The sequence below is a fragment of the Heptranchias perlo genome, chromosome 38, assembly GCF_035084215.1.
Source record: "Heptranchias perlo isolate sHepPer1 chromosome 38, sHepPer1.hap1, whole genome shotgun sequence".
NCBI lineage: Eukaryota > Metazoa > Chordata > Chondrichthyes > Hexanchiformes > Hexanchidae > Heptranchias > Heptranchias perlo.
In genome coordinates, this window is record NC_090362.1 from 9,310,931 (window position 1) to 9,455,109 (window position 144,179).

Genomic DNA, 144,179 nt, shown 5'->3' on the forward strand with positions numbered 1-144,179 from the left:
AGTGAAACAGTATCACAGACAGTGGAACAGTGCCAGAGACAGTGGAACAGTGCCAGGGACAGTGGAACAGGTCCAGGGACAGCAGATCTGTGCTAAGAACAATGGAGCAGTATCACAGACAGTGGAACTGTGCCAGGGACAGAGGAACAGTGCCAGGGACAGTGGAACAGTATAATGGACAGTGGAACAGTGCCAGGGTCAGTGAAACAGTGCCAGGGACAGTGAACAGTGCCAGGGACAGCGAAATAGTGCCAGGGACAGCAGAACTGTGCCAGGGTCAGTGAAACAGTGCCAGGGACAATGGAACAGTGCCAGAGACAGAGGAACAGTGCCAGGGACAGCGAAATAGTGCCAGGGACAGCAGAACTGTGCCAGGGACAGTGGAACAGTGACAGAGACAGAGGAACAGTGCCAGAGACAGTGGAACAGTGCCAGGGACAGCGAAATAGTGCCAGGGACAGCAGAATTGTGCCTGGGACAGTGGAACAGTGCCAGGGACAGTGGAACAGTGCCAGAGACAGTGGAACAGTGCCAGGGACAGCGAAATAGTGCCAGGGACAGTGAACAGTGCCAGGGACAATGGAACAGTATCACGGACAGTGGAACAGTGCCAGAGACAGAGGAACAGTGCCAGAGACAGTGGAACAGTATCACGGACAGTGGAACAGTGCCAGAGACAGAGGAACAGTGCCAGGGACAGTGGAACAGTTGCAGAGACAGTGGAACAGTGCCAGGGACAGCGAAATAGTGCCAGGGACAGCAGAACTGTGCCTGGGACAGTGGAACAGTGACAGAGACAGTGAAACAGGACCGCAAAACATTGAATGACTGAGTGCAATCTGCTCGGGTTTCTCGAGATTTTTAGAAATTTAGAAATGAAGATTTATGAAATGAGTCGGGGGATGGGGAGGGGGTGAGTCGGGGGATGGGGAGGGGGTGAGTCGGGGGATGGGGAGGGGGTGAGTCGGGGGATGGGGAGGGGGTGAGTCGGGGGATGGGGAGGGCGGTGAGTCGGGGGATGAATGAACGGGAGGAGGAGGAGGGTGCGCATCCTGGGGGTGAGGGCAGGCAAAGTGGCGTTGTCACTCCTGTACCCTCGCGGCACCTTCAGGGTGCTGATGTGGGGGGACACTTGACCAGGACGAGCCTCATCTCACCCCCTCCCCAACTCCTCACCTCACCCCCTCCCCAACTCCTCACCTCACCCCCTCCCCAACTCCTCACCTCACCCCCTCCCCATCTCCTCACCTCACCCCCTCCCCAACTCCTCACCTCACCCCCTCCCCATCTCCTCACCTCACCCCCTCCCCATCTCCTCGCCTCACCCCCTCCCCAACTCCTCACCTCACCCCCTCCCCATCTCCTCACCTCACCCCCTCCCCATCTCCTCACCTCACCCCCTCCCCATCTCCTCACCTCACCCCCTCCCCAACTCCTCATCTCACCCCCTCCCCATCTCCTCACCTCACCCCCTCCCCATCTCCTCACCTCACCCCCTCCCCAACTCCTCATCTCACCCCCTCCCCATCTCCTCACCTCACCCCCTCCCCAACTCCTCACCTCACCCCCTCCCCAACTCCTCACCTCACCCCCTCCCCATCTCCTCACCTCACCCCCTCCCCAACTCCTCATCTCACCCCCTCCCCATCTCCTCACCTCACCCCCTCCCCATCTCCTCACCTCACCCCCTCCCCAACTCCTCACCTCACCCCCTCCCCATCTCCTCGCCTCACCCCCTCCCCAACTCCTCACCTCACCCCCTCCCCAACTCCTCACCTCACCCCCTCCCCATCTCCTCACCTCACCCCCTCCCCATCTCCTCACCTCACCCCCTCCCCAACTCCTCACCTCACCCTCTCCCCAACTCCTCACCTCACCCCCTCCCCAACTCCTCACCTCACCCCCTCCCCAACTCCTCATCTCACCCCCTCCCCATCTCCTCACCTCACCCCCTCCCCATCTCCTCACCTCACCCCCTCCCCATCTCCTCACCTCACCCCCTCCCCAACTCCTCACCTCACCCCCTCCCCAACTCCTCACCTCACCCCCTCCCCAACTCCTCACCTCACCCCCTCCCCAACTCCTCACCTCACCCCCTCTCCAACTCCTCACCTCACCCCCTCCCCAACTCCTCACCTCACCCCCTCTCCAACTCCTCACCTCACCCCCTCCCCAACTCCTCACCTCACCCCTCCCCAACTCCTGGACCCTCTCTCTCTGTGCGAGACACCTCCCCCTCTCACACGCCATCCCCCCATATTGATGACGACTGGGAGAGGACTTCCTCAGTCGACAAATGAGACCAACGATGGTTGGTGAGAGCGACACGTACCTGCACTGTCTCATCTCCATGAGACAGGAGATCAAGGGCATTGGCCAGAACATTTGTGACCAGCTGGCAAATATTGGCCAGATTGTCGGTCACCTTTTCCAGGTTCTTTCACATGTTGTTGAGGTGAGAGCAGTGAGTACAGCCGTGCTGCCCCGATGCCCGTGATACCCCGTGTGCCCCCTCCCACCGCGGGCAGAGTCCAGGCCCAGGAGCCAGCAGCTCGCCCCCCCACCTGGTGTTACTTCTCCCCATGTCCCCTTGGAGCAGCCGCTCCCCAGCTCCGAGCTCCCTGATTACGGCCAACGCACATTGGAGTTTAGAAGAATGAGAGGAGATCTTATTGAAACACACAAGATTCTGAGGGCACTCGATAGGGTAGATGCTGAGAGGATGTTACCCCTCATGGGGGAATCTAAAACTAGGGGCATAGTCTCAGAATAAGGGGTCGCCCGTTTAAGACGGAAATGAGGAGGAATTTCTTCACCCAGAGGGTCATGAATCTTTGGAATTCTTTACCCCAAAAAGCCGAGGAGGCTGAGTCATTGAATACATTCAAGGCTGAGTTGGACAAATTTTTGATCAGCAAGGGAGTCAAAGGATATGGGGAAAGGGCGGGAAAGTGAGTTGAGGTAAAAATCAGATCAGCCATGATCTCATTAAATGGCGGAGCAGGCTCGAGGGGCCGAATGGCCTACTCCTGCTCCTATCTCTTATGGTCTTATGGTCTTAATGTCTAAATGCTAGGGAAATGTACCTCAGTGAGACTTCAGGAGAGGAAGGGAAAAAAACAAACAAAAATGTTCGTGAGAGGGAGGATTATTATATTGGGGAAGAGAAATTGCCTGTTTTATCCTGGGCTATTGCTAAAGTATTCCATCACACTCCTGACTTGTGCCTTGTCGATGGTGGAAAAGCTTTGGGGAGTCAGGAGGTGAGTCACTCGCTGCAGAATACCCAGCCTCTGACCTGCTCTTGTAGCCACAGTATTCTGTGAGCGAGTGGTTAATCTCCCTAGGGAGATGGTGGAAGCAGAAAGAGTTGATTCACTCAAATGGGAATTACATGGATTTCTTTCAGAAAATAATATTTGGGACACGTTATAGGAGTAATTTGAGGCGTGACAGGTGGTGAGTGTAGGAGGCTTGGGAGGAACAGGTGACTTTGGACCTATGGTTCCCAAAGCTCTCCCCCAGTGGGGGTTGATCTCACCTCATGTCTGGGTCTGTTGTGGACTAATTGAGAGAGATTGATTGCTATGATTAGTCAACAACTCCATTATCGTTGTCTCATGTGATTACCAGGACAGTAGAAGATGATCTAGATGGACCTGGGTCTTTCTTTCACCTGGCAATTCCTATGTGGCCCCCTTTCCCATTTCCAGAGTAGTGGGGGGGAATCTGGCACTTCCACCCCTGCCTCCCCCCACTTCCCCTGCACAGCAAGCTACAGCCAGCCTTTTCAGTCCATTCCACATGAGAGGATGGGTGCGATTCCCCAGATGCGCCAAGAGTCCATTACTCACAGCCGCTCCTCTGACCCTGTGAGCATTGGCAGAGGCCGCGGCAGAAGCAAGGGCGGGAACGTCTGGCACATCTGTCGGGACGTGCGCCTCCAGGGGGTTTCTCGTGGCCAAAGTCTACAGAGATTACGGTAAAGCTTTCTGAAGCACTCGGACCACATCTGGAGTATCGGGTTCAATGGTATAAAAAGGATGCAAATGCTTTTAGATGGAGGGGGTGAGCTGTGAGGAAGGATTGTACAGTATGGAAAGAAGAGATTTGTAGGGAAACCTTAATGAGGTGCATAAAAAATTAAAATATATAAAAATGCTAAACCCAGAACATTATTCCTAAATAAATCTGGGCAGATCGACATAATTAGTGAAAAGCAAATTTAAGATAATTTTTTTTTGCTTAAAAGGTGATAAATATTTGGATACCCCAGTAGGTAAAGCTAGTATGCAGTTAGATGCTAGACTGGGAGAGTTCAGGGTACAGGACCATTGAGCGTCGATGGGCTGATCGGCCTTAACCCATCCTTGAGTTCTGTTCTTATTTCTGGGCATTTCTGTCACCAGTCGCGTCGGGTCGAGGTTTGGGAATACCTCACCTGGGAAAAAAACACAAATTAAATAGGAGGGAGGAAAAGTTATCAAATAAGGGAGGGGAGCCTGGGATCTTGTACTCCCGAAAGGTGTTGGTGAGGATGGGGTTGCCAACTCTGGTTGGACGTATTCCTGGAGGTTTCATCACATGATCTTCCGCCTCCAATTGCCCCGCCCCCACACTGCCGCCATTGGTTGCCCGACACGTCCATTCTCACGGCACGCCGCCTCCCCGGACCAATCAGATAGTGAATAGGCTCTTTGTTAACCGATTGGATGGCTCTTGACTGTTAGTCAAACAGTCTTTTATTCCCCCTCCCCCATTTCCAATATTTTTATAACTAATAAACAAAAGTGTTCGAAGACAATTTTAAAATTTGACGTCGCTATGCTTTTTCTCCAGGTTCGCTCGCAGGAGACTTGTCTTTAATTCCTGGAGACTCCAGGGCAATCCTGGAGGAGTTGGCAACCCTAGTGAGAAAGTGTGCTTCCGGTAAAATTACCATTCCCGTTTTTGCCATTTTTAAACTGGAAGCCATTTGTTTGCAATCTCACTGCAAACAGGTTCAGGTGCAAGAAAAGAGACTTTGCACTCGGCCTGCAAACAGAGATCAGCTGAGATCTTTTCCAAAGGGTGTTTTTGACCTTATTTGGCAATTGAACGTTGAGAATGATCTCATCAGGGATCTGACCTCTGTGGCGGTGAATCTGCAATACCATGGACTAGCACTGGATGGCAGTGCATGCTCAAGTAATCTGAGGAACAGCAAACTTGTGACTCTTCAAACAGATATCAGGTGCAAGAGAGACAACCGCCTGCATTTATATAGCGCCTTTAACATAGTAAAATGTCCCAAGGCGCTTCACAAGAACGTTATCAAACAAAATTTGACACTGAGACACATAAGGAGATATTAGGACAGGTGACCAAAATCTTGGTCAAAGAGGTAGGTTTTAAGGAGCGTCTTAAAGGTGGAGAGAGAGGCGGAGAGGTTCAGGGAGGGAATTCCAGAGTTTAGAGCCTAGGCAGCTGAAGGCACGGCCGCCAATGGTGGAGCGATTAAAATCGGGGATGCGCAAGAGGCCAGAATTGGAGGAGCGCAGAGATCTCGGAGGGTTGTGGGGAGGTTACAGAGATCGGGAGGGGCGAGGCCATGGAGGGATTGAACAACAAGGATGAGAATTTTAAATTTAAGGCGTTCCTGGACCGGGAGCCAATGTAGGTCAGCGAGCACAGGGGTGATGGGTGAACGGGACTTGGTGCGAGTTAGGATACGGGCAGCAGGGATTTGGATGAGCCCAAGTTTATGGAGATGGGAAGCCGGCCAGGAGAGCATTGGAATATTCGAGTCTCGAGGAAACAAAAGCATGAGGTAACTGTAAACGTCACTTGTAATCTAGCAATAATATCAAATGATGTTTCTTAGTATGGAATCATCGCATCAATATTTTTAAAAGGGGCAATTTCCATTCAATTCAGCTGGGTTTCCTCTGTCTTAACATGGTTAATGCACACAGCAGGCATTTCTATGAGGATCAAATTATATTACGAAATGTTCAGTAATGTGGAGAGATGTGTGGTTGTGCAGATGCTGACAGACTGTGCTGTCGATGGGGTGGGTCTTGCTGTGCTCTGAGGAAGCTCTGATTACCGGCACTGCAGATTGCTGCTCATGTCCATCAGTGATTGAGGAAAGCATTTATTAAAGCATTTAATAAAAGAAATGTTCTCAGGGTGTGGGTAAAGCTGCATTTATTGCCCATCCCTAGTAGCCTGAGGACGTTACATAGAAATACATAGAATGTGCAGCACAGAAACAGGCCATTCGGCCCAACTGGTCTATGCCGTGTTCATGCTCCACATGAGCCTCCTCCCTCCCTACTTCATCTCACCTTATCAGGATATCCTTCTATTCCTTTCTCCCTCATGTGTTTATCCAGCTTCCCCTTAAATGTATCTATGTTATTCGCCTCAATATTCCTTGTGGTAATGAGTTCCACATTCCAACCTCTCTCTGGGTAAAGAAGTTTCTCCTGAATTCCCTATTGGATTTATTAGTGACGATCTTATATTTATGGCCCCTGGTTTTGCTCTCCCCCCACAAGTGGAAGCATCTTCTCTACTTCTACCCTATCGAACCCTTTCATAATCTTAAAGACCTCGATCAGGCCACCCCTCTTTTCCAGTGACCTTCTCCATGAGCCCCAGCAGTCCTGGTGCTGACGGGGAATCCGTGTGCTGTTCGGTCGGGAGTTCCAGGATTCTGACCCAGCGACGATGAAGGAACGGTCGGTATGTGTCCAAGTCGGGATGGTGTGTGACTTGGAGGGGAAGGTGGAGGTGACGGTGTTCCCAGCGCGCTGACAACGTTCCACGCCATATCGACGTAAATAAACAGCTTCAAACACATCTCCATCCCCCCCCCCCTCTCCCCTTCATAGAGCACCTCAAAAAGTGGCAAGGGGATGCTACATGGGATGGGGTGAGAGAATAAGAACAAGCCGGCATAGGCATGATGGGCCGAATGGCTTCCCCCTGTGCTGTACCTACAATGATAATCACTCGCACAATGCTAGAAGAGGCTGGTGCTGAGGGGGGACAATGTTTTGACAAGGTGGTTCCTTTGACCTACAGGCAGCCAGTGGGAGTACAGCAGTTTTAAAGGAGAATTGGGGACATTGTCTTATGCCAGGCACAAGACCGTAGAAAAGGAAAGAAATTGCATTTATATAGCGCCTTTCACAGGCTTGGGACGTCCCTAAGCGCTTTACAGCCAATGAAGTACTTTTGAAGTGTAGTCGCTGTTTTAATTTAAGAAATACGGCAGCCAATGTGCGCACAGCAAGATCCCACAAACGGCAATGAGATAAATGACCAAATAATCTGCTTTAGTCACGTTGGTTGAGGGATAAATATTGGCCAGGACACCAGGGAGAACTGACTGCTTTTCTTCGAAATAGTGCCACCTGACAGAGCAGATCGGGCCTTGGTTTAAGGTCTCATCCAAAAGACAGCACCTCCGACAGTGCAGCACTCCCTCAGTGCTGCACTGGAATATCGGCCTAGATTACAGGCCCTTTGCCACACCCCACCCCCCCCCCCCCCACCTTCGTCTGAGGCTCAGTTCCACAGACGATGGTTGCCCTACGCTTTGGGCAGGAGTCTCCCAAAATCAGCGATTCGTCTCCCGGGCGCTGCTGCTGGAAACTCTGGAGAAAATTACCTTCGAACTCGTGCTCCGCGCCTGCACACTTCCAATTCTCGGACTGCCTCCAGCTTTGCCTGCGGTAAGCCGGGAGGCGGTGGCCGTGCTGCAGGTCAACCACGGGACATGGTGCGACTTTATCGCTGAGGTTGGTGTGGGTCCACCAGCTCGCCAAAGGCTCCCCCATCCACAGACCGTTCCCAAACCTCGCCAAGGCGGCGCTGACTCCTCCTGGTGACTCGGAGACAAGCGGGAATTCCTGGGGCTAGTGTTTAAAGTTTAAACGGATCTACAGGAAGGAGGAAAGAATCCGATTCAGCCAGTTTCAGCTCTCGACAAACAACATGATCGGTTAGGACCAAACACCAGAAATGTCAGCATCTCTTAAAGGGACAGCGTATATGGCAATAGCCCAGGATAAAACAGGCAATTTCTCTTCCCCAATATAATAATCCTCCCTCTCACGAGCATTTTTGTTTGTTTTTTTCCCTTCCTCTCCTGAAGTCTCGCTGAGGTACATTTCCCTAGCAACAACTCTCACTGGGCGCGACTCCCCTAGCAACAACTCTCACTGGGGCGCGACTCCCCTAGCAACAACTCTCACTGGGGCACGACTCCCCTAGCAACAACTCTCATTGGGGCACGACTCCCCTAGCAACAACTCTCACTGGGGTACGGGTTCCACAGACACTGACTATCACTGGGATACGGGTTCCACAGACACTGACTCTCACTGGGGTACGGGTTCCACAGACACTGACTCTCACTGGGGTACGGGTCCAAGGGCATTGACTCTCACTGGGGTACGGGTCCATGGGCACTGACTCTCACTGGGGTACGGGTCCATGGGCACTGACTCTCACTGGGGTACGGGTCCACGGGCACTGACTCTCACTGGGGTACGGGTCCATGGGCACTGACTCTCACTGGGGTACGGGTCCACAGACACTGACTCTCACTGGGGTACGGGTCCATGGGCACTGACTCTCACTGGGGTACAGGCCCACAGGTGCCAGCTGCACCCGAGTGGCCATTCTTCCTGTATGAGCCTGGACAATGTCACATGATTGATCGGCATCTGGTCATATGATTTAAAGGAAGTAGCTGAGAACATTGCAAAAGCCCGAACTATAATCTTCCAAAGTTCTCTCGATTCAGGAACTGTTCCTTTAGATTGGAAAATTGCACGTCACTCTGCCATTTAAGAAAGGTGAGAGAGGGAAACCAGGGAATTATAGACCAGTTAGCCTAACATCTGTTGTTGGGAAATAACGAGAGTCTATAATTAAGGATAGAGTGACTGAACACCTTGAAAATTTTCAACTGATCAGAGAGAGCCAGCATGGATTTGTAAAGAGTAGGTCATGCCTGACGAACCTGATTGAATTTTTTTGAAGAGTTGACTAAAGTAGTGGACGGGGCATGTCTATGGATGTTGTTTATATTCCTACTTCCAGAAGGCATTCGATAAAGTCCCTCATAAGAGACTGTTAGCTAAAGTTGAAGCTCATGGAATTGAGGGCAAATTATTGACCTGGTTAGGAAATTGACTGAGCGGCAGGAGACAGAGAGTAGGGATAATGGGCAGGTACTCAAATTGGCAGGATGTGACTAGTGATGTCCCACAGGGATCTGTGTTGGGGCCTCAACTTCACTGTATTTATTAACGACTTAGATGACGGGATAGAGAGCCACATATCTAAATTTGCCCATGACACAAAGATAGGCAGCATTGTAAGCAGTGTAGATGAAAACATAACATTACAAAAAGATATTAATAGATTAAGTTTTTTTTATTCGTTCATGGGATGTGGGCATCGCTGGCGAGGCCGGCATTTATTGCCCATCCCTAATTGCTCTTGAGAAGATGGTGGTGAGCCGCCTTCTTGAACCGCTGCAGTCCGTGTGGTGAAGGTTCTCCCACAGTGCTGTTAGGAAGGGAGTTCCAGGATTTTGACCCAGCGATGATGAAGGAATGGTCGATAGATTTCCAAGTCGGGATGGTGTGTGACTTGGGGTCATCCACTTTGGATTCTCCCACTCGTCTGCTTTAACTTTGGCAGAAGAGTGGCAAACCCCACCCCCCTCCAACACACAGTACGAACTCCGGGGATCTCCTCAGCTCTTCCGACAAAGTGAATGGGCAAAACTGTGGGAAATGGATTTCAATGTAGGCAAGTGTGAGGTTATCCACTTTGGCCCTAAAAAGGATTGGTCAGAGTACTTTCTAAATGTTGAAAAGCTCAAAACAGTGGAGGTCCAAAGAGACTTAGGGGTCCATGTATATAGATCATTAAAATGTCATGAACAGGTACAGAAAATAATCAAAAAGGCTAATGGAACGCTGGCCTTTATATCTAGAGGACTAGAATACAAGGGGGTGGAAGTTATGCTACAGCTATACAAAGCCCTGGTTGGACCACACCTGGAGTAGTGTGTTTAGTTCTGGGCACCGCACCTCAGGAAGGACATATTAGCCTTGGAGGGGGTGCAGCGTAGATTTACTTGAATAATACCTGGACTCCAAGGGTTAAATTACGAGGAGCGATTACACAAACTAGGGTTGTATTTCCTGGAATTTAGAAATTAAGGGGTGATTTGATCGAAGTTTTCAAGATATTAAGGGGAACTGATAGGGTAGATAGAGAGAAACTATTTCCGCTGGTTGGGGAGTCTAGGACTAGGGGACATAGCCTAAAAATTGGAGCCAGGACTTTCAGGAGTGAAGTTAGGAAACACTTTTACACACAAAGGGTGGTGGAAGTTTGGAACTCTCTTCTGCAAATGGGCAGTTGATGCTAGCTCAATTAATAGATTTTTGTTAACCAAAGGTATTAAGGGACATGGGGTTAAGGCAGGTATATGGAGTTAGGTCACAGATCAGCCATGATCCCATTGAATGGCGGAATAAACTCGAAGGGCTAAATGGCCTCCTCCTGTTCCTATCTTCCTATGTTTGAACCTCCAGGAATATGTCCAACCAGAGTTGGCAACCCTGACTTTAGAATCTTGGCCAATGACGTTTAATATGTGAACCTTAATTGGACATCGGAAAGCTGCTCAAAACACTTAGGGCATCACAGCCAACCCCGGTATGGACCTCACTTGACGTCTGCACGTGTGCCCTTCCACTGGGTTAGTAGGAACCTCAGCTGATTTCCCCTTCTCTAGCCCAGCTGTACTGAGGCCAATTGTAGCTCCCCCTATCACTGACCCCTCCACCCCCACCCCCATGTGATCAGCTACCTCAGGGTAGACAATGGGTCTGAGAAACCTTTGTTTACACAGAAGGTTTTGAGGCTATGGAATATACAACCAGAGTTAGTGACTGAAGCAGAGACCATGGGGAGAATTCCCATGGGGATTCTCCCACTCGTCTGCTTTAACTTTGGCAGAAGAATCGCAAACCCCTCCCCACCCCCCCCAAAAAAAAACACAGTACAAATGCCGGGGATTCCCTGACAAAGTTACAGTGGATGAGTGGGAGAATCCTAATGAAAATTCACCCTCCCATGGCAACACTTAAGAATATGTTAGATAGGCGGTGAAAGGAAAGGGGAATAAAGGGATATGGGAATGGATCAGGCACATGGGATGATACTGCTCGTGTTGAGGATAAACACCAACGCAGACTGGTTGGACCAAACGGCCTGTTTCCGTGTCATAATTTCTACATTATTCTATGTATTGTCCGGCGGACGAACTCACTGAGTGATTCAAGAGCCTGCGGAAAGATTTCAAACCAGACCTCTCTGTGCTAACAGAAAGGCTGTTGTCCTTTATGGGATCCTGGTGAGATTGTGGTTGATGCATGATGACATACAGATAGACTGAGGTAATAATCCCTGGGTTTCACACAGCCAAACCAGACATTGGCTCATCGTCCTGAGGTCTGTTGTTTTCTTGCTATCCACTGCTCCACAGAGTATAAAATTAATGAGTTGTTTAACACAGCTCTCTTGTTTGCTTTACCAGAATGTAAATTTATTATCCTAAGTGTCAGCTAACTATCTGATTTTTATTGAGTGCTGTTTTAATCACAAGCTATCATTTCATGCTCAGAGGCTTTTGAGGAATCAAAACAGGAAATGACTTACTTTGGAAATGTTGCATCCCTTTCTGACGTTTTATTATTGCTTCAACTCTTGATCATGGATTTGGCGCTGGTCCTATTTTTGGAAAGGGTTGGCTTCAGGGAGAAAATAACACTGGGGTTATTTCTGTACCAAAACCCTCAGCACGGCAGTTTCCTCAGACTGGAAAGGACCACATCGTAACCCCGACAGGAAGAGCAAGGAATGCTCAGAAATACTGAGAGATCAAAGGGGCTCTCCCCACCCCCAGCAACTCTTCAACTTATAGAGACTAAGGATTGGATATCTCTGCCAGACCATCATTAATCAGATGCCCAGCACTAGACCACCATTAATCAGATGCCCACCACTAGACCATCATTAATCAGATGCCCACCACTAGACCATCATTAATCAGATGCCCACCACTAGACCATCATTAATCAGATGCCCACCACTAGACCATCATTAATTGGATGCCCACCACTAGACCATCATTAATCAGATGCCCACCACTAGACCATCATTAATTGGATGCCCACCACTAGACCATCATTAATCAGATGCCCACCACTAGACCATCATTAATTGGATGCCCACCACTAGACCACCATTAATTGGATGCCCACCACTAAACCACCATTAATTGGATGCCCACCACTAGACCATCATTAATCAGATGCCCACCACTAAACCACCATTAATTGGATGCCCACCACTAGACCATCATTAATTGGATGCCCACCACTAAACCACCATTAATCAGATGCCCACCACTAGACCATCATTAATCAGATGCCCACCACTAGACCATCATTAATTGGATGCCCACCACTAAACCACCATTAATCAGATGCCCAGCACTAGACCACCATTAATCAGATGCCCACCACTAGACCATCATTAATTGGATGCCCACCACTAGACCATCATTAATTGGATGCCCACCACTAGACCATCATTAATTGGATGCCCACCACTAGACCATCATTAATCAGATGCCCACCACTAGACCATCATTAATTGGATGCCCACCACTAGACCATCATTAATTGGATGCCCACCACTAGACCATCATTAATTGGATGCCCACCACTAAACCACCATTAATCAGATGCCCACCACTAGACCATCATTAATTGGATGCCCACCACTAGACCATCATTAATCAGATGCCCACCACTAAACCACCATTAATTGGATGCCCACCACTAGACCACCATTAATTGGATGCCCACCACTAAACCACCATTAATTGGATGCCCACCACTAGACCATCATTAATCAGATGCCCACCACTAAACCACCATTAATTGGATGCCCACCACTAGACCATCATTAATTGGATGCCCACCACTAGACCATCATTAATTGGATGCCCACCACTAGACCATCATTAATTGGATGCCCACCACTAAACCACCATTAATCAGATGCCCACCACTAGACCATCATTAATCAGATGCCCACCACTAGACCATCATTAATTGGATGCCCACCACTAAACCACCATTAATCAGATGCCCAGCACTAGACCACCATTAATCAGATGCCCAGCACTAGACCATCATTAATTGGATGCCCACCACTAGACCATCATTAATTGGATGCCCACCACTAGACCATCATTAATTGGATGCCCACCACTAAACCACCATTAATCAGATGCCCACCACTAGACCATCATTAATTGGATGCCCACCACTAAACCACCATTAATCAGATGCCCACCACTAGACCATCATTAATCAGATGCCCACCACTAGACCACCATTAATTGGATGCCCACCACTAGACCATCATTAATTGGATGCCCAGCACTAAACCACCATTAATCAGATGCCCACCACTAGACCACCATTAATTGGATGCCCACCACTAGACCATCATTAATTGGATGCCCACCACTAGACCATCATTAATCAGATGCCCAGAACTAGACCACCATTAATCAGATGCCCACCACTAGACCACCATTAATTGGATGCCCAGCACTAGACCGCCATTAATCAGTTGCCCACCACTGGACCATCATTAATTGGATGCCCACCACTAGACCATCATTAATCAGATGCTCACCACTAAACCACCATTAATTGGATGCCCACCACTAAACCACCATTAATTGGATGCCCACCACTAGACCATCATTAATTGGATGCCCACCACTAGACCACCATTAATTGGATGCCCAGCACTAGACCGCCATTAATCAGATGCCCACCACTGGACCATCATTAATTGGATGCCCACCACTAGACCATCATTAATCAGATGCTCACCACTAAACCACCATTAATTGGATGCCCACCACTAGACCATCATTAATCAGATGCCAACCACTAGACCACCATTAATTGGATGCCCAGCACTAGACCATCATTAATCAGATGCCCACCACTAGACAACCATTAATTGGATGCCCACCACTAGACCATCATTAATCAGATGCCAACCACTAGACCATCATTAATTGGATGCCCAGCACTAGACCATCATTAATCAGATGCCAACCACTAGACCACCATTAATTGGATGCCCAGCACTAGACCATCATTAATCAGATGCCCACCACTAGACAACCATTAATTGGATGCCCACCACTAGACCATCATTAATCAGATGCCAACCACTAGACCACCATTAATTGGATGCCCAGCACTAGACCACCATTAATTGGATGCCCAGCACTAGACCATCATTAATTGGATGCCCAGCACTAGACCATCATTAATTGGATGCCCAGCACTAGACCGCCATTAATTGGATGCCCAGCACTAGACCATCATTAATTGGATGCCCAGCACTAGACCGCCATTAATTGGATGCCCAGCACTAGACCATCATTAATTGGATCCCCAGCACTAGACCATCATTAATTGGATGCCCAGCACTAGACCGCCATTAATTGAATGCTCACCATTAGACCACCAGAAATTGGATGTCCAGCAATGAGATGAATGACCAGTTAGTTAGTTTTTGATGGAGGGATAAATGTTTGGCTGGAACATCTCTCCAGTTCTTCTTCATATCAGGAGTAAACTTGAGGGCCACCTGTAGAACAACAATCTAATAAACACCAGCCAGTGTGGATTCAGGAGGGGAAGATCCTGCTTCATCAAAACTCCTTGGGGGTTAGATCTTGACTTTGTGCGATAACGTTTGTGTAAAATGTGAGTCGGCAGTCCATTTTACATCTCAACCTGTTGACTTCAATAGAAATAAAAATCGGGAGATATGTAAATCGCACAAAGTCAACATCTACTCCCATGGCTTCTTCGAGGAAGTGATAATCAAGTGGACCCTGGGAAGCCCTGTGACATGGTGTACCTCAATTTCCAAAAGGCTTTTGACAAAGTTCAACATGAAAGATTAATAATTAAACTCAAAGCTATGGGGACTGAGGGTAAACTCCGAGAATAGACTTAAAAAACTAACTAAAGGGTAGGAAATAATGAGTACTTGTTAGAAGAGTTACATTAGAGTGAGGGAAAGTATTGAGTGGGTTACCTCAGGGCTTAGTGCTGGGACCAATACTATTTCTAATTGACAAAAATAACCTGCATTTAGAAACTTCAACGCAAAGCAGTCAAAATTGCAGATGATGCCAAACTAGGAGGAGCAATGGAATTGGAAGAGCAGATCAGAAATTACAGAATGAGTGGGACAACATATGTTAATGGCCAGAACAATGGGAGATGACATTTACAAAATGTAAAGAGGAAGGGAAAAATCGACACACATACTTCATGAGTGGTGTTGAAATAGAGAGGAATAAAGTTGGAAGAGACTTTGGAGTCTTAGTAGACTTGAGACTCAACATAGGAAGATAGGAATAGGAGTAGGCCATTCAGCCCCTCGAGCCTGTTCCGCCATTCAATTAGATCATGGCTGCTCTGTATTTTTAACTCCATCTACCTGCCTTGGTTCCGTAACCCTTAATACTCTTGCCTAACAAAAATCGATCGATCTCAGTTTTGAAATTGTCAATTGATCCCCCCAGCCTCCGCTGCTTTTTGGGGGAGAGAGTTCCAGATGTCTAATCAATGCAGAATAACAATCAACAAAGCCAATAGCATGTTGAACTACTCAACCAAATCAGCAGAATAGAAGTCAGAGGAGGTAATGATCAAACTGTACAGTGCTCTGGTCAGATTGCAACTTGAATACTGTATCCAGCTGTTGTCGCCAAGAAACGAGAGAGATTCAAGCACTGGAGGTGGTGCAGAGACGACCCACAGCCTGGTTCCCAGTGTCAGGGATGTGAGGTATGAGGAAGTGGTGAAACTTGGGGCAACACTGAGAGCAGGGTTAGCTGATATCTTGGTTATACCAGTCTTCATTCCAGGGATATGGAGCCGTGTAAAAGGCACTGACCCATCTCTGTATAAGCCGAGGGCACACAGCCCACTCACTTTAGAGGAGTAGGAGTTGATACTGAGACAGCACATGCAATAGAGTGCTGGGCATGTCTGTGTATGTCTCAGTATCAATTCCTGCACGCACACCCTCTATATTGGGCAAGGTGTGTGTCTCCAGCTTTTATTTATTTATTTTTTATTCGTTCATGGGATGTGGGTGTCGCTGGCGAGGCCGGCATTTATTGCCCATCCCTAATTGCCTTTGAGAAGGTGGTGGTGAGCCGCCTTCTTGAACCGCTGCAGTCCTTGTGGTGAAGGTTCTCCCACAGTGCTGTTAGGAAGGGAGTTCCAGGATTTTGACCCAGCGACGATGAAGGAACGGCCGATATATTTCCAAGTCGGGATGGTGTGTGACTTGGAGGGGAACGTGCAGGTGGTGTTGTTCCCATGTGCCTGTTGCTCTTGTCCTTCTAGGTGATGGAGGTCGCGGGTTTGGGAGGTGCTGTCGAAGAGTTGCTGCAGTGCATCCTGTGGATGGTACACACTGCAGCCACAGTGCGCCGGTGGTGAAGGGAGTGAATGTTTAGGGTGGTGGATGGGGTGCCAATCAAGCGGGCTGCTTTGTCCTGGATGGTGTCGAGCTTCTTGAGTTTTGTTGGAGCTGCACTCATCCAGGCAAGTGGAGAGTATTCCATCACACTCCTGACTTGTGGCTTGTAGATGGTGGAAAGGCTTTGGGGAGTCAGGAGGTGAGTCACTCGCCGCAGAATACCCAGCCTCTGACCTGCTCTTGCAGCCACAGTATTTTATTTGATGGTTTTTATACATTGTTTGGCACAAAGAAAACACAGCAATAAATGCAATGGGACAGTCTGAACTTCTAGCCCCTCACTCAGCACTGAAACATTTCACCCCATCACTATGACCTTTACAATCGGTTTTGCTCAAAAAAGAATCAGTGCCATTTCAGAGTGACTAACACTGCTTGACGTGTGTCACTAGTGCATGGCATTTAATACAGTCTCTAACCTGCAGCGCATATAACCTGACCTACAAATTCATCCTGTACTTTATCTGAAACGCTCCTTAAATTGTTGCTGGAGGAACTTCCCCTTAGATCCACAATATCTAAACTGGTACTGCAACGTGCAGCGCTGAGCGTTTGATTGGACATGTAAATAGAAAGCATCGTAACAAATGCCTGCATCTGGATCCTCTTACTGCTGTCACAGGATACAGACTCCAGTTGGTTAACAGCTTCCTCACATTGATGCGCATCACTCAAAGGTAAATATTTAATAGCCTGGAATTAGCACAAAGGGTTGCTAGGCAGCAACTACTGCTGAATGAGCTCACCTGATAGTTACCAAGGAGACGTTAAAGTCAATGGGGGTTTGTGGAGACTTGCGTTTGTGTGAGACACTATAGGTAAATCGTTTTTTTTGTCAAGGGAAGACTTATCAGATTGGGAGTTATGAGTCCCACGAGCCTGTAACTAAATGTCGCCAGCATTGCAACAGTTATTTGAATATAAAGTAGATGCATCTTTGAAACCGTGCCTATATTTTCAATTCAACTATTCCCATCTCTGGCCTCCCTTTTCTTTCTGAGATCTTTGAATGTGCCATCGACCCCCAGCTCAGTGCCCATCACTCCCACTTCTGTCAGTTTCTCCAACCCCTTCCTTGCCAGCCTCGTAACCGCCACCCTCCGACTTGTCCAAAACTCAGCCGCTTTGAGTTTCGCTCCTGCATTTATCTATCCTCCTTCTACTTGAGCACATAATCCAGGCTGACACTGCGGTGCCGTACTGAGGGAGTGCTGCACTGTCTTTCGGATGGGACGTTAAAACTGAGTCCCCCGTCTGCCCTCTCAGGTGGACGTAAAAGATTCCACGGCCACTATTTCGAAGAAGAGCAGGGCAGTTCTTCTCGGTGTCCTGGCCAATATTTATCCCTCAACCGTCACTAAATCAGATTATCTGGTCATTATCACATTGCTGTTTGTGGGATCTTGCTGTGCGCAAATTGGCTGCCACGTTTCCTACATTACAACAGTGACTACACTTCAAAAAGTACTTCATTGGCTGTAAAGCGCTTTGGGGCGTCCTGAGGTCGTGAAAGGCGCTATAGAAATGCAAGTCTGTCTTATCTTTTTCCTTCTGCATTTTTTCAATCCACCCACAGGTCATGTCTGAAATGTCAGAGTAGGTCAAATATGAACCAATATTGGAGTAGGTCAGAGAACAGTATGCTCACTTCCTAACTAAATATAAACGGAGGGGTTTGTAACAAGGAGGGGAATGAGATACAGAGAGAATTCTGAAGGGGCCATTTGTAACCAGAGCTCGCAGGCGCAGATAAGTTTGAGGTGTAAAATTTCTGCCCACAGCTGTAAGCCAGAAGCATCGCCTTGTGTTATAAACATAAGCATGATTAACAGTGCGGCATGCAGAATCCATCACATGGGGCCCAGGGCTGAGAAAATGGCCCTACTGTATTGTTTCTGCTCTCTCTCTCTCATCCTCTTTTGCCTGTCTTCCGATTCTCTCTCTTGCTTATTTTCTCATGTCTTTCGTTTCGCTCTCTCTCTCTCTCTCTCCCTTTTCCTATGCTTCTCTCTCTCTCTGTTTTCACAACCTGTTGTTGGTGGCTGTGTTTGACTTTGCAAACATGGCGGCTGGGATGGACCAGTAGCTGCAGCAGTCATGAAAGCCCCCTATTAAAACTATAAAGAACACAATAACTTGCCTTTATCCCTTATCATGGGAGGTGCTATCGTTTTATTCGAACACTTTCATTACTGCTATGGATGATGGGATGGCTTTGTCTCCATTCTCTGGGGTTTTATTTGCTATTAACTTATTGATTGTGCATTATATAAGAATTCATAAGAGAGTGAGATGACAGCTTAGATTTAACTGCTTTATATCAAATGTGGTCAATGTTTTATGGTTCCTGGGATCTTGGCAACACCAGTACGGCAGCATTTATTGCCCATTCTTGGTTGTCTATTAAGAGTTAACCACATAATGAGGGACTGGAGTCACATTGCCAAGTGCAGGCAATTGGGACTAGCTTAGTGGTATAAACTGGGCGACATGGACATGTTGGGCCGAAGGGCCTGTTTCCACGTTGTAAACTTCTATGATTCTATGATTCTATTTAGGCCAGATCGGATCTGGGTGGAAGGTTCCCATCTCTGAAGGACCAGTTGAGTTTTTGGAACAATGTGGCAGTTTTCATGGAAAAACATGAGGCATGGCAGAGGGAGGGGGCAGCAGGGCCTGAGACCTTTAAGCTGGGAGGTGGAGGGGGGAGGGGAGGCACCCATGATGATTGACCAGCATTGACTTCCCTTTTGCTGACACCTTAGTCTCTGCGTTTGGGGGGGATTGAAGCTGAGGGGTGGTGATTCTGGTGTTAGAAAAACGCCTCTATTTTCGCATTTGAGATGTTTACACCGGCATGGGAGCTAAATTTAGCTGCTGCTCATTCGGGAAATGATGTACAAAGTAATTAGAACGTCTGCGGATTAAAAAAGCAGACAGCTAAGAGTAGGCTGCTCTGCGTCTTCCACATGATTTTAATACCAAGATAAATAGCCCAACCGGCCCATGTGATGATGCTGAGCCAGTAAGGTATTTATAGAGCAAGTAAACAAGACTTTAAGAAAGAACTTGCATTTGTATAGCGCCTTTCACATTCTCAGGCGCTTCAAAGCACTTTGCAGCCAATGAAGCGCTTTTGAATGCAGTCACTGTTGTAATGTAGGGAAACATGGCAGCCAGTTTGCACACAGCAAGATCCCACAACCAACAATTAAATCAATGACCAATTAATCTGTTTTAGTGATGTTGGTTGAGGGATAAATATTGTCCAGGACACCGGGGAGAACTCCCCCGCTCTTCTTTGAACAATGGCATAGGATCTTTTACGTCCACCCCAGACGGGGCCTTGGTTTAACATTGCACCCAAAAAGCAGCACCTCGCTCCCCAGTGCGGAGTCTTGTGCCATGGAAAAATCGGGCATGGGTGGTCAGCCTGCCCGATTGTGCCATGGAAAAATCAGGCATGGGTGGTCAGCCTGCCCGATTGTGCCATGGAAAAATCGGGCATGGGTGGTCAGCGTGCCCGATTGTGCCATGGAAAAATCGGGCATGGGTGGTCAGCGTGCCCGATTGTGCCATGGAAAAATCGGGCATGGGTGGTCAGCGTGCCCGATTGTGCCATGGAAAAATCGGGCATGGGTGGTCAGCGTGCCCGATTTACGGCACTCCTGTTTTTTGGGTAATTAAAATTAATGACTGGAGTTTCACAATTTTGGTATTTTTTTTATGGAGTTATTGACATGCATTTATTATTTAGTTGAGATGGTCTAAGGGAGAGTTTCTCCATGTCCTGCTCCAGGCATTGCACCTCACTAGCAGCAAGTGTAGGTCAGAGAATTAGGACTTTAATGTTAAGGGCCTGTGCCTGATGTACACTGGCTCACAGCAGAGCCTCACAAACCTACCTCTCTAACCTCTATTCCCGCTGGAGCCTCGTTACTTTTGTGTGAGCTCTGGCTCATTGGTAGCACTCTCTCACCTCTGAGATAGAAGGTTGTGGGTTAAAATCCCACTCCAGAGACTTGAGCACAAAATCTAGGCCGACAATCCAGTGCAGTACTGAGGGAGTGCTGCACTGTTGGAGATGCCATTGGGTCAGATGTTAAACTGAGGCCCTGTCTCCCTCCCAGGTGGATATAAAAGATCCCATGGCACTATTTGCAGCAGAGTTCTCCCCGGTGTCCTGGCCAATATTTATCCCTCAACCAACATCACTAAAAACGATTATCTGGTCATTAGCACATTGCTGTTTGTGGGACCTTGCTGTGCAAATTGGCCGCTCTGTTTCTTCCATTACAACAGCGACTACACTTCAAAAAGTGCTTTATTTGCTGTAAAGCACTTTAGGATGTTGTGAAAGGTGCTATATAAATGCAAGTTCTTTATTTCTTTTTGTGCTTGTGCCCTTTAATTCTGCACTCACCGTCCATGTAGAAATTGAGACAAAGTTGGGCCAGAGTCGAGAGCGGAAATTTTGATTATTTATACTTCATGGCCTGAGAGTTCAAAGGACTTGTTAACAATTGGACTTTGCCTTTGTTTGGATACTGAGTACAGACAACAGTCAACACACTGCGAATGTAAAAGGGAAGTTCTCCCCACAGTCAGGTCATACCATTATAGGATATTGTTCTAATGGCCAGGAACAGATGTGCGTTGTTCACAACAGTATCGTGTCTGCAAATACTCCTTCTGCCGTCTCTTTATCTTTGTGACTTTGTACTGGAGCTGATAAGTGGGTCCGTAGCCAAATGCTCCTGCACCAAGTCACAGAGGCAGCCCAGTAATATCACAGCCACATAATGGATAACAACCAAAACGGTCGGCTGACATGTCGGAGTGCAGAACTGAGTGATGGATTTGGTGCTGATATCATTGCACGGGACTGTTCACCGATACTTTTGCTTGCATGTCATAAAATAGATGACATATAGGAGGACGATCACACAAGGTTTAACTCAGATCTCAGCTTCTGCAGTGCAGTCTTGGGTCGCCAACCCTCCAGGATTACCCTGGAGCCTCCAGGAATTGAAGATTAATCTCCTGGACACTGCTGCGAACAAAACCCAGGAGAAAAATCATAGGAGCATTAAAAAAAATTGTTTTCGTTGCACACTTTTGTTTATTGTTTATAAGTAATAGAGAAAAAAAGATTGTTTGACCAGTCAAGATTCATCCAATGTAAAAAGTCAGATAGCCAAGGGGTGAAGTATAGCCTGGTCTTCAGTTGCTTCCAAGCCTTTATTCAAGAGGTCCACATTACCCACTCCACACCCTAGATAAGCTCGCATATAAATGGACACAACAGAGTTCCCAATTGATGCACACCACCTGAATACAATTAACACTAATTGATATAAATCACATGGATACAATTAACATCCAATCGGGTAACAAAGAGTGTGTTCGCTTTCTGATTGGCCGTGGGAAGGCGGGGCAGTTGGATGCGGGAGGTCATGTGATGAAACCTCCTGTAATACCTCCAACCAGAGTTGGCAACCCTAAGACTCACACAGTAGGCACGTGCGCTCCCATTGATTAAATATGTAACCACTCGGATGAATCAGACACTGCAAAATGGTAATATGTTCATTTAAAAAAATAATTAATTCTCAGGATGTGGATGTCGCTGCCAAGACAGGCATTTATTGTCCACCCCTAGTTAACCTGAGAAGGTAACTAAGTGTCTTGCTAGGCCACTTCAGAAGGCAGTCAACCATGTTGGTGTGGGACTGGAGTTACATACAGGCCGGACCGGGTAAGGACGGCAAGTTTCCTTCTCTAAAGGATACTGAAGGACTATAACTTTTCTGATGCAATGTTGGGACGGCTTTGCTGCCCTTCCAGGGTCTTGATGACAGTGCAGCGCAACCTCATTAAAGGCTCCATAGTGTTGTAGTTGTTGGTGAGGCATTCTCTGCCTCTCATTTTGTGTGTGTGACACCTGCCGATTGCCTGCACACGTTTTGGCCCCACTATTTCGAGGGTGAATTCTTCGAGCCTAATTCCGAGCTGCAGTCTGAGTGAGACTCCTTTTGTTGTTCGCCTCTCTTGTTGCTATTGGTTTCTTTTCCCTCCAATTATAACCTCTGTGGTGAATCATAGAATCATAGAGCTCAGAAGGAGGCCATTTGGCCCATCGTGCCTGTGCCGGCTCTTTGAAACACCTATCCAATTAGACCCACTCCCCTGCTCTTTCCCCATAGCCCTGCAATTTTTTCCTTTTCAAGTATTTATCCAATTCCCTTTTGAAAGTTACCATTAAATCTGTTTCCACCGCCCTTTCAGGCAGTGCATTCCAGATCATAACAATTCGCTGCGTAAAAAAAAATTCTCCTCATCCCCCCTTTGGTTCTTTTGCCAATTACCTTAAATCTGTCCCCTCTGGTCACCGACCCTCCTGCCACTGGAAACAGTTTCTCTTTATTTACTCTGTCAAAACCCTTCATGATTTTGAACACCTCCATTAAATCTCCCCTAAACCTTCTCTGCTCTAAGGAGAACAAGCCCAGTTTCTCCAGTCTCTTCACTACAAGTGCTGCACAGTTGAAGAAGCCTGATGTCGATCTACATGCAGCCAATCTATCTCGGGCCTTGACTATGCAGCAAGGTGCAAATGGTGAAAACATTAGGAGGCCCGGGTTTTTCAATCAGTGAGCAATATCGTTGCCAGGCGCGCTACACATCATTATGGGGTGCCTTGTAACAGCATGAGGTGCAGCTGGCTGGGGGCATGTCACCCTATTTAACTAGGCAACTTTTCTGAGGAGGGGAGGGGGGACGGTATCCTGTGAATCAGAGTGGCCACCCTCCTCACTGGGGACGTCTCATTATCCTGCTCAGTGATCTCGACCCACGCATGCCTTGCTGCGGACTTCTGAAGAGGGTGCCTCTCAGATCCAACCCTTCTTTACTGAACTTGTCCCAGCATAGTCTGCAGAAGGGAGCAGTCCTCTCTCTACTCTTGCCTCGTGTGTCACCTTCTGCCTTGTCCCTGTCCTTACATGTTTGGGAATTCAGTTGTTGGGTCCGGTTCTACACTAGGGCCCCCGTTAAGAAAGATAAAAAGAAAAGATTTGCATTTATATAGCGCCTTTCACGACCGCAGGACGTCCCAAAGCGCTTCACAACCAATGAAGTACTTTTGAAGTGTAGTCACTGTTGCAATGTAGGAAATGCGGCAGCTATATTGCGCACAGCAAGATCCCACAAACAGCAATGTGATAAATGACCAGATAATCTGTTTTAGTGATGTTGGTTGAGGGATAAATATTGGCCCAGGACACTGGGGAGAACTCCTCTGCTCCTCTTCAAATAGTGCCTCAGGATCTTTTATGTCCACCCGAGGCGTGTAAATGATGGGAGGGAGATGGGTCTTGACAACCCAGCCGATTGCTCGCCTCCCACCACTGGCACAGCCAATCTCATCCCTGGGAGCGTCAGGAGAGAGATGGCGGCAGTGGGAGGGTGAGGGTGAGGGTTAGGGGTAGGGTTAGGGTCAGGGTTAGGATTAGGATTGGGGTTAGGGGTAGGGTTAGGGTCAGGGTTAGGATTGGGGTTAGGGGTAGGGTTAGGGTCAGGGTTAGGATTGGGGTTAGGGGTTAGGGGTAGGGTCAGGGTTAGGATTGGGGTTAGGGGTAGGGTGATGGTTAGGGGTAGGATTAGGGTTAGGGTTATGCTGAGGGTTAGGGTTAGGGTTTTAGGGTTAGGGTAAGGGTTAGGGTTAGGATTAGGGTTAGGATTAAAGTTAGGGGTAGGGTGAGGGTTAGGGGTAGGATTAGGATTAGGATTAGGGTTAGGGTTAGTGTTAGGGGTAGGGTAAAGGTTAGGGTTAGGATGAGGATTAGGGGTAGGATTAGGGTTAGGATTAATGCATTAGGGTTAGGGTTAGGGTTAGGATTAGGGTTAGGGTTTTAGGGTTAGGGTTAGGGATAGGGTAAAGGTTAGGGTTAGGGTTAGGGTTCGGATTAGGGTTAGGGTTTTAGGGTTAGGGTTAGGGTTCGGATTAGGGTTAGGGTTTTAGGGTTAGGGTAAGGGTTAGGGTTAGGAGTTTAGGTTTAGGGTAAAGGTTGCGGGCTCCACGATACCCCTTTTGGAGAGGGCATCTCTGATCTTGGCATCCAATCCCTCACAACAGCAGGACGAGGGCACATGCGCATTAAATGGCACAGAGGCAATGTCAAGAATTATATAATCACCATGCACCACTTTAATTGTAATCTATTTTCTTGTGTGCAAGCAGGAAAAAAAAATCAATGAGTCAGTCGACTGCAAACCCTGATCTAGACATGATTTCCATCACTGTGGTTAAACGAGCATTGCACAGACACTCCTTCCTTCCACCCTTGCTGCCACTCAGCTGCTGCGTCTATTTATAGAGCTGTTGCCAGGCGAGGTTTACAGAGTCCTGACAGCTGCAGTTGACGGTGAGGATAAGTTGATGAACGAACATGGCGCTCAAACGAGTTGCCCCCTTCTCCGATTTTCACTCGATTTGAGGATTAACGCTTCCTCCCGCTGCATCTCTCATCCTACTGGATCAGGTTCTCACTAATGATCACAGAATGTGCGAGGTTTGCATAAACCTTTCATTTCCGAGCAATATGAACCTTCATTCAGTAATCATGGCTGGAATTGTTTTAAGAGTGAAAAAAAACATAAAATCTCCGTGTTCCTCAAGTCTCACTTGTTTTTTAAAGGGACGGTGTCTCTATGAAAAATTATTTGGTGAGCTTTTTCTTTAACTAGATGCATTTATATAGCATCTATCAGACCCTCAGGATGGCCCAAAGTGCTTTACCACCAGCAGGTTACCTTTGAAGTGCAGTCACTGTTGTTATGTAGGCAAACAAATGCGGCAGCCAATCTGCGCACAGCAAGGTCCCACAAACAGCAAATGAATGAGTGGCCTGTTCACATGGTGGTGTTGGTTGAGGGAGGAATGTTGCCACGTACGTCTACCTGAGCTGGTAGAGGGGGCCTCGGTTTACCATCTTATCTGAAAGACGGCACTTCCGACAGTGCAGCACTCCCTCAGTGTTACTTTTACGAGATGGTGCAACCTGCATTGAAATGGGGCATTGCAGCGCTTGTGAATGTCGTCATGGGGAGGTTGAAATAAGATACAGCAGCTCAATGGTTATGGTAGTGGGTTAAGTTAGCCCAGATAGTCAGCAGTTCAAATGCCCACCGTAACAAACCTGGTAATTTGTGGGATCACACCAGGAAAATGAGCATGGAAGCTGCTGGGGTTGTTATAAAAACCCAACTGGTCCCTACCATTGTGACCCCAATCCAACACTGTGTGGTTGACTCTTAATGCCCTCAGAGTAATTAGGGATGAGCAATATATATCGCCTTGCTAGATTACCATTTCCCAAGAACAAACTGTTCTGCGTGATGTTAACATTTTAATTTCAATGGGCTAACACTTTGTTAAAATAATAATAAAAGCATCACGTACAGTCAGATTTTAAGTCAGTTCTATTGGACATGATGCAGAACACTCTTCTCCCTGTCCAAAAACTAATATTAAAATAAAAAGGGTTTTCAAACCCTTTTTCATGCTTCCCAAATTCTTTGTGGTAAATCTACTGCCCGGTGTGGTGATCAGCCATAAAGATCAGAAGGTCCCAGGCTGATCGTCAGCCTCTGCTAAGTTAGTTGATCTCAACAGGGGCTGTAGTTGGGATACAATATTGGCTTCAGTTTCAACTAGTGGGTCCAGCAGCATCAGGATTGAAGTTCCAGAGAGGTCCGACTGCAGTGGCAGTGAACTTCAGTCAGTAAGTCAACGCAAAGAGTCACTGAGTCGTAGAATCATAGAAAGTTACGGCGCAAAACGAGGCCATTCGGCCCATCATGTCCGTGCCGGCCAAAAGAGAGCTATCCAGCTTAATCCCACTTTCCAGCACTTGGTCCGTAGCCCTGTAGGTCACGGCCCTTCAGGTGCACATCCAGGTACTTTTTAAATGAGTTGAGGGTTTCTGCCTCTGCCACCCTTTCAGGCAGTGAGTTCCAGACCCCCACCACCCTCTGGGTGAAAAAATTTCTCCTCAGCTCCCCTCTAATCCTTCCACCAATTACTTTAAATCTATGCCCCCTGGTCACTGACCTCTCTGCTAAGGGAAGTAAGTCCTCTCTATCCACTCTATCTAGTCCTGTCATAATTTTATATACTTCAATTAAATCTCCCCTCAGCTGCCTTTGTTCCAAAGAAAACAACCCCAGCCTATCCAATCTTTTCTCATAGCTAAAGTTCTCCAGCCCTGGCAAATCTCCTCTGTACCCTCTCTAGTACAATCACATCCTTCCTGTAATGTGGTGACCAGAACTGTACGCAGTACTCAAGCTGTAGCCTAACCAGTGTTTTATACAATTCTAGCATAACCTCTCTGCTCTTATATTCTATGCCTCGGCTAATAAAGGAAAGTATCCTGTGTGCCTTTCTAACCACCTTATCTACCTGCCCTTTATTTAACATCACGGTCTTGGAGGGCCTTTGCAGAGTTGGGGTGTGCTCTTGATGCGGTGAGACCTTTGCCTGTCGCAAAGCTGCGCCCCCGACCCTGGCTGATCTTCCAGCCTCCGCGTCTTTAGCATAATTATGCTGGGTTGCTCAAACTCCAGCACAGAGGCTGCCTGGAGAGAGCGGAGAGGATCAGTGTGGCAGGTTTTGTAGGTCTGTCACAGCGTGGTGTGACCATCAGCCACTGTGGCAGCAAATGAGATCCAAAATTTTTCCTTAAAAAGTGAGTGCAATAGTGGAATTGATCAGTCTGCAAGTGAATGCATTGACTTTTGCACCATTCAAACTTTAAATGGTCCCTCTACTGCCCATAGGGTCTCAGTTTAACATCTTATATGGGAGACACCTCCAACACTGCAGCACTCCCTCAGTATTGCACTGGAGCGTCAATCTATTTTGTGCTCAAGTCTCTGGAGTGGGTCTTGATACCCACAACCTTCTAACTCAGAGGCGAGAGTGCTACCCTGAGAAACCGCAGACATTACACCGCACAGGAAGGTGCAAGTAACAGCTTAGAGGCATTAGATACAAGTCCCCTGACTGGGGAGACATCATTGCGACAGTGAGAAACACAGCTAGTGTTTAACATACTCCTGTATCTTTGCCCTTCATGTTAACTAGTCCATTGTATCCAGAATCTATTGTAATGTGCAGTCAACCCAGGTCCAGCCATCCAGCGCTGAATGTTATGGCAAGTTGTCATTTCTGGTGGCCTGTGATGAGCTGTGTAAATCTAGATAATCTGAACAACCAGTTAATCTTCCCAAACCTGCTGCTGACCGACGCCCGAGACCTTTGCGCAAAGGTTACACGTCATGAAGAGGATAAAGAAGGTTTTTATTTACAAATTCCTCAGCACAAGATCCTGTGACGATGGGTGTGTCTGTGTAACTGTAGGGTGTCTTTTGACTTCCAAATTATGTTGTGCGATGAAGTAAAATAAACATGTAATTGTTCTATATTCAGGTTAAAGAAGTGACTTACGCTGCACTGGCCTCACAGTGAAGGTTATAACTACAGCCCCGATTTCCAAGGCAGAGCTGCCCCTGTAGGCTCTGAGATTGTGCTTCGTCAGCTGATTACTTATAGCAACCTGATATGGTGCAGAGCGAACAGCCTCCCAATCGTGTCAGCCTTGACTCAGTGGGTAGCATGCTTGCCTTTCAGTCAGAAGGTTGTGGGTTCAAGTCCCACTCCTGGGTCTTCAACATGCAATCCTGGCTGACACTTCAGTGCAGTACTGAGGGAGTGCTGCACTGTTGGAAGGTGCTGTCTTGCGGATGAGACGTTAAACTGAGGCCCTATCTGGTGGAAGTAAAAGATTTCATGGCATTAGTTGAAGAAGAGCAGGGGTGGTGTCCTGGCCAATATTTATCCCCCAACCAATATCACTAAAACAGATGATCTGATAATTTATCTCATTACTGTTTATGGGATCTTGCTGTGCGCAAATTGGCTGTTGGGTTTCCTACAAGTGACTGTACTTCATTGGCTGTAAACCCCCACATGATGTCCTGGGGTGGTGAAAGGCACTATAGAAATGCAAGTCTTTCTTGCTTTCTCCCATTCCTTTTCAGAGATGATGAACTCTGATTACTAATGAAAGAATGACTAAAGGAATGTGCAAATGAAAGATCCCTGTCTTGTTAAGGAGCATGCAATCTGCGGACCTTCTTGTCTGAGAAATGATCATCTTCTGAAATATGAAACGGGAATGGAGGTGTCCTGGCCAACATTTACCCGTCAATCAACAACACCAAAAACAGATTAATATTGTCATGCACAAATTGGCTGCCATGCTTGCCTACAAAATGTGGAGATGCCGGTGATGGACTGGGGTTGACAAATGTAAGGAATCTTACAACACCAGGTTATAGTCCAACAGTTTTATTTGAAAATCACAAGCTTTCGGAGGCTTTCTCCTTCCTCAGGTGAGTGTCAAGATTCATTGAAAATTACCGCATATATAGTCATAGAACAATGCCTGGTGATTACAGATAATCTTTCCAACTGCCCGTTATCAAGGCCATCAAATGAATTGAATAGTGTTCAGACAGAGAAACCTTAGATATTAGACAACTGAATATACAAACGGCCAGAACCAAAGGCAGAGCGGGAGAGAAACATCCGAAAGGAAGAGAAAGACAGAGAATGACCCGTTGTGTTAAAAACAGATAACTTTTTTTCGCTGGTGGGGTTACGTGTAGCGCGACATGAACCCAAGATCCCGGTTGAGGCTGTCCTCATGGGTGCGGAACTTGGCTATCAATTTCTGCTCGACGATTTTGCGTTGTCGTGTGTCTCGAAGGCCGCCTTGGAGAACGCTTAACCGAAGATCGGTGGCTGAATGTCCTTGACTGCTAAAGTGTTCCCCGACTGGGAGGGAACCCTCCTGTCTGGCGATTGTTGCGCGGTGTCCGTTCATCCGTTGTCGCAGTGTCTGCATGGTCTCGCCAATGTACCATGCTCCGGGGCGTCCTTTCCTGCAATGTATGAGGTAGACAACGTTGGCCGAGTCACAGGAGTATGAACCATGCACCTGGTGGGTGGTGTCCTCTCGTGTGATGGTGGTATCTGTGTTGATGATCTGGCATGTCTTGCAGAGGTTGCCGTGGCAGGGTTGTGTGGTGTCGTGGACGCTGTTCTCCTGAAAGCTGGGTAATTTGCTGCGAACGATGATGGCCTTGATAACGGGCAGTTGGAAAGATTATCTGTAATCACCAGGCATTGTTCTATGACTATATATGCGGTAATTTTCAATGAATCTCGACACTCACCTGACGAAGGAGAAAGCCTCCGAAAGCTTGTGATTTTCAAATAAAACTGTTGACTATAACTTGGTGTTGTAAGATTCCTTACATTTGCCTACAAAATAACAGTGACTACACCTCAAAAGTAATTAATTGACTGTGACGTCCTGGGGATATGAAAGGTGCTATATAAACACAAGTGACTTAAGAGATTTAAAACCAACAATGGTCCATCTGAAAGGCAATGTATATTTCAGTAGATAAGAAGAAAGGAAGAATTTGCATTTATGAAGCGCCTTATCACATCCTTAGGATGTCTCAAAACACTTTTCAGCCAATGGATTACTTTTGAACATCAGTCATTATTTCTATCTGCTTTCTTTTCATGTTTTATGTCTTTGTTTATCCCTGTACTTGAAATATCTTGAATCTGTAAACCAAATTGCTCGGTATTTCTAACCCAGTGTCAGGGCTTGGCCTACATTGTGCTCATAGCCTTGATTCAAACTTCTTGACTTTTTCTCAAAATCAAAAACCTTTGCTTTCTTTCCACAGGTGAATAAAATATTATCCAGTTATTGATTCTTTAGTAAATTCTCCTTCAAAAGCCTCATGAGATATGAAGGAAATGAAAGATCAAGCTGGACAAACATAATTGGCTTCCAAGGTTTGGATTGCATGACTGACTTAGCAATGTCTGAGCAGACAAGAGGTCCAACTCAATATTTACAAAGAAGTTTCATCTGATCTGTCGGTTCAGTCCAATGGAGATGCAAGTAAAAATGTGATATCTAAGGGTATCAGTTAACGTTTGCTCCGAACATCCATGAAGTAAAGATCAGAACTGTGAGCTGTCGTGGTCTTGGCCATTAATGTAATGGCAGTTCACCCGTTCACCCACCCCTGTGTTCGCTGGCCTAAATTGGCTCCAGGTCTGGCAACGCCTCGATTTTAAAATGGGGATTTTAAAATCCTCCCATGACCTCGCCCCTCCCTATCTCTGTATCCTCCTCCAGCCCTACAAGCCTCTGAGATCTCTGCGCTCCTCCAATTCTGACCTCTTTCGCATCCCCAATTTTAATCGCTCCACCGTTGGCGGCCGTGCCTTCAGCTCTGGAATTCCCTCCCTAAACCTTTCCGCCTCTCTCTCCTCCAATAATGTGAAGTCCCTGCAGTAACTGATAAGTGTTACATAACCATGTGTATAATGTAATGTCAAGATTATTAATAAACGACACCATGCGTGTGAACCCCACTATCCCTGAAGGGGAGAAAATAAGCACTGCCATGAGAACGATCACTACCCACCCACCTCCGCCATTTACCAAACGGCATAAAATGGACTCAGATTGAAAGTCAAGCTAAAATATCATGTCTTATTTTTTTTCTTGGGTCTCCTAGCTAGTCAAGGATAACCTCTTTTCTACAAAAGGAATCTTCAAAGTGAAAGAAAGAACTTCCATTTATATAGCGCCTTTCACAACCTCAGGATATCCCAAAGCACTTTACAGACGATTAAGTACTTTTTGAAGTGTAACTGTATAATGTAGGAAATGCAGCAGCAAATTTATGCACAGCAAGCTCCCACAAACAGCAATGTGATAATGACCAGATAATCTGTTTTAGTGATGTTGGTTGAGGGATAAATATTGGCCAGGACACCGGGGAGAACTCCCCTGCTCTTCTTCGAGATAGTGCTGTGGGTTCTTTTATGTCCACCTGAGAGGTCAGGTGGGAGCTGGATCTGTGCTGCCAAACATGTCCATTAAAAGAGAATTTCTTCCTTAAATCCCAGTTCTCTAGGGCACGAAAACTCCTCACATCATTTCAATGGAAGGAATTGCCCAGGTTTCTCAGAAATGATTCCCTCCCAATGTCAGTTTTTCCCTGTATCATTATCACGTCCACATTTTCACCCACAGGAGTCTTGGTAGCCTCCGAATGAGCTGAATTGGTTACCACTGGTTGCTGGGATGTTGCAAGGTTGGCTCTAAATTCAAAGTTTTAATCACCTCCCGATCCACAAAATTGTTACTGTCTGGAGCTGGTATTGAGAGAATCAGTATAACGATGCAACTTTGAGAATAATGTGGGGTTTGAAGATTCCTGCAGCCTTTTCCTTTGTAATGCCCAGGCATGTTAGAACAAGTAATAACATTTATGTGGACTTTAGACGACTTTAATGATTCACCCTGTTCTGTGCATCTCTCCCCCTTTCCTTTGTTCCACTATTACTTGGAAATCCTCCATCATACTCTTTCGAACACCTCTCTCTCCATCTTCAAATACCAAATCAAAACCCACCAAATTTTCAGTCATCCCTTCTCATCCACCCCCCCCTTTCCAGTTTTGCTGTCTATTTCCTCATGCCTATTTGTGAAATGCCTTAGGATGTTTCTTTACATTAAATGCAAGTTGTTGGGTGATAGCAGATACAGCCAACAGAAGGTGGGCATCAGATTCTATTGTCACCACAGGGTTCTTAATCATTACTCACATAAGGAACAGAAATTATTTTGCACATGGGCTCAAACATTATACAGAACTTGATCCTATTTCATTCATTCTTAAATGGAATTCGCCGTGTTGTTCCGTGACAGAAAAAGAAATGTTTTGTAAAGGTCAGATGGTGTAATATTTTTTCCAAAGAGACAGAGCTGGACAGTTCAACGGATGAATCTAATAGACACTGTATCACTTAACCAAGCTTGCCATTATTTTTGAACTCCAATACCAAGCCTACCATAATGCTGGCTTCTGGAACAGCGGTCGTCTTGCTAATGAACTGAACAAATGCGGGGATGTATGCCAACTGCCTAGGAACATTTCACTGGATCAGAGAATTACAGATTGTTCAGGATCACTAGAGACTGCGGAGATTAAGCTAATGCTTTATCTTCCAGTGGAAAATTATTTAATGCGTCAGCAAATAGCTCAGACATCCCAGCTCGTTCTCATTTTGAAGCCGGCGTCCAAATGCTCTTCAGACCCTTACTTAGTAACACCTCATTAATATCGGCAAATCAAACAGAAAACTATGCAAAACACAATTAGAGAATGGATTATGCATCTGTTTATTTTTAAAGGAATTCTCCAGGTTAAAACCCTATTATTGCAAAAATACCATTATTTAAAAAGAATGGCTAGTTTTAAAAACAAGTCAATCTCCTGTGGCATCACACTGTGGAAGTCCAGACTAGGTGTAGTCTGGGTGAAGCAGGGTTACAGAACAGGGGATTATGGAACCATCCCACGCAGACATAAGAATTTTAATAAGATTGATAAATATGTTTACCATCTCTGCTCCCAGTACCCCACCAAAACAAAGAACTTTAAACACTTTTGTTTTAACTTAGAAATTTTACCTCGTGTGAACGTAAAGAAAGAAATTGCATTTATATAGCCCCTTTCACATCTTCAGGACATCCCAAAGCACGTTACAGCCAATTATGTACTTTGAAGTGTAGTCGCTGTTATAATTAATGTTGGAAATGTAGCAGCCAATTTGCGCACAGCAAGCTCCCACAAACAGCAATGAGATAACTGGCCAGACAATCTGTGTTAGTTGAGGAATAAATGTTGGCCTGGACACCAGGGGAAGAATTCCCCAGCTCCTCTTCAAATAGTGCCATGGGATCTTCTACGTCCAACTGAGAGGCTTAATGTCTCACCCGAAAGCACCTCCAACAGTGCAGCATTCCCTCAGTACTCGGGTGTCAGCCTGGATGTTGTGCTCAACTCCCTGGAGTGGGATGGGAACCCACAACCTTCTCACTCAAGAGCAAGAGTGCTACCAACTGAGCCACAGCTGACACCTACAGATATTTTAAAATAGCTTCATAAAATGTGAAAGTGCTATGAGAAATTAATAAAAATATGTATCTTAAATTCTGTAGAGTTGATTTATTTTTTGCAAAGTACTCACGGCTGATGCCAGCGAAGCAAAGCTTTATCCTGTGAGATTTGGTTTATTTCGAATAAACTGCAGACAGCAACATGCCTCTGGATCAAATCCAATTTCATTACATTTTATCCCATGTTTCACACCATCCAACTCCAGACTGTAATGAGACACTGACCTCTACTTCTGAGTGGGAGGTCTGCAGGCCTCTCCCTTATTAACAAAGTTACAAACAGGCTATCCATTATTCTTACTTAATCCATGGACTATAATAGGTTAGCTTGCAGGCCGCAGCTTGGAGCAGAAAAAGAAAACTGTAAAGCAAAACCCAAAAGGGAGAGGCCTATTTAGAAGCATCAGTGCCTTAACTGTGGAGGTCAAAATGAGGCCTGATTAAGTAGGTGACCAACAAACATAAGTAGCTGAATACTAATTACTATTGTGTTTCCATAGTTACAGCTTCTGAAAATGGAGCAGTTTATTCACTCCAGTTTAATCATTATATTCACAATTTGATCGGCTTACATCAATGCACACAGGTCTAGATTTTCACCTTGCCTGTTACACTGGTGGAAGTGTGGCATCACAGGAGTTCCCAGACACTAGTCAATTTTCTGATTTGCTGGAGCTGTGTTGGGCCTCGGAGACTGGCAGTCTCTGGAGCAGTCAGAGGGGAGACGATTTTGAGAAATGGCAGGGCAAGGAAATGCATCAATTCGACTCCCGTTTGAGGGATTTAAAATTTAAAGATTACGGGCCTTTTACCTTGGTTCCTCAATATAAAATGAAATTTAACAGGGGGATTGAAGATTTAACAAATTCAGCCAAAATTTCTCTCTCCACTGCTCATTTAAAATAGGCTAATGTCTCCAGTAAAATAGCAGTGCAATTTTGCAGCCCAAGGTCACAAGCGGAGGTGTTCGTTGACAATTCTAGTGTTCAGGTCCATGCACAACTCCTCTTATAATGAAGCAGCCTGTGCCAGCCTACAACAGGCGCTGCATAATATTCAGACTTGGGCTGATAAGGAGAAGGTAACATTTATGCCACATAATGACCAGCTCAAAGAGCAGAAAGTCCAGCCAGCTGTTGAAGGGTGGTCTTGCCATTATACTCAAAATCCACCCCTTCGACCACTGGCACACTGTGGCTGTAGTACGTACCACCTACATAATACACTGCAGCAACTCCCTCCCCTGCGATTTTCACCACAAAGAACAGGAGCAGCAATGTTGTGGGTACACCATCTCCTCCAAGTCGCACACTATCCTGATTTGGACGTATATCGTGCTTCATCGTCACCGCATTAGAATCTTAGGACTCCCTACCGAGCATCATTTTGGGAGCAGCATCACCACATGGACTCCAGCAGTTCAAGGCGGCCCAGCACCACCTTCTCTCAGCAACTAGAAATGGGCAATAAATGCAGCCTTGCCCACATCTCAAGAACAGATGTCTGGCAAAGTATTAACATTTTTAGTGCAGGATTTTACAAGCTTTACCTTTAATTCAGCATTAGATAGATAAGCTGAACCCAGGTCAGCTGAGTAAGACGGTGTAAATTTACATCAGTGAAAAGTAAATTTAGAATCAGTAAGAATTTTTTTTTTACTCAAAAGGATGACAAACATTTGGAATGATCCAGGTAAGGTACGAGAGGAAAAGATATTAAGCGAGATGGTGAGAGGAGAGAGTTGAAATACTGCAGAAACGAGTGGAAGGTTGAATGGCCTTCTCTTGTTCACTATGTCTTTCTTATGCTCTTGAATTCCGGGGGAAAATTAGTAAGATCCTTCTCCCATTTTAAAATCTATCCTTGCATGTCCATGGGAAGAACTGACCCCGTGGTATAAGTTGGCCTAAACATATGATTTTCTAACCACCTAGCTTTGCATCGTCAGCAAACTAGCATACATTACACTCGGTCCCTTCATCTAAGTCATTAAAATAGCTTGTAAATAGCTGAGGCCCAAGCACCGATCCCTGCAGCACTCCACTAGTTACAGTTTGCCAACCTGAAAATGACCCGTTTATTCCTACTGATTTCTGTCCGTTAACCAATCCTCTATCTATGCTAACATATTACCTCCAACCCCATGATCCCTTATCTTGTGTAACAACCTTTTGCGTGGCACCTTATCGAATGCCTTTTGAAAATCCAAATTTAGAACCACTGGTTCCCATTTATTTACCCTGCCAGTTATATAGTCAAAAAACTCCAGTAGATTTGTCAAACATGATTTCCTTTTCATAAAACCATGGTGACTCTGCCTAATCAGAATATGATTTTCCAAGTGCTCCGTTACCACGTCCTTAATAATAGATTCCAGCATTTTCCTGACTACTGATGTCAGGCTAACTGGCCTGTAGTTCCCTGTTTTCTCTCTCCCTCCTTTCTTGAATAGCAGGTTACATTTGCTACCTTCCAATCCACTGGGACCTTTCTAGAATCTAGGGAATTTTGGAAGATCACAACCAATGCATCCACTGTCTCTGCAGCCACCTCTTCTAGAGCCCTAGGATGTAGGCCATCAGGTCCAGGGGATTGGTCAGCTTTTAGTCATTAATTTCTCCAGTACTTTTTCTTTACCAGTATTAATTACTTTAAGTTCCTCACTCTTGTTAGACCCTTGGTTCCCCACTATTTCCAGTGTGTTTTTTGTGTCTTCTACTGTGAAGACAGATACAAAATATTTGTTTAATGTCTCTGCCATTTCCTTATTCCCAATTATAATTTCTGCTGTCTCAGCCTCTAAGGGACCCACATTTACTTTCACTGCTCTCTTCCTTTTTACATACTTCAAACCCTTACAATCTGTTTTTATATTTCTTGCTAGTTTAATCTCATTCCATTTTTTCCCTCTTAATTTTTTGGTCATCCTTTGCAAGTTTTAAAACTCTCCCAATCCTCAGGCTTACTAGTTGTCTTGGCAACATAAGCCTCTTCTTTTTAATCTAATACTAACCTTAACTTCTTTAGTTAGCCACGGATGGATCGCTTTTCCCCTGGAGTTTTTATTCCTCAATGGAATGTATATTCGTTGAGAATTATGAAATATTTCTTTAAATGTTCACCATTGCTATCTACTGTCATACCTTTTAAATCGAATTTCCCGATCAACCATAACCAGCTGAATTGCAAAAGCAACAATACAATAGGAATACATGGGGGGGGGGGGGGGGGGCGGGGGGCTGTGAAGAGAGGGGGAGGATGAATGCTGAAGCTGCACACGCCACAATATTAAAATGAGAAGCTTCCAATGTTTACCTAGTTATCTACCTTAATGAATCCAATTCAACAGGGCAGAACGACGAGTCATGCACCTATTGCATGTGGTCTAGTACAGCACCAGAACACATGAAATCCAGAGTGATCTATTTGCATAATTTAAGCCTTTAGCAAAGCTCACAGTTGATGTCAACGCAATCTTGCCGAACATCCAAGGAAAATACAGCATCCTGCAACTTGGGCCCATGAACCTGACAGTCCAATTTTTGACTGCTTCTTGCCCATAGCAGAACTCCCGAATGTTACCAGGGCTCCAAGGGTTATGTTATGAGGAGAGATTACATAAGCTAGCTTGTATTCAGTGGAATGTAGAAGGTTAAGGGGTGATTAAGGTCTTTATCATTTTGAAAGGAATTGATAGCTTTCAATCATATTCAATATGATACACCAAAACTTTTTCAGCTGGTGGGAGAGTCTAGGACAAGGGGACATAACCTTAAAATGAGAACCAGGCCATTCAGGAGAGGTTAGGAAACACTTCTTCACGCAAAGGATGGTAGAAGTGTGGAACCCGCTCCCACAAAAAGCAGTAGATGCTAGTTCAATTCATTTTAAATTGGACTGCATTAGATTTTTGCTAGCCAAGGGTATTAAGGGATTATGGAGCCAAGGTGGGTAAACAGAGTTAGGGTACAGATCAGCCATGACCTCATTGAATGGCAGAACAGGCTTGAGGGGCTGAATGGCCTACTCCTGTTCTTATGTTCAAGACTCCACACCAGGAGCAAACTCTTAAGACAGACTTTTTACTTTCCATCTCTTCAAAGAAATGGTCTTTACAACAGGGGCCAAGAAATATATGTTAAAAAAATTGTAATATTTCTTCATCAAATATTTCTGCAACAGAACTTTGTTACTAAAAATATTTTGCTTAAGAAATCATTTAAATTCAGGTCTTTTATTCAGAATCTCTCATGGATTTATTTCCATGGTCTTTGGGCTGGTTGTTCAAGTTGAGAGTTAAACAAATGCAAAATACAGCCGTTGTAACTATTTGGAATAAAGGTTGCAAATACCAGATTTCAAAATGTATGTGTCATGCATGTAGCATACTGTATTGTTAAACAAATCACTCCAATGTAGTAATCCTATCGGTCAGGAAAGCATTCAATTCTTGGACGTAGTATGGTGGTTCATGAGAAGGATGATGACCCGGGCAAAAGGTAATGAGGAGAATCCTGAATCAGTAAACCACGGAGAAGGTGCAGCTTGGTGTGTAATTGGAATAGATGAAGACCCCAAGTAAATATGTAGCAAAAATTCTAATGAGACACTTGATTTTATAGTCCTAAATCTGCAGTTCCTGTTACTAAACAGCAATTGATTCAAAATTACATAAAGTTAATATTTCATTGTTTATAGAAACATGTCCACTGTATTTCAGGAACTTCATCGGGGCCTGTTTTTTTTAGTAAGTTTTAAAAAAATGGGATCAACTTCATCCGTTTCATTTTTTCCAGTTTTTTTACCCCCTTTAAACACTGAATATTGACATCAAAGAATGACTTGGATGAGTTACTGAGTCCAGCATTGCAAAAGAACTGAATTGACATCAAGCTAAAACTGAAGCAACCTAGATTAATGATGGTATCAATTAACCTGGCACAGGCTCGATGGACCAAATGGCCTCCTCCTTCTGTATCATTCTATAATTCTCAGCAGTTGCCACAGAACAAATTTAAGATCACCACTAGAGCAAAGACTGGCTTATTTCTTAAAATGCAGAGGGCTCTTGGGACATAGAATGTCTGACCAAAAACATTGCTGCAAGTGGAATCCAGACTAGCTTTTTAAAAAATAAATGGATAAATATTTGAAAAAGAAAAATTTAAAAGGGTATGGGGAAAGGGACTAAGTAGACAGCATTTTCGGAGAACCAGCACAGACCTAATGGCCATCTTCTGCGCTGTAAAATTCTATAACATCATGCTGTGACCATCCAGAGGGCCAGTCACCTCCGAGTAGTTGGTTTCAATATATTCCTGGATGGAAATTTGGGAGTAGATCTGCCCATTTGACCCTGGGTGGTGTATCTTGCATACAGACCAACTCACTGGTTGGGGGGGGGGGGGGGGGGGGGGGGGGAAGGAGTTATAATCCTCAGAAAAACAATTCAATAAGCAAAGGTAAATTTGAAATATTTTATTTTTTTTAAACAGCTTTCTAGAAGGTACATAAAAACACAGTATGTGAAAGGAATGCACAGGCTTTCAACATTTTCTGTAAACAGCAATGACAAATAGTCACACAGTTCAAGAAACAAATGACAAAAAATCTTGACAAATTTGTAATTCGAGACAAACTATTACTGCTCAGTATCAATCCACGAAGCTGAATTCAGCCCAGACTGCCTAAAGAACATCTAGGCAAGATGATCAAATTTTGCTTACGCAAAAGACAACGAAAATCTGCACCTTTTACAGGCCATAGCTATGGGTATTACACAGCATTTATACTAAGGACTACCCTCTCCCAATAGAGCTACAATAAAAAGAGGGAAAGGAAAAACACAGTATAATGTTCCTTTATGCGTCTACTCCTCCTCAGATAACGACTGATCAATGGCGTACACCATGAACAGGACATCAGGCCGAGCTGGAACAGAGGGATGGCCTGGTCTCACAATCTCAAAGCCCATGAAGCTGAATGTCCTCAAAAGCAAGGCTGATAAGGGAAAAAGAATCCAACATTATAGTTAACAAATAATAATTCTTGCAACAGCTATCAATTTGTCAAGACACTTTGCAAAATTCAAAATGTGCACTGACCCCCTTTTTGTTGCTCAATAGTATGAACTATGCAATCCCCAGCAGTCATGCTCCTTCACTACTGCCTCCATCCTTCTCTTGCCCTCACTCCTTGCTTCAGTTTATTCTCCTTGCTGCAATTTGAGAGTTCTGGTATGAAGTGAGCTAACCAAGTGGACAGCCAATCAGTGGCACTACTGTGTGAAAATGTTACTTATTTATGTATTTAAAACTTCTGATTCTACACACCCTCTATAGCATACCACTTACCCTCCCATCTAGTGGTTTTCAAATTGGAAATGCCATTTCCTCAGAATATACAGCAAGTTCAGTGTAGACCCACACCCAGTTTACTGCACACGGCTTACAGAATGTTGGGTGCAGTTGGTGGCCATTACATTTCAGTACAACATGTAGGGATGCCCTTAACATTAAAAATATTCTGATCTATAAATAAAATTAAAACTGATTTCTTCCAATAAGTCATTTTTCTGTGACTGAGAAAATGGTCCAGTCATTGTTTTCTATTTGTCAACTAACTGTTTGGATTTTTAAATCTGTAGTGGGTAGTGAGGATTAATAGCTGTCATGTGTATGAACATCACTTTTCCCATTTGATGTAAAAAGAGCAGTCAATAGATGAATTAGGTATTTTCCCTGCTGGGCTGCTGTAATGACTTGGAGTATCACTGTGTGCCCTGGAGTGGCTCCACAGCAAACAGCAGGAAGTGCTATTTAAAACCAGCCTGAGGGCTGACAGGCGCTGGGAAATTACACTGAAGGGTGAGTCGCAGAATTCAGTTTGTAGTGTAGTTTCTGGTGCCAGGCAGCTCTGCAGCACTTCGAAGCTTACCACGATGCTCTCTGTTAGGCACTGCAGCAGCTTACCACAGAGGGAGACCAGACTCTAGGAGCTCCATGCAATCAAAATCCATGTTTTTAAAAAGGGAGATTCTCCTGAAGGTAAATTTTCAATTTTAAAAAAGGGGCAAGGGAGAGTATTTTTCCTAGATTTTCCTTCTCTTTTAACTGAAGGTTGCCTGTGGAACTGAATCAAACAATTCTACTTTGACAACCTAAGGCCCTCATTACCCTGCCCAACTTTTGGGAGAAAGTCTTAGTGAGTAAACCAAGATTTACATCCAGGCTTGTCTGCCTATGGGTCCTCAAAACATATGGTGCAGGTAGGCACAAGAGTTTGAACATGCATGTGTTTTCCCAGTTGTCAGAGCTAAAGGATTTGGGATGTCACTAGGACCAGCATGTGATCACAACTCCTGGCAGTCACATCCTAGTGTTTAAGATTACAAATCCAGTATAGAAAGCCCTTACCTCGATCCTCTCTATTTTTGTAGAAGCAGACAAATACATATTCCACCTTCATCTTCTCCTCAGCAAATTCTAGCAGCACAGTTAACCTGTCAAATTAAAAAAAGTGAGTCCAAAGGAACAGCAAATAATTTGGTTTGGCCTTTGCCATTTTTGCTCTCATTGCAAAAAGTCACACTTAGAGCTTAGAAGATCAACACAAGGAAACAGATCATAGAACCACAGAAGTTTATAGCACAGAAGGAAGTCAAATTGGCAGCTCTTTGCTAGAGCAATCCAAAAACTCACCCCACTGCCCTGCTCTCCCTCCCCACCACCATGGCCCTAGATCTTCCTAGTATTGAGTTAACTGCTAGCAGTTCAACAATCCTTTCTGGTTGCACCATTTCAGCAGCAACCCAAAATGGCAGCTCTCCAGGGTGGGGGTGAGGAAGATAAATCACCAAATCCAGGTCCTGTATTGAATCACAAAAGTTACAGCACAGAAGGTGGCCATTCGGCCCATGCCATCTCTTTGTACAAGCAATAGCCCCATTCCCCCGTAGCCCTGCAAATTTTTTCCCTTCAAGCATTTATCAGATTCCTTTTTGAAAGTCATGACTGAATCTGTTTCCACCACCCTTTCAGGCAATGCATTCTAGATCATATTTGAAAATACTTTCTTTAGGATTTCTCTTATTTAGGTAGTGTATGAAGTACTGCAGTTTTAATTAAGCCAAGTCACAATGGATTAATTCCTCCCCACACAAGTACTATGAAGCAGAAATGCTCCATCTACACATGGATACTGAAGAAACGATGAGAATTTAACATTCACTACATCCAAAACTTAGAACCTTCCCCTTAAATGTTGCCACAAGATTTTGGAAATTATCGAAATAGTTCTCATAAAAACCAAGTGTTCTCGCACACTGAGGAGAAATATGTTAAGTATATTATGTAACAAATAAAGAGGAACTGTGAGAGTTGTTAAGTGTTATTCTAAAAGGAGTTGAACATGGAGGAGGTCCTGCTAGATGGGAAACAGGTGACCTTGGTGCTCATTTTCAAAAACAGACCAAAGTCCAGGCAACTGTGGACAATACAAGGTAAAATAATAGTCAATCAGAACTAAACGTGGATTACCTGCATTATAGCCGGGTATATAACAATCAATGGGGATTCAGAAGGAAAGATGCCACCTCACCAATACAAACCTTGAGGAAGCAAAACCTCAAGTGACCAAGTTCAAGTTATTTAGTGCAAACAGTATGATAAAGTCAGAGAAAGTTCTGCTTGAGCTGTAAACTACTTCAGGAGGGCCACAAGACTGAAGACTGATAACTCCCCTATGAAAATTAATTCAAGGGCTAACTCACTACTTAATTACCAGCGTCAAAGATGCTCAAAATCTAAACTAGCACTTTGGACTCCATTGGGATACATGCACCATCTCAAACTCCCAGAGGTTCATATAAAAATCAACGTCACTCATCTACAGATAGTAAATTAAATATAGGCCTTCCACACAAATGATGTGCCTACACTTTTCATCTCAGTGACTATTAGAATATTTATAACACCAAGAGAAGCCTCAAGTACACTACACCTTTGCCAAAGTTGCTCTGCTACACAAAAGACTACTTTTATTCAAGAGCTCATTCTACAATGCGAGCCAGTTTACATACTGCAGCCAAAAAGATGCACCTTGCTTTTATAAGTTCAGATCATATCTCAATGCTAAAATAATTGATTTGAGTTATGTGACTTCCTCTTCCCAGACTACATATTTAAGCAGAGTAGAAAAATTTGATAGTTTTGAAAGTTAAATTGGAGAAGAAACAGATTTATTTAACGTGGTTCATATAAAGGCATGGAAAGCATGGAAGAACATGCCAACAATTTTCAAACCACTCACCCTTCTTTGCTTCCTTCTGCCAAAATACCATCAGGAATTTCCACAAAGAGATCCTTATTAGCGAAAACTGCATCCCACTTGGAGACCTTGGAGTCTATTAACTTGTACTGAAAATGGATAATATGTTGTTTTCCATTCACTGGTAGCTCTTGCGTTACAGTTAGCTTCTCATCCTGCAAGTAAGAAAGGTGCTAATTGGAAAAGGTACTCTGGAAATTGCCTCCATTCTAGCAACATCATCTAGTAGAAAACAGTCCATGATGAGAAAGATACAGGCCCCGTGCAGAACAACTGCTTACTCATACAATGACTGCAGGCTATATGGATAGAGAAATCACTCAGCCTTTCAGTGTATAAAACTAAATATTTGTACGGCATTTTTAGCACAAATACCATATGAACAAAGCCACATAAAAGACTGTGGCAAAGTTGCAAGGATTCTCTCATATCTTGCAAAGAAATTACAAGCTATTGCAGATGTTTAATGGTATGCTACTGCTAAACCTGATTACTTAATAAACTTCCCACCTCAGTTCAGAAACACTTTTTTCCTTCCTTCCCAGTACACTGCTACTCTTCCAGCCTGTTACTCCCCACACTTCCCCATTCATAATGGTACTATTCTCGCCTACACCCGCCCCCCACTCTTGGCTTCTACCAGATGATGCTGCTCCAGGGATCAAACTTTGCTGCACACCGTGGGCCAAATTTCAGATTTCACAGAACTGTCAAGGTCTGGGATTCCTCCCATGGTGTCGCCGCATCAGTTATGAGTCAGAAGCAATTGTAAGGGGCATGTCAGGGTACAGAGGACCATATTTGTGGGATTGTGGACAGTCAGCCTTCCAGTACCTCATCCCAATAATCACGTTTCATTTGTGAACTAACGCAGCAAGTCTCAACAGATTGTTCAACCGTGAGGACATTAATTGCCAAGACTGATCATGAAAACCACAGGTGCAAACTTTCCTTTATGCATCAGCAGAAACCCGACTGAGTTTTCCTATCATTGGCCAGGCATGCTGCCAGTTATAGTACCCCATCATCTAGGCAGCTAGCTCATCACAGGCCAGGGGTTAAATCTGGCAACTTCCTGTTCTGTAATGCTCAGTAGATTGTGGAATACAAAATACAGGCAAGAATTGGATGTGGGTGTTTGCCACCTAAGCAATCTTCATATAATGTTTAAAGACTCAGCATTACAAAACTCAGCAATAAATACTGAGGAAATCAATTTCCAAGAGACAGCGGGGTGGAAGGTCAGCTTGGTAACATGAACCTTAATATAATGCAGGTGAAGAGTCAACAGTGCTAGTAAGGAGTCATCAAAAGAGTCTCAATGGGATCTGGTACAGGGCAATTAGCTCGGTTGACAGCTTAATCCTGCTGTATGTAAAGGACAGCACCTCATCTTTCTACTAGTCTCTTTACAGCCTTAACATTAATTTTAACAACTTTAGACATTAACCACTGCTCCCATTTTCTCTCAGACAGCAGGTGCTGGTAATGGAGGATGGCTGCACCACAGCCACTGGGAGTGGAGATGGTGCTTGGGGTGGAGATCCCCTATTGGTGCATGGCTGGTGGCGTGACATGTATCTTTGCCACATTCTCGGAGCCTTCGTTTACCAGCTTTTCCATGCTTCCCTCCCCCTCTGCTATTCTCTTGTAACCATTTACACCTCCTTGGGATCCATCTTTTGTTTCTATACTTGTCTCATTATCACCTCCTTTCACCATCACTTTTGTCATTTAATCACTCCTGCTCGCCATCTGATCATAGACCTCTCCCTTTTGTTGTTTCTCTGCCCTTTTCTCTAGCTCTCTACTTGCTTAAAAGCTGATCATCTTTAACATCTTCCAGTTCAGGCAAAAGATCATTGACCTGAAATGTTAACTCAGTTTCTCTCTACACAGATGCTGTCTGAACCACTAAGCATTTCCAACATTTTCCATTTTTATTTCAGATTTGAAGAATCTGCAGCATTTTGCTTTTGTTGTATGTTAAGGATGCCCAACTTTAGAAGAGCTCCTACACAAAACCTTTAACTCCCTGACTACATTGTAATACATCTGCCACCCTGATTAGAGTTTCGAATGTATTCTTAACACATCCCTATCGAAAGGAATACTGCTGCAAGACTTAAAAGCAGAAGCTTTGATTTGCATGGTGTATAGTCGAAGACCGAAGGTTAAGATACAGAACATCTGACGTTACAGGATTTTAATAGGAGGTGTAGTCCATACGGCCCCTCAAGCCTGCTCCGCCATTCAATCCAATCATGGCTGATCTTCCATCTCAACTCCACTTTCCCACCCAATCCTCATATCCCTTTATTCCCCTAGAGTCCAAAAATCTATCGATCTCAGCCTTGAATACACTCAACAACTGAGCATCCAAAGCCCTCTGGGGTAAGGAATTCCAAAGATTCACAACCCACCGAGCGAAGAAATTGCTCCTCATCTCAGTCCAAATTACCGACCCCCTCTCGTGAGACTATGCCCCCAAGTTCTAGACTCTCCAACCAGGAGAAACAGTCTCACTGCATCTACCCTGTCAAGCCCTCTCAGAATCTAATATGTTTCAATGAGATCACCTGTCATTCTTCTAAACTCGAGTGTACAGGGCCATTCTACTCAATCTCTCCTCCCATCACAGGAATCAATCTAGTGATCCTTTGTTGCAACAACTCTAAGATAAGTATATCCTTTAGGTAAGGAGACCAAAACTGTGCACAGTACTCCAGGTGTGGTCACACCAAAGCCCTGTACAACTGCAGCAAGACTTGTAATCCAATCCCCTTGCAAAAGGCCAACATACTATTTGCCTTCCTAATTGCTTGCTGTACCTGCAAGTTAACTTTGTGTTGGGTGTACAAGAACATCCAAATCCCTCTGAACACCAACATTTAATAGTTTCTCATCATTTAAGAAATATTCTGTTTTTCTATTCTTCCTACCAAAAAGTGACTAACCTCACATTTCCCCCACATTATACTCCATCTGCTACCTTCTTGCCCACTTAACCTGTCTATATCCCTTTGCAGACTCATTGCGTTCTCCTCACGGCTTACTTTCCCACCTAGCTTTGTATCGTCTGCAAACTTGAATACATTACATTTGGTCCCCTTCATCTAAGTCATTAATATAAATTGTAAATAGCTGAGGACCAAGAACTGGTCCTTGGTCCTCAGCACCCCACTAGTTACAGCCTGTCAACCTGAAAGTGACCCGTTTATTCCTACTCTCTTTTCTGTCTGTTAACCAATCCTCTAATCATACTAATATATTAGCCCCCCCCCCCCCCCCACCCCATGAGCCCCTCATCTTTTGTAACCACCTTTTTTGTGGCACCTTATCAAATGGCCTTTTGAAAATCCAAATATAATACATCCATTGGTTCCCCTTTATCTACCCTGCTAGTTACATCCTCAAAAAACTAAGCTTTGGCAACATAGAACATAGAAAATAGGAGCAAGAGTAGACCATTCGGCCATTGAGCCTGCTCTGCCGTTCAATATGATCATGGCTGATCCTCTATCAATACCATATTCCCGCTCTCTCCCCATACCCCTTGATGCCTTGTGTCTAGAAATCTATCTAGCTCTTTCTTAAATATATTCAGTGACTTGGCCTCCAGAGTCTTCTGTGGTAGAGAATTCCACAGGTTCACCACCCTCTGAGTGAAGAAATTTCTCCTCATCTCAGTCCTAAATGTCCTACTCCGTATCCTGAGACTGTGACCTTGTTCTAGACAACCCCCAAGCCAGGGGAAACATCCTCCCTGCATCCAGTCTGTCTAGCCCTGTCAGAATTTTATGTTTCAATGAGATCCCCTCCCATTCTGCTAAACTCTAGTGAATACAGGCTGAGTCGACCCAATCTCTCCTCATACGACAGTCCTGCCATCCCAGGAATCAGTCTAGTGAACCTTCGCTGCACTCCCTCTATGGCAAGTATATCCTCTCTTAGGTAAGGAGACCGAAACTGCACACAATACTCCAGGTGTGGTCTCACCAAGGCCCTGTATAATTGCACCTGTATTCAAATCCTCTTTCTGGAATTTTTGTGTGTCTTTTACTATGAAGACAGATACAAAATATATGTTTAACATCTCTGCTATTTCCTTATTCCCCATTATAATTTCTCCTGTCAGCCTCTAAGGGACCAATGTTTGAGAATTAATTTTCAAGATTATAAAAAACCAAAAGTGGCATTCAAACCGTAGCATCTTCCTGTGCAACTCCACTAGTATTGACTCTTCACTCCCCCCACCCCCCAAAAAAATGGTCAAGATACACGAAGGGCACACACAGGAATTCAACACCACATCCTGTCGAGCATGTTTGTACTACCCAATTCACACTGTGCTATACATTTAACTGTTTTGAACATAAGACTGCTTTAAATTTCACACTGCTGAAATGACCATTTTGTAGGTGAAATAAACTAGTGGAACCTAAAGCAAATGTTAATGTAGCACTTTTTAAGACCAAGATGAAATCATGAATTCATTCATAAACAGTTACAGGAATTGGGACAAATAACTGCATGAAACACTTACAAAGCACCCTTAATGTAGTTAAGTCATTTCAACAGGCAACAATGAATGGTCTGCATTTACAGCAGTGCACTCTTTATAAAAAGGAATGTAAAAGCATTAACTTTTGGGTTGCTCAAGATATCCAGCTTCTTAAACAGCAGCAACCTTAATGTTGTACTGAATCAACACCTTTCTAGCCTGTGTGACTGGATGCACTGCAGCTAACAATAATTCTACAACCATTCCCTGCTGCCTTGTTTCCATGGAGAAATGACATTCTCCATGGTTACAGTCAGAGCAGTTTTGGAAAAGCAGACAGGATTGCACTTTACAGCAAGTTGAACCTTCATCGCCCCTCTCCCTTTTCACTCCCCACCCCCCAATATCCCAAAGAGACACAGCATTTGACACTACAACCAGCCATGCATCCTGCATTACCGTATGAACTCGACTTAGTGTGTGGAAGTTCTTAGATGCTTATTGATGCTGCAACTTAAATTTGTGCACAAGCTGGGGGTCAATATTCTTGCACGCTCCATTATCTCTCTACCCCAACCCCAACCTACTGGGCAATCCGCTTACATTCTACATAACAACTGGTTGGGGAGCAGCCAGCATTGAAATGTTTACTGTTCCTAGATCAGTGATCATTTCCTTTCTGCACACCTTGTCAGTACTGTTCAGGATATTTCCTCTGCACAAGAGATAATAAAAAAATACTCACTGCATGTAAGAGAGCTGTAAGAGTGTGATCCCTTCCGTTCCCTCGCCCACCCGGGATCTTCACTGATGGGTGAGGGGCATCAGGAGCACCACAGAGGCCCTGGACCGAGGTGCCTGCAGTACTGTTGCTGAGGGGTACCACACATGGAAGGAATACTACTGCAACAAAACAAAAAATAATAATGTTAGGTCTTAAAGTCAGAGAAACAGTTAATAACAATAGTAATGTTTTGTGACCCATCTAGTCTGTCCTTCCAAGCTACTAGGTTGTCTTACTGTGACTCTGTATGCCCTTTTCTAATAGAAATTCTACCTATTATTTTTTTTTAAAAAGCTGCCATGGTTTTCAGTTATGCGATCCTCACTGAGAATCTGTCTCACTATTTTATGACTCTTAATAAAAAAAGATGCCCAAATTTTCTATTTTCTTTTTACACCCGTAGCTTTATAGTGCATCTCCTGTGTGATTAGACAAGTCAAAATAGATGACTAAATGACTGGCAAATAGGAGAACTCTCCAACCGCCTTTTAAAAGTCACGTACTAACTATAGGTAAACGGTCAACAGCTTTACTCAGTTGGCACTGGACACTGAAGCTAATTGGAGGTGGGTCACAAACTTTGATTGCTGAGAAAAGACGACTATTTTCTCCCTCAGTCAAAACCAGATTAAGTACCCATGTCATTGCTGTTTGTGGGATAATACTGTACACAAAATGGCTGCCTACATAACTGACTGCACTTCAAAAGTAATTCACTTTATGTGAAGCGTTTTTCAATACTTGTGAAACATAAAGGTGCTAAATAAATGTTTTAAAACGACATTAGTCACATAGTATTTAAATCACTTCAAACAATTCATGGATTTCTTAAAACTGCAGTTCACAATTACAAAATCAGTTTGGTAGGCATGTTACAAATGGAATTATTGCCCCTTGGCTGCTGACAAGGAACAATTCAGTCAGTACTCCCATCCCTGATCACTATCCAGTGACCCCTGCTGTAAAGTGCTCATTCCAGCCAATACTGATTTCAAGGTTGGCTAAACACACAAATGTATACTTTAAAACTTAAAACTATTCAACACTTTTATTGGACAACTATAGTGGGACCAAAAGTCCATTAACATTTAAATTATTAATTCATATCCATCCAATCACTGGCTAATTGAATTTGAAGTTATAAACCAGTATTCCTTTGCATGCCCCAACCTATTTAAATAGAATCATGCTGTTATATTTCCCCATATCGAGATGAAAAGGTCCAAATTCTTTTTTTTAAAAAAAAAAGAGACACCCTTGTAGAATTAAAAAGATGAATAGGAATATCCTGCAGTCAGATTTATACCAAAAAATCACAAGGATAGAACCAAAAAGGAATGACCTAAAGTGTTTTATACTGCACACACTAGCAGAAATAAAGGTTTGATTTTCATAGTGAACTGTTGAAGATTTGCTGACAAACAGCATCTGTGGAAGTTACATCCTTTGACCAAGTCCTAATACCTCTGCGGCTCAGTGTTAAATTTTGTCTGATAATGTCCCTGTGAAGCGCCTCAAGGTGTTTTTACTACGTTAAAGGCACTATATAAATGCAAGTTGTTATATCAATATAATTACAAAACAAGTTCAATGAATCTAAATATTAGGGGTTATCAATTTATATATAGGAGCTCGAATGGCAAAACTGATAGCTTACTAGTGTGATAAAACCAGTTTATTTGCTCAACTGTTAATGCACATATTGAACTAATGGATCTATTGGGCCAAAACTTAACAGTCTACCCGCTGGTTCTATGAAGTTATCCCTAACCCTTAATATATTTGGCTCAGTAACCATGCGGACCGCATCGATTACTGTCACGTAACTGCTAGAACACGAAGTTCACCCACAAAACAGAAGCGGAATTACATTCATGCACAGTATGCTAAACATCAACTTGTCACTAAACTTGGAATTCAAATGTAAACTTTTCTTAATATACAATAAGTTACTGAAAACAATTTTCCCTTAGCACCCTGGACTAGGGGGCAATGGGGTTCACTCCTGATCACTAAGTGACTCCTACTACAATCCTGCTTGATTCAGGTGAAAACAGTATCATTCCCAAACTAACCAGATAACCACACAGTTGTCTATAGGCCTCCAAACAGTAGTGGTAATGTAGGGGATAGCATCAAACAGGAAATTAGAGATGCATGTAACAAGGGTACTATAGTAATCACGGGTGACTTTAATCTACATATAGACTGGCCAAACCAAATTAGCAATAATACTGTAGAGGATGAATTCCTGGAGTGTATACAAGATGGTTTTTTAGACCAGTATGTTGAGGAGCCAACCAGGGAACAGGCTATCCTAGACTAGATATTGTGCAGTGAGAAGGGGCTAATTAATAATCTTGTTGTGCGGGGTCCTTTAGGGAAGAGTGACCATAACTGATAGAATTCTTCTTCATTAAGATGGAAAGTGAAGTAGTCCAATCTGAAACTAGGGTCCTAAATCTAAACAAAGGAAACTACGAAGATATGAAGGGTGAGTTGGCTATGATAGATTGAGGAGTTTCATTAAAAAGGCATGATGGTGGATAGGCAATGGCTAACATTTAAAAGAACAAATGCATGAATTGCAACAGTTATACATTCCTTTCAAGCACAAAAACACAAGAGGAAAAACAGCCCAACCATGGCTAACAAAAGAAATTAAGGATAGTATTAGATCCAAAGAGGAGTCATACAAAGTTGCCAGAAAAAGTAGCAAGCCTGAGTATTGGGAGCAGTTTAGAATTCAGCAAAAAAAGGACCAAGAGATTGATTGAAGGGAAAAAAGAGTATGAGTTCTACAAGTATGTAGAAAGATCAGGGAGAATTTATAATGGGGAACATGGAAATGGCAAAGCAATTAAACAAATACTTTTTTTTGTCTTCATGTAAGAGGACACAAATAACTTTCCAGAAATGCTAGGGAACCAAGGGATTAATGAGAAGGAGGAATTAAAGGAAATTAATATTAGCAAAAAATAGTGCTGGAGAAATTAATGGGATTGAAAGCTGATAAATCCCCAGGGCCTGATAATCTGCATCCCAGAGTACTAAAAGAGGTAGCCATAGAAATAGTGGATGCATTAGTTGTCATCTTCCAAAATTCTGTAGATTATGGAACAGTTCCTGCAGATTGGAAGGTGGCAAATATAACCCCACTATTTAAAAAAAAGAGAAAACAGGGAACTACAGACTGGTTAGCGTAACATCAGTAGTAGGGAAAATGCTAGGAGTCTATTATAAAGGATGTGATAACAGGACACTTAGAAAATATCAATGGGATTAGACAAAGTCAGCATGGATTTATGAAAGGGAAACTGTGTTTGACAAACCTACTGGAGTTTTTTTGAGAATGTAATTGGTAGGATAAGGGAGAACCAGTGGATGTGGTTAATTTGGATTTTCAGAAGGCCTTTGATAAGGTCCCACATAAGAGGTTAGTGTGCAAAATTAAAGCACATGGGATTGGTGGTAATATACTGGCATGGATTGAAAATTGGTTAACAGACAGGAAACAGTAGGAATAAATGGGTTTTTTTCAGGGTGGCAGGCAGTGACTAGTGGGGTAACGCAGGGATCGGTGCATGGGTCCCAGCTGTTCACAGTATATATCAATGGTTTGGATGAGGGAACCAAATGTAATATTTCCAAGTTTGCTGACGATACAAAGCTAAGTGGGATTGAGAGTTATGAGGAGGATGCAAAGAGGCTTCAAGGCGATTTAGACAAGTTGAGTGAGTGGGCAAATACATGGCAGATGCAGTATAATGTGGATAAATGTGAAGTTATCCACCTTGGAAGAAAAAACAGAAAGGCAGAGTATTATTTAAATAGTGATAGATTGGGAAATGTTGATGTACAAGGAGACCTGGGTGTCCTTGTACACCAGTCACTGAAAGCAAACATGCAGGTGCAGCAAGCAGTTGGGAAGGCAAATAGTACGTTGGCCTTCATTGCAAGAGGATTTGAATACAGGAGCAATTATACAGGGCTTTGGTGAGACCACACCTGGAGTATTGTGTGCAGTTTTGGTCTCCTTACCCAAGAAAGGATATACTTGCCATAGAGGGAGTGCAGCAAAGGTTCACCAGTCTGATTCCTGGGATGGCAGGACTGTCGTATGAGGAGAGATTGGGTCGACTCAGCCTGTATTCACTAGAGTTTAGCAGAATGAGAGGGGATCTCACAAACATAAAATTCTGACAGGGCTAGACAGACTGGATGCAGGGAGGCTCCCCTGGCTGGGGGGTGTCTAGAACGAGGGGTCACAGTCTCAGGATACGGAGTAGGACATTTAGGACTGAGATGAGGAGAAATTTCTTCACTCAGAGTGGTAAACCTGTGGAATTCTCTACTACAGAAGGCTGTGGAGGCCAAGTCACTGAAAATATTTAAGAAGGAACTAGATAGATTTCTAGACACAGAAGGCATCAAGGGTATGGAGAGAGCAGGAATATGGTATTGAGATAGAGGATCAGCCATGATCATATTGAATGGCCTACTCCTATTTGCTATGTGACACATTGGCTAGGGAAAAAATGAGAGAATTTTCATTTATAGAGCTCCTTTTATGTCCTCAAGACATTCCAAAGCACTTAACAGAAAAATGAAGTACTTTTGAATTGTAGTCACTATTGTTTTGTGGGCAAACGTGGCAATTGCCATACAGCAATGTCCACAAACAACAAGGAGATTAATGACTAGTTAATCTGTTTTTGGTGGTGTTAGCTGAGGGATGAATGTTTGACAAGGTACAAGAACTCCCTGCTCCTCTGCAAAAAAAAGTGCCACAGGATCTTTCACATCCGCCTGCAATTATACTCTAACTGGCATGAATACAACACTTTCCCCGTGGTGTATTAATCATTTCACAATTGTTCGTTTCTTACTACCCATTTTACTAGATACATATTCTGACGCAGAAATTGCACTGACATCAAGTTTCATTGCTTGGTGCATCAAGGCCTATTAGCAAGTCTAACCAAAGCAACTAGTGGTACACAGCCTGCCAGGTCACAGCTGAGGCAGGGAAAAATTCCACACTATAATCAACATGACGTTTTTAAACTATATTTTCATTTGAGAAGTCAAGTTTCCACGGTAGCAGATAAGAGAGGGTCACCAAGGTGATGTGAAAGCTGGGATACAAATTTCAGTAATAGAGGTTGAGACGAGGATAGACGCACAGGGGGTCTAATTAACAATCGAATACATCAAAGGGCAACATCTGCCGTGAAGCAGGTGCCACAGCCCTAAATATTGCAGACGGCTGGTGGGAGAAGATAGTTCCACTTAAAAGTTTGAGCCCAGCATTCTTAACTTTAATGAAACAGACCTTACCGTTCTCTCAAAACATATACAGTTGTCTTGTCAACTGTCATATGTAGAGTGACAATGCTACTGTGGCAACAAGATCACATATTTCATATGGAAGTCAAAAAGCCACATTGTTTCAGTTCTATGCAGCAGTGTCCCATGTGCAATATGAAAAAGGCAGTACAATAACCTCAGACCTGTGAGCACTGGGTGAAATACAAGGACAACATGAAAGAAGGATGTTGTACTGTTGATAACTGTGCTGCTTACCCACGAGATATCCGGTCTGCACACGTGTCTCCTTTTCATTTCACCTAATAGTAATGCAAACTGACAATCTTGCAATCATAAAATTTATGGCAAGGTGTCAGCAATCTCAAATGCTCCCTGGTGGCTTATAATGCCCATTGAGACACAAAATTGGACTTTAAAATAGAGCTCCAACAGACCAATGCCACAGGCAACCCCAAAGTCAATAATCTGCAGAATAATATGGAGTCAGAAACTAGCTGCTCACATTTCTGATCCTAAACACCCCTGGATGCTGTAGAAAGTTGCCTGATGAACTTGGAGGCATATTTAATAGTCCCAACAATCAGCAGTGAGGTGCAAAGATCACAAGTCAAGTCAGTGGATGCTGTGACAGAACAATGAAGATGGTCATCAACAGGCAGTGTTACAGGCTGGAGACAGCCTCTTCCTGCTATGCTGCAACAATGATGCATCTTTTCAGCTGACTATCCTTGCCAACCGAGAGGTTCATTGGGAGAGACATCTCTACCAGACATTTCATTTTATTGGACAATTTGGAGTTTAATTCATATGGTTATAATTTCAATGCAAAAAGACAAACATGTAATGAAAATTCATTTCCATGGCTACAACTCTAGTTATTAACTGATTCGATTGTATGAAGAGAACAGATTGTGGTAAAGTCTAATCAATACTGCTGGTAATACTATTACCTCGTACTTGCTACTTTTTGAAGTTCCAATTTGATTCAATCTCTAATAAACTCCAGTTCACCATTTTCCATGTTTGGTGTGGACAATTCCAAGATGAATTTTCTGGTTAATTTTTTTTAAACATGATTTTCAAAGCTGAGGCTGAGAGATCAGCATTTACTCTAAGACTACAACAGCTACATTCTGGATGCATAATTTGCAGACACATTGCTGCAACTTTCTCAAACACAACAGTTTTAAAATCAATATTTGATCAACATTGGCCAAAGACGACTATCAAGTCAAATCATACACAATAATCAGATTTACCTCTTAAGGTCTTTAGTCTAGCCACTCAATGACATTTACTGTGTGAAATATACTATGGCAATAAGGCCTGTTAATAGAATATAATAAGCAGAGTAGGAATCCAACTGTAAGAATAAATTAACTTGCCTGTTTCAATAATTAATTTATTGAATATTACACGATAAACATTTTGCAGAAAAGTTGGAAGATTCTGTAAACACGTTTTCTGTGATTGTAAAGTCATAAGCAGTGTATAAATACTGTTTTAATCCTTTTTTAAAAATTCGTTCATGGGATGTGCGCGTCCCTGGCGAGGCCGGCATTTATTGCCCATCCCTAATTGCCCTTGAGAAGGTGGTGGTGAGCCGCCTTCTTGAACTGCTGCAGTCCATGTGGTGAAGGTTCTCCCACTGTGCTGTTAGGAAGGGAATTCCAGGATTTTGACCCAGCGACGATGAAGGAACGGCAATATATTTCCAAGTTGGGATGGTATGTGACTTGGAGGGGACCGTGCAAGTGACGTTGTCCCCATGTGCCTACTGCTCTTGTCTTTCTAGGTGGTAGAGGTCGCGGGTTTGGGAGGTGCTGTCGAAGAAGCCTTGCAGAGTCGCTGTGGATGGTATGTTTAGGGTGGTGGACGGGGTGCCAATCAAGTGGGCTGCTTTGTCCTGGATGGTGTCGAGCTCCTTGAGTGTTGTTGGAGCTGCACTCATCCAGGCAAGTGGAGAATATTCCATCACACTCCTGACTTGTGCCTTGTAGGTGGTGGAAAGGCTTTGGGGAATCAGGTGGTGAGTCACTCGCTGCAGAATACCCAGCCTCTGACCTGCTCTTGGTAGCCACAGTATTTATGTGGCTGGTCCAGTTAAGTTTCTGGTGGGGGATTCGGTGATGGTAATGCTGTTGAATGTCAAGGGGAGGTGGTTGGACTCTCTTGTTGGAGATGGTCATTGCCTGGCAGGAATGTTACTTTCCACTTATGAGCCCAAGCCTGGATGCTGTCCAGGTCTTGCTGCATGCGGGCACGGACTGCTTCATTATCTGAGGGGTTGCGAGTGGAACTGAACACTGTGCAATCATCAGTGATCATCCCCATTTCTGACCTTACGATGGAGGGAAGATCATTGATGAAGCAGCCGAAGATGGTTGAGCCTAGGACACTGCCTTGAGGAATTCCTGCAGCAATGTCCTGGGGCTGAGATGATTGGCCTCCAACAACCACTACCATCTTCCTTTGTGCTAGGTATGACTCCAGCCAATGGAGAGTTTTCCCCCTGATTCCCATTGACTTCAATTTTACTAGGGCTCCTTGGTGCCACACTCGGTCAAATGCTGTCTTGATGTCAAAGGCAGTCACTCTCACTTCACCTCTGGAACGCAGCTCTTTTGTCCATGTTTGGACCAAGGCTGTAATGAGGTCTGGAGCCAAGTGGTCCTGGAACCCAAACTGTGCATCCGTGAGCAGGTTATTGGTGAGCAAGTGCCGCTTGATAGCACTGTCGACGACACCTCCCATCACTTTGCTAATGATTGAGAGTAGACTGATGGGGCGGTAATTGGCCTTCCTGTATCAGTCTGATAGAGGTCTACAATGTTAGTTTAGCGATAGCCGTGATTAAAATTTACTAAACTTAAATATCAGCAATCCCACTCATCAATGTCATGATTTTAATGCAAAGTGCTCTGTTTTAATTTAAAAACCGGGTTAAGGTTTACTAAGTTATTGAAGAGGATTTACTCTACTGAGTGCTGACATAACAGTCTAAAATCTTATTTCAACTCCTGTGATCACATTTTATAATTCAAAGCAAATAAAATGGTCAGTGCAGCACCATTACTATGTAATACAGTATATTTCCAGCAATTTGAAACCTGCATACTTACAGATGACTTGCCCTATGTTTCCTCCAGTATGGAGAACAAGATTGAAAAACAGGAACTCAACAATACCATAAGCTTAACAGATACATAGGGTTTCATTTTTTCTGTTTTTAAACTGTTTAAGGAAAAATTCTTATCCTTTTGTTGCGATGTTTCCACTTTTGGCATTCCATTATTTTTGATTTTAAAAAATGTTCTCCCTCCTCCCCATTTATTTTTGATGTGGAGATGCCGGTGATGGACTGGGGTTGACAATTGTAAACAATTTTACAACACCAAGTTATAGTCCAGCAATTTTATTTTAAATTCACAAGCTTTCGGAGATTTTCTCCTTCCTCAGGCAAATGTTTGCCTGAGGAAGGAGAAAATCTCCGAAAGCTTGTGAATTTAAAATAAAATTGCTGGACTATAACTTGGTGTTGTAAAATTGTTTACAATTCCCATTTATTTTGTTTATATTTGAACTGTAAATGAGGATTCTGGCTTTTAAAATCACACACTTTTTCTTCTTGTCCAGCATTCTAATTAAAGCATACCTAGCATCAGCTGCCAGACACATGAAAACTTAGTTAGTATGGCTGGCAAAGCCTACAAGAATATTGGGAAGAATTGTATCACAAACAAATCCCACTGCTCACAGCATACCCATTCTACCTTTGTTGTGGCAAGTACTTTGTGTAGTTTGCAAGTGTCACGGGTGGTAGAACAATTGACATTGCTGCTATGTTTTGGAAATATTCATTTTAATGATTGTTTTGACGATTAGAGCAAAACTGCTCATTTATATGCAGGAGTATATCCTTGTGTAGTACAAGCCCAGGTGCAAACATTAGCTAAAGCCAGTCTTAAACATTTCAGAAACTCAACTCTGGCTGCTGCATGGGGGGCTAGATTAGGTTCAAAAATAAAATTAAGAAGGGGTGGGGTGGGGGAGACTAAATTAGGGATTACAAGGGCAAACAGGACTATGGCACTCTAGCTTAAAAACAGAAGGGAAAGTGTAAACATTGGAATCCCACTACCACAAATTCTGCAGTCAAGTATCCTGCATATTGTGTGCATCAGCACACCCAAAGTGCAATGGAATAGGTCTCCTTCTTAATCGTGGTCTCGCCCCTGCCAGTTAGGTATTTTAGTTTAAGGACATTATTACAATAATACAGCTTTCTCTCATCGGAGAAGCTTTAGTACTGCAATTAGTATTTGTGCATTGCAATGTACGAGCTTAAAAAAGTCAACCCAGGAGACCTGGATCTGCTAAAGACCTCCATTAGAAAAAAGGTATAACAGACTACAGTAATATAGGCATGACCAGAGAATTAAAGAGAGAAAAAATGTTACTACAACTCAATAGTTTTACCTGATCAGAAAGACTGACTAACAGGTTTCAAACTTGTGCTGAACAAAAGAAAAAAGATGTTACAAGCATGTATGCATGCTAGGAAATGCCTGTAGCAGCTGAACAAAAGATATAGTTTTATCAAAATAAGAGATTATTCTATCAACACTTTCATGCAAATTTTCATGCTTACTTGTGATGTGGAACAAATGTATTGAAACAGCTAAATAACTTCACGTACAAACACAAGTGTTCTTAAAGTAAAATTACAACAGTTGCCAATTAACTGATGAACTGTAGCGCCACAAATGACACGATTCTCGCATCTGGTCTCAGATCAGTCTGCAAATGTAATTTAATAGTTCCAAACCAATTGTACTAAAACTATCCAAACTGTAGATAACTAGCAGGCCCAGTACATTCATGGATTGTACTATTGTGAGAAACTGCTGATTACAAACCAAGTTTTACAGTTTGATATCAGAAGCTCCCAGTCTGACACTAGAATATATACTGCACAACTTTTATACATGCTTCAGGTGTAATATTGGAAGAATATTTGTACTTGTATAAATTAGTAATTTACAGAGGACCACAACTATTGTTTTGGTTGATCCTTTCCAAGATTTGGATTAATTTCCCTTTCATTAACTCACAATCTAGAAAAGACCGAATGGGGATTTATTGAAAAAACTGTGCGCAATGCAAAAATTTTCGGACTGCTTGCATAAAACATTGACGAGATGTTGCTGTTCAGCTGTTACTCCAAATGTTTAAGCACTACACTTTGCCAATGGTCACTTCTCAGAGAAATTGGAATTTTCCTGATTACAGTAGCTTCAAAGACTGAGCAACATCAACCACTTCAAACAAATGATGTAGCGATTGACAAGAATGGGAAAGTGTGAAATACCCATTTAAAATGTTTCACTCTTCAGCATTTCAGAATGCCAAGTCACAGTGTCATCAGTGAAATATAGATCAGGTCACCCTGCTGTTGTTTTTGTTGTAACTGCGCTCAAAGTGTTTCAGTGGTGAAATTAGTTGTAATATGCAGTGGTTTCTTGGATACCTTAATTAGGGCTATCCTAGGTTACAGGGTGTAAGCAGCACTTTCACTTTTAGAAATACACAGGTTTCCTTCATCAGGAGTTATATCAATTTCTTACCTGATGAAACAACATACACAGTTCTCAAAGCTAGGATCTACAACTTGTAATCTTTAATTCCACGAAGCAGAAAAGATCAATATTGTCTCTAACTGAGGCATTACACAACTCAGATCTATGTTATACAATACTTTAAGTCAATAAAATGCTTCCAAAGTCTTGTAAATCTAAGTTTATCACATTGGAAACATCCAAAGTCAAACATCTGATTACTTCATCCTTGCAAAAGCCATCTAGGCAATCCAGCTGTATTTTCAGGGTTCAAGTGCTCCGATAACAAACTTCATTCCCATAGTTTATACTGTGTGAACTCCTCCAGAAATTTATTCCACAGTATCAATTTACTGTTAATGTGCAAAAAGCACTATGCTTTGTAAACTATATCAGCACTGCACAAAGACCTAGTGTAATCTTCAGGTGAAGTGGGATGAGTGGGTGAGTTAATTGGACCAGGATTGTCAATGTAATTGAGTCCCTATTTGAAATTCATCCATTGTTACTTTTATATTTCCACTGGCAGAAGGGTGTAATTGCAGTGTGACAAGTTTACATGAACAGTTTCCATTGTAAATGTGGGCATAGGAATTTATAATAGAAAAGGCTGAAGAAATGTGTATGAACACAAGAATCTTAAAGCAGTAACTGAATATTGTCCCTTGCACTTTACTGGATCTTGACCTCTGGCTCACAATTCAACTCCCTCTCCCATTTCATTTGAGCATCTATCATTCTTTGGCCTCCCACTGTTCCAACCTGGCTCAACACAAACTTTAGGAACAGTGTCTTATCTTACACCTAAGCCGTTTACAGTCCTCTAGTCTGAAGATCAACTTTACGAAAGTCAGACCATAGCTGTTTTCCCTTCATCTGCCACTTCAATCACCACCATTGGATTGTCTCTCTCACCTAACTACATTCACTCTTGTACTTCACTATGATTTCCACACATTCACTTTTCCAGCTTTTTAAAACCCTTTGACAGGCTAATTAGCTGACAACAGTCAATATACTTCAATATTAACCTGACCTAACTTCTCACTGTTTTGTTCAGTCCCGTAAGAGATAAGCTCATCTTTAAGTTCTGTTATGCAACCCAAAACATCAAACCCTTTCTCTCCAGATGCTATGATGTGGAGATGCCGGTGATGGACTGGGGTGGACAAATGCAAGGAATCTTACAACACTAGGTTATAGTCCAACTCCGAAAGCTTGTGATTTTCAAATAAAACTGTTGGACTATAACCTGGTGTAAGATTCCTTACATTTCTCCAGATGCCGACAGACCTATGTATTGCACATATTTTCCTTTTAGATTTTCAGGTTTTTACATATCAATTCTTGTCTTGCAAAGCTAAAAATATACACATCACACCTTTAAAAAGAGGCAGCACATGGAGAAGTACTGAGTTACTGAGAATAACTGCACTAGGGTCCATGACAACTGGATATTCCATAGCAACAGAACAGCCACCACATCAATAGTTCACCCTCACTTACTGTTCGATTCTATCATTCCCTACCTGATCAGAACTACATCTCAAAATACAATACAACTCAAATCAATACTGAACTAGCTTCATTTCACTGAAAAAATATTTGAAACACCATCACCATCACATCCTAGGGTCCTAAACAAGTGCACAAAGCAGGCAAGCAGCAATCATTTAGTAGCAAAAAATGTATACATACAAAAGCTAGAAACATTTAAAAAATAGAACCACTTACATTCTTATATACACACATCAATCATCTATTGCTTCCAGCTCGATTACTCATTACTGATGCAACACAGAAATTGTACGTATAAAGGCACCGCTGAAGCATACATAGAACTACTTGGTGAAAAACAGACCACCACTGTTTAAAATATACAACTGAAAGAACAGGAAATACCAGCAATACACAGGCTTCACGAAGTACTGCCTAGAGTCCATTATGTAGGGAGAGACATCCGTACATTATGCTTATATTAGACATTTTTGGGGGGCAACATTAAAGCACATCACACATGACATAAATAATGTCACAATATATAATGATGTAGCACTATATACACACATTTTATAGAATTTTACAGAAAAGGCAGCAATTCAACCCATGCCACCTATATTATGCACTTGGCCCTTTTCCAATACCATTTTACATGTTTTCTTTTTCAATTATTTATCCACTTCCCTTTTAAAAGCTATTATAGATCCTACTTCCACCACTGTTCATCGGGCAATTCCATGTCCAATCAGCCTCCTGCATAAACATTTCAAAAAAATTCTCCAACCTCTCTCTATGCTCTTTAAGTAACAATCTTTAATTTGCACCCTCTTGATACTGACTCACCAGCCCATGGAACTAATGTGATCAATTCCCCTCATAGAACTGAGCATCTCCATCAACCCGCAGAAACCGGCTTTGTTCTGACGAAATGTCTTCCCACAACAACTAAACAGTGCATCTCTCCTGCTCTCATCAGAAAAGCACTCAGATGCAGATTTTCCCATGCATTGCACATTCCTTATCCCCTCCCCCCCCCAAAAGCTCAGACAGTAGCCCAGCATCTCCTCCTCACTTCCCCCCCCACCCCATCTGCAGTCCAGATGCCAGCATCTCCTCCTCCCTTTCTACAGTCCAAATGCTCCATGTCTCCCCTCCCCCCAGATGCCCAGTGTCACCCCTCCCCACCAATAGTCAGTGTCGCCCCATCATCAACCCCCCCCACCCAGTGTCTCCCCTCCCCACCAATAGTCAGTGTCTCCCCATCATCACCCTCCCCCGCCCAATGTCTCCACCTCCCCCCAGATGCCTGGTGTCCCCCCCTCATCTCCCTCAATGTCCAATCCCTCCCCCGATAACCAACGTCTCCCCCTCACCCCCCGATACCCAGCATCTTCCACCCCCACCCAGCACCTTCCCCCTCAACCCTCCCATGCCCAGTGTTGCTTCTCTCCACCCCCCCCTGCAATACTCCATATCTCCCCCTCCCCCCAGGGGCACCCCTTTCCCCAATGCCCAGCATTTCCCCCTCAGCGCCCCCCCCCCATGTTCAGTGTCTCACACACCCCCAAATTCCCCCTACCCCCAATGTTCCATTCGCTCCCCTCTCCCCCCATCATGTTCCCCCCTCAGCTCAGCCCCCCCACCCCAGCTCTCCCTCCCCCCCCAGCTCAGCTCACCCCCCCCAGCTCAGCTCAGCCCCCCCCCAGCTCAGCCCCTCCCCAGCTCACCCCCCCTCCCCCACCATGTTCCCTCTCCTCTCAGCCCCTCCCCCACCATGTTCCCTCCCCACCCTCCCTCCCCTCCCACTCACCCCCCTCCCCTCCCTCCCTCCCCCCCTTCCCCCCCCTCCCCCCCCTCTCCCCCCCCCCCTCTCCCTCCCCCCCTTCCCCCCCCCTCCCTCCCCCCCCCTCTCCCCCCCCCCCTCTCCCTCCCCCTCTCTCACCCCCCTCCCCCTCTCACTCACCCCCCTCCCTCTCACTCACCCCCCTCCCTCTCACTCACCCCCCTCCCTCTCACTCACCCCCCTCCCCTCCTTCCCTCCCCCTCTCTCCCCCTCTCTCTCACTCACCCCCCTCCCTCCCCCTCTCTCTCACCCCCCTCCCTCCCCCTCTCTCTCACCCCCCTCCCTCTCACTCACCCCCCTCCCTCTCACTCACCCCCCTCCCCCCCCCTCTCCCCTCCCCCTCTCTCACCTCTCCTGTGCATTTATCATCCTGGTTGGGGTCGGTGAGCTCTTTCCTCTTTCTTTTCCGAAGTAGTGACTGTTTAGTATCCGTTCCACGGAGGTTCTCACCATCCGGCCGCAGGCAGAGCCCGTTCCTTGGGTTATGTTTGCTTTTGGTGCCGTCCTTTCTCGGGCCGCCTCTCTCCCATCCGCTCCGCTCAACCTTCCAGAACCTTCAGCAACGTCAGCGCCGGCCGCAGCCCGCTTAAATAGTGCCGCGCAGCATCACGGGCCGCGCCGCCCAACAAATCAAACAAACGTCGAATAATTTTCTCCACCGCGAATCGCAATGGGCTTTTTTTTATTTTTTTTTGTAATGATATATTTTCCTGCTGGGTGCCTGCACTGAATTCTCACGGATGTGTGTTTTGTTTTGTTTTGCGGATGACGTCAAGACCTTTCCCGCGGCCCCCCTGATGATTGACAGGAGAGGGGGGGCGGGGCATCTGTGCTACCCCAGCAAACTGGGACTCTTGTCAATCGCCCATTTGGGCAAGTGCTGGAGCAAATTTGCACACAGCAAAGTCCCACTAAGAATGAATAAGATGCTGATTTTCCAGTTGATGTCCTTTTGTGCATTCCTATTGCAGGTTTTTTTTGGGGGGAAGAGGATATGGATAATGAATATTGGCCTTGGAAAGCTCTTCAAAGAAGGCAGTTGCATTTGTCCAGCATCATCTCACGTCCTCAGAGCGTCCCGAAGTGATTCTCAGCCAATTAATGACTTTTTTAAGAGCAGGTGCTGTTGTGCAGGCAGCAAATTTGCTCACGGTCAAGTTCCACAAAGAATGAATTCGATGGTGATTGGCCATTGAGTCTGTTTGGGCGGTGTTGGTCAAAGCAGTTCCTTGAATGGTAACTTGAGATTGTTTACATTCGCTAGAGCAGGCAGAGGGGGCCTTGGTTTAATGTCTCGTGCGTAAGACAGAGAAAGGCTATGCATTGGGCACCTGTTCTCTATTATGCGTCACAAAGAACTGAGGGCTGTAACATGCCAAACGTGGGCAGATGTAGAAGGGTGTCTGGGAGCCTGCGCACAAGCTAAGTACAAGGCTTATTAGGCCTTCCAAAAATATTAAAATCAGGAGGACGTCCATAATGTGGCTAGAGCACCTAAGGAATGGGCCCTACTGCCCAGACTCCTTTTGCATGGGTCATACAGTCTTTAACGTGAATGTGAACAAGCAGACGGAACCCCAGTTCAACACTTCATCTGAAGGGGTGGCACCTCTGACAATGCAGCATTCCTTCAATATGGTATTGGAGTGTGACGCATAGGAACAGGAGTTGGCTATTCAGCCCCTCGAGTCTGCTCCGCCATTCAATTAGATCATGGCTGACCTGTACCTTAACTCCATTTACCGACCTTTGCTCCATATCCCTTGATACCTTTACCTAACAATAATCTCAGTCTTGAAAGCTTGAATTGACCCAACATCCACAGCCACTTTTGGGGAGAGAGTTCCAGATTTCCAATGCCCTTTGTGTCGAAAAAGTGCTTCCTGATTTCACTCCTGAATGGCCTGGCTCTAATGTTAAGATTATGCCTTCTTGTTCCCAGAGTAAACAGATTCTCTTTATCTACCCTATTGAATCCTTTCATCATTTTAAAGGCCTCGATTAGATCAAGGGATTACAAGCCAAGTTTATGGAACCTGTCCTCATAATTTAACCCCTCAAGTCCCGCTATCATTCAGGTGAATCTGCGCTGCACCCCCTCCAAGGCCAATATATCCTTCCTGAGGTGCGGTGCCCAGAACTGAACACAATAGTCCACGTGGGATGCAGTACTCCAACGGACACAAACCCAGAACCTTTTGACATACAGCCAAGTGCCAACTGAACCAATGTGACACAGTTAAGACACCATCATCGAAGGTCGACTGGCCTCGGAGCTCCTGTGAGTATCGTCCACACAAGGCAGGATGAGGCAAGTCCTTCAGGTGTCACATTTGGTGATCTCAGGCTGCACGACCGTGGGTGATGTTGAGAGTGGGACAAACGTATTTAGCTCCCAGTAGATGACACAAGGCTGGGTTCAGTGTGTTAGCTGTGGCGCAGTTGGTACCCTCAGCTCTGTGTCAGAAGGTTGTGGGTTTGAGCCCCACTCCAGAGACTTGAGCACAAAATCTAGGCTGACAATCTAGTGCAGCACTGAGAGATTGTTAGAGATGCTGTCTTTTGGATGAGGCTTTATTGAAATGTGTGAAAATTTAAGCGAGCTCCAGTGCGAGCATGTGACATTCCAACTCAACGTTCCTCTGTGCACTCGGCCCAGACGGTTGTGCCCCAAGCACTATAGGAGGGATAACTGCCCTATTGTCACAAATAAACGCTGAAATGCTAAGGAAATGTGCACATTTCATAAGGAAAGGTGTCAGCTGGGGTTCAGTTGGTAGCACTCTCATCTGTCAGAAGGTCGTGGGTTCAAGTCCCACTCCCGCGACTTGTACACACAATCCAGGCTGACGCTCCCAGTGCCAGTACTGAGGGAGTGCTGCACTGTCGGAGGTGCCGTCTTTCGGTTGAGACGTTAAATCAAGGCCCTGCCTGCCCTCGCAGAAGGATGTAAAAGATCCCGTGTCACTATTTGAAGAAGAGCAGGGGAGTTCGCCACGATGTCCTGGCCAATATTTTTTTCAACGTCACTTAAAAACAGGTGATCTGGTCATTTATCTCATTGCTGTTTGTGGGATCTTGCTGTGCGCAAATTAGCTGCCGCATTTCCTACATCACAACAGTGACTACACTTCAAAAGTACTTTGGGATGTTCTGAACACACATACGAACATACGAATTAAGAGCAGGAGTAGGCCATTCGGCCCCTCGAGCCTGATCTGCCATTCAATAAGATCATGGCTGATCTTCAACCTCGACTCCACTTTCCCGCTCGGTCCCCCAAATGTGGAACAGTGTTCGCCCCCTCCAGCGTTGAAAGCCACAATCCCTGTCAGAAATATGGAATATGTTGAAAGGCATCAGGTGCAATCTTTAATAGAAGATAAACACACATTGTTTTGTGGCCCACCAGTGTGTGGTGCCTGTGTGTGTGTACATGTGTGTCTGTGTGTGTGTGTGTCTGTATGTGTGTTGTCTATGTGTCTATATTTGTGTGTCTATGTGTGTGTGTGTGTGTGTCCATGTATGCGTGTATCTGTGTCTGTGTGTGTGCGCCCATGTGTGTGTGAGTGTCTGTATGTGTCTACGTGTCTATGTTTGTGTGTCCGTGTGTGTGTGTGTGTGTGTGTATCTGTATCCATGTCTGTATGTGTATCTGTGTCTGTGTGTGTGCGCCCATGTGTGTGTGAGTGTCTGTATGTGTCTGTGTGTGTCTGTTTGTGTGTCACTGTTTGTGTCCATGTGTGTGTGTGTTTGTGTGTGTGTGTGTCTCTGTCTATGTTTGCGTGTCAGTGCTATTGTGACATGACATTCCCTGTAGAATTTGTCCAGTAACATAGAACAATTTACAATGTAATTCACATTTGCTGATGACAGCTTAAAGGAACTTGCAATATCTTTGTAACAAAGGCTAAGTTTCCTACTTTTATTCTGGACAAAGAAAAGCAAAACATCTGTCCAATTGTTACAAAATACTCTCTCGGATCAAAAACAATTTAAATTCTATTGGAGGAGTATAAATAACGCAAAGTTTTAAAGACTCCACTGAACGTAGAAGTGGGAATCCTCGTTATATCTCTTTTTGAGGTCAAAATCTTTCTAAGAATCAGGATTTAACTCACATATCCCTTTTTGATTTTTTGAAAGTCTTCATTTCAGCATTAGGGGCTGAGTGCACCATCTGGGGAATGTGGCTTAGGGGAATTTCTGGGTAACCTAATCCAGCGAGGAGCTGAGCCATACAGACCAGGAAGGCCTCAGGCCCGATTCCCCAGGCCCGTGCTGAGTTACTGATTTCAGACAGGGCAGCTGTAGAGTCGCTGCTCTTGGGTTCAGTGCCCCTCGGTTACAGATGGAGAAAACTGACCAGGGGTTATTCACGCCTGCTCACTATCAATGTGATCTCTGCTGGAAGCCCTGATGTCAGGTGATGACATCATTGACTCTGGTGCCCCTGGCAATTGATTAGCCGACTAACTCTCATTGTCAAGGCTTAAAACTGTATAATGGCCAGTTGGGCCACGTAATGGAGGGCAACCAGTACCTGTGGAATCATATACCCGCGAAGAATCAGTACCTTAAAGATAGTAGTGCAAGGAACAAAAGATACTGAACCACACTGTGTGACAGACACAAATTTAACACACAGTGTTCAATGACGCATTACTTCCTAAATCACCCTGCCTTAATAACTGTGTCTTTGCTGATGATAATTCATCTCCCTTGCATTGCCAAACTCAATATCTGCTGTTATCCCGAGTGATGCTATCTACATTTGCTCTTTAAAGCACGCTTTAAGCAGGTTTATTAGAAGACTCGAAAGGGCAGTCAGTAAAGTTCACCATTCTTACTTTGAAATGCTTCATCTGAGAGACTGATGCCAACTTTTCTCACTGCTTATGCTGGTAAACTGGCCGTAACCCTGGCAGACAGGGGCGGGGAGGAAGATCGGGCGGGCAGAGAAGACTATAAGAAGCCCAAATCAGTGCGGCAACGGGCCCGGGATAAATAGGCCGTGGTCTAGAAGCTGCTTTAACTCAGTGCTATGGGTGCCCGGGTGCTGCCTGCCATTGAGCCCGAGAAGTGGGAAGGGGCGGGGGGAAGTCGGGGGGGGGGGGTCGCAGGAGGAGCTGGAGTCCCAGATGCCCAAACCTGGCCCTGCGCCTTTGGAGTGAAACCCAGGCTACAGTAATATTCCTGACAGAATGGTGAGAAGGTTCGGAGGCTGGTACTTGGTGCAAATTCACACTTTTCTGCTCATTTGTGCCAAAGCAACTTCAAATTTGAGACATTTTAAAATGCCAAGGTTTCCCATTGGAATAACACCTCCTGGCCTTGGGAGTCTGGCTGAAGCAGGAATGTGAGACTTCTGCTCTGGTGCAGAGTAATTACAAAGTCGCCTGCTCGTCTTCCTCTGCTCTCATTAACATTTTTTTCTTCTGCAGCAGAGCAAGGATGAGGAGTGATTGTGGGGAGATTGATCAGATTGGAATGAGCATCGGACAAATGGGCCCTGGCCAAGTACCTGTTTAGATCATTGTTGATGGGATCCCAGCTGGTGGGGAACCCGTTTTCCCGGGCACTGAGACAGGAATTTGTTGCGCGCACAGAATGATAGAATGTGACAGCAAGCAGGCTGCTCAGCCCATCAGATCCATACTTGTGTTTTTCTCTATGAGCTAGTCTAATCCCACACTCCTGCTCACTCCCTGTACCATTCCAACAAATATCTATTTCCTTTTCTGGCATTTAGCGCACAGACACACACAAAATTCAACACGCACAGACACACACACACACAAAATTCAACACGCACAGACACGCACACACAAAACTCAACACGCACAGAGACACACACAAAAAACTCAACAAGCACAGACACACACACGCAAAACTCAACACGCACAGACACACACAAAACTCAACACGCACAGACACACACACACAAAACTCAACACGCACAGACACACACACAAAACTCAACACGCACAGACACACACACACACAAAATTCAACACGCACAGACACACACACACACAAAATTCAACACGCACAGACACACACACACACAAAATTCAACACGCACAGACACGCACACACAAAACTCAACACGCACAGAGACACACACAAAAAACTCAACAAGCACAGACACACACACGCAAAACTCAACACGCACAGACGCACACAAAACTCAACACGCACAGACACACACACACAAAACTCAACACGCACAGACACACGCACGCAAAACTCAACACGCACAGACACACGCACGCAAAACTCAACACGCACAGGCACACGCGCAAAACTCAACACGCACAGACACACACGCAAAACTCAACACGCACAGACACACGCACGCAAAACTCAACACGCACAGACACACACACGCACAAAACTCAACACGCACAGACACACACACGCACAAAACTCAACATGCACAGACACACACACGCAAAACTCAACGCGCACAGACACACACATGCAAAATTCAACACGCACAGACACACACACGCAAAACTCAACACGCTCAGGCACACACACGCAAAACTCAACACGCACAGGCACACGCGCAAAACTCAACAAGCACAGACACACACACAAAACTCAACACGCACAGACACACACATGCAAAACTCAACACGCACAGACACACACACGCAAAACTCAACACGCACAGGCACACATGCAAAACTCAACACGCACAGACACACACGCGCAAAACTCAACATGCACAGACATACACTCACGCAAAACTCAACACGCACAGACACACACACACAAAACTCAACATGCACAGACACACACGCACAAAACTCAACATGCACAGACACACACACACAAAACTCAACATGCACAGACACACACACATGCAAAACTCAACGCGCACAGACACACACACGCAAAAATCAACATGCACAGGCACACACACACAAAACTCAACATGCACAGACACACGTGTGTACTCAGACATGCACAAACACACAGGCACACACACGCAAAACTCAACACGCACAGGCACACACACACTCAAGGCTCAACATGCACAGGCATACACACAAAACTCAACACGTACAGACACGCACATACAAAACTCAACACGCACAGACACACATGCGTACACTGACATGCACAAACACACACGCACACAGGCATACACACACGCAAAACTCAACACACACACACCAAACTCAACACGCACACAGTTCTATGAGCTCACAATCATGGTCTTTGGAATGAAAAATGCATCAGCCACATTTCCAGTGATGGATGAACTCTGTCCTGATGGGAGGGTTCAGGTTATGCACTGAGTGTCTGCAGTTTCCATTGCTATTTGCAGTCAGCCATGAGATGTACACAGATAGACTAAACTGATTACAAAATGAAGGATGAACAGCTAAAGGTGAAAACTGTCACCATTAATTTCTGACCATTTTCTTCAAAATGGGCGCCAAGATTTTCTTTTGTAAATGAATGGATGGCATTGATGCAGTGGTGATGGGCAGCTCAGGAGCTGAGGTACATTATGGCCAGTGAATACAGCTTTACATCGACTGACGCTGTTTGACCTGATAGTGCACTGGTACAGAGTTAGAATGAGAAGTTCTATCCCCCAGCTCTCTCACCCCCACCTTGATAAGCAAACACCCACCCACACAGCAATGAACCCCATAAACCGTAAATAAAACCTCACGCAGTAAACCTAATAAAGTTTGTGGCACATTTCGCGAGAACAGCTGTCAAGGATGAATGACAGCAAATGAATATTTCATAAAGAAGAAATTAAATCCAGCTCAAGTGAATAAATAATACATTGGTTTTGAGCGGTATAACTTGCTTTAATATGAGAAGGCCATTAGCAGGACCAAGTTTATATAAGAATCACCCTGAAGGATTCTACGTCAGGTCCTGTTCCAACATTTGGAACTGAGGAGTGAAAAATATCTCATTGGAGATCGAGCAAGTTTTTTTTTAGCTTTATATTTAAATTCTTCCCCCAGTGTCTCCTCGGCCAGTAAACAGGCTGAGTCATTTCAAAAGAGATAACAGAGACGCAACAAAAATAATCTTTAGCTTACTGCAGAGCACGATGAGAGCGAAATAAATGCCATAAGAGAGCTTCAACAAAGACAAGGTACCGTATTTTTTAAAATGAGCATCTTTACTATAAACTATTCGACGAGTTGCTCTGTCTGTGGGGTGCATAAGATTAACAATGATCAACTTGTGAGTGAGGAATGGTTTCACTTATTTTTTCCGAGAGAGATTTTGAGCAAGTGTTGCTTTGCAAAGATATTTATAAAACTAATGAAAGCTCCAGGATCTCATTCCATTGATCCGATTGTCTCAACCTGGAAAGATTGCTGCTTCCAATCCATATCAAGGACTCTAAAAATTGTATTATTTTTCAATTTAATTTTGCAGGAGTCAATCCCCTCACCGTTCAATGTGATCTTCCCTTGCGATGTCATGGTAACAGCTCACATCAGCCGTGTGGTGTCCTGAATACAGTAACAGCCAGAGGATTTGGGTGCGAGGAAGAGAGGTTGTGATTAGTCGATAGGGTCATTTGAAATAATTCAAGTATTTTGATATGAAGCAGAAAGAAAAAATATTAATTATTTTTGGAGAACACATATCTAAAAAAATGAGTGCCTTCTGCATTGTGTCTTGGGTGTTGCTATTATAGAATCATAGAATGATGCAGCACTGGAGGAGGCCATTTGGCCCATCGTGCCCGTGCTGGCTCTTTGAAAGGGCTATCAAATTAGTCCCACTCCCCTGCTCTTTCCCCATAGCCCTGTAAATGAGCCCCCTTCAATTCTCTTTTGAAAGTTCTTATTGAATCTGCTTCCACCGCCCTTTCAGGCAGCGCATTCCAGATCATAACAACTCGCTGCGTAAAAATTCTTTTCCTCTTGTCGCCTCTGGTTCTTTTGCCAATTACCTTAAATCTGTGTCCTCTGGTTACCAACCCTTCCGCCACTGGAAACAGTTTCTCCTTATTTACTCTATCAAAACACAAATTGGAGTTGTATTCTCTAGAGTTTTGAAGGTTAAGGGGTGATCTGATCGAAGTTTATAAGATATTAAGGGACACAGATAGGGTGGATAGAGAGAAACTATTTCCGCTGGTTGGGGATTTTAGGAGTAGGGGGCACAGTCTAAAAATTAGAGCCAGACCTTTCAGGAGTGAAATTAGAAAACATTTCTACACACAAAGGGTGGTAGAAGTTTGGAACTCTCTTCCACAAACGGCAATTGATACTAGCTCAATTGCTAAATTTAAATCTGAGATAGATAGCTTTTTGGCAACCAAAGGTATTAAGGGATATGGGCCAAAGGCAGGTATATGGAGTTAGATCACAGATCAGTCATGATCTTATCAAATGGAGGAGCAGGCACGAGGGGCTGAATGGCCTGCTCCTGTTCCTATGTTCCTACGTTCCTAAAACCCTTCATGATTTTGAACATCTATTAAATAGCCTTTTAACCTTCTCTGCTGTAAGGAGAACAACCCCAGTTTCTCCAGTCTCCCAACATAACTGAAGTCCTTTATCCCTGGTACCATTTTAGTAAATCTCCTCTGCTCCCTCTCTAAGGCCTTGACATCCTTCCAAAAGTGTGGTGCCCAGAAGTGGCCACAATAATCCAGCTAGGGCCTAACCAGTGTTTTGTAAAGGTTTAGCATAACTATAAAGGTTGAGCTAATTGGTTCATAGGAACCATTAGATATTATCGATTACTTGGTTACTATGGGCCAATTAGACGTCTTGCCTAACTTTGGATTCCAGTTTCTCTGCTCCTGGCCTATTCTAAACCCATCACCCCCACTGCTGTGCTGCCTGTATCCGTCTACCTATTGCCATTACCCCTCCCCCTCACTCCGAGTAACCCCAACTTCCTCACCATTGGACTCTGGTCTCACCGTTCTCTCCCAGCCTCAGCGTCAGGCCTCCTTGCTCTCCCCAGACTCAACATCTGTGTTCCGTTCCCCATCCCTAAACCTGCCTCTGGTCTGCTCGCTGGGCAAGTGCCTAAAAGTGTTTTGTACAATAAATGTCCACTAACCAGTAAACACTCGCTAATCTGATTAGTCATCCCTAGCATGACTGGTAGACAAAACATCCAGGAATTAGATGAGATTATTTAGCACTTCTGGACGTGTGGGCATAAATACCAAAAATTAAAAAAAATTCCTGCAATATTCACAAGCATTGTCATTACAACAATAACTGGATCACAGAAAGGTTATACAGATTGATTTAAAAGAGAATCATCGAATCATATGGCACAGAGGGAGGCCTTTCAGCCCATCGTGTCTGTGCTGGCTCTTTCAAAGAGCTATCCAATTAGTCCCACTCCCCTGCTCTCTCTGCACAGCCCTGGAATTTTATCCTTTTCAAGTATTTATCCAATTCCCATTTTGAAAGTTACTATTGAATCTGCTTCCACCGCCCTTTCAGGCAGCGCATTCCAGATCATAAACAACTCGCTGCGTAAAAAAAATTCTTCTCTGGTTCTTTAGCCTATTTTTTTTTCCAGCAAGAGGGAGAGAGAAAGAATGAGTAAAAAGTGAGAGACAAACAAAGAGATACAGGGATGGCAATACGACAAAACATGTATGAGCCCGAGTGAGAGATAGGGGGTCGATTTTAACTCTAGCGCCCGGCGGAGACTGGGGAGGGGGGCAGCTGAAAAAGAGTGGGTTACTTACCTGCTTGGAACTCGACCCTTTCCCGTCATCTCCAATATTCCACGGGCAGAGGAAGGGCCTGCCTAAAGTAGACGGGAGCCTCATGAATTTATAAATCGGGGGTCCAGTTACGTCAATTAGGACCCTGGTGGTATTTTAATCGGGGCCTGAGTGGGGAAGCCGTCGTGGCTTTACCGTCCAGCTGAAGCAAGTTGGCAACTGGTAGGAAGAACAAAGAGGCCTTCTGGGCAGGAGTGCCCCTCCGGGCCCCACAAGGAAAATTGTGGCTCTCTGTCTTCCGGCCTTCCCCCTTCCCTCTCGTGAGACCCTCCCAAAACCCCCTCCCCGCCACTTAGCTGGAAGTAAGCGTGCGGCCTTGGGCCGGCCGATCTTCCTGCTTCTGGCGGGAGAAAAACTAAATCACCAGTGCGATTTCCTGCCGGAAACTTGCTCCGAGTTAAAATCCACCTCATAGACATAGGAAGACTGGAGGATAAACAGAGAGATAGGGAAAGATAAAGGATTTGAAAACGGGAGACAAGCAAAGGGACAACTTCAGGAAGAGAAAGACACACAGACATACATACACACACACATATATACACACACAGACATATACATACATACACGCACACGCATATATAAACACACAGACATACACACACACACGCATATACACACACAGACATATACATACATACACGCACATACATATACACACACACAGACATATACACACATACACACACGCATATACACACACAGACATATACATACTTACACACACACGCATATATAAACACACAGACATACACACACACGCATATACACACACACAGACATATACACACATACACACACACACATATATAAACACAGACATACACACACACACCTATATACACACACACAGACATATACACACATACCCACACGCATATACACACACAGACATATACACACATACACACACATATATAAACACACAGACATACACACACACGCATATACACACACAGACATATACACACATACACACACATATACTCACACACAGACATATGCACACATACACAGGCATCTACACACAGACATATACACACATACACACACATGCATATACACACACATACACACACATGCATATGCACACACACATATACACATGCAAAATTTTAAATTCTGTCTGTGACCAATGCCATGGGAGATGAGCCAATGTGAATAATGATATGGGTTTGATTTCACTCAGTTAATCACTTCTAAACCTTCTATTAAAAAGTGGAGGTTCACTGTTGCTGTCATAATGAACACGTTCTATTTTCTGGTGTCTGTCTCTGACTACATGTGAGGTACTAATCTGAAGGATAAAGGTTGGAGAAAGGAAAGCATTGGCTTTTCATATTGTGTGTGTGAAAGTCCTTTGTTCACTAATCAAGGTTGTTCCTTCATCAGTTACGTTACCACATGGTTTGCAGGTGCTGTCTATCAAGTTAGGCAAGTGGCAACAAGACAGATTTTAATTATACTTCTACTGCTGAACCAGCACTTGAGATAGAATCATAGAATTTTATATTACAATAGGAGGCCATGTGGCCCATCACACCTGTGCTGGCTCTCTGAAAGGGTGGGGGGGGGGGTTGAATTTCTTAGAAGTTCTCCCGTTCGTCCACCATAGCTTCAATGATGGGGCAGAAACCCCGGGAAAATGGCATAAACGCCGGATGAGCGAGAGAATCCCTGCGGATCAGCCACCATCTAAATGAATGGCGGTGCAGGCTCGAGGGGCTGAATGGCCTACTCCTGTTTCTAAGCTTCCCGTGATTCCTGAGTTATACCGGCGTCATTTCACAATTGGCTCTGCAGTTGGCACAGGGACTCGCCTGCCCTATCCCCAACCACGGCCAGCGTGCCTCCGCCCTGGCAGCCCCGTGCTGCCACTTATGTGCTGGCACATGTCCCAAAGCAAAATTGCGTCGGCACAGCGATGGTAATATAAGGGCATTGTTTCGACTGTGTGCTACTGGCAGTGCGCTCACTCCCCATCCCCCACCGCGGTATAGCTCATCGGAAAGTCAGGCACAACCCTCCGACCGTTAATTGGCGATATCCCCCGTGGCTAGTGTACCTTGGACACCGATTGCAAAAAATAAGCAGTGTGTTGCTAGATCCCACTGGTTATTGTTTACTAATTGTACAATTCTCACTGTGGTAGCACAAACACAGGTTATTAAAGGATTTTCCAAACAAAAAAAATCTACCATAGAAAAATTCAACCTTGAGAGAAATCACAGTGGCCAGTTGGATAGTTTCCAATTGTTTACAAGCGGGGTAATGAGACACTACACTCGCCTTATAATTGGAAACTCAAAAACCCCTCAGGTAAAATACGAACCGCCTGGAAAGTACAGGATGGAATATCATTTACAAATGCCGTCAGCTGACGTTAAGCACAGACACATGTGAATCGCAGGCCGAAGGGCTGACTTTCATTTCGAAGCAGTGAGCTTCTCGTCCTCCTGCTTTTCGAAGCTAAAGTAGCAAAGAGGCACAGGTTTAAAAGTATATATACGTGTATTTTTTAAATTGATTAATCCAGCTCAAGCACAAAGTCCGTGGGGCAAGATGTCACCAAGTTTGAAAAGATGGGGGGAGAGAGAAAGCAATTTAAGTGACGCCAAGCTTGACTTTTGAAAACTTGTAGATTGTTGGAGGGATGGTTTATCCCCATAGCCGTTAAATATTAAGGATCTGAAGTAGAATTAGACTGGATAATCTTTGGACTTGAACCTGAGCACTAACTGGCATGAATTCGTCACTCACTGTATCAAATCCTGCCTTTGTCGGAGTCATTTTGTTGATAATCGGAGAGACAGAAAGAAAGAACCTGTGCATTTATATTGCACCTTATCACGTCCCAATGTGTTTTACAACCAACGGATCACTTTTTTACTGCAGTTACTGTTCTGTAGTCAAATATAGCAGCCAATTCGCACGTAGCAAGGGCCCGTAAACAATAAATGAATTAATATCTCTGGTGGTGTTCTGGAGGGAGTAACAGGACCCCCTGCTCGTCTTCAAATAGTGCAGTGGGATCTTTCACATCCACCTGAGCAGGAAAAGAAAAAAAGGATTTATATAGCGCCTTCCAAGACTTCAGGGCATCCTAAAACTCTGCACGGCCAATAAAGTATTTATGAAGAGTAATCACTGTTGTAATGCAATCTACTGACTGCGGGCAATGCTATGGGCAGTTTACTAGGTTAGAGCAAATTTTCTGATTGTGCCTCCATAATAGACCAAAGACCATAGGTCAGCAGATTTGACGGTGCCTGCATAGTGTGTGCAAAAGGGGAGAAACGAAACCGTTAACAAAAAAAGCTGAATGGAAATATTCCCAAAGTGGAATTTTTATATTTCACATTTCAGCCTCTAAGTAAAATCTGTTCAGAATCAGCAGATCCTTATTCCGGTTGCATTCTTGCCCCCTTTCGCTAAATACTAGCCCTGCTTGTTCAGCTGGAGTTGGTGTTGCTGAGATCTGTAGATGTTTCCTCACCAAGGTCTTCAGCTCGGGCAGCAGGTGTCTTTCATTTCCACCTCAAAGCTGAATCCTCTCCAGTATATAAGTTACAGCTGGATAAATACTGCTGAGCTTTAGTGTTGCTGTTTTGATTGGAATGTAACACGTACAGGGATACATTACAGAGACGCCGCTAATGGTTTTCTTAGACGTGCATATGTGGCCTTGTTTACTAAACTGTTGCTGGAATGAAATTCCACTTGGGGATTTAGGCTTGTAACATCTTAGTTTGATAAACTTTGAACAGTGCTAAATCTTGTTGCTTTGGTCAGCTGTGCACGTTACCCCATCGCAGTGATTATCAGTCCATCCAGCCGAGATGGACACTCAGAATTTCCCTTTGCCCAGATCAAAGTGTGCACTTTCTGCTCATAGTAACCCACCTTGCTTATGGCTCAGTTGTTAGCTCTCTTGTTTCTGAATCAAACAGTTGTAGGTTCAAGACCCACTCCAGAGACTTTGAGCACATAATCTAGGTAAACACTTCAGTGTAGTACTGAGGGTGTGCTGTATTGTTAGAGGTGCTGCCTTATCAGATGGGATCAACTGAGGCCCTGTCCACCCTCTCAGGTGGATGTAAAAGAACCCACAGCCATTATCTTGAAGAAGAGGAGGAAAGTTCTCCCCGGTGTCCTGGCCAATATTTATCACTAAAACAGATTATCTGGTCATGATTGTGGGATCTTGCTGTGCGCAAATTGACTGCCACGTTTCCTACATTACAACAGTGACTATAATTCAAAAGTGCTTCATTGGCTGTTAAGTGCTTTGAGGTTGTAAAAGGCGCTATATAAATGCAAGTTCTTTCTTAAGTCAGTGCAGGGTGGAGGAGTCAGCAAGGCTTGAGGACAGCAAAGTGTGTGCAGGGATGCTGCTGGGGTTTAAACATTAAAACAGCACAGTTTACCAGTACAAAACACTGGTAAACCTTTTTTAAAAAATTGTCCTTGAGATGTGGGTAATACGGTATGGGTGACAGGCTCCCTTCCCTGAAGGAAGTTAGTGAACCAGTTGGGTTTTTATGACAATCTAGCAACTTTAATGGTCATTTTTCTGATACTAACCTACAAGCGACCAGATCTATTACTTGCCATTGTGTCATATCTTCTACAAGCTTAGCAAAAGGCTAATACACAAATTGATTTCTGGATGGCTTTCCTGGGTACATCATCAAAACTCAATTACCTGAGCTACAGAGAGACATCACGTTATTACTTAACCACAAGGCATATACCAAGCTCGAGGTTAGAAGGAGGATTGACTGTAATAATACTGACATACATTGAAACACCTCAAACACTGAATTACTTTTGAGGTGCAGTAACTGTTGTATAAGCAAATGTGACAGCTATTTTTCCTCTGCAACATCAAAATTAGATGAATGACCAGTTTTGCTTGATGGAGGATTCCTTGCTCATGAAGTAGTGCCATGAGATCTTTAAATCCAACTGAGCAATCAGAACAGATACCGAGCATCTTGGTTTCATGTCTCATCTGAAGGCCAATGAATTAGTGAAGACCAGTGTTTGGTATTTTTCAGGAAACAAGTAAAGGCACGATAGGCCGACTGGCCTCCTTAAGTGCTGTAAACCTCTATGTCGGACTGTTAATCAGCTCGCAAATCCTTCCACTATTTCACACTGTTCTCCAAGGGAAGAGTGTGAAGATATGAGAAACTAACAGTAATGTTCGGAGTTCTGCACTTTGTTTCCTGTCGATTATGCAGCACTTTTCTTGTTCACATTCTCTTCTCAATCACTAATCCAGCGATGTCAGCGTGGCCCAGATTGTCTCCCCAGGGTTCAAAGTCCCACGTCACTCCATGAGAAACACTTTCTAATGAACATGGTAAATGTATGATATGGAATAAAAACATTTACAGTCTTATTTAAATTAGTCTACTCCTGATAACTCAATGTAATTTTTTCCATGAAAAAATTCAAATGACAGAATTAGCCAGTAATTTGAATTAACATACTTTGAATTAAAAGGAGTAGATTTTATTTATTAAATTAATTCATTTGATGATAATCTTGTTTCTATATTATGCAAAACTATAATTAATCTTCGAGACATTATTATTTTCTACTGTGACTCCTTGTAATATTCCTGTTGACAGCACTACCATCAATACCACACAGCAGCTTATCAGTTATGCCAAACTGCCTCTTTGCATTATGCAGTTTTGACAGCAATCTGCGTCATTGCTCCGTCTCGAGCACTCAAGATCGCATTCACGAGTTTCCATTCAGAAGGCGGTGACAGAAAGTGATGTGTGATTAAAGTGAGCAGTGGCGGTTGTGGCTGGCTCATGTGTTTTAGGGTTTGTCTCTGGATCTGTTGAATGAGATGCCTCTTTTGCCAACTCTCCTCCATTTTGTCGCTACTTGTCAAATACATGTTCAGGGGTTCTCTGGAATCAAATAAAGCCATTTGCTTGATCCTAGTGTGTTCCTAAGCCAGCCGTGGCTCAGTTGCCTCTGGTTCAGAAGGTTGTGGGTTCAAGACCCAAAATGCTTTACAGCCAATGAGTTTTAAAGTGTTATAATGTTGGAAACATGGCAGCTAATTTGTGCACAGCAAGATCCCACAAACAGCCACATGATAATGACCACATAATCTGTTTTTATGTGTTGGTTGAGGGATAAATATTGGCCAGGACACGAGGGAGAACTCTTCTTTGAAATAATCCCATGGGATCTTTTACATCCACCTGAGAAGGCATACAGGGCCTTGGTTTAAATGTCAAATCCGATAAACAACAACTCCAACAGAGCAGCGCTCCCTCAGTACTCTGCGCTGGGAGGGTCAGGCTGGAGTTTGTGCTCAGGTCTCTGGAGTGGCACTTGAACCTATGACCTACTGACTCAGAAGGCAAGAGTGCTGCCCATTGACGCAAGAGATTTGCTTGGCCACCCGCCAAGAGAGGCCTAGCCCCCTCCCTCCCCATCCCTGGAAATGCTCCGATCAACTCCAAGCATGACGGCCAAGCCAAGAGTAAAGGCGGGTTACCAATTCACTACTGCCAGTTTTACACACACCAGCAAAGTTTAACGGTCCGTCTTACATCTTTCTCTCCTTTATCTATAACTTAGATGTCCATAACTTAGAAAAAGCTCTTACCTGTCAGGAGAAACACAGTATTATTACTGTAGGGTTGATCCTGAGCAAATCTCTCCCTTGTCTTCCCCAATGAGAAGCTCTGACATTTCTGCTGAAGTTTAGCCAAAACCGCAGAATGAAATATCACCACTTCATTTGGTGATTAATAAATCATTCTAGCTCCATGATTATGTGGCTGGCATGCTGGCCGCTCCCCGGGGGGGCCAATCAAATGATATCAGCTCAAACTGAATAAAACTTTGCCCATGCTAAATTACATAATGGAACAACGTCAATTAGGTGCCAGGATTTGGGCTTCTACACGCAGAAACGCTATGAATAGGCTTCATCGATGGGTAAATTTAAATGTTGAGTAGCTGAACCACACAAATCAGAACAGTCCAACAAGAGAGAGTCTAACCACCTCCTCTTGACATTCAACGGCATTACCATCGCCGAATCCCCCACCATCAACATCCTGGGGGTCACCATTGACCAGAAACTTAACTGGACCAGCCATATAAATACTGTGGCTATAAGAGCAGGTCAGAGGCTGGGTATTCTGTGGCGAGTGACTCACCTCCTGACTCCCCAAAGCCTTTCCACCATCTACAAGGCACAAGTCAGGAGTGTGATGGAATACTCTCCACTTGCCTGGATGAGTGCAGCTCCAACAACACTTAAGAAGCTCGACACCATCCAGAACAAAGCAGCTCGCTTGATTGGCACCCCATCCACCACCCTAAACATTCACTCCCTTCACCACCGGCGCACCGTGGCTGCAGTGTGCACCATCCACAGGATGCACTGCAGCAACTCGCCAAGGCTTCTTCGACAGCACCTCCCAAACCCGCGACCTCTACCACCTAGAAGGACAAGAGCAGCAGGCACATGGGAACAACACCACCTGCACGTTCCCCTCCAAGTCACACACCATCCCGACTTGGAAATATATCGCCGTTCCTTCATCGTCGCTGGGTCAAAATCCTGGAACTCCCTTCCTAACAGCACTGTGGGAGAACCTTCACCACACGGACTGCAGCGGTTCAAGAAGGCGGCTCACCACCACCTTCTCAAGGGCAATTAGGGATGGTCAATAAATGCCGGCCTCGCCAGCGACGCCCACATCCCATGAACGAATAAAAAAAAAGGTTCAATCCCAGGTCTCTCCTGAATTTGCTGATCTCTGTCGGGATGGCAGATGGAGACACAACAATTGGGTTTTAGTGGCTTTGTGTTAGGGAGGGGGAAAATAGGCCAAGCTTCCCACTTCTGATCGCTATCCATTTCTATCATAAAGAGCATGTGTGTGGACATTGGATGAGGATAGGATCAGGCTCATCTGTGACACGCCCAAAGTAAAAAAAAACCTGTTGACACTTACTGTCAAGGCTCATTCATGATTAATGGCCACCTGGACAAGGTACCTGAGGATGAGTAGTGCTGATGGAACAATGCCCAAGGAAGGAATCAATGGCCCAAAATCTTCTGGCCGCCCACTGCAACTTTGACAGGAGACTGGAAAAACCCTCAAGGGAATGGGGATGCACCTGGTTACATCTCTGCTGCTTCTATCAAATGATGGGCCGGGGACAAGCCCAGAGATTCAGTAGGCTGGGAATTCCCATTCCTGGCCTTGGATGGCGATCCAGCATACCAGTGGCGTCTGGTAGGCCGAGTGAGATAAGGCTTACTCGGCTTTGTCAAGGACACAATTGGCCAGGAACTTGTCAAAAGAGGTAAAAATTAAAAGAAGCTCATTCCATTTATAATGGGTTCTAACTCCCTGCCTCTCCATTTATAATGGGTTGTCACTCCTGATGTTTCCATTTTTAATGGGTGCTAACTGTGGGTCACTCCATTTATAATTTATTGACTCTCAGAATTGAAATTTAAGGGTGTATTTATACTTCATAGAGTGAACTGAGAGTAAATTGATTCACACTGGCTCTTCCACATTCAATCCTGCTGTGCAAATCAGCTTCAGTTCCTTTGATGTTCTGACATCAAAACATTTCTTGTAAATAGCCGCCACATACAGCAAAACGCTGATAATTAGTACAAGAGTGTTCATCTGCCATTATTCCGATTGTGCATTAGTTTGAGAGTGAGTTAGTGGCACGTTTATGCCATGTGTACAATTGGAAGTATAAACTCCATACACAACACTAGATAGAACAGGCCCGAGGGGCTAAATGGCCTACTCCTGCTCCTATGTTCCTTTGTTCTACTTCACTTTCAATCCACACTGTAAAAGACCACATCTATACTTAGTTCTGGGATATGCAGTTTGGTTGTGAAATCTGCAGCTGTCAAGGGTTTCACTTCCATTGTTCCTTAGACGTTGCTTAGGTAACGGCCTGGTTAGTGTTGCAGTGAAGCAGAAGGGTGTTGAAGGTGGTGTGTGGATACACCCTAAGGTTATGTTCAGCTGCTCAGTGTACTAACGGGAACATTGTTCGAGAAATTAGCCAGGCTGTCCGGTAACGGTACAGATTTACCTCCAGTGCACAGAATCAGTAACGTGACCGAGATTTATGCACAGAACAGGCCGGAACCGTAATACGGGCGATTGGCACAGATTCCAGAGGCCCATCGATGGAAATTTGAGGGGTTTTCATCGATCGCAGCCAGGATGTCCCACTTCTGCACTCACATAGAATCATAGAAAGGTTTACAGCGCGGATCGAGGCCATTCGGCCCGTCGAGTCCGCGCTGGAACTCCTTGCACATTCCGGGAAATTTCGCACGCCCCAGTCCGGGGAAACCAAGGGGCTTTGCAATTCCCTGATTCAGGGTCCCGGCATGCACCAGGAACCCCAAAGGGGAATAACCCAGCTATCCTCTCAACTATAAGGGCCACTGACTTCATGAAAAAATGGCCAGCTTACCTTTTGTCCATTCACTGGGTTTTACTCGACACAATGGCGTAAGTCACGATGCAACCCATCGTTGTGTCACTTGGTCGTAAGATCATCGTGGCCAAAATGATGTACGGCTCTCTTCTGAGTTTGTACAATTTCCCATCAACGAAGACTCTGCCCCTTCTGTCCATGGATGTCTTCAATCGTTACCCAACGGAGCGATAACATAGAGACCAGAAAAGACCAAGGCCTCGATTTGAACTCCTCCTGCCTGGAGGAAATCAGGCACGGGGGTGGAGGGGGGGGGCAGTTAAAACGGAGCAGGGGAATTAACCGCTCCTTTCCCACCCTGATCTGGCGGCTTTCAATTTAAAATCGCAGGCGGCAAGGACACAGAAGTGAACACGGACTCCAGGCCAAGGAGGAGTAAATTAGGAGGAATGACCAAAAGCGTGGTTAAAGAGGTGGGATTTAGGGAGGGCCTTACAGGACAAGAGGGAAGTGGAGAGATGGAGGGAGGGAATTCCAGAGGGCGGGGCCCAGGAGGCCGAAGGCCAATGTTGAGGCAAATTGTGGTGGGGGGGGTGGGTGGGAAGGAGAGGCCAAAGTTGGAGGAGCGGCCTGTAAATAAAAAAGGGGTCCCTAGAAATTTAATTCCACAAATACAACAGAAATAAAACTGAATTAAATCATAATGTTTGCCAGAGTTCCTTATTTTGATGGCACTGCTGAATCTTAATGAAAATAATTGTAGCCTTAAGGCAGTCTTTTAACTGCTTGCTAATGGTACATTATCCTCTTCGGGATCTTCAGGCTGGATCATGTCTTGTTTTTTTAACACTATCAATTAATTTATGACTCATGGCGCACACCAGCTGTTGTCTGTCGGAGCTCTCCAAGAACTGGAAGGCCCTGCGTGGGACATGTTTTTTTAAAGCTGTGCATGCTACTTCCTATTAAAGGGGCAGCAACATCTGCCACAGGATATATTACTGTACCAGGACTGAAAAACAAAGCTGTGCTCATTAACACGGTTGATGAGCTTTTCATATTATTGATTGCAGCTGTCCTTTTGCTCAGTGGCCCCTCTGAATCAGAATGGTTTGCGGGTTCCCGTCCCACTCCTGAGCGCATAATCCAGGCCGACACTCCAGTGCGGTACCGAGGGAGTGCTGCCCTGTTGGAGGTGCCGTCTTTCAGATGAGATGTTAAACTGAGGCCCTGTCTGCCCTCTCGAGTGGATGTAAAAGATTCCACGGCACTATTCGAAGAAGAGAAGGGGAGTTCTCCCTGGTGTCCTGGCTGATATTTATCCCCCAACCAACATCACTAGAACAGATTATCATATTGCAGTTCGTGGGAGCTTGCTGTGCGCAAATTGGCTGCCGCGTTTCCTACATAACAACAGTAACTACACTTCAAAGGTACTTCATTGGTTGTAAGGTGCTTTGGGACGCTGTGAAACATGATAAATAAATGCAAGTCTTTCTTTCTTTCTGTTAACGCTAATTAAAAATGAAGACCCCCTCCCACCAATAACGGAACAAAACAAAGGGGAACTCTAAACTAAATTATAGTACTATTCCTGGTGCCCACCGGTTGCAGGAGGCCTCAGGTGTACCGGTGGTCACCGCGCACTCCCTTCCCAGGACCACCCGGGCGCGGACAAGACCGCGGAAGAGAGGCAGGCAGCCAGAGCGAACCCCCACACTCCCCCCGCCCACCAACTCTGCTGGAATGCGTCCATTCTGGAACTATGGATGGCCACTTTGGCCAGGCCCAGGGGCAGACCCACAAGGAGGTCCTCAGACTTGCCCGCTCCCCCCTCCGCACTGGGCGGCCAAAGATCAGGGGCGTGGGACTGAAGTGGGCCCAGAAGTTAAGGATCAGCCCCCTTCATATAATCGAACAGGGGGCTACATAGTTCTGTTTTCTGCCCAGAATCTTTTTTTTTAACGACTGATGGTGAACGCATCCCAGGTCACTATCAAGAACATAAGAAACAGGAGCAGGAGTAGGCCATGTGACCCATCGAGCTTGCTCCGCCATTCAATCAGATCATGGCTGATCTTCGACCTCACTCCACTTTCCCGCCCGATCCCCATATCCCTTGATTCCCCATGAATCCAAAAATCTATCGATCTCAGCCTTGAATATACTCAATGACTCAGCATCTACAGCCCTCTGGGTAGAGAATTCCAAAGATTCACAAGCCTCTGAGTGAAGAAATTCCTCCTCATCTCAGTCTTGAATGGTCAACCTCTTATCCTGCGACTATGCCCCCTAGTTCTAGACTCTCCAGCCAGGGGAAACAACCTCTCAGCATCTACCCTGTCAAGCCCCTCATAATCTTATATGTTTCAATGAGATCACCTCTCATTCTTCTAATCTCCAGAGAGTATAGGCCCATTCTACTCAACCTCTCCTCATAGGACAACCCTCTCACCCAGGAATTAATCTAGTGAACCTTCATTGCACTGCCTCCAATGCAAGTATATCCTTCCATAGATAAGGAGACCAAGACTGTACACAGTACTCCAGGTGAGGTCTCACTAAAGCCCTGCACAACTGTAGTAAGACTTTGTTACTCTTGTACTCCAACCCCCTTGCAATAAAGGCCAACATGCCATTTGCCTCCCTAATTGCCTGCTGTACCCGCATGCTAACTTTTTGTGTTTCTTGTACCAGGACACCTAAGTCTCTCTCAACATCAACATTTAATAGTTTCTCACCATTTAAAAAAATGTTCTGTTTTTTAAAGATGTCAACAGGGTCCAGGGAAGGGGGAAGATCTCCTCTTTGCCTTCAGTCAGCATCTTTCTTTGATGGCTCAGCTAGAGACTGAAAAGCCTACATATTGGACATCGTGAATGCAAACTGAAACTCCCATTCCATGATCTCTCCACCTCATGAACAATTGATTGTCTTTCCCATGCCCATTACCGCTAGTTGTCACCCTCCCATTGTTAATAATTGGTAAATGGCATCTTCTGTGTTTTAAAATGAATGATCCCGATATTTTGTGCAGCTTAATGTCCATCAACTTATACCTTTTCCCAGGTCCGATGAATGAGCCAACAGCTTGAGCGGAAACATACAGTGGTTTAAATTGCTTCACAGTCTCTTTCCGAATGAAACTGCGAGAGTACAGGCTTATCAGCACCGCTATGTCTCCGCGAGAGGCTCACTACATGATGTGATACTATTGAAATGAGTACGGAATGAAATATTTCTCAATAATCCTGGTGTCCCGTCCTGCTCCCGCTTGGCACGCAGTTCATCCATTTAAAATGGGCACTAATAGTCTGCAAGGTTATCCCCTGTTAGCAAAGGATCGCAAAGGCCTTTGTTTGTCTCGTCATTCCATTGCAAAATATGGCGATTGTCTTCACAGAAATTCATGCAAGACGATGCAAAGAAAGAAAAAACGAAAGATCTTGCATTTATATAGTGCCTTTTACCACCTCAGGATGTCCCAAAGCGCTTTTCAGCCAATGAAGGGGTTTGATAGAGTAGAAGTGGAGAAAATGTTTCTGCTTTTGGGGGAGACCAAAATTAGAGGTCATCAATATAAGATAATCACTAATAAATCCAATAAGGAATTCAGGAGAAACTTTTTTATCCAGAGGGTGGTTTGAATGTGGAACTTACATGGAGTAGTTGAGGCAAATAGCATAGATGCCTTTAAGAGGAAGCTGGAAAAATACGTGAGGGAGAAAGGAATAGAAGGACATGGCGATAGGATTAGATAAAGCAGGGCGGGAGGAGGCTTATGTGGAGCATAAACACCGGCATTGACCAGTTGGGCCGAGTGGCCTGTTTCTGTGCTGTAAATTCGATATAATTCCATGTAATTTCAGTTCCAGATGGTTATAATTTAAAGTTCTGGCCTTTGTAGTCCTCAGCACAATATTATTATTCAATCCTTTAAAAATCTGTATGAATTGCTTTGGAGTTCCAAGTACGCTGAGTAATTTTTGCATTATTCATGTTGACAATGGTTACCACGGCAACAAGGGCCAGCATATTCAAAGTAAAAATAAAATTTGCGTAATGATATGCCCTCGGTGTTATCGCACTGCTTTGATATACCTTCAAACATCTTCCCTAGTATTTCAGTTATCTCTTCGTGGGACAGGGTGGCAGTTAATTTTTATTATCCGTCCCTGGTTACAAGCAAAAGAAACGATACTTGGAAAAAAAAGCGTTCGATTTTCATATCGAACGCGATGCCGTCATTGGTTTTGTTATCAGATCAGGAAAAAAGGGGATGTGCGGAGAAATAAGGACTAAATATTGACCGTTGCTGATTGCTGCTTATTACTGAAGACAATACAAGCTTATTAGGCACTGCTAGTGTACTCAGATCAACAATTCTTTCAAGGCCAATATTAAGTCCTGTGTATGTATCATGGTTACTTAGCTTATTGCTATTTATGGAACGCATACTACAATAACATATAGCAGCACGAACATTCTGAGGGGAAACGAATCATTTCATTGCACAGCGAATGTAGATTTTAACAATCATTTTTCCTGCACTCTCCCTTCAACGCTCAAGGGGAGAAGGGGCGACTGAAAGAAACCAGTAGTCATTTATTTAGCGTCTTTCACAACCTTACGACACCCCAAAGCGCATTGAAGTGTAGGCCCTGTTGCAAATATAGGAAACGCAGCAGCCAATTTGTGCACAGCAAGGTCCCATAAACAGCACCGAGATAAATGACCGGCTAATCTGTTTTAGTGATGTTGGTTGAGGGATAAATATCGGCCAGGGCACCGGGAAAAACTCTTCTGCTCTTCTTCGAGATAGTGCCATGGGATCATTTATGTCCACCTGAGAGGGGCCTCGATTTAACGCCTCATCCAAAAGACGGCACCTCCGACAGTGCAGCACTCCCTCAGCACTGCACTGGGAGTGTCAGCTTAGATTTTGCGCCCAAATCTCTGGAATGGGTCTTAAACCCATGACCTTCTGACTCAGAGGCGAGTGTGCTATCATCTGAGCCACAGCTGACACAAACATCTCTGTTTATAACGCTCAGGGCTGTGAGGAACTTCACTGGACTACAGTGCTTTCCACTTAACTCGCAAGCTCTGAGCCGGGATTTAATAGTATGTGGAATACGGTGGTGTTCACCGCTCCAACTCAAAGGCTTTGAGACCAATTGTAGCGCCCTTTGACCTTTCCATCCCCCTCCCCCCACCAACTGGGATGAACCAACTTCCCACATCCCAGGAGTCGAGCCATAAACGTTATCGGTCCGTATGACCCGGTCATCGGGCGACGCACAGTTGAAGTCCAAGTTCCTGTTAGGTTATTGAATATTTGAAGTGATTCTTTCTCAAACAGCCTGGTGTTCAGTTACAGAACACAACACAGCCGTGGCCTGTTATCAGCGGTTCGAAACTCAACACACGCCAAACATTAACACGGGGGCAATCTTATTTAAACCTGACATCGCTCATGCCAATGAAGAGCTTTGATAAGGTAAATCATTGACAACTCTGTCAATTTAAGATCATCACCAAAGGAATAAAGGAAGAGATTAGGAGACTCTTTTTAAGGCAGACGATTGTTAGGACATGGAATGCTTGACCAGAAACAGTGGTGGATGCAGAATCTATGACAGCTTTTAAAAGGGAAGTGGATCAATATTTGAAAAGGAAAAATGTTAAACGGTTCGGAGAAAGGGCAGGGGAATGGGACCGAGCGGAGAGCTCTTTCGGAGAGCTAGCAGAGACGTGATGGGCCAAACGGCCTCCGTCTGTGCTGTAACAGTCCTGGGGCCTGGAATTCCAGGAGTGCTGCTCCTCAGGTGCAAGACTGACAATGGACTTCGAATCATGGGGACAGGGTCAGGTAAATACTCGATCCGGGCGGCCCATGCCCGAAAGGGCATGTCAGAAATGCTGCCTCGGCAGAACACCAGAAATCGGAGAGGTGCCAAGCCACCCCGATGGCTGAACAGAGGCCCGGAAAGAGCAGGACATGATAAGGCTGCTAATCTTGTCTTTTGCATTGAAGGGAGCAAATGCCTATGTCCAGAGGGATAATCAGTCCTCTCTGGGATTGGTTACCTTTGCCTGTAGTACTTTCTGGAGCCTTCACTAGGCCCAGACCTGGGGTTACCAACCCTCCAGGATTGTCCTGGTGTCTCCAGGAATGAAAGATTGATCTCCAGGACACTGCTGCGAGGAAACCCAGGGGATAAAGATCACGGGGGCATTAAAATAAAGTGTGTTTTCATTTCTTTGAACACTTTTGTTTATTAGCTGTAAAAATATTAAAGAGGGCATAAAACAAAAGCTGTTTGACTGGGTGGGGCGGTTGGAGGTGGGGAGGTCATCGGGATCAAACCTCCAGGAATACATCCAACCAGAGTTGGCAATCCTAGCATGGACAGAACTCCTGCCGACCCTCTGGTGGGCAAGTGTTCCCTTGGGCCTAACGGGGGGGGGTGAAAATGGAGGAATTCCTGACAAGCCTCCTCGACAAGGGGAAAGGGTGGGCTGAAGTCTCGTGCTCTCCTGCCCAACCCCCTCCTCTCCCCCCTCCCCACCCCGGCCAGAATTCCCTGGGCTTCAAGAACGGGATGGAATGTGGATCGGCCCCAAATTCCAGTCCCCCCGGTGGGCCGTGCACCTGTACTCGGCCTTCACTGGTTCCCTGGAATTTTAGGGCCTGTGATAGGGTTGCCAACTCTGGTTGGACGTCTTCCTGGAGGCGTCACCTCATGACTTCGTGCCGCCAAACGCCCCGCCCCCCACGCTCCCGCCATTGGCCGCCCAACGTGACCATACCTGCCGTGCCCCGCCTTCCCACGGCCAATCGGGAAAGTGAACAGCCTCTTCATTTCCCACTTGACTGTCAATCAAACAGCCTTTTCTCCCACGTCTGATACTTTTATAACTAATAACATAAAACAGAAAATTAAATAAAACACAATTTTTTAACACCCCTATGATTTTTCAACTGGGTTTTGCTTGCTGCAGTGTCTTGGTGACTAATCTTTCATTCCTGGGTGGCCCTGTTCTGTGATGAAGTTTTTCATCCCACAGAGTCAACAGCAGTGACGAAGAGCATTGCAAAATTTAAAAAAGCAACGGGGTAGTTAAAGTTCCAATTGTACCGTGAATATATCTGAATTTGTATCTGAACCTTTAAGAAAATCCAAGTGCTGAGTACTGGCTGTGATTTCAGATTATTCTGACTTCCTCTGCCCTGCTGTGAAACGTTATTTAAATGCTATTGAAACAATCTGCTTCCTGACAATGCCGTTCCTTTTGTTTCTTGTTATTTTTGCATCCAACTCACATTCCAAATTGAGAAACAAGTGTTCGAAGGGTTGTAAAAAACTTCCGCTGGGTGTGGTCTATATTTCCAAGGTTGTCTTGTTCTGTCGAGCAGGTGTAAAATAGAGTCGCACACAGAAAGAAAGAAAGATCTTGCATTTATATAGCGCCTTTCATGACCTCAGGATGTCCCAAAGCGCTTTACAGCCAATGAAGTACTTTTTGACGTCTAGCCAATGTTTAATGTAGGAGGGTAAATTCTACCAATTAGTAGCCCTGATGCAGGGCTCGGTGTGACAGGAGAACATTATGGGAATTTTTGCATGGGATTTTCAGTCCGTTAATTAGACTCCAAAGGGCCTCTTGTGTGATTCTGGTGTGAGTTAATGCCAGGACCTCGTGTCTAGTGAGGCTGCATGCCAGGATGACTGGCACTCCCCCCTCTGAATTTGCCCTTAAATACTTTTCCTGTGCCATCGTTAGGTGCTATCCATGGCTCAGTTGGTAGCATTCTTGCCTCTGAGTCACTGAAGCTTGTGGGTTTAGGTCGCCTACTCCAAAGACTTGAGTACAAAATCTAGGCTGACACTCCAGTGCAGTACCGAGGGAGTGCTGCACTGTTGGAAGTGCCGTCTTTTGGTTGAGACATTAAACCGAGGCCCTGTGGACATCAAAGATCCTATGACACTATTTCGAAGAAGAGCAGGGGAGTTCTCCCCAGTGTCCTGACCAATATTTATCCCTCAACCAACATCACTAGAAAAATAGATATATCTGGGTCATTATCACATTGTTGTTTGTGGGATCTTGCTGTGCGCAAATTGGCTGCCACGTTTCCTACATACCCACAACAGTGACTACACTTCAAAAGTACTTCATTGGCTGTAAAGCTCTTTGAGATGTCAATGGCCCAAAGCAAAACAGTACCACACTGCATCTTACATCTCTTTCATTGAAATTTGCAAGCACCAAGGAAGGTGCCCACATCCAGGAGGGTGCAGATACTGAGCCTGAGGAGGTAGCACAGGCTGAGACCGAGTCCGCAGGTGAGCAGGAGCAAGTGGTGAGGGCGGCAGAGCAGCAGGAAATGGATGCTATCGCCAATGTTGCACTCTGTAGTGAGTGCTGCCATTCCTTCTTTGGAAAAATGATGATTGCATGCTCCCTTGCATATCAAGCCTCTGTCAATTGCTTGATGTACTTGTGGAAAGCTAACTGACTGATTTATCATGCGTTGAAGGTGGTGTCTTGCAAGGATCCAGTAGCATAAAGTTGAATACTGTAATGACCTTCACACACGTGGGAAGAGTCGTCCCTACCGACTATGAGGCAGCTTCTTTTTTGAAGTGAAGGGTGCCAGAGACACGTCTCCTCTGAGATGCCCAGGGCGGGACCGTCTGGCCAATAAATGCAGATCTTGGGGTAAGGATGAGTGTACATATCATATATGATATATGGTCACACATGCCATTTTTTCCCCTTTAAGAACCTCCAGAGGCTGACACTCCAGTGCAATACTGGGGGAGCGCTGCACTGTCAGAAGTGCCGTCTTTCAGATGAGACGTTAAACCGAGGCCCTGTCTGCCCTCTCGGGTTGACGTAATTGGTGGCACTATTTCGAAGGAGACCAGGTGTCCTGGCCAATATTTACCCCTCAACCAACATCACCAAAACTGATTATCTGCTCATGATCACATTGCTGTCTGTGGGATCTTGCTGTGCGCAAATTGGCTGCCATGTTTCCTACATTACAACAGTGACTACAATTCAAAAGTACTTCACTGACTGTAAAGCACTTTGGGACATTGCGAGGTCATGAAAGGCACAATATAAATACAAGTCTTTTTTGCATTAATAAATCTGGACCCTGCGGCCAATTTATTTGTTGGTATTCATGATCCAAAAACATTGATTTTTGACCTGAGCACTGACATTACTTTACAGCCTCCCCCCACAGTTGGCTGTGTTGGGAAATCTATTTTATTACGTGGCAAGCATCTGGCAATTCAGCACAGGATAAGCTCTACTCGAGAACTGCAGCATGACCCCCGAGTGCTGAAAGCTGATTACACAGCCATCTTACTGATGTCCTTTTATGCGAGCGGATTGATGCTGTTTTAAGCCTCGAAAGAAATCAGGAGGTTTCTGCAGCAAGCACTCGTCATTCCAGATTACAGAGCACGCCGTTAAGGCATTAAAGGGAGGGGAATTCAAATAGCAAAGCAAAATGGGCGTCAGGATCGGAACATAAAGAAAAGAAAGAACTTGCATTTATATAGCGCCTTTCGTGACCTCAGGATGTCCCAAAGTGCTATACAACCAATGAAGTTCTTTTAAAGTGTAGTCACTGTTGTAATGTCTCCCGATGAGCCATCAGAGAGAGGCAGGCGCGAAATTGTAGCATGTGCCTCATTTGATTATGATTGGCACAAGAAATTCAATGACCTGACCAGAGCTACTAAGGTAAGATTCCCACTCACATCTCTCTTACTCTCTGCTTAGCCCGGCACCACCTGTCGCCCCAGCGCACATAAGTCTCCCCTCCCCCACTTCCCATCAGTCTCCTCCAATCACAGCAGCACACTTCATTAAAACTCCTTCTGCTGCTGTTGGCACACTCTCCATGCACCTACTGTCCTCATAATTATTTCCCTCACTACCCCACAGCTATGCCCTTTTTCACACACCAGCACGCAGTGTAAGGCCTCGTCTTCTTCGCCCTCTTCTCCCAGCTGCTGCTCTCCCTCCTCCTCCAAGAATCATAGAATGGTTACAGCACAGAAGGAGGCCATTCGACCCATCAAGCCCATGCCAGCCCTTTGTAAGAGCAATCCAGTTAGTCCCATTCCCGCGCTCTTTCCCCGTAGCCCTGCAAATTCTTTCCCTTCAAGTATTCATCCAATTCCTTTTCGAAAGCCATGATTGAATCTGCTTCCACCGCCCTTTCAGGCAGCGCATTCCAGATCATAATTACTCGCTGCGTAAAAAAGCTTTTCCGCATGTCGCCTTTGGTTTCTTTTGCCAATCACCTTAAATCTCCTTTTCCAGCTCCAATGGCAGATGGAGCAACACATCCATAATTTAACCAGCAATGAGCTGAAGCCCCTGCAATGAGATAGTGCTTAAACTCAAAACAGTCACTGCCCATGAGTTTTGAACGTAACTATAGCAACCAAGAGAGCCGAAAAAGGCCTGCAAGCCTACTAGCAGCCTAAAAAGACTAACTAGCGAATTATCTGCATGCAACTGAGGAATCCATTAAATAATGCTGGTGCAGCCTACTTCCTGATTGTTGGAGCCAAGAATTACTGGGCGGGCTTGAGAAGCAGCAAATCCGACAATTCAATTTGGAGAAAGGATCCTTCAACAGATGAAGGATATTTTAATAAAGCCCCCGTTGCTTTCAGGTGGCCGCCTGGGACGACTAAAAATCGCTCAATTCAATATGGCGGCCAGCACACTTTCGGGGGAGATGGAGATCGAGGGCGGGAGATAGCGGCCCAGAATTTATCTCCCTAAAGTTCATTTTACACCCACAAATTGATCAAAACTAAATTGAATTTCTCCCTCAAGTCTCTGCATCTGCCTTTTGGGAACTTTGGGAGGAAAAGTAGTCACACATGAAAGAATTTCAGTTGCACGCTATAGCTTTAGTTTTTGCTGTTCTTTTGGGGAAGTCATCATTGGCGCTGTCTGATGCTCTTCCGGGAGGGGAACCTGCCACCCCTACATGGTCTGGTCTACACGTGACTCCAATCCTACGTGGTTGACTCTTAATACCCTCGGGGCAACCAGAGCTGGGCAATACATAAGGGTATGGTAGCCTAGTGGTTATGTTACTGGACTAGTAATCCAGAGACCTGGACTAATAATCTGGAGTTATGAGTTCAAATCCCATCATGGCAGCTGGGGAATTTAAATTCAATTAATTAAATAAAAAAAATCTAGAATTAAAGAAACTAGTAGCTGTAATGGTGACCATAAAACTACTGGATTGTCATAAAAACCCATCTGGTTTGCTAATGCCCTATTAGTGGAAGGAAACCTGCCATCCTTACCTGGTCTGGCCTATATGTGACTTCAGACACACACAGCAATGTGGTTGATTCTTAATCACCCTCTGAAATGGCCTAGCAAGCCACTCAAGAAGGAGGCTCACCACCACCTTCTCTAAGGGCAATTAGGAATGGGCAATAAATGCTGGCCTTGTCAGTGACACCCACATCCCATGAACAAATAAAAAAATATGTGTTGCCTGCATGCCATCAATAAACAGGAAAAAAAATATATAGGATATGACCATAGCAGGAGTGTGTGAAGGGGCACTGTTTACTGTGGCATCATTTGGTGCTACCAAAACATTACTGATGTCTGGTACCAAACAGGCTGCTCACCAACTCCTATCTACAGGTCTCTCCTTCCCTCTTCATTCTACCCAAGTTACTCTCGCTCCCAGCTCCAACGAGCAACCATAAAATACAAGAAAACATCCTGAGGTAAAAAAATGAACAAAAGTTTGGGAATAAATTCAGATTACTGGGAATAGTCATCATTTGACCCTTTTCCTTGTGGAAAGATGGATCGAACAATGACTTTTGTTTTGCGGAGGGTGGGGGATGGGTGGCCCCCACATAATTGCTGCCTTTAGATCTGAGCTGTGTTGTCTGACAAAGGTTTCAACGTTACCATGACAAAGTTTTTTATATATATATAACACATCCTGTTGAGATTTCTTATTCGACAGGATGTTTGTGCATCTCAGATATTCTTATAAATGTTCCTTACGGCTGTTTTCCCAACACTCCCCACATTTCGAGTGTTGTTACTCCGATTTTTTTCCCACACTAATGCTGCCAAAGGTTTTCGTTCTCCCACGTTCTGAACATAAGCTAGCAATCTTCTCGTGGCATTAGGGTTGAACACCATAAGTAATTGAGAATCAACTTAAATAGGGCCATATCGAACCATTCCGAGTTTTGGATATGCGTGTTGGGCCAAATGACCTTTGTCCCTTAAAAAATTCCCATGTTCTTTCCCATGTCCTTTCAAAAGTGCCAAACTTGCACAGAGGGACCAAGTAACTACACAGACCTGTATTCTGAGTCTCTACATTGCAAAGCAAGGGTGCAGAACATAAAACTATCACTGTACAGTCTATTGACAAAACCATGTATCCAATCACTTAAAAAATTTACATGCTACCTCTGAAGGTCCAACTCTTGGTGACCTTGAGATGGAGCTTGCTTCTGCATCACTGGCATTATTGTGGTGGGTCCCTGCTACTTTAGGAAGTAATGGGGTGTAGCTTGTATCCTTTACCATGTAATCTATACACGCCTGTATTCTTTGGTGATCCACATAAATTCTAAAAGGAATGCAGGAACAGAGAGATCAGGGGGTATATGTGCACGAATCTTTGAAGGTGGCAGGGCAGGTTGAGAAAGTGGTTAAAACAGCATACGGGATCCTGGCCTTTATAAATAGAGGCATAGAGTAGAAAAGCAAGGAGGTTATGATGAACCTTTATAAAACACTGGTTCGGCCACAACTGGAGTATTGTGTCCAATTCTGGGCACCGCACTTTAGGAAGGATGTGAAAGCCTTAGAGGGAGTGCAGAAGAGATTTACTAGAATGGTTCCAGGGATGAGGGACTTTAGTTATGTGGATAGACTGGAGAAGCTGGGGTTGTTCTCTTTAGAGCAGAGAAGGTTAAGAGGAGATTTGATAGAGGGATTCAAAATCATGAAGTGTCTAGACAGAGTAGATAGAGAGAAACTGTTCCCATTGGCGGAAGGGTCAAGAACCAAAGGACATAGATTTACGGTGATTGGCAACATGAGGAAAAACCTTTTTACACAGCGAGTGGTTAAGATCTGGAATGCACTGCCTGAGGAGGTGGTGGAGGCAGATTCAATCATGGCCTTCAAAAGGGAACTGGATAAGTACCTGAAGGGAAAAAAATTTGCAGAGCTACGGGGATAGGGCGGGGGAGTGGGATTAGCTGGATTACTCTTGCAGAGAGCCGGCATGGACTCGACGGGCCGAATGGCCTTTTTTCGTGCTGTAACCATTCTATGATTCTATGATATGAGAGAGAGATTCCTTGTTCCCTGGAGGCCCAATGAGGCGTAGACTTTGACTCCCAATTGATTGAGGGACTTGAAATTTTACATCCTTTGAAGTCAAATGGATGGAAAATCCCGACCATTACTCCCTGCAAGAGCCGTTCATTGTGAAGAGTGCCACAATGGGAAATCAGCCCTTTCATTACCAAATGTGAATAGGTACGTGTTTTCATGCAAGTTCCCTGTTTCTACCCATGGATCACACTCTGTGGTTATCCTGCCTGCATAAATGGGCATTAAAGGACTGTCATGTGTCCTTCTTCCAGGAAGCAGTTTCTTAAAGGTGAACTATTTGAATTTTGATTGCTACAATATTTATCCCTCAACCTACATCATTAAAATCAGATTATCTGGTCATTATCACCTTGCTGTTTTGTGGGAGCTTGCTGTGCGCAAATCGGCTGCCACGTTTCCCACATTACAACAGTAACTACACTTCAAAAAGTATTTCATCGGCTGTAAGGCGATTTGGCACATCCTGAGGTCATGAAAGGTGCTATATAAATGTAAGTCTTTCTGTTTCTGTAGCCCTGAGTTTTTTGGAGGCCGAAGGAGACGATGAATGAAAGGGCACTCAGGAGGTTCCTCACCACCAGAGGCAGTCTGCCCACACCTGACATTATCCACTGAGCCATGTTTACTGAGCCAGGTGCTATTACCTTGCAGTGTCGGTAGAGACCTGCCTCCACAGGCTAAGGTTCTAAAGGGAGACAAAGACTGAATAGTGCCATCTTCTGCAAGCTGACCTGCAGACAACCTCAACCACAGGGACCATACTGCCAGTCGCAATCAATGTCACAGTCGCCCTCAACTTTTATGCCTCCGAGTCCTTTCAGGCTACATCAGTCAATTAGCAGCGCACAGAGGTTTCAAGCAGCATACTGATGTCCTGTTCACCAGGACTAAACAGTCATCACTTTTCCCGGGGAAAGCAATAGCAGAATTTCAGAGTTCTTTTGAATTGCAGGATTGCCCAAGGCCCAGGTCATTACGGATAAAACATGTAGAGCCATAGACACAATGCCATGGCAATCCTGAACCGGGCTTCATCAATGCCCAGTTGATTAGCGATCAGTAACATAGGTTCAGGCAGGTCAACGCCTGGTCTCCAGGCAGCAGACATAACGACTTTAAGGCGATCCTCTGAGTCTGGGTTATTTGAAAGGGAAGGCAGACTTAATGGACAACTTCTAGTGTTAGTGCCTCCACAGCACAAAACTCTCCACAACGCTGCTTTATATGGCCATACACGGGCTGTGTCCCTCAGAGAGGGTTAAGTGGTAACTTGGAAATATATCGCCGTTCCTTCATTGTCGCTGGGTCAAAATCCTGGAACTCCCTTCCTAACAGCACTGTGGGAGAACCTTCACCACACGGACTGCAGCGGTTCAAGAAGGCGGCTCACCACCACCTTCTCGAGGGCAATTAGGGATGGGCAATAAATGCCGGCCTTGCCAGCGATGCCCACATCCCGTGAACGAATAAAAAAAAAAAAAAAAATGTCACAGGGTACAGGAGAGTGGCATGTATTGGGGGGGGGGGAATGGAGGGAGGAGTATGGATGAGGGAGAATTGGAAGAAAATGCATGAAAAGACTGCAGACATAGATGGGAGGGAAAATAAAATAATTATATCAGCTAACACCAAGGGGGAAAAATTGGATAAGGGTCCGTTCTGGGCGGTGGTAGCGTTACCACCCTGTGCCCACGGACCCTACGCATGTGAACTTCGTGCTGCCTGATACTTACCATGAAATCTCCGTGCAGCAAGCACAGCCCTCGCTGCTGAGAGGCTGCACGGAGAATGAGGAAGTTGGAAATGGGGCGTGCACAGCGCACGTCATCAGCAGCCTGCACTACTTAAAGGTGCAGGCACGTTTTCAATGGCAGGTACACAGCCAACTAGGAGAAGGGAGAATGGCATCACGAGTAGCTGCACCAGCAAGAGAGCGGGCACCAAGATTCTCGGACGATGCTCTGGAGGCCCCGGTGGAAGGTGTGGACCAAAGAAGGGCAGCCATGTACCCGCAGGGTGGCCGGAGACCCTCCAGACTACAGCTGCGCAGGCATTGGCAGGCTGTGGCGCAGGAGGTGAATGCTAGGAGCATTGCATCACGCACGCGGGTGCAGTGCCGGAGAAAGTTTAATGATTTGACACGAGTGGTCAAGGTGAGTGAATACAAGTGTCTAGTGGCACAGCCTACCAACTGCACCAATACTCCATGCACGACACCTCCCGTCACCCACCCACCCCCAACAAACACTGCCATCCATACGCAATGCTGCATCTCACCCGCGCATAGTACCACACTTGCAGGCCACACAACCACCACTCAAGTCACACAAACTGGCAGCTATTTGACCATGACAGGCACATCACTCACACACCTTGCAGGACACTCACTGACACACTGTCCTCTGTCTTGCAGGAGAAGGTGGCGTATAACACCCGCCAGCAGGAGGGACCTGAGGCTGGACGGGCATGTCTGCATGTCCCCACCCCCTAGAGGAGACGGTGCTGTGGATCATTGGGCGGGCCATCGTTGCAGCCGTTACAACGTGGCGCGCTGGAGGTCCCGGTCAAGGGGGTCTCTGCATATCTAATGATCCTTCTCCTTTTCCACATCTCCCTCCTCCCATAATCTTTTCTGACTCACGTGCTGCAGATGCTGCCAGTACACACCTCTTACTTGCTCCTCTCCCCACTCCACAACTCAACCTGTTTCCCTTTGTCATTGCAGATACCCAAGAACACGTGGCGGCACCCGAGGAGGAGGAGGAGGAGGAGGAGGACACTGAAGCCTCACCGTCACTCGATCTGATACTTGCTTCCACCAGCTCAGAGACTGACACTGCGCGTCCTTCAGAGGTTAGATGAGAGGAGGGATCTGCACGTGGTGAGACACCGAGCACAAGTACGCAGGAGTCAGGGCGAAGGGAATGGATATCACAGGTGTCAGTTCACCGGAGGGCGAGGTCCTCACTAGTTCTGCTGCAGAGGAGTCAGATGATGACTTCGATGGGCCAGGCTACAGAAGACGGCTGATGGGCGTACACCAACAAATGCTTGGGGCACTGGAAAGCCTGCCAGAAAGCCTGTGCACAATGACAAGGGCCATGGGGGAGTCCAGCTCAAACTTAGCACAGGGTTTTGCGCAGAGCTTGGAGCCCATCCTTTCCCACATGGAACGGGTGTCACCTCCATCAGCGCACCTGTGGAAACTACCATGATGCAGCGTCTGATGACTGATGTCACAGCTTCCATTGCAGCACAAACATCTGCCATCCAAGGTCTGACTGCTGCATTTGGAGCTCAGACTGCTGCTATCGTGGCTCTGGGGATCACTGTGGAACGGGGCTTCCAGGGCGTCACAGCACTCCAGCAATCCGTTCCCCAGCCGATCACCAGGATTGCTGAGGCACCGACCCGGGAGAGCGCCATGGCAGTCGGACCTGCTGACTTCTCTCAGGACGACAGCATTCCTGTTCCCACCCCTGCCACTCCGCCAGTGCCCCTGCCTATAGGCCAGCCAGGCCAGACTGCTGCAGTCCATGCTGAGATGGTGCAGTCTGAAGCCGGGCCCTCCAAGCCCAGAGCTGCTCGAGATCGTCCTCCAAGGCCATCTGGACACTCCTCCATTGAAGGCCAGCAGCTTCCCACCACCCATGCTCCAGCCACTGGGGAAGCACCTCATGGAAGCACTAGGATAGGTAAAGGCACACGGACAACAGGCACTGAGGGAATGCACAAGGGTGAATAGTTCTGTTATGTTTGCATAATTTCATTTATTAATCCATAAATGAGAGTTTGATTTTGCATTTGGTGATGGTTTTTATTCATGCAATGAGCTGAGAGGGAAACCAATGTGTAATCAGATGGAGGGCGATTTGATTATCTTGTGGGAGGGGAAAGGTGGGGAGTGTCGGGCTGTTGGTGAGTTGGGGGATGTAGTTCACATTATTGATAGCGGGCACGGATCAGGCGAGCACGCAGAGCCCTTGCAGACAAGACGTGTGGTTCCTGCTGCACCCTTGTGTCTTCCTCCACCTCCTCTTCCCACTCCGCCCCCTCCTCCTGCTCCTCCTCAGCCTCTTCCTCCTCCTGCTCCTCCGCCTCTTCCTCCTCAGCCTCCTCCTCCTCCACCTCTGGCTCAGGGTCTTCTCCAATCATTGGTGGAAAAGGCTGGTCCCTGATGATGGCGAGGTTGTGCAGCATGCAGCAGACCACCATGACTCTGCCCACCCACTCAGGGGAATACTGCAGGGCTCCTCCAGACCGGTCCAGGCAACGGAAGCGTTGTTTCAGGAGGCCTATGGTGTGCTCCACGATGTTGCGTGTGGCAGCATGGCTCTCATTATAGGCCTGCTGTGCACGTGTGCATGGGTTCCTGACCGGTGTCATGAGCCACGGCGTGAGGGGATAGTCCTTGTTGCCCAGTAGCCAGCCTTTGACTTGCCGAGTCGGGTGAAAGATAGCTGGCACGTTGGACTGCCGCATGACGAAGGCATCGAGACTGCTCCCAGGGTAGCGGGCATCGACCTCCATGATGCGATGTGTGTGGTCACACACCAACTGCACGTTGAAGGGGTGGAAGCCCTTTCAGTTGATGAAGACGGCTGAGTTGATGTGCGGGGCACGCAGGGCAATATGCGTGCAGTCCATGGCACCCTGCACCATGGGGAAGCCAGCAATGTGAGCGAACCCCTGTGCTCGCTCGTTCTGATTGTCTCTGTCGAGAGGGAAGGTGATGAACCTGTTCCTCATCTGGTGCAGTGCGTCTGTGACCTCCCTTATGCAGCAGTGCACTGCATACTGCCAGATGTTGCACATGTCGTCAGCTGACGCCATCTTGGATGTCGGAGAGGCCGTGTAGCGCTGAAACAACGGGCGCTACACGGCCCAATTTAGCGCCCCAATTGTCTATTATTTTAATATTTTCCCAACAAATTCAATCCTAAGCTTCAAAAGCATCCTCCAATGACAGCACCATGCAGGACTACTGCAATTTCACAAATCATGGATGCAACTAAGCTTGGAGAAAGATTCTGATAGGGTAGACGTAGAGAAGATGTTTCCACTTGTGGGGGAATCCAAATCTAGGGGTCATAAATATAAGATCGTCACTAATAAATCCAATATGGAATTCAGGAGAAACTTCCTAACCCAGGGAGTGGTTCGAATGTGGAATTCGCTACCACATGGAGTAGCTGAGGCGAATAGCATAGATACATTTAAGGGGAACTAGATAAACACATGAGGGAGAGAGGAATAGAAGGATATGCTGATAGGGTGAGATGAAGAGGGTTGGAGGAGGGTCTTGTGGAGCATAAACACCAGCATGGACCTGTTGGGCCGAATGGCCTGTTTCTGTGTTATAAATTCTACGTGATTATATGTAAAGAGGTACCTTGTCAGCTAGGTGGAATCAAATTCAGATAGTTCTGCTTTGAGGGGCAGCAAGGGTTGTGGGTGCCTGTAAATGGGACTGTTAGAGGAGGTTGTGTTTGAATCATTTGAGTTGGATTTATTGGAAAAATATAATAGAGACAACCAAGCCCACTTATTCATTCAGAGCAGGCAACGGAGTTGGTCAGGCATGTAAAACTTGTAGAACACTTGCCTGAAGGGCATGTGCTTAGGATGGTTAATTATCAGCCCAGATTTTGTGATTGGAACAGTACTCCATACAACTATTGTTTAATCACCTGCCAAGAGTCAGGATATCTGTTTACGATCGTGTGAACGGCTTAACAAATTAATTATTATTGGCACTTTCTTTCCTGCTGACCGCAGTAGGATAAATTTTACAGGTTAAAACTGCCACCTTGAAACCAGAAAATCAGGAGAGCGACACAACGGACGTATTGACCTCTAACCCCCGATTATATCAGCTGCTCTCCCACCGAGCGAGACTCCACGTCGGGAGTGTTAACTTGTAAAAATGACTCTGGTGGGTGTATGACTGTGAGCGAGACGGGGGTGCAACTGCACTTTAAGTAGCTGCTTAGACTTTTTCTAGAAGAATTAAGAACCAATGATGACGAACACTCTTTATCTTAGCAATTTTTTTTTGCTTTCTGTTTATAATTGCTGTAGGTGAGAAAAGATGTCTCTGAACTGCAATCTTTTTCCAACAGCACTGACAAGACTCAAGACTGAAAGAACAAGAAAGACTTGCATTTATATAGCACCTTTGACGATCTCAGGACCTCCCAGAGCGCTTTACAGCCAATGAAGTACTTTTGAAGTGTAGTCACTGTTGTAATGTACGAAATGCGGCAGCCAATATGCGCACAGCAAGATCCCATAAACAGCAATGTGATAATGACCAAATTATCTGATTTTAGATGTTGGTTGAGGGATAAATATTGGCCCAGGACACTGGGGAGAACTCGTCTGCTCTTCTTCGAAATAGTGCCTTGGGATCTGAGAGGGCAGACAGGGCCTCGGTTTAACGTCTCATCCGAAAGACAGCACCTCCGACAGTGCAGCACTCCTTCAGTACTGCCCTGGAGTGACAGCCTAGTACATTAAGCTGACATTAGTACATTTTCTAGTACAAGGTACATTAGCATGAACCTTCCAGATGCTAGATCTCTATCGCTGGCGGAGTGCGGGTGAGGGTAAAGTTGCTTTTCTGCCCGCTCTCGCTGTTTCTTTCCGCTTGGGCTCCGTCTTCGGTCGCACCCGGTGGAATGGGCGCGCCTCAAAACCGGCCGTCGGAGGCAAGCGCTGGGAATTCCCGCGAGCGTTCTCACGATCGGTGTTGTAACCGAAATTTCCACCAACTTCCCACTGAGGATACAGCGGCTGATTGGGATAACCCCGACCAAACTGTTTAAAGTCCCAATTTAAAGGGATAGAAGGAAACTATTTTTAATTATTTCAGATGTTTATTTTAGATTTTTGTTAACAAATAATATTTAATGAGCTAATTTAATCATTGATTTATTTCGCGGCTGTTAAGCGCATAAATTTCATTTTTCTTTCGGTTAATACTTCCTGCGATTTTCTTGCATCTTCTCCCATCAGATCGTGGAGCCAATGCTAACGTAATGAGAGTCATTGTTCCCAATTTCACAGTGGACCCGACTGTCTAGAAAACCCTCTCCAAGAGTTCTGCAGAGCGGGGAGATCCTTAAAGATGGCGGCATCTAAAAGAAGTCACCCACACCGTTAACGCTCATGTCACCTCAGGGCATCTAACTGGAGTTCCAAACAGAAGAAACCTCTTCGCACCCCCTCATGCATCAGCTTTGCCAGCCATCAAACAAGCTGTTCGAGTGATGTTTTTGCTCCATCACTAGCCCACTGCCTTGTTTCCTGCCTCCTCATTTATTATGCCATTGGGAAATGCCAGCCAATTGTTTTTTTTGTTGCCCCAAACAACCTTTGGAAGGGTTACAATAAGCAGTCAAGATAGTTCCAACCTTTTCAACGTTTAGCAAAATTATTGCCCCCACATTTGGACGCTTACCTTTAAGTGGTCACAGCTCTTTAAATTTAACCAGCATGCCTTGCAGCAGCCATTTGAAGTGGGCGTGTTCAACATGCGAACCAGGGGCCAATTCCAGCCAATCAGATCCTTTTATTTGGCCTGGCAGAGCCCCCTTCTTTAGATCTCTGCTCTCGGGGCTTTGGGAGTTTAAAGGGTTGAGGCTGAATTTTACAAGTTTTCAAGCTTCAGGGAAAGAAAGAAAGACATGCAATTATATAACGCCTTTCATGTCCTCTGCACGTCCCAAAGTGCTTACTCAAGTACTTTTTTTGAAGTGTGGTCTCAGTTGTAATTTAGGAAACGCGGCAGCCAATTTTTGCACAGCAAGATCCCACAAACAGCAACGTGATAATGATCAGATAATGATTTTAGATGTTGGTTGAGGGACAAATATTGGCCAGGACCACGGGGAGAACTCCCCGGCTCTTCTTTGAATATTGCCATGGGATCTTTTACGTCCGCCTGAGAGGGTAGATGGGGGCCTCGGTTTAACGTCTCATCCAAATGATGGCATCTCTGACAGAGCAGCACTCCCTCACTGAAGTGTCATCCTGGATTATGTGCCCAAGTCCCTTGAACCCACAACCGTCTGACTCAGAGGGAAAGGTGGAGGTTTTGAATTTTATGCATATTCAAAGGTGGGGTGGAGGGTGGCCTCTGACTTTTTGTGTACGGGGACTCGCATTTCTGTGTAACGATTGTAGGAATGAACCCTGCTGCTCTTCAAAAGTAACTTGAGACCGATTTCATCACCAATAACAGGCAACTTGATGATTGAGTGCAGAAGTGGAGATGGGGTGGGGTGCAGTTTTCTCATTGAGGTGGGGGGGCGAAGACATTAAGACTTCATTACACCTAGTACACAGGCCTAAGGTTACTTGAATAGCCACAACTTAAGAAAGTGTTTGTGCAGCTTTAATTGGAACTCTAACCTTGACGACGAGAGACTGATTGGCCAATTTATATTAGATTAGAAGGAAAAGGGCAGTCAAGGGTAATGAGGGCCCTTTAAAAACAGATGTGGGTAATATTGCAAATGAAAATAAGGAAATGCCAGACTTGTTGAACAATTACTTTGTGTCAGTCTTCACAATAGAGGGAGAGGATAAAATACCTGATATTCCAGGGAAACTAAATAATGAATCGAGGACTGGAACTCACCAAAGTTAACGTAAGCAAGAAAACAGTATTAGAACAAATAATGGCACTGAAGACTGACAAATCCCCAGGACCTGATGGTTTCCACCCTAGGATTTTAAAGGAAATAGGTGAGGAAATTGCAGATGTTTTAACCATAATCTTCCAAAGCTCTCTCGATTCAGGAATTGTCCCTTTGATTGGAAAATTGCAAATGTAACTCCATTATTTAGGAAAGGTGAGAGAAACCAGGAAATTATAGACCTGTTAGTCTAACATCTGTTGTGGGGAAGTTATTGGAATCTATAATTAAGGAAAGAGTGACTGAGCACAGAGAAATTTGAGCTGATTAGAGATAGCCAACATGGATTTGTAAAGGGTAGGTAATATCTAGCGAAACAAATTGAATTTTTTGAGGAAGTAGTAGACAGGGGAATGTCTATGGATATAGTTTATATGGACTTCCAGAAGGCATTCGATAAGGTTCTACATAAGAGACTGTTAGCTGCAATTAAATCTCAAGGAATTGAAGGCAAATTATTGACCTGGTTAGGAGATTGCTGAGGCGGCAGGAGACAGAGAGTGGGGATAATGGGTAGATACTGGAATTGGAAGGTAGTGACTAGTGGTCTGTGCTGGAGCCTCAACTATTCACTATATTTATTAATGATTTAGATAACACAATAGAAAGCCATATATCTACGTTTGCCGATGACACAAAGATAGGTGGCAAGTAAATAGTGTAGACAGGAGCATAAAATTACAAAGAGACATTGATAGATTAAGTGAGAGGGAAAAACTGTGGCAGATGGATTTCAACACAGGTGAGTGTGAGGTCTCCATTTTGGACCAAAAAAGAGTAGATCCGAGTATTTTTTATATGTGGAAAGCTAGTGGAGGTCCATAGAGATTTAGGGGTCCATGTACACAGATCACTAAAATGTAGTAGTCTGGTACGAATAATAATCAAAAAGGCTAATGGAATGTTAGCTTTTATATCTAGAATATAAAGGGGAGGAAGTTTTGTTACAGCTGTACAAAGCCCTGGTTAGACCACATCTGGAGTACTGTGTACAGTTCTGGGCACGGCACCATAGAAAGGATATATCGGCCTTGGAAGGAATGCAGCGCAGATTCACCAGAATGTTACCAGGGCTCCAAAGGCTAGATTATGAGGAGAGATTACATAAATTAGGCTTGTATTCCCTGCAATATAGAAGGTTAAGGGGTGATTTGATTGAGGTTTTTAGGATTTTGAAAGAAATTGATAGGGTAGATAGAGAGAAACTATTTTTCTGCTGGTGGGAGAGTCTAGGACATGGGAACAGAACCTTAAAATCAGAGCCAGGCCATTCAGGAGAGAAGTTAGGAAACACTTTTTCACACAAAGGGTGGTAGAACTCTCTCGCACAAAAAGCAGTAGATGCTAGCTCAATTAATAATTTTAAATCTGAGATCGATAGATTTTTGCTAGCCAAGGGTATTAAGGGATATGGAGCCAAGGAGGGTGGATGGAGATAGGATACAGATCAGCTATAATCTCATAAGAACATAAGAAATAGTAACAGGAGTAGGCCATTCGGCCCCTCGAGCCTGCTCTGCCATTCAATAAGATCATGGCTGATTGTCTACCTCAACTCCACTTTCCCGGTCTATCCCCATAACCTTTATATCTCATTGAATGGTGGAACATGTTTGAGGGGCTGAATGGCCTTTGTTCCTATGTTTGTCTGAAGTAATGCTTCATCGTCGCTGGGTCAAAATCCTGGAACCCCCTACCTAATAGCGTTGCGGGAGTACCTTCACCACACGGACTGCAGCGGTTCAAGAAGAAGGCCCACCACCACCTTCTCAAGGGGCAACCAGGGATGGGCAATAAACGCCGGCCTTGCCAGCGATGCCCACATCCTGAGAGTGAGTATATAAAAGAAAGCAGTGCTAACTTAAGATTACGGCCTGCGCTGTAAGAGTTACTGAGTTAGATATTCCTCTTCAGTAGGAATCCCACCCGAATTCTGTGTCCGTCTTTGCCTTCCAACGCTGACCCTGGCGGATTTTCTGGGCCCTGGCACATTTGGATGCTTTTTGAAGCAGCAGGTGGTATTTCAGTGGCTCCGGGAAGCCCTTCTCAGGGAGGTGGGGCAGGGCGGACTATATCAGTTGCAGGCCTTGGCCTACAGCAGTGGAGCTCTTTCGGAAGTAGCTGAAGAAGTGTCGGCAATTTTAAGTTTACAATCGGTGGGCTGTCCAAGTCCAGTCAATTACCCTGCGATTGATCATTCCCGGTTTGTGGATTGTTTATTATTAAAAACTCCCTTTCGTTCCCCCTCCTCCCATAGCAACAATAGACACCAAAATTATACCAGCAATCCTGGCATCCAGCGTTACTATAGCGTTAATGATAGAAATGTAGAAAATAGGAGCAAGAGTAGGCCATTCGGCCCTTTGGGCCTGCTCCGCCATTCAAAATGATCATGGCTGATCGTCTAACTCAGTACCCTGTTCCCACTTTTTCCCCATATCCCTTTAGCATTAAAAAATATATCTATCTCCTTCTTGAATACATCTAATGACTTGGCCTCCACTGCCTTCTTTGGTAGAGAATTCCATAGGTTCACCACCCTCTGAGTGAAGACATTTCTCCTCATCTCGGTTCTAAATGGCATACCCCGTATCCTGAGACTGTGACCCCTGGTTCTGGACTCCCCAGCCATCGGGAGCATCCTCCCTGCATCTAGTCTGTCTAGTCCTGTTAGAATTTTATATGTTCCGATGAGATCACCTCTCATTTTTCTAAACTCTAGTGAATATAGGCCTAGTCGACCCAATCTCTCCTCATACGTCAGTCCTGCCATCCCAGGAATCAGTCTGGTAAACCTTCGTTGCAAGGCAAGGACATCCTTCCTCAGATAAGGAGACCGAAACTGCACACAATACTCCAGATGTGGTCTCACCAAGGCCCTGTATAACTGCAGTAAGACATCCCTGCTCCTGTACTCAAATCCTCTTGCAATGAAGGCCAACGTACCATTTGCCTGATGGGGAATAAGTCCAGGCATTTTCCTGTCATTAAGACAGAATTTGAATATGGTCGCCCATATTTGGGTCTGTATATCCAGCCATCACTTCAGAAGGTTCTGGAACTATTCTAGGAACAACCGGAGTTAGTGATTGAAGCAGAGACCATGAGGACATTTAAGAATAGGTTAAGCTGGTGGTTGAAAGAAAGTGGGGGATAAAGGATATGGGAACAGAGCAAGCACATCGGATCAAGGCTACTTGCGGAGGATAGAAACCCAAATGGATAGGTGGGGCCGAACGGCCTGGTTCCATGTTGTAATTTTGATGTAACGGCCAGTGAAATGTCGCAGAAGTAGCGGTGAGGAGATATCAGAACAGCTCCCTGCTGGACTCTCCCCTCTCGCTCAATGTACTACCACTTGAAATGAGATGGTACAACAGAGGAAACTCATGACCAGCGTATGAAAAGTGTGTAAAAAGTCGTGTAAATGTGTCACTATTGTGGGGTGGGGGGGGGAGGGCTCCTTTGTAGGGTTGCCAACCTCCAGGATTATCCTGGAGCCTCGAGGAATGAACGATTCATCTCTTGGTCACTAATGTGAGCAAACCCTGGAGAAATAATCATAGGGGCCTTAAAAAAAAGGTGTGTTTTTTTCATATTTTTTGAACACTTTTGTTTATTAGTTGTAAAAATAACGGAGATGGGACTGGGTGGGTCGGACGGAGGTGGTGGGTCTTGTGATGAAACCTCCAGGTCTATGTCCAACCAGAGTTGGCAACCCCACTCCTTTGTTGGAATTACTGCAGGCTGGTTGCTTTCGAGAGGTAGCTATTATCTCTTCTGCCGGGCTACACCATGCCACAGAACTGCTGCCAAGTGTCAACCAGCTCCTCCTACACTACACTACGCATGCCAGTGTTGGAGGCCATGCCCACTGATCAGCTTGAGTGCAGGACAAGGGGCAGCCACAAGATCGCAGAATCACTTCCTCATCCTACTGCAACTTTGGAAATTGGATTTTCTGGATATTTGTACATGCCTCAGTAAATTCAGTTATAAATATAGTAACTGCTGGAAGTGCATTGAATTGTATCCTGTCAAGTCCTTGGTATCTCTGAGGTGACCTAAATTATACTCCTACCAATGCTGCATTTTATTCATGTCATTGTATGCATATTTATAGATACTCCCTTACTTCAATGTGCTGAACAAAAGCAACAATTTGCATTTATATAGCACCTTTAACGTAGTAAAACATCCCAAGGTGCTTCATAGGAGCGATTATTAGACAAAATTTGACACCGAGCCATGTAAGGAGATATTAGGACAGGTGACCAAAAGCTTGGTCAAAGAGGTAGGTTTTAAGGAGCATCTTAAAGGAGGAGAGAGAGGCGGAGAGGTTTAGGGAGGGAATTCCAGAGCTTAGGGCCTAGGCAGCTGAAGGCACGGCCGCCAATGGTGGAGCGATTAAAATCGGGGATGCGCAAGAGGCCAGAATTGGAGGAGCGCAGAGATCTCGGAGGGTTGTAGGGCTGGAGGAGGTTCACAAACAAAGAGCACATCGACTCCCTTAACCTTCAATGCCAAACTGACAGGTTGAATGTTCTTTGCCAGAAAGTGGGAGACAATTTTTAAACTGTTACCACACTGGTATCGCTACACATTCCTACAAACACAGTATATAATGTAAAGATTTTTATGATCCGAAATAGAGCAGATATCTGACCTGTCACACCCTGGTCCAAATGGCATCATTACTGCAGTTGTTTCAGGCTGTGCCAGGTAGTATCTGAAACATAGCGTGTGGTGAACGGATTAATAAACCAGTAAAGTTAATGGGAAAAAAACCCTCAGAATACAACACACCATCTTGTGATGGCATAAATATTCAGGCTCAATGTCACAATTGTTACTGTACCTCGACCTCACAGGTATCAGCCATGGTTCAGTTGGTAGCACTCTGGCCTCTGATGTTAGAAGATTGTGGCTTCAAGTCCCACTCAATGAGACCTAAGTACAAAATCTAGGTCTAACACTCCAGTGCAGTACTGAGGGAGTGCTGCATTGTTGGAGGTGATGTTAAAACCATTTGCCCTCTCAGGTGGATGTAAAAGATCCCAAAGCACTATTTTGAAGATGAGCAGGGGAGTTCTCCCTGGTGTCCTGGCCAATATTTATCTCTCAACTGACATCACTAAAAACAGATCATTGGGTCATTATCTCATTGCTGTTTGTGGGAGCTTGCTGTGCACAAATTGGCTACCATGTTTCCTACATTATAGCAGTGATAATATTTCATTGGCTATAAAGCGCTTTGGGACGTCCTGAGGTCATGAAAAGAGTTATATAAATGCAAATCTTTCTTCAGTTGTAGCAAACCCACTGGAGAGCAGTAAGGCAGCAAACTTGAGTTAGAACAAAAAGATTCAGTGCACAAATCACTGGTAGGAACTGGAGGCATGATTTCAATCTTACTTCAAAGTTAAAGTGGCTAATTCAATCTCGGGGCTGCATTATGTTTCAAAATGTATTTCAATTATGCTTTTCTGGGTTCAGATGTAGTGCAGAAGTTGCCTTTGAAACTCACTGCTCGCTATCTGTTATCTATCTTCACTCCAAAGCCAGATCAAAGGTGAAGCTGTACTTTTAGCTGTGAATGTACAGTGTATCCTTGGGGAGAAGTTCACTGGAGTGGGCCGAGGTTGACTCTCACCACAGATTCTTCCAGTTTCCTATTAACAGTATCCCCTGGGAAGCTGCTGCGAAGGGAACATACAATGGTGCTACGTCTGAAAATAAATATCTCACTGTCCTGCTGGGATTTGCCCACATCTCTTATTCAACAGATATATTTTGGGCTTAATTCTTGGCAATCAATTGTGATGAGTGACACTGAGTTCTCTTTGTTTGGTTGTCTTTTCAGGCCAAGTGGGACTTTGCTTTTGGATAACAGGCCAGACAGAAAAGAAAAACAAATCTGTTTTGGATTAGGGCGGATTTATCCATTTCTGTGCTCTCCTCCACTCCCTGCAGTTCAGGTTCTGTCTTGTCTGCACTATTGGTTTCAGCCATAGCTCAGTGGGTAACACTCATGGCCTCTGAGTTAGAAGGTTGTGGGTTCACAGACCCGCTCCAGAGACTCAAACACAAAGATCAAGACTGACACTTCAGTGCTGCACTGAGGGAGTGCTGCACTGTTGGAGGTGCTGTCTTTCGGATGAGGTGTTAAACTGAGGCCCTGTCTGCCCTCTCAGATGGATGTAAAAGGTCCCAAGGCACTATTTCGGAGAAGAGTGGGGAAGTTCTCCCTGGTGTCCTGGCCAATATTTATCCCATGCCAACATTGAAAAAACAGATTATCTGGTCATTATCTCATTGCTGTTTGTGGGTCCTTGCTGTGTGTGAATCCTACAATATAACAGTAGCTACACTTCAAAAAGTACTTCATTCACTGATTCCATCTCCCTGGTCACTGTCTGAGACTGAACCAGGCCGTTCGCAACTTTGGTGTCCAATTTAACCCCGAGTCTATGCTTCCGACCCCATATCATCTCCATCACCAAGGTCTCCTACTATTCACCTCTGTAACATTGTCTGTCTCTGTTCCTGCATCTGCTGCTGAAACCCTCACCAATGCCTTTGTTACCTCTAGACTCGCCTATTCCAATGCTCTCCTGGCTGGCCGGCCTCCCATCTTCCGCTCACTGGCTCCCGGTCCGGCTAATGCCTTAATTTTAAAAATCTCATCCTTGCTTTCAAATCCCTCCATGGCCTTGCCCCTCCCTAACTCTGTAACCTCTTCCAGCTCTACAACCCTCCGAGATCTCTGCGCTCCTCCAATTCTGGCCCCTTGCGCATCCCTGATTTTCATCACTGCACCATTGGCGGCCGTGCCTTCAGCTGCCTAGACCCTAAGCTCTGCAAGTCTCTCCCTAAACCTCTCCACCTCTCTCTTCTCCTTTAAGACGCTCTTTAAAACCGACCTCTTTGTCCAAGCTTTTGGTCACCTGTCCTAATATCTCCTTATGTGGCTCGGTGTCAAATTTTGTTTGATCATCGCTCCAGTGAAGCGCCTTGGGGCGTTCTACTATGTTAAAGGTGCTATATAAATGCAAGTTGTTGTTGTTAAAACACTTTAGGACATCCTAAATAAATGCAAATCTTTCTTTCACCCTGATCAATATCACCAACACCACCCTTTTGAATGAATCCATGATGTGTTATTCTACCTTGTCCTCCTGGACTCCTCCATGACCTTCAATATGATTAACAGTTCCATCCTTCTCCATGTCTCTGCTTCATTTTTCACCTCTTCTTGTTTTTGGCCCAACATCTCCTGCCCTGCCATGGCGCAATCACTTCCAGCAGGCCCAAGGTTCCACCCTTGGTTGCATCCTGTTCCTTGCTTACGTGTTGCCCCATTGTGACTCTGGCTGGGGTTTTCTGCTTCAGTTCATGATTTGCCACCCATTGAAATCCAGGGCGCTGCCAATGTAGATGTGAAAGCCCAGCCGATTACCTCTAAGGACATGTATTTTTTTTATTCGTTCATGGGATGTGGGCGTCGCTGGCGAGGCCGGCATTTATTGCCCATCCCTAATTGCCCTTGAGAAGGTGGTGGTGAGCCGCCTTCTTGAACCGCTGCAGTCCATGTGGTGAAGGTTCTCCCACAGTGCTGTTAGGAAGGGAGTTCCAGGATTTTGACCCAGCGACGATGAAGGAACGGCGATATATTTCCAAGTTGGGATGGTGTGTGACTTGGAGGGGAACGTGCAGGTGGTGTTGTTCCCATGTGCCTTCTGCTCTTGTCCTGCTTGGTGGTAGAGGTCACGGGTTTGGGAAGTGCTGTCAAAGAAGCCTTGGCGAGTTGCTGCAGTGCATCCTGTGGATGGTGCACACTGCAACCACAGTGCACCGGTGGTGAAGGGAGTGAATGTTTAGGGTGGTGGATGGGGTGCCAATCAAGTGGGCTGCTTTATTTGGGATGGTGTCGAGCTTTTTGAGTGTTGTTGGAGCTGCACTCATCCAGGCAAGTGGAGAGTATTCCATCACACTCCTGTCTTGTGCCTTGTAGATGGTGGAAAGGCTTTGGGGAGTCAGGAGGTGAGTCACTCGCCACAGAATACTCAGCCTCTGACCTGCTCTCATAGCCACAGTATTTATATGGCTGGTCCAGTTAAGTTTCTGGTCAATGGTGACCCCCAGGATGTTGATGGTGGGGGATTTGACGATGGGAATGCGGTTGAATGTCAAGGGGAGGTGGTTCGACTCTCTCTTGTTGGAGATGGTCATTGCCTGGCACTTATCTGGCGCGAATGTTACTTGCCACTTATGAGCCCAAGCCTGGATGTTGTCCAGGTCTTGCTGCATGCGGGCTCGGACTGCTTCATTATCTGAGGGGTTGCGAATGGAACTGAACACTGTGCAATCATCAGCGAACATCCCCATTTCTGACCTTATTATGGAGGGAAGGTCACTGATGAAGCAGCTGAAGATGGTTGGGCCTAGGACACTGCCTTGAGGAACTCCTGCAGCAATGTCCTGGGGCTGAGATGATTGGCCTCCAACAACCACTACCATCTTCCTTTGTGCTAGGTATGACTCCAGCCACTGGAGAGTTCTCCCCCTGATTCCCATTGACTTCAATTTTACTCGGGCTCCTTGGTGCCACACTCGGTCAAATGCTGCCTTGATGTCAAGGGCAGTCACTCTCACCTCACCTCTGGAATTCAGCTCTTTTGTCCATGTTTGGTCTGGAGCCGAGTGGTCCTGGTGGAACCCAAACTGAGCATCGGTGAGCAGGTTATTGGTGAGTAAGTGCCGCTTGATAGCACTGTCGACGACGCCTTCCATCACTTTGCTGATGATTGAGAGTAGACTGATGGGGCGGTAATTGGCCGGATTGGATTTGTCCTGCTTTTTGTGGACAGGACATACCTGGGCAATTTTCCACATTGTCGGGTAGATGCCAGTGTTGTGGCTGTACTGGAACAGCTTGGCTAGAGGCGCAGCTAGTTCTGGAGCATATATCCAATGTCTGAAAATTCCTCACATTATCTCACTGCACCGCTGCCAATGTCAGTGATATTGGGTGAAGTGGTAATGACTAAAACAGATGATCTAGTCATTATCAGGTTGCTGTTTGTGGGATCTTGCTGTGTGCAAATTGGCTGCTACGTTTCCTAAACTCCAATAGTGCCTACACTTTAAAAAGTACTTCTTTGGCTGTAAAGCGCTTTGGGACGTCCTGAGGTTGTGAAAGGCGCTATATAAATGCAAGTCTTTCTTTATCCTTTCCAATCGTTCAATACATTCTGGTGTTGAGTGAGGTTGTACATGGAATGCATGGTCATTTTAAACCCATGAATTGAATGTGCTTACAATGGCCCATATTTTCCTCTTTCTCTTCTAAACCTGGGCTAGATTTTTAACGATAGTCCTGAACGAAACAGTGGAGACATGAGTTTTACAAATGTGCCTCTTCATCGAGGGTAGTTTTGTTAGTGGGAATGAAAAACATGGTGAACCTTGAGCTAATGGCCCTCTGTAGAACTGGTGGCCTCAGCTTCGGGCTCACTGGGCAGCACTCTTGCCTCGAAGTCAGAAGGTCGTGGGAACAAGTCCCACACCAGAGACTTCAACAAAAAATCTACGTTGACACCCAACAGTGCAGTACTGAGGGAGTGCTGCACTGTCGGAGGTGCTGTTTTCTGGATGAGAGGTTAAACTGAGCTCCCATCTGCCTCTCAGGCAGAGATAAAAGATCCCATGGTAATTTCGAAGAAGAGCAGGGGAGTTCGCTCCAGTGTCCTGGCCAATAACTAACTCTCAATCAACATCACTAAAATAGATGGTTTGATCATTTATTTGATTCTTGTTTGTGGGAGCTTGCTGTGCGCAAATTGGCTGCCATGTTTCATTATATTAAAATGGTGACTACACTTCAAAAGTAATTAATCGGCTATGACGCCTTTGACTGTGAAAGGTGCGACAGAATTCAAACACCTTAAAGGTGCGACAGAAATTCCAATTCCACCACCGTATTTAACAGTCCGAAATGATGAGCAATCAGCTATTGATGAGCAATATTAGCATGACCACTAACACCACATGTAGGACCAGTGACCACTAACATCACATGTATGACCAGTGACCACTAACATCACATGTAGGACCAGTGACCACTAACACCACATGTAGGACCAGTGACCACTAACATCACATGTATGACCAGTGACCACTAACATCACATGTAGGACCAGTGACCACTAACATCACATGTAGGACCAGTGACCATTAACATCACATGTAGGACCAGTGACCACTAACATCACATGTAGGACCAGTGACCACTAACATAACATGTATGACCAGTGACCACTAACATCACATGTAGGATCTGTAACCAATGACATTATTCTCATTCGATTCCTGTAGAAAAGTACGATCTGCCTTTCAGGACCAGAAATCCCCGTTGCAGAATCCATCCTTGCATTTTGATTATTGTCGGAAAGAGGGATTCTACATTCTGATATTTAAATATATAATACAGGTCACATTGTAATACACGCTAATCCAAACTTGGTTGGCTCAGTGCATTGTATAAGATCCAAACTTTAGAATTTGATCCTGGATAAACTCTAAATTATTTATAGTAAAAGTGGATGCTTGTTTTTGAAGTAATTTATCACCTTGATTTTAAGTTCGAAGATTGGATAATCTTATGCTGGATCAAAATGAACTTGCGTTCATTGGGAGCCCATCTGCTTGTCCATAACATACATCGCTGTGGTGATGCTCTGCTCTAAAGGTACTAACACAATGAAATAGGCAAACACTGGAGGCCTATTAAAGGCATCGAATAAGAACTGAATGCAACAACGGTTACCGACAAAACAACCAGGTTAAAATTGACAAATTAATAAACACCCAAAGATGTCATCGACCCCAGGAGTGCCAAATGATTGGTTGCCAGTTCAATAAATAGATTCTCTTTAAAATGTTACAGCTACAGGGAATGCTGTATCATACACTTCTGCTTTCCCTTACAGGACTGTCTCTAGCTGATTACTGCCAAACAGAAATCCTATCAGCATATCTGGCAAGTGGACATTACTGACAGTTCTTTAATTAAATTACCTGTCTCTGATGCGGCCAGACAAACTTTGAAGCCTTGACGCTACACAGCCCATCGTCTTGAGGTGGAGATGCCGGTGATGGACTGGGGTGGACAAATGTAAGGAATCTTACAACACCAGGTTATAGTCCAACAGTTTTATTTGAAAAATCACAAGCTTTCGGAGGCTTTCTCCTTCGTCAGGGTGAGTGTTGAGCACAGGGCTGGTGTCAGAGCCCTGCATGAGAGTGAAACTAAAAGTGGAAGGCGAGTGGCTCTCTGAGAGGAGATAAACACATCTCCTTCCCTTTCATTTATTCCTTTATCAATAAATCATCGCTGTCTTTTTCTCATGTGTCGTAGATTTAATTATGATTATTAGAGGATGCTTAAGTGGGTCCTTTTCCAGAAAAAAAATGCTTCATATTATTAAGAAGGCAAAATGAGAAGAGATACCTCCAGTTATCATTGCAGAGTGTTGGGAACCATGCAACTGATTGAAGTGTTTATATTAATTATGGTCAATAATCGTAGTCATTTTCCAGCCTGTCATTACCCTAGATTATTTTTTTTTTATTCGTTCATGGGATGTGGGCATCGTTGGCGAGGCCGGCATTTATTGCCCATCCCTAATTGCCCTTGAGAAAGTGGTGGTGAGCCACTTTCTTAAACTGCTGCAGTCTGTGTGGTGAAGGTTCTCCCACAGTGCTGTTAGGAAGGGAGTTCCAGGATTTTGACCCAGCGACGATGAAGGAACGGTGATATATTTCCAAGTCGGGATGGTGTGTGACTTGGAGGGGAATGTGCAGGTGGTGTTGTTCCCATGTGCCTGTTGCTCTTGTCCTTCTAGGTGGTAGAGGTCACGGGTTTGGGAGGTGCTGTCGAAGAAGCCTTGGCGAGTTGCTGCAGTGCATCCTGTGGATGGTACACACTGCAGCCACTGTGCACCGGTGGTGAAGGGAGTGAATGTTTAGGGTGGTGGATGGGGTGCCAATCAAGCGGGCTGCTTTATTTTGGATGGTGTCGAGCTTCTTGTGTGTTGTTGGAGCTGCACTCATCCAGGCAAGTGGAGAGTATTCCATCACACTCCTGACTTGTGCCTTGTAGATGGTGGAAAGGCTTTGGGGAGTCAGGAGGTGAGTCACTCGCCGCAGAATACCCAGCCTCTGACCTGCTCTCGTAGCCACAGTAATTTATATGGCTGGTCCAGTTAAGTTTCTGGTCAATGGTGACCCCCAGGATGTTGATGGTGGGGGATTCGGCGATGGTAATGCCGTTGAATGTCAAGGGGAGGTGGTTAGACTCTCTCTTGTTGGAGATGGTCATTGCCTGGCACTTGTCTGGCGCGAATGTTACTTGCCACATATGAGCCCGAGCCTGGATTATTATATATATTCATTTAAAGTTGCAGGGTCAAACATGTACAATGTGTTTTGATGTATATCCAAATAAAATATTCTAGGGTAGATGGTACTCAGCAATTTGGCCGAAGTGTAGGTTACATACAAACAAACGCAAATGACGGGCAGGAAAAGACCATTTGACCATCAAGCCTGCCCCACACTCATGTTGACTGGACCATCGTGACTAGCCACTTCCCAAACCCTCCCCACAGCATGTGATCTCCTGGGAGAGGCAAAAAAACAGAGGAAAAAACGCAGGGCCAAAAAGGGACAAAATGCGCTGGAAAATTCCTCTGTGACCCCCGCCCCAGGCGATCGAAACCAGTCCAGGAGATCACACGGACCATGTGTTATCAGTAAAGCCACCTCCCTTCTATAGGCTCTTTTTTTGAATGTATGTCTTTATATTTGTGTGAAAGGATATAGTTACATGCATTGAAAACAAGGAGAGTACAAATATTGATCACAGGAAGGATGGAATTGTAAGTGAGACCCCCACCTGGTTGAACAGTCACATCAATTTGGGGATTAGATTATGGATCTGGGAGCTCCAAGGTTCAGAATCGCCACATCTGAACTTAAACTTTTAATAATAGAGTTTGGAGCGCTTGTGGGAAGAAAGTCTTTTGAGATATAAATGGGCGGCCCCATCGGCCTGCTCAGTAGAGGATCTCATGACTGGGAGTCCTGGCCCATATTTAACCCTCAGTCAACACCACCATTGATCACATCAACAACTTGCATATATATATAGCGCCTTTAATTAGGAAAACCCAAGGCGCTTCACAGGAGCGTAACCAGACAAAATTTGACGCGGACCCACATTGGGAGATATTAGGACAAACGCTTGTTCAAAGACGTAGGTTTTAAGGAGCGTCTTAAAGGAAGACAGAGAGGTAGAGAGGCGGAGAGGTTTAGGGAGGGGAAATCCACAGCTTAGGGCCTAGGCAGTTGAAGGGACGTCCGCCAATGGTGGGGCGAAGGAAATCGAGGATGCACCTCTTTGACCAAGCGTTTGGTCATGTGTCCTAATGTCTCCTTCTTTGGCTTGGTGTCAATTTTTGCCTGATTACGCTTCTCTCTCTCACTGTGTGTGTGTGTGTGTGTCAATTAATGAAGCCTGAAAACACTACACTTCTTATTTGTGATATCTTAGCCCGTGTTAATGGGAGCAAGGGTGATTCCTATTACCTTAAGGCAAGGCTTAAATGTGAATGAGTCCAAGACAAACCGTGGTTCTAAACTGGATTGTGTTTGTTGTTAGAACATAAGAACATAAGAAATAGGAGCAGGAGTAGGCCAATCGGCCCCTCGAGCCTGCTCCGCCATTCAATAAGATCATGGCTGATCTGATCCTAATCTCAAATCTAAATTCATGTCCAATTTCCTGCCCGCTCCCCGTAACCCCTAATTCCCTTTACTTCTAGGAAACTGTCGATTTCTGTTTTAAATTTATTTAATGATGTAGCTTCCACAGCTTCCTGGGGCAGCAAATTCCACAGACCTACCACCCTCTGAGTGAAGAAGTTTCTCCTCATCTCAGTTTTGAAAGAGCAGCCCCTTATTCTAAGATTATGCCCCCTAGTTCTAGTTTCACCCATCCTTGGGAACATCCTTACCGCATCCACCCGATCAAGACCCTTCACAATCTTATATGTTTCAATAAGATCGCCTCTCATTCTTCTGAACTCCAATGAGTAGAGTCCCAATCTACTCAACCTCTCCTCATATGTCCGCCCCCTCATCCCCGGGATTAACCGAGTGAACCTTCTTTGTACTGCCTCGAGAGCAAGTATGTCTTTTCTTAAGTATGGACACCAAAACTGTATGCAGTATTCCAGGTGCGGTCTCATCAATACAAATTGTTAATGCAAGTAATGGCACATCTCAAAAGCTAGCAACACAGTTCTATCCTGTAGCTGCCAGGCGATAACTTGCTGTTCAAACTATTTTTGTTCACATCATAACTGTGCCCAGCACTCCATCTCAACTCTGTAATGAGGGAGACAACAGGTATGTTGACAAGCAAGCTAGGCTGTGCATCCAGAGCCTGCCTTTGGCTACAGACAGTAAACCAACGCCTCTCCATTATATTGAGAGTTACGCTCATGAAAAGTTTTAATGATGTGGAGATGCCGGTGATTCCAGTTTTAAGATGAAGTGGCATAACTGCAAGAAAAAGAATTATTTGCTCGTTCTAAATCCATATCAATCGGGGATTTTGCGTTCAAAGAGAAATGAAAGGCTTACTGGTCAGTGATAGTTTAGGTCAGTGTACTCGTCAGATACAAAAATGACCTTTCATTAGGTTCTTCCATTGAGTTCTGTTATTGTCCATGGTTGTTTCTTTATGATGCAATATCTGGTAATGTGTTGGACTCAGTAGGAGCTTTAATTCAATATCAATAGGTATCAAGGTTAAGCCCACATCACCAACCAATGCAGCGGTAAGCTGGCTGATGAAATGACTGGTTAGGCCTGAGCTGGAATATTGTGTCCAATTCTGGACACCACACTCTCGAGGGAGAGGATGAAGAGGAGATTTACCAGAATGGTACCAGGGACGAGGGACTTCAGTTACTGGAGAAGCTGGGGTTGTCCTCCTTAGAGCAGAGAAGGTTTAAGTGGACATTTAATGGAGATGTTCAAAAGTATGAGTGGTTTTGATCGAGTAAATAAGGAGAAACTGTTTCCAGTGGCAGGAGGGTCGGTAACCAGAGGACACAGATTTGAGATAATTGGCAAAAGAGCCAGAGGGGAGATGAGGAGAAATGAATTTACACAGCGAGTTGTTACGATTTGGAATACGCTGCCTGAAAGGGCGGTGGAAGCAGATTCAATAGTAACTTTCAAAAGGGAAATTGGATAAATACTTGAAAAGGAAAAATTTTCAGGGCTATAGGGAAAGAGCAGGGGAGTGGGACTAATTGGATAGGTGCTTCAAAGAGCTGAATGGGCTGAATGGCCTCCTTCTGTGCTGTATGATTCCCTGATTCTATGAACACAAACAGTTCCCTTTAAATGAGAATTAAAGCCACGCAGTGAAGTGAGCTTTTCGTTTTTTTATGGACTTCTTCTCTGTCCCTCGTGCCTGTGCCTGAGAGGCTGGAACTCTCCGTACTGGCTTATCTCCCGGCCACCCTGGGTTGAATCTTGTTTTTAGATGATGCCACTGATCAGTGCCACTGTTACAAACCCTCCCCAAGATGGCGGCGTGGATTCGAAGTGATACCGTTCTCCGCTGCTGAAGCTGCGAACGTGTTCAGTTATGGTAACGCCATAGAGCAGCCAACAAAGATGGCTTCCGGCGTTTGACTTGCGCCCATTTGCTACGCCAACATCGTGTAACGGTCCAAAGAGTCATCAGTGCAATGTCAGCTGGAACACTTCCTGCTCTATTCTGAAAAGAAGCCTTGCATTTATATAGCGCCTTTCATGACCTCAGGGCGTCCCAAAGCGCATTACAGCCAGTGAGTTACTTTTTGAAGTGTAGCCACTGTTGTAATGTAGGAAATGCGGCAGCCAATTTGCTCACAGCAAGCTCTCACAAACAGCAATGTGATAATGTGGAAATCCCTGATTCACCGATTGGCAGCCTGCACAGCCTATCCAGCCTTCTGCAACAGCTTGAGTCGATTTTATGAAACGTGCCCTGGTTAAATTGCCCCTGGCTGTACCCTATTCGAATAACACTGCTAGTGCAGTACTGAGGGGAGTGCTACACTGTTGCAGGTGCCATTTCTCAAATGAGGACTCGTCTGCCCTCTCAGGTTTTTTTTTATTCGTTCATGGGACGTGGGCGTCGCTGGCGAGGCCGGCATTTATTGCCCATCCCTAATTGCCCTTGAGAAGGTGGTGGTGAGCCGCCTTCTTGAACCGCTGCAGTCCGTGTGGTGACGGTTCTCCCACAGTGCTGTTAGGAAGGGAGTTCCAGGATTTTGACCCAGCGATGATGAAGGAACGGCGATATATTTCCAAGTCGGGATGGTGTGTGACTTGGAGGGGAACGTGCATGTGGTGTTGTTCCCATGTACCTGCTGCTCTTGTCCTTCTAAGTGGTAGAGGTCGTGGGTTTGGGAGGTGCTGTCGAAGAAGCCTTGGCGAATTGCTGCAGTGCATCCTGTGGATGGTACACACTGCAGCCACTGTGCACCGGTGGTGAAGGGAGTGAATGTTTAGGGTGGTGGATGGGGTGCCAATCAAGCGGGCTGCTTTGTCCTGGATGATGTCGAGCTTCTTGGGTGTTGTTGGAGCTGCACTCATCCAGGCAAGTGGAGAGTATTCCATCACACTCCTGACTTGTGCCTTGTAGATGGTGGAAAGGCTTTGGGGAGTCAGGAGGTGAGACACTCGCCGCAGAATACCCAGCCTCTGACCTGCTCTTGTAGCCACAGTATTTATATGGCTGGTCCAGTTAAGTTTCTGTCAATGGTGACCCCCAGGATGTTGATGGTGGGGGATTTGGCGATGGTAATGCCGTTGAATGGCAAGGGGAGGTCGATGTAAAAGATCCCATGGCGCTATTCAAAGGAAAGCACCAGAGTCCTGGTCAACATTTCTCCCTCAATCAATAAAAGAGAGTAGCTGGACATTTATTTCAGCGCTGTTTGTGGGATCTTGCTGTGCATAAATTGGCACAAATTACATTAAAGCAGAGATTACACTTGAAAAGTACTTTGAAGCACTTTGTGACATCCTGAGGTTATGAAAGGCACTATATAAATGCAAGTTCTTTCTCCTTTCTAAAATCTAATTACCCAAAGAACATTCTGCTAATCAAGAGCATTTTTAATTTTCTATTTTCATTAATTGAGGTCAACAGTCTCTGAAAATTAAATGGTATATTTTGTGATTAGTGCAGTTTTGTTTGAACGCTCACCTTGGTCTTACGTGCTTGCGGTTTAATACCAAAGTCGGGAATTTGGTACGAGCACATTACTCATTCAGGCAAAAACCGCAGCTTAGAAAAAATACATTGAAATTCCCTTTGGTTTCTGTCAGTTCAATAATGCATTGAGTTTGCATGCAGCTGAACTATTGTAGCTATTAATAGCCTGTTACACGATATAAAAGAGAAACGGACTCGGTACATTTAGTCTTGCAACCCCTTCTCACACCCTCCGTTCCTCCGACTCCAGCCTCTCGTGTAATCTCCCTGTCCTTTGACCCACCATTGGCAGCTGTGCCCACATCTCATGCTCTGGAATTTCCTGCTCAGACCCCTCTCCACCTTCCTCCCCTTCTTTAAACACCACCATTTTGCCCAAGCCTTTGGTCACGCCTAGTAACCTCCCTCTCTCTCTCTCTCTCTCTGGACTCGGCACTCATTTCGTTGCCATGCCTCCAGCACATAGGAACATTAGGAATGGGAGTAGGCCATTCAGCCCCTCGAATGGCCTACTCCCATTCAATGAGATCAGGGCTTATCTGTACCTCAACTCCATTCACCCGCCTTTGCTCCGTCTCTAGTGATACCCTTACCCAATGAAAATCTGTCGATCTCAGTCTTAAAAGTCCCTCCAGCATCCAAAGCTTTTTGGAGGAGAGACTTTGGATCTTCGCTGCCCTGAGAAGCAGTTTGGGATTTTTTGCTAGGTTTAAATCTGCTAATGTGACATAAGAACATAAGAAATAGGAGCAGGAGTAGGCCAATCGGCCCCTCGGACCTGCTCCGCCATTCAATAAGATCATGGCCGATCTGATCCTAATCTCAAATCTAAATTCATGTCCAATTTCCTGCCCGCTCCCCGTAACCCCTAATTCCCTTTACTTCTAGGAAACTGTCTATTTCTGTTTTAAATTTATTTAATGATGTAGCTTCCTGGGGCAGCAAATTCCACAGACCTACTACCCTCTGAGTGAAGAAGTTTCTCCTCATCTCAGTTTTGAAAGAGCAGCCCCTTATTCTAAGATTATGCCCCCTAGTTCTAGTTTCACCCATCCTTGGGAACATCCTTACCGCATCCACCCGATCAAGCCCCTTCACAATCTTATATGTTTCAATAAGATCGCCTCTCATTCTTCTGAACTCCAATGAGTAGAGTCCCAATCTACTCAACCTCTCCACATATGTCCGCCCCCTCATCCCCGGGATTAACTGAGTGAACCTTCTTTGTACTGCCTCGAGAGCAAGTATGTCTTTTCTTAAGTATGGACACCAAAACTGTATGCAGTATTCCAGGTGACATTCTGTGGGAACTCCAAACGCACAACCTAAGATTAAAGATGTGTTTTGCATTGTGTTGTTGTCCTTTTATGTGGGGAAAAAAAGCCAGTGTTCCAGCCGCTTTACAATAGCTCTTCGTAGTTGCTTTGCTTCTGATCCATGTTGAACGTGCTTAAGAGGAAAGATAAGGGTCGTGGGAACTGGCCAGATAACCCTTAAGCACGAGTCACAAGCACCACGCACACTGTTTAACAAGGCTGACCAGATGAAAAACAAATAAAGCAATGAAGGAAGTGCAGTTTACCACTTTAGAACAATGCAATCTCAGGATTGTCACAAAGTTGGAGATTTGTCGGAATATTGAGAGCATGGGAATGGAAGTCCTGAAATAAATACACGATTTAATCTTACAACACCGGCTGAGTGGAATATTCCCCATTCAGCACGGAGGACAAGGAAATACAATCGAACGTGGGAGATCAGAACCGGTTGGATTTGTCTGTCGAACGCAGCTAGAATATATTTAAATTTCAGAGCTGCCAATGAAAATTTGGAATGTCACCGTTCGAGCATTTACACTGAACGCTTAATGTGCTGGCTTTTTGAACAGGTGACACGAATAAATGAGCTGCCGCCTTCATTAAAATCGTGGGCAAAGGAATTTGATATAAACAGATTCGGTATTCGGATGCTAATGCTCGTACAAGGTCATTTCAAGACATGTTCGATATAAAAACACTAAATGCTGGAAATGCTCAGCGAGTCAGGCAGCATCTGCGGGGAAAGAAACAGAGTTAATGTTTCAGGTCGAATTACATACCTGCACATTAAACGTTCAGTGTAAATGCTCGAACAAAGTCATTTCAAATTTGCATTGGCGACACTTCAAAAAGTCCTTAACCGGCTCAAAGGTGCTTTGGGAAGCCCTGAGGTCGTTAAAGGTGCTATATAAATGCAACTTCTTTCTTTTAAGTGTTTCGCAATAATGGAGGAGAAATCAGTCCTCGTCGTGCCTGTTTCTCGGGTGAAAAATTTACGTTGGGATGCACCCGCTTTTTCTGGCGCCCGCTCTCATGCGGCAGGGCGCTGGCTGCCAAAATGGAAGCCAGCAAGTGTCCTAGGCGCCCGCCTGAATCAGGCTTTCGCCGCCTTGAATAACTTCTGTTTTAAGACCCCTGCCCGCAACCCCGCTCCAAATTTGGCATCACTAGGGAGGGGCAAGTGCCACCCGCCCCTCGTTCAGTTTTTCCGAGTCTGTGGCACCCTAATCAACAGATCTTGAGTGCTCCTCCTGGCTCCACAAAAACAACGGGGGCTACTGCTGACCTGAGGCTAGTTCCCCCCTATCTTCACCTCCCCCCCCCCCACACCCCAGGACTTCCCCGCTGGAATTTACCAAGCCCCGCCTGACGGGCTACATCGGAATCCTCGATCGGCGCCCACAGGAGATGGAGCCCAAGGTCCAATATCTGGTGAGCCTTGGGCCTACGTCTTCAGGCACACATTCCCAGCCATGACACTGGTTTCCAATCTCACACAATCTTCTTCGCCAACGTACTGGCTGGATGGAGCACTGGGGCAAAATTGGGCGGGGAGTATTCCCCTCCGGTGGGGGAGCCTGCTCGATGTTCTCACCCAATATGGGCGGGGAACTCTCTTCCGATTCTTCACCACCCACTCCATCTAGGACATCCTTTACCCACCTCCCCCCAAACTCCAAGCATTGCAAGAGGAACTGTATAATATTAAGTTTATTATGTATTTCCTGCTACATGTCACCATTAGAGCAGTAGAGTCGCTCAATGTAAAATTCACTCGTTCCCACTGTAAACTTATCCCAAAATAAATTCCGATTTTTCTCTCACTCCTATGGTAGAAATGTAAAGCTGGGAGCAATGATGCTGTGCAAACACATTCTGCTTTCCTTTATTTTAGCAGAGGGGTTAACTTGCTTAGGTTAGACTGCTTGTTCCAACTCCTCCGTTGAAACGAATGGGGAATTTGATAGAAGCACATTAGCATTCAGATAACAACACTGTACTTTTCGGATAATTATGACTTGTTAACAGCCAAAATGGATTGTGGGCACAGTGCATTAAAGACTTACATTTATATAGCGCCTTTCATGACCTCAGAATGCCCCAAAGCAATTTACAATGTACTTTTGAAGTTTAATCACTGTTGTAATGTAGGAAACGCAGCAGCCAATTTGTGCACAGCAAGATCCCACAAACAGCAATGTGATAATGACCAGATAATCTGTTTTATTGATGTTGGTTGAGGGATGAATATTGGCCCAGGACACCAGGGAGAACTCCCCCGCTCTACTTCGAAATAGTGCCGTGGAAATATAGACAGAGCTAGGCGATTCCACAACCAACAGATCAGATCAAAGCTCTGCCACATCCAGTCGTGAATGGTGGTGGACAATTAAACAACTAACGGGTGGACGAGGCTCTGCAAACATCCCCATCCTCAATGATGGCGGAGTCCAGCACATGAGTGCAAAAAACAAGGCTGAAGCATTTGCAACCATCTTCAGCCAGAAGTGCCGAGTGGATGATCCATCTCGGCCTCCTCCCGATATCCCCACCATCACAGAAGCCAGTCTTCAGCCAATTCGATTCACTCCACGTGATATCAAGAAACGGCTGAGTGCACTGGATACAGCAAAGGCTATGGGCCCTGACAACATCCCAGCTGTAGTGCTGAAGACTTGTGCTCCAGAACTAGCTGCGCCTCTAGCCAAGCTGCTCCAGTACAGCTACAACACTGGCATCTACCTGACAATGTGGAAAATTGCCCAGGTATGTCCTGTCCACAAAAAGCAGGACAAATCCAATCCGGCCAATTACCGCCCCATCAGTCTACTCTCAATCATCAGCAAAGTGATGGAAGGTGTCGTCGACAGTGCTATCAAGCGGCACTTACTCACCAATAACCTGCTCACGGATGCTCAGTTTGGGTTCCGCCAGGACCACTCGGCTCCAGACCTCATTACAGCCTTGGTCCAAACATGGACAAAAGAGCTGAATTCCAGAGGTGAGGTGAGAGTGACTGCCCTTGACATCAAGGCAGCATTTGACTGAGTGTGGCACCAAGGAGCCCTAGTAAAATTGAAGTCACTGGGAATCAGGGGGAAAACTCTCCAGAGGCATAAAGGAAGATGGTAGTGGTTGTTGGAGGCCAAGCATCTCAGCCCCAGGACATTGCTGCAGGAGTTCCTCAGGGCAGTGTCCTCGGCCCAACCATCTTCAGCTGCTTCATAAATGACCTTCCCTCCATCATAGGGTCAGTAATGTGGATGTTCGCTGATGATTGCACAGTGTTCAGTTCCATTCACAACCCCTCAAATAATGAAGCAGTCCGTGCCCATATGCATCAAGACCTGGACAACATCCAGGCTTGGGCTGATAAGTGGCAAGTAACATTGGCGCCAGACAAGTGCCAGGCAATGACGATCTCCAACAAGAGAGAGTCTAACCACCTCCCCTTGACATTCAACGGCATTACCATCATCGAATCCCCCACCATCAACATCCTGGGAGTCACCATTGACCAGAAACTTAACTGGACCAGCCATATAAATACTCTGGCTAGAACAGCAGGTCAGAGGCTGGGTATTCTGCGGCGAGTGACTCACCTCCTGACTCCCCAAAGCCTTTCCACCATCTACAAGGCACAAGACAGGAGTGTGATGGAATACTCTCCACTTGCTTGGATGAGTGCAGCTCCAACAACACTCAAGAAACTCAACACCATCCAGGACAAAGCAGCTCGCTTGATTGGCACCCCATCCACCACCCTAAACATTCACTCCCTTCACCACCGGTGCACCGTGGCTGCAGTGTGTACCATCCACAGGATGCACTGCAGCAACTCGCCAAGGCTTCTTCGACAGCACTTCCCAAACCCACGACCTCTACCACCTAGAAGGACAAGAGCAGCAGGCACATGGGAACAACACCACCTGCACGTTCCCCTCCAAGTCACACACCATCCCGACTTGGAAATATATCGGCCGTTCCTTCATCATCGCTGGGTCAAAATCCTGGAACTCCCTTCCTAACAGCACTGTGGGAGAACCTTCACCACACGGACTGCAGCGGTTCAAGAAGGAGGCTCACCACCACCTTCTCAAGGGCAATTAGGGATGGGCAATAAATGCCGGCCTTGCCAGCGAAGCCCACATCCCATGAACGAATATAAAAAAAAATTGATGTCCATCTGAGGGGGCAGGCGGAGCCTCAGTTTGATGTCTCATCTGAAAGACGGCACCTCCGACAGTGCAGCACTCCCTCAGTATTGGCCTGGGAGTAGTGCCATTATGTGCTCAGAGTCTAGTGGAGTGGGACTTGAACCCACGATCTTCTGACTCAGAGGCGAGAGTGATAGCCGTTGAGTCATGGCTGATAGTCCATCTGCAGCATGGAAGGATAAGCATTCACCAGGGTTTACTGATGTGTAATTTTGCAAGAGTGTTTTGAAATCCAGTGTTTTCAGGCTTTCCATTGAACAAACCCAGGTCATGGGAGAGGATTGTCAGTCTGGCTCAGTTAGGGGGGCCTTGCCAATGAGCCAGAAGGCCTTAGGTTGAAGTTCTACTCCTGAACTTCAGTAAATGAACTAGTTGGTAGTTCAGTGCAGTACTGAGGGAGTGCTATAATGATGGAGCTTCTGTCCTCTGGATGAGATGTTTAGTGGGGGTCTCAAGTGTAGGTGGTTGTTAAAGATCGGACTGCACTCTCTAAATTTGAAGACGGAGTTGTCTTCTCCAGCATCCGCTCCTCAACAATTATCATCTTGGAATCATAGAAAAGTTACAGCAGGGAAGGAGGCCATTCGGCCCATCAAGCCCGTGCCGGCTCTCTGCAAGAGCAATCCAGCTAGTCCCATTCCTTTCCCCGTAGCCCTGTGAATTTTTTCCCTTCAAGTACTTATCCAGTTCCCTTTTGAAGGCCATGATTGAATCTGCCTCCACCACCCCCTCAGGCAGTGCAATCCAGATCCTAACCACTCGCTGTGTAAAAAAGCTTTTCCCCACATCGCCTTTGGTTCTTTTGCCAATCACCGTAAATCTATGTCCTCTGGTTCTTGATCCTGCCGCCAATGGGAACAGTTTCTCTCTATCTACTCTGTCTAGACACTTCATGATTTTGAATACCTCTATCAAATCTCCTCGCAACCTTCTCTGCTTTAAGGAGAACAACCCCAGCTTCTCCAGTCTAGTGGTCCTAGTACTGACCCCTGGAGAACACCACTGTGTACCTCCCTCTAGTCTGAGAAACAACCGTTCCCCACTACTCTCTGTTTCCTGTCACTTAGCCAATTCTGTATCGATGCTGCCACTGCCCCTTTTATTCCATGGGCTTCAACTTTGATGACAAGCCTATTATGTGGCACTTAATCAATGCCTTTTGGAAGTCCATATACACCACATCAACCGCATTGTCCTCATCGACCCTCTGTTACCTCATCAAAAAGCTCGATCAAGGTAGTTGAATACAACTTGCCTTTCTTTCAGAAACAGATTAACTAGTCATCCGTCGGAGTGCTCTTCATTTGGGATCTTGCTGGGTGTAAATTGGTTATCGCAGTGACTGCATGCAAAGAAGTTCATTGCATGTGACATGCTTTGAGATGGGATGAGATCGTGTGAAGGTGAGTATTTTAAGGAAGAGTTGGAATTGTAGACTGGCAGTGCCAGTGAGGGCTACACCACGTTGCCAACACACCAGAGGCCTCAGTGAATGAACTAGGGCCTATCAACAAGAGCCAGGAGGACTACCTGACTGCATTGACATCCCAATGTTCCCGTAGTAACAGCAGAAAACCATGGTTGTCCCCTTTCGATATCCTGGATGCTGCTGAGAATGAATTACCCGTCCATGCAAATGATTAAAATGGACACATTCAGCTAAACAGGAAGGCCTCTTTCTAATTAACAATAGCAGTGTTTGTGACCAGGGATGTGAATGTTAATTTTGTAACTTTATTTATCTCTGCAAATTCGAAAACAAGGGAGGTGGCTTCTGGAAGAGCAGCTGATTGGAGGTTGGTTGCTAAGCAAAGGCCCAGCCTAGCGAGGCCTTTGCAACTCCACATTTAAAACACGCTATTGTTTTCTGCTAACTGTGATTACGATCTGAAGCTGTGGCTCACGAGTTCAGTGAAGCGTTTCCAAGCTTGTGCATAAGTAATGTTCTAATGAGCCTCCCTGTACCTCAGTGACAGTCATAAAGCAAGCATTTGGCATTTGGAAAGTAAGGTTAGATAAGGTGGGCCGATTACAACAAGAACAACTTGCGTTTATATGGCGCCTTTAATGTAGTAATAACGTCCCAAGGCGCTTCACAGGAATGTTATCAGACAAAATTTGACACCGAGACACATAAAGAGATGTTAAGACAGGTGACCAAAAGCTTGGTCAAAGAGGTAGGTTTTAAGGAGCGTCTTAAAGGAGGAGAGAGAGGTAGAGAGACAGGGAGGGAATTCCAGAGCTTAGGGCCTAGGCAGCTGCAGGCACGGCCACCAATGGCGGGGCGATGAAAATCGGGGATGCGCAAGGGGCCGGAATTGGAGGAGGGCAGAGATCTCGGAGGGTCGTAGGGCTGGAGGAGGTTACGGAGATAGGGAGGTCATGGAGGGGCTTTGAACACAAGGATGAGAATTTTAAAATCAAAGTGTTGGCGAACTGGGAGCCGATGTAGGTCAGCGAGCACAGGGGTGATGGGTGAGTGGGACTTGGCGCATTACTACTGGCTAGCTTAGGTTACAGGATGCTTGTTCCACCACGATGAACTGTCTGCCACTCAAGCCTTCTTTCTGCTCCTTGTGAGGCCTGCCTCATAATTAACTGTCATTCTTCCAAGATAATCGCAATCCAATGCACACTACGTCTTCCTCTGCGGTTTGTTCCATGTCTTCTTCATGGAATAGTTTCCTTGGGAACATATTAGTCCAATCTGCCGTTTCCCACAGTATCTTCTTCCAGGCCAGCCCATGTATTCCTGTTCACTCCTTGCTGAAAGACATCGGGGATTCATTGAATCAAACAACGCTCAAAACTTAACTGAGGGAGTGCTGCACTGCCGGAGGTGCCGTGCTTCGGATGAGACGTCAAGCCGAGGGCCTGTTTTCCCTCCCAGGTGGATGTAAACGATCCCAAGGCACTATTCGAAAAAGAGCAGGGGAGTGCTCCCCGGTGTCCTGGCCAATAGTTATCCCTTAACTGACATCATTAGAGCAGATTATTTGGACATTAATCTCATTGGTGCTTGTGGGATCTTGCTGTGCGCAAACTGGCTGCGTTATCTTGGTCCAACTCACCGCTAGAGTTGACTGTCTCTTTCAAAGGTTTATCATAGTTGTCCTTTGACTTGTCTACAGGTCTTCAGAATCTTGTTCTCTAATCTCCAATCAGTTACAGAACATCTGGAAATATTATGATGAACACTGAACTGTACTTTTTGACTCACCTGACCTGTTTATAACTATTATTAGAAATGGCTGCAAGGCACTGGGGCAAAAATTGGTCCTTGCACCCTGCTTTTCTTCAAATAGTGCCATGGGAGCTTTTACGTCCACCTGAGAGGGCAGACGGGGGCCTTGGTTTAATGTTTCATCTGATAGACACTGGAGTGTCAGCCTAGATTGTGCACTCAAGTTCCTGGAGTCGGACTTGAACCCATGACCTTCATGAATCCGAGGTCAACAATTGACCTAAGGCTGAATCCTGTTAAAGTATGAACCAAATGGTCGTGCAGTTCTTAACCATAGTTTCGCTGTGAGAGGTGAATGAATGACATCAGCCCATAGACTTCCTGCGAGCTTTTGCATGGCAAGCTTCTGTCAACAGAACAGCCGAATGACACCCTCCGCAGAGCATCTGGGACCTGTGTGAACAGGGCAAGCAACTGCGGGCTCCTTAACCAAGCAAACTGAAGAATTGTCGATGAGCAGTGCAGAGTCTAAACCGAGAACTTCGAATAGTGAATTCAATGTCAAATCAGGTATGGAAAGCAAAATAAAGAGAGGGAAAGAAAGATTGAATTAAGAGACAAAAAACGTAAGAAAAAAAGTTTTATTAATTTTTAAAAAAATGTCCAACAATAATTAAAAGCTGAAGGAATGAGACTCCGCACTTGTAAAAGTTAATTTTCAGAGCCAGAGGGGTTGTTTGGCAGTAATTGCGACTTACCGTGCCGTTAAAAGGGTGTACTTGCACCAGAATGGATGAGCCCTAACTTTTCTGGGTGAGTTTAGTCCATATCTGTGACGTCAGTGCAGGAACGTCACGCTGTTTAATGCATTTGAGGGAAATCAGACTGTGAGATGCCGTTTCCAGCTTCTGGAGGAGCAGCATATCTCGTTCAGCAACTTCTGGATTCCCGCGTTTAACTGTACATGTGCGGTCGCCAAAATTGCTGTTCGATTTTCACATAAAGCATCGCCATTATATTTACAGTAAAATCCAACCTGTTGTGCGTTGCTATTGGAGTACAGTTTGAGCAGATTGGAGTACAGTTTGAGCAGATTGGAGTACAGTTTGAGCAGATGCTCCACGTTTAATTAAAGGTGATGAAAGTCATATAGCACCAAAGGCCGCTGTTATTAACCTTGACGTCCTAACTACAGGAACCGCTGATGGAAATGGATATTTTAATCATGCTATTTGTACCCTGAAAGTTTTTATCAACCGAATGAAAAAAAAGTGTTAAATGACATTTGAAATAATCCATTAACAGCAAGAGAAGTATGATTATAAAATAAATCTCATATTTAATTCCTAGCAAATGTAATTAATACTAACTCAGCCGTTGTGTACTAGAATAACCTCGCGTGACCTATTTAATTTGCCCGAGTCTACTTAATCCTAATCATAACGGTGTAGAGTCCTCTGAAAGAATAAAAATGAAGTACTGAAATGTAATATCATAGAATTATAGAACGATACAGCGCAGAAGGGGGCCATTCGGCCCATTGTGCCCGTGCCGGCTCTTTGAAAGAGCTGTCCAATTAGTCCCACTCCCATAGCCCTGCAAATTTATCCCTTTCAAATATTTATCCAATTCCCTTTTGAAGGTTATTGCTGTGCTGTGAATTCGTGTTTCCTTAAACATTCTTAACGTAAAGGGAGATTTTCTGCCTGGGCACACCCAGTACTTATTGGGAGTCGAATTTGGGAAATTGCATATTCCCAGCCCATAATTTTCAGCCCATTCATTTCAATGATTGAAAAATCATAGTCCAGAGTTGTGGAATTTACCGAATTTGTGCCATTGTGGAAAATTTGAGATGACCTGCATAAATTTCAATGCTAAGTGTCAATGAACTATTTATAAATGAATTTACTTACAACAAAGCGCCTTTAATCATATCCAGGGTATTGACGTGAGGTACAGTATAGATAATAAAGGAGGAGAGTCTTTGAAATCAAGATCCAGATGTGAGGCAGATACGTTTAGTCTGTTGGTTTTACTGCCAGTAACTGTACTTGTGCTGGGTTTCTTTCACGGCCTACATCTCCCTCCAGAAAATTTCAGTGAGAACTCTGAGGTTCTGGGAGGGTAGGTGAAGCATATAATGGGACGCAGGCTATGTGAGCACTTTGGCGATCCATTGACTTAACCCCAGCCTGTTCACTGATCAACCTGAGCAGGAAGCAAGAGCCCAGTCTGATTGCTGCGGAAACAAAGATGGCCGCCTGGGAACTCGGGGTGCCTCAGTGAGAAAATGTCCGCCGATCGTGAGCGGTGATTGTGCCGATATTTCTGAACATGGATTGTTAACTTTCATTTCCACAAATGAGTTGTCCAAAATTTGATTGAAAGGGTCTGCTTATTTATTTATTTTTTAATTCCTTCTCGGGATGTGGGATACTGGCGAGGCCGGCATTTATTGCCCATCCCTAATTGCCCTCGAGAAGGTGGTGGTGAGCCGCCTTCTTGAACCGCTGCAGTCCGTGTGGTGAAGGTTCTCCCACAGTGCTGTTAGGAAGGGAGTTCCAGGATTTTGACCCAGCGACGATGAAGGAACGGCGATATATTTCCAGGTCAGGATGGTGTGTGACTTGGAGGGGAACGTGCAGGTGGTGTTGTTCCCATGTACCTGCTGCCCTTGTCCTTCTAGGCGGTAGAGGTCGTGGGTTTGGGAGGTGCTGTTGAAGAAGCCTTGGCGAGTTGCTGCAGTGCATCCTGTGGATGGTACACACTGCAGACACGGTGCGCCGGTGGTGAGGGGAGTGAATGTTTAGGGTGGTGGATGGGGTGCCAAAAGGGGGTTGCTTTGTCTGGATGGTGTTGAGCTTCTTGAGTGTTGTTGCAGCTGCGATCATGTGTATTGCCGTTCAGTGCCATATATGTGAATTGTGTTATCAAGTGCAGCCTTGTAAGGCGTTGTCCAAAGTTCCAAAACAGTGCTTTAGGCCAAAACTGACTTCTGTTATTCAAACTGAATTTATCTGAGGGAGACGGAGTTCACTAGTCTTTGGATATAACACATCATACCGGGAACTATGTAGCATGATGCTCTTGTCACTCTCCTTAGATACAGAGCATTTTCTCAACAGGTGAAATCGGGGTTTCTGAATAGCACCATCTGAAAAGTTGGGTTTTACTCCACCTTAATCACCTGGCGTAACTGTGCCTTGCCCCAGCTTTCAGTCCCCCCCTTGCCCTGCGTACACTCCTGACACATCCTCCCAGGCCCAGCGATTTACAGCCCTTAACATTGGACAACTTGTCCTCAGGCCAATGCAGTAACTTTAAGAGCTTCCATTTTCAGCAGCGGCCAAAAAAAAAATGGGCCAACACCACCACCTGGAGGCCACCTCCGTACTTTGCAGCTTAAAGTTATTTAACCTCTCAATGGTGCTCCTTCAAATAATTTCCCGTTTCTGATGACGTCGCCTATCAATGCTTGTTGTGCGATGAAGTCTTGGTTTTTGGAGATACAAATAGCCATTATTCCAGTCTCTGCGCTTGCATTGCTAAGGGGTTTCAGCAAGGTCAGGATTAAAACCCCGTTAAATTGCATCTGTGTCCAGGTTGCACGTTTGAAAAGATGGGGAGGTCGGATTTGAATGGTGGGGGGGTGAGATTGATCTTGGTAATGCGTAACGGGCCATAATGAATTTTCAGATCTTCTATACTCTGCATAATTTTCTTTTCCATTGTAAAACGTACTGCTGATTCGCTCTCTCCCATTTTGCGTTACTGTTCAAGTTTATTTCACACCCGTGGCGTCTCTCTCAGTTGGTGCTAACTCCCTGTGAGTTTCTGCCAATCAAGTAAAGCTAGAAGGCTCTTACGACATTTTTGTGAGTCAATAAATTCCCTTGAATATCCCAAATATTTGCAGCGATAAAATGGAAAACACCACAAAAGTTGGAAATCACATTTGCCTTCGGAATATCAACGCGTTTGATCAAGAAAGGGTTTGATTGTTTTACATACAAAAGTCCAGCAGATGGTGGACTTGACTAACTTATATATCAAACATATGCATTAAGAAATCCGGGCAGATTTTTATCATTTTTAGACATGGACGTGTTAACATGAGAGACTTGAACCTGGAATTCATAATGCTTATGTTTTATGAAAGAAAGACTTGCATTTATATAGCGCCTTTCACGCCCCCAGGACGTCCCAAGTCGCTTCACAGCCAATTAAGTATTTTTGAAGTGTAGTCACTGTTGTAATGGAGGAAACGCGGCAGCCAATTTGCGCACAGCAAGATCCCACAAACAGCAATGACCAGATCATCTGTTTTTTTTAGGTGTTGGCTGAGGGATAAATATTGGGCAGGACAAAACTGCAACAAAGTGACAAACGTAACCAAATGGGGATGGACGACGACCCTGTGCAGCAAGACTCAATCCAGTACACCATCCCTCGATCACGCAGCATTGTTCCTCTCGACCTTTCTGGCGCGTACAATGCGAGGCAGTTGGAGACACCTCTGGAGAACCCAAATTCGACTGGTGGACCCCCATTTTATTGTGGACTGGGATCCTTCTGTGCGAGATGACCTGAGGCGTGCAACACGTCTTTATGGATTTTAACTCCCGGGTCTCCTTGCCATATCTAGGCCCCAACCCATGCCCAAACCCAATGGGCAGGAGTGAAAATTCAGGCGGAAGGAGACCAGTGGGGGGGGCGTGGGGGGGGTGCGGGGGGCGCGATCGGCGATCAATTAAAACTGCAGTCAGGGGCAATTAAAATCCAGGCCATGCGCACTGTATACTTACCTTCTCAAATTTCCTGCGGATTCTGGAAGCTCTGTGCAGCAGTCGAATTCAGCTTAAATTTCAAACGGGCTAGAGATGCAGGATTCGATGACGGCCGCACAATAGATAGAAAAGCAAGATAAAGCTCATGTTTGCTGGAAAACCACGAGAGCAGAAGATGAAAAGAACGCATTGGAAAAGCATTAAAGAAATCTATTCTGCGTCTTGACTAAAGCTCTGTGTCTCTTTTTGGAGGGGCTACTTTTGGTGGAAAATCTTTCATTGCGTGTTAGTAAGCAACGAGAAAATCTGCTGACTATAAATTCCACTGAGGTCATCGCCTAAAAATGGGTTTCCCGTTTGATGTAGCAATTAGAGTAGTTTAAATAACACATGCTTTACCTTACATGGGTGTGAAGAGGAAATTATCCCTCTAATTTTTCACTGCCATGTTGGAAGAACACACCTGCATTTCCCACCCTTCCAGGTGCGCCCAGGACTTTGTTGCTCAACGTGCAGCTGTTCCAGAACCTTCTACGTTAACCGAAGAGTTGAGTTTGTGGTTGGATTGGGTGGACTGGAATTCTAACCCCCCGCCCCTCACCCCTCCCCCACTCACAAAAAGGCTAAAGCTGGGACAATCGGAGCTTTCAAGACTGAGACCATTCTTCGACCAAACCCGCGACCTCTACCACCTAGAAGGACAAGAGCAGCAGGCACGTGGGAACAACGCCACCTGCACGGTCCCCTCCAAGTCACACACCGTCCCGACTTGGAAATATATCGGCCGTTCCTTCATCGTCGCTGGGTCAAAATCCTGGAACTCCCTTCCTAACAGCACTGTGGGAGAACCTTCACCACATGGACTGCAGCGGTTCAAGACGACGGCTCATCACCACCTTCTCAAGGGCAATTAGGGATGGGCAATAAATGCTGGCCTTGCCAGCGACGCCCACATCCCATGAACAAATAAAAAAATATATAGTTTTTTGTTAGGTAAGGGCATCGAGGAACATGGAGCAAAGGCAGGCAAATGGAATTGAAGTACAGATCAGCCATGATCTAATTGAATGGCACAGCAGGCTTGAAGGGCTGAATGGCCTCCTGCTGGTCTTATGTTCCTGTGAGATGCTCAGTGTAGATGGAGTTGGGGAGGTGGCTTCAATTTCAGGCTCCATTCTAACACAAAGTCCATCCCCCTTTGATGGGCAAGTTTTACTGCTTCTTAGCTGGGCTGCTGAAAACTTTACAATACTGCAATGAACCATCTTTGGTCAAGAGGAAGGAACCGCAAGCAGGATGAGTCTCGACGCACAAAACCATATCTCCTATCAACTCAGACCCAGGCCCATCTCGCTCTCCCAGCTCAGTGAGACAGAGCAGTGGAGAGCTAATGTCGGAAAGCACGTGGGGATAGATTCTGTCTTTACCTCCTGGACGGAGGGCAGAGAGGAGAATCTGGCTTGGAGAATCATACATCAGCAATGGGAGGAAATTCCAGTGGGTTTGTAAAGGGTTTGCAATTTGTGCCAATTAAGAACACGAAAAGGAATTAGATTCCCTCCACAAGAGATGTCATTGAGATATATATAAACTGAAGATATTAATGGTAATCCTTGTTTTCCAATCCCTCCATGGCCTCGCCCCTCCCTATCTCTGTATCCTCCTCCAGCCCTACAACCCTCCGAGATCTCCGCGCTCCTCCAATTCTGGCCTCTTGCACATCCCCGATTTTAATCGCTCCACCATTGGCGGCCGTGCCTTCAGCTGCCTAGGCTCTAAACTCTGGAATTCCCTCCCTAAACCCCTCCGTCTCTCTACCTCTCTCTCCTCCTTTAAGATGCTCCTTAAAACCTACCTCTTTGACCAAGCTTTTGGTCACCTGTCCTAATATCTCCTTATGTGGCTCGGTGTCAAATTTTGTTTGACAATTGCTCCCGTGAAGCACCTTGGGACGTTTTACTACGTTAAAGGCACTATATAAATGCAAGTTGTTGTTGTTGCAATTCTACATACTTCACGGGTTAGAAATTTGGTGGAAAGAAAATAATAGCAGCTTCCAATATGTAAACCTAATAACGCAAAATAGGAACGCAAGAGAATGAATACCCCAGAGAGGATGGATGTTGGATGCACAGTCAGACTGTGGTGGGAGAGGAGAAAGCAACAATATAAGACCCATCTATCAAAGTGAGTCTGTTCTGAAAGAAAAACGTTTACTTTTATATTAGAAGCTCAATAACCATAATTATAAATGTAAACAAAAGATGTATTATAAAATCCACGATACAGTGTTTGTGGACTCAGATATAAAGAACCATGTAGTTGCACAGCACACGGTAACTATGCAAATGTAATTCTAAAGAAAGAAAGAATTGCATTTATATAGTGACTTTCATGACCTCAGGATACCCTAAAGCGCTTAACAGCCAATGAAGTACTTTTGAAGTGTAGTCACCGTTGTAATGTGGGAAACGCGGCAGCCATTTTGCGCACAGCAAGATCCCGCAAACAGCAATGAGATAATGACCAGATCACCTGTTTTAGTGATGTTGGTTGAGGGATAAATATTGGTCAGGCCACCGGGGAGAACTCCCCTGCTCTTCTTCGAAATAGTGCCATGGGATCTTTTACGTCCACCTGAGAGGGCAGGCGGTTTAACGTGTCATCTGAAAGACGGCGCCTCTGACAGTGCACAACTCCCTCAGTACTGCACTTAAGTGCCAGCCTAGATTACGTGCTCGAGTCGCTGAAGTGGGATTTGAACAGCCGACCTTCTGAATCAGGCGAGAGTGCATTGCACTGCAAGAAACGTCAATAGCATCTGGTAGTAAACAAAGTGCAATGTAAGTCAGATTTCTCAACGCATCACCCAGAGAAACTGGAAGAGTGCTTGCTTGTGATTGAATTTTAAATGTTAAAATGGGGTCCGTCTTCCTTTAACTCAATCATAGGACCATCTTAGCCAAATAAGATTTGGCTTTGGATGGAGTGATGTGTTAAGTATGATGTATGGTCCATTGCTTCCTGTTTCACTGTGCTTAAAGACTGACGGGCTCTTTTCAGTCTCTGTAAAATGCATTCAATCAATATTCTACAACCTAACCAGGATTTTTTTCTGCTGCCTTCACCCTTCAAGTATTGAGTGTGAGTGAGATGCTAGTCACATGGAGCCACGGAGCCTAGAGACTGCTATCATCCGACATTTTAACTACTTGACAATCGCACCGCTCTGTCCAAAAGAAAAGACAGCAGTCGTGTTTCTGATGTTTGTTTCTGGTGCACAAATGTGGAGGGGAGAAATGCAACTCACTGTTTCTCTGGCTTAAAGTCGGCGTAAACCTCCGAATTTCACGTCGCGATCCGCCACGTCCAAACTGCCCCGGGATTGCGCCGGATGCCATATTGGCTCGGGTTGCTTTTAGTCGTCCAGGGCGCCTGCCTGAAACAGGAGTTATGGCTCCTTAAAGGTGCAAATCGGGATCCTCCCTCGGTGGTGGGCCCCCGAATACCAAATTCGGGTGCAAACAGGCGGAGCTTGCTCTGCGCACGCTACGCCTAGTCGTCCCAGGTGTGTGGAGCGGCCTGACCAGCAGTCTTTAAAGGGCTGCCAACTCCGGTCGGATGTATTCCTGGAGGTTTTAGCACGCGACCTCTCACCTCTAACCACTCCACCCGGTCAAACAGCCATTTTTTCCCATCTCCAATATTTTTTATAACGAGCCATGGAGCGTTCAATAAACACCCCATTTATTTGCCATTCTGGATTACTCTCTTCTCCTCCAGTCTGCCACTGGAGTCGTTGGAATTGCCGTTTCCTCAGTTGTGGTTAGAGAATTGTCTGGAATTCTTCTGTTCTCACCGATGAATGTTCCTTGGGATGTCACTCCAGAATGTCCTAAAAGGCCAGCAGAACTTGTAAGGATGGAGAAGGTCAGATGAGGACTTTTTTCCCTTGTATACTGGGCAACCATCACAGTGATATCCAGTGTATGTTCTGTACATGTAAATGGCCAACCTGTCGGGATATTTTAGGGGCAAGGATTGGGGAGATTCCTTACTGTTGTGACTCGTAAGCTGTCATTAGTTTTCTGTTTTTACCACCCTGTGCTTTGTTATATGTAGTGCTTTGCAATTAAAATCACTGCAGATTATTTCAAAAGTCTCTCTCGTCTTGTTCATAATTCTCCTCCAACGACTTCTCTCTGGCGATTTTCCCTAACGACCGTCCAGCTCCTGCCCGCAAGACGCAGGAAGCTGCGGAATCTCAGGAATGAGCTCTAAAGTGCAAGGAAAAAAAAACCAAACGTACAAAGGACTGAGAATCAAACGTCCAGCTAAGTATTTAGGGAAAAAAAAACTTTCCGTTCTGGAGGCGGCCTCCAGCGGTCCCTTGAATCACCGCCGGTTAGGCCGGGTGGCTGTCCCGAAGGCATTTGGTGTTTGGGGCAGCCCAGTTTCGGTAAGGGGGTTGTCAAACAGGCGTTCGGCCCCCTCTTTGCAGATGCCTGTTTCAGGCACGGGCCGTGGACGCCTATACTGGAACCTTTACCAATATGGCGGGTGCCGTACTTCCTGCCATATTGGATGCTTAGGCGTCCGTTTTGTGCCTGTAAGACACGCGCGGCATCAACAAATTTTTAGGCCCATACTTCTTTAATGAGCCGCTAACTTTATTGTTATAGCTACCCCTACTCAGAAGTGATGTCCCTTATAGTGAGGAAAATGCTTTAAATCAGCAGTCATCAAATGTCCGACAGAAACATTGAGCAGGCACAGCTGCAGCCAAATCCACTTAATGACTGAATAACTTCTCTGGGCATGTGCAGTCCACGTTAAATAGTTGAATGGTAAACGAGGCCACATACCCCCAAACAGACTGAATTATCACTCAAGGGGGTGCAACATTCCCACAAATTAATCTCCGACTGTCCCTCAGATGAACTTCTGGAGGTTAGCATGTTTAGCCGACATTAAATCACCATTTACTACCAAAATCTAAGCCCTTCCTTCACTGGCTTGTGGTAATATTGAGTGCACTAAAGTCTTACAAACAATCCTGAAGTAACTGGCCGCAGAACAAACACTTTCCACATTCCGACTCAGGGCTTTGTTTTTTATCTTCCACAGGGATCATGGTGACAGCAGTTTTACAAAGAGTTGCTTTCAAAGTCAAGAGAAAATAATAGTACTTCTGTTGGATGAAACAATACATTCATATACAGAGTGCCCTCCTTTTTTCCCACTTATCGGTAAATCTCGGAAGTAAAATGACTATCTAGAGATCGGCAGAAATGGTGTATTATAAATAATCACTGACAGACGGGACATGGGAACAGGAGTAGGCCATTCAGCCCCTCGAGCCTGCGTCTCAACTCCATTTTCCTGCCTTTGCTCCATATCCCTTGAGGCCCTCACCTGACAGAAATCTACCCATCTCAGTCTTGAAAGCGCCAATGGTCCCAGCACCCGCAGCCTGTAGAGGGGGGGAGTTCTAGTAAATCTCTTCTGCACCCTCTCTAAGGCCTTGACATCCTTCCTAAAGTGTGATGCCCAGAATTGAACACAATACTCCAGCTGAGGCCTAATCAATGTTTCATAGAGGTTTAGCATAACTTCCTTGCTTTTGTACTCTATGCCTCTAATAATAAAGCCCAGGATCCCATCTCACCCTATCAGCATATCCTTCTATTCCTTTCTCCCTCATGTGCTTATCTAGCTTCCCCTTAAATGCACCAATGCTTTTCGCCTCAACTACTCCTTGTGGTAGTGAGTTCCACATTCTTTTGTGTATGTTGTATCTTTTCATTTGAATTTTAGCTAGGTTAGTAAGAATGGAAACAGCTGGACTACCTTTCGTGGCCCACACAGAGGTACATGGAACAAGAAGCCGAGGGAGACCAAGGGCAGACAATGTCAAGGGTGACTTGTCCCAGAAAGGGTTAGAGATGGTTGAAGAGGCCAGGGATCGTTCAGAACCACCAAGAGTGGAGTGAATTCATTCAGGCCCATCGTCGCTGCTGAGCTGACGGACGGGAAGTTAGTATAGAATCATAGAATCTCATGGCACAGAAAGAGACCATTCGGCCCATCGTGCCTGTGCTGGCTCTTTGAAAGAGCTATCCAATCAGTCCCACTCCCCCACACTTTTCCCACAGCCCTGCAATTTTCTCCCCTTCAGGGATTTATCCAATTTCCCTTTCGAAAGTTACTACTGAATCTGCTTCCACCGCCCTTTCAGGCAGTGCATTCCAGATCATAACAACTCGCTGCGTAAAAAAATTCTCCTCGTCTCCCCTCTGGCTCTTTTGCCAATTACCTTAAATCTGTGTCCTCTGGTTCGTGACCCTCTCGTCATTGGAAACAGTTCCTCCCTATTTCCTCCATCAAAACCCCAAATAATTTTGAACACGTCTATTAAACCTCCCCTTAACCTTCTCGACTCCATGGAGAACAATCCCAACCTCTCTAGTCAGTGGTCGGAACGCGCTGCTACTTTAAATTGGAGATATGGCTGCTCGAAATTGACTTGCCTTTGCTTTGGAGCTTGGGTTTAAGGGAGACCGCAAACATTGCCCAGGGACGAGCGTGTTTCTGTGGGAGCTTTCAAACTCAACTCACAAACCCCCTCCCTTTCCTGGAGGGAAGTCATTGATATAATAAGTGCATTGGGTCCTGATATCTGGCCAAGTATCTCCGGCCTATGGAATGTACCAAACCTGCTAGTGGGCTCACCGAGGAAAGCAGATTTATCTGTAATCTTTAATGGCTGACCCAACAGGAAACCTCCTGAACAGGAAAACAGTTGTTATCAAGAAACTAACACCTGTGACATGGATGGCTTCCTTTTTGCATTGAGGCCTTGTGCTAGCCCCCTCTCCGTTTCATTCACTGAACCAAACTTAGCTTTTTAATGTGCTGCTAGTTTGTTACTGTTTTATGACATTTGAGCCACTCAGGCCCAATCAGACATGCCAAAAGCAAAATACTGCGGACGCTGGAAATCTGAAATAAAAACAGAAAATGCTGGAGACGCTCAGCAGGTCAGGCAGCATCTGCGGAGAAAGAAACAGAGTTATCGTTTCCGGTCGATGATTCTTCATCAGAACTGGAAGACATTGAAGATTAAAGAGTTTTTAAGCAAGTAAAGAGTCAGGGAAAGGGGTTGAGGGAGGAGGAAGGGAAGGAAAGAACAAAAGGGAAGGTCTCTGATAGGGTGGAGGGCAGGAATGATTAAATGACAAAAGGAATGATGGTGCAAGGCAAGGAGGGTGGGAATGGGACAAGTAAAGAAACAAAAGATGGGTCTAGAGGAGCTGTAGAGTTTCTGATGTTGCCATTTACAGCTGCTGTTGAGTACTGAAGGACTCTTGTATTTATACCTTCACTTCTTTCAAAGACATCGCTGTCAATCGATCATAATCAATGGCACAAGATTCCCACTATCTTAAATCAAAATATCATGAAGGTGATCCCATGAACCACTAACGATCAAGTAAACATTGTTTGGACTACGAGCTGTTTTTAAGTACAACATTAACTAATTACATTTGTCCCATTGAAACGTTGAGGACTATTTGAAAACCTGGGGCAAGATCTTTTGACGAATTCTGCAACGCATGAAGTTCAGACAAGGAAGAGTGGCAGTAGCCACCCCAAGGGATTCAAGATCGTAAGGTGCAGAATGTTAAAATTTTGTACGACCTGATACAATGAGTACTGTTGACAGGTTAGTCACCTGAACCTTAAGATTATGGGGTGATCTAATCGAGGTGTTTAAAATGTTAAAAAGATTTGATAAACATAAGACCATAAGGACATAATAGGAGAAGGAGTAGGCCCCTCGAGCTTGCTCCGCCATTCGATAAGATCATGGCTGGTCTTTGACCTCAACTCCACTTTCCCGCCAGATTCCCCTAGAGTCCAAAAATCTATCGGTCTCAGCCTTGAATATATTCAACGACTCAGCATCCACAACCCTCTGGGGTAGACAATTAAAAGATTCACAACCCTCTGAGTGAAGAAACTCCTCCTCATCTCAGTCTTGAATGGCCGACCCCTTATCTTGAGACGATGCCCCCTAGTTCTGGACTCTCCAGCCATGGGAACCTCTCAGCATCTAAAGGTAGATATGGAGAAACTAGTTCCTCTAGTCTATTAAACCTCCCCTTAACCTTCTCGACTCCATGGAGAACAATCCCAACCTCTCTAGTCAGTGG

At 45.2% G+C, this 144,179-nt stretch overlaps 1 protein-coding gene and 1 long non-coding RNA gene across 2 annotated transcripts; one reads left to right on the top strand and one right to left on the bottom strand.

Moving 5' to 3' along the window:
• Positions 1 to 39,281: 39,281 nt before the first annotated feature.
• LOC137304720 (ornithine decarboxylase antizyme 2-like) lies at positions 39,282 to 63,372 on the bottom strand. Its single transcript, XM_067973399.1, is given in 6 exon segments — positions 39,282 to 39,818; positions 41,234 to 41,319; positions 43,128 to 43,300; positions 48,395 to 48,475; positions 48,477 to 48,549; positions 63,075 to 63,372. Coding segments are annotated over 6 exon segments (648 nt in total). The 5' UTR covers positions 63,179 to 63,372; the 3' UTR covers positions 39,282 to 39,687.
• Positions 63,373 to 70,735: 7,363 nt separating this feature from the next.
• On the top strand, positions 70,736 to 116,502 carry LOC137304721 (uncharacterized). The gene is made up of 3 exons (XR_010958628.1): positions 70,736 to 70,859; positions 71,150 to 71,270; positions 116,098 to 116,502. It is a non-coding gene; the product is annotated as an uncharacterized lncRNA (long non-coding RNA).
• The last annotated feature ends 27,677 nt before the right edge of the window (positions 116,503 to 144,179 follow it).